Genomic DNA, 112,753 nt, shown 5'->3' with positions numbered 1-112,753 from the left:
ATCATTACTTCTTTGGTTGTTTCCTCCTTCAATTCCCACTCTTAATAACAAATGGTTTGTGTGTGTGTTTAATGGTTCTTTGTATATAGTGGGAAATGGTGGAGGCAATAGAGGTTAAAGGGGGCGGGGCCTCTTTTCCCCTTGGGGGTGGGTGGGGCCAGGAGCAAAAGTGTGCGGGACAACAGAGGCAAGGTTCATGCAAAATGTATATTGTTACAGGTTTCAGAGAGGGGGGTCAGTTTGGATGATGCCCTGAGTCCCTTCCAATTCTTGGGATCCTGTGTCTCTGGAGGTGGAATGTAAGAGCATCTTTGCCAAAGCAGCCCTTTGAACGGATTTGGCTGGCGAATTAAGCACCACAATTAGCATAACTAAAGAAGTTGCTCAGTGCCATAGAACAAATGGGTGGGCATCCTGCCATGACCGCCAGCTGCTAGGTTGGAGAACAAAAGGCAGAGTTGTGTGTGAGCTGGAAGCTGGAGACACAAGAGACCTGCTTGCTCTGTGCTGGAGTCAAAGCTATGATTAACGCAAAAGTGAGATCTTTGGAGTTATTAATGCTCTGAGATTAAATTAATACTCAACTTGTACAGTCATACCTCGGGTTACAGATGCTTCAGGTTGTGTTTTTTTGGGTTACGGACCCGCCGAAACCCAGAAGTACCGGAACGGGTTACTTCCGGGTTTCGGTGGTTGCGCATGTGCAGAAATGCTAAATTGCGCTTTGTGCATGCGCAGAAGCCCCAAATTGTAACCCGCGCTTGTGCAGATGTGCTGTCGTGGGTTGTGAACGTGCATCGCGCACAGATCACGCTCGCAACCTGAGTGGCCGCTGTATATACGCATAAATAAAACCAGATATCCTAAAGACACCACAAGTCTCCACCAATCTTCATTCCAAGGGGACCAAACTCTGGGCAAGCTGCTGGCATCTCACCCTTCTGAGATTGGGGTGGCGTAAGGTAAAAGGTAAAGGACCCCTGGACGGTTAAGTCCAATCAAAGGCAACTATGAGGTTAGCTCTCATCTTGCTTTCAGGCCAAGAGAGTCGGTGTTTGTCCACAGACAGCTTTCCTGGTCGTGTGGCCTGTAGGACTAAACCACTTCCAGTGCGATGGGACACGGTGATGGAAACCAGAGCGCATGGAAATGCCATTTACCTTCCCGCCGCAGTGGTACCTATCTATCTACTTGCACTGGTGTGCTTTTGAACTGCTAGGTTGGCAGAGGCTGGGACAGAGCAATGGGAGCTCACCCCATCGCGGGGATTTGAACCGCCGACCTTCCGATTGGCAAGCCCAAGAGGCTCAGTGGTTTAGACCACAGTGCCACCCACGTCCCTTTTGGAGTGGCGATAACAACACACCGAGCCAGAGTTCTCGCCGTCCAGGCAAGCAGAGAGGCACGATTACATTTCAAGGTCAAATATCAGGGAGGCAGGAACACGGGACAGATGCATTGCATAGCAAACCCCACCAATTTTAGTCTATGCTCTATAAAGGCCTTTATTTGGTCTGTCCTGAAGCTTCCAACATTCAGTTTCATTGGAGGGCCATATTTTTCCCTTCTGACTAAGCACCGGGAAGAACTTTCTGACAGCAAGATGGGGGGATGGACTAGATGTCCTTTGGGGGCCCTTTCAACGCTTCAATTCTATGAGTCTATCATTCTTTCTGCGCTACATGCAAGAGGCCTCTGGGTGGCAGCACCCCCCAATATCTTAGACCTACTGAAACTTCTCTGCAGCAGCCGCAAGTTTGTACCAGTCGCTCGTGCCTATTTGCTAAATGAGGTTTTATCATCCTGACGTTCCTGATAATTTGCAGATTTGCCAAAGCTTTTGCTGCCATCTTGCTGGGGACTGTAACTCTCATAGATTTTTATTATAAAGGTAAAGGGACCCCTGACCATTAGGGCCAGTCGTGGCCGACTCTGGGGTTGTGGCGTTCATCACGCTTTATTGGCTAAGGGAGCCGGCGTACAGCTTCCGGGTCATGTGGCCAGCAGGACTAAGCCGCTTCTGGCAAACCAGAGCAGCGCACGGAAACGCCGTTTACCTTCCCGCCGGAGCGGTACCTATTTATCTACTTGCACTTTGATGTGCTTTCGAACTGCTAGGTTGGCAGGAGCAGGGACCGAGCAACGGGAGCTCACCCCGTGGCAGGGATTCGAACCGCCGACCTTCTGATCAGCAAGTCCTAGGCTCTGTGGTTTAACCCACAGCGCCACCCACGTCCCCAGTTTTTATTATTATTATTATAGTGCATGTTTATTTTCATGCTTTATGTTTGTACAAAAACCTTCCAGTCATTAGGAAGGAGCATGTGTATAGCAAACAATTTTGTTGTTGTTTAGTCGTGTCCGACTCTTTGTGACCCCATGGAGCAGAGCACGCCAGGCACTCCTGTCTTCCACTGCCTCCCGCAGTTTGGTCAAACTCATGCTGGTAGCTTCGAGAACACTGTCCAGCCATCTCGTCTTCTGTTGTCCCCTTCTCCTTGTGCCCTCCATCTTTCCCAACATCAGGGTCTTTTCCAGGGAGTCTTCTCTTCTCATGAGGTGGCCAAAGTCTTGAAGCCTCAGCTTCAGGATCTGTCCTTTCAGTCAGCACTCAGGGCTGATTTCCTTCAGAATGGAGAGGTTTGATCTTCTTGCAGTCCATGGGACTCTCAAGAGTCTCCTCCAGCACCATAATTCAAAAGCATCAATTCTTCACCGATCAGCCTTCTTTATGGCCCAGCTCTCGCTTCCATACATCACTACTGGGAAAACCATAGCTTGAACTATACGGACCTTTGTCAGCAAGGTGATGTCTCTGCTTTTTGAACCGGCAAGCCACTCCGGTATGCCTGCCAAGAAAACTCCATGGACATAGCAAACAATAAGTTCAATTAATTAGAATCCTGCATTTGCTTATTTTATTTTTACATGAAATATGCTCTTATAAAGATATGTACAGTGGTACCTCTGGTTAAGAACTTAATTCATTTTGGAGGTCCGTTCTTAACCTGAAACTGTTCTTAACCTGAAGCACCACTCTAGCTAATAGGGCCTCCCGCTGCCACCGCACGATTTCCTTTCTCATCCTGAAGCAAAGTTCTTAACCCGAGGTACTATTTCTGGGTTAGCGGAGTCTGTAACCTGAAGTGTCTGTAACCCAAGGTACCACTGTACTCTCAGTTATGCACTGCCGAGATTTTAATGCAAGATGCTTAGCATTTTGAGGGCATAATGTTGTTTTTGGATTATCGCTCCCCACAGCAACCCTATAAGGTGGGTCAGTATTGCTTTCCCCCCATATTCAGTCCCCCCTTCCCTGAGAACTCGCTTTGAGTTTGATTGTTTGGGGAAGGAAAGAGTAATAATTAACAACAACTCGGGGAATCTGGGCGCAGAATAGCGATCTGTGCGTCTCTGCAATGTGATGCCCTTGGCAGAGAGTTTTCTCACACCTCCTTGCAAAAACTGCATAAGTGTGCGGATAAATGCCAAATCTGGGGAGTCCGGGACGTGCAAGAGACACCCGGGTCTGCTTCAAGCAGGGCTGTTCTCTGCTTTCTGATCTCTCAAACACACAACTCAGCAACCAGCTTTGCCCCCCCCCCCAGACGGGGGGGGGGGGAGCCTCTTTGGAAGCAGCTGGCGAAAGGCAATTTTATTGCAGGACTGAGAAGTTGGGAGTTGTTTTCAGGTTGGGAGAGAATCGCCCTTTTGCTAATAATCTTGTTGGTTTTTGTGTTTTTTTCAAAAATCACCATTGCAGACATACAACGTGGACATGTCCACGTTTTATACTGTTTTTGGTCCAAGGTTGTTGCCCACTCTGATGCACAGCTGTCAACTTACAGATTTGAAAATAAGGGACCAGCAGCCTTGAAAATAAGAGATCAGCAGCTAAAATAAGGGATTTTGGCTTAGCTTGTGCAGAAATCTGGCACTGATGGAGCCAGGCTGCTTTGGCTGTGACTGACTGTGTTTTGCAGGGGGTTGGACTAGATGGTCCTAAGGGTCTACAGCTCCCACCAAAGAAGAGTGGCAGACAAAACTGATGAACGACGTCGAGATGGCAAAGCTTACAGGCAGAATTAGAAACCAGGAAGAGGACCTCTTTCGTAAAGAATGGGGACAGTTTATAATTTAGTTGAAAAGCTATTGTAAAGAGTTACATACATTGGTAGGATGGACAGAAAACTTGTAGTAAAAATTTGAACCATGGATGGACAAATGATTTTTAAAAATAGAGTTATGAAAGGGATGCAGAGGGGGAAATCACTACATTAAGATGCTGCACTGGTTGGAGGGGATGCTAAGCAGCACGTCGGGGCTGCCGTCGTCTTGGGGTGAGGGGTTCCATCGGCCCTTCCTCGCCTGAGAGAGAGGGAGGGAGGGAGGAAGAGGGACTCTCGCCCACACCGCCTGCGAGCCCGGCATGAGGCGGTAGCGGCGGGGTGGTGGCGGCTGCTGAAGCGCAGCCCTTCTGCGTCCCTCCCCATCCCCTCCTCTTCCTCCTCCCTCAGGCCGCCTCCTCAGCTGCCGCCGCTACCGCCTCCGGCTTCCCCTGGCAGCGCGGCGGAAGTCTCACAAGAGAGGGGCTGCCTGCCCGCCGCCACCCGTCTCCTCACCATGCATCCCTGAGGGGGAAAAGGCAGAGATGGAGACGCGGCAGCTCGTGCGCGCTCTTTCACTCTCTCGCGGTGGAGGACCCCGAGCCGCTGCTTCCCTCCTGAGCCAGGCGAGCATGAAACCTAGGAAATTTAAGGGACATCATCAATCCGGGACAGCAGCGAGAAGCGGCGCTGGGATAAGGGAGTTTCCCGCCAAATAAGGGACAGTTGACAGCTATGCTCTGATGTTGTCCTGGCTAAACCTTTGATACCTGCAGACGTTTGCGTCTTTTAAAATTTACCGTATTTTTCCAAGTATAAGACTAGGTTTTCTTCCTAAAAAATAATGTCAGAAATGAGGGGGTGTCTTATACATTGGGCCATCTCCCCCCATTTTTAAAAATCTGAGTCTCCCAAAATAGGGGTGTCTTATACATGGGGGCGTCTTATAGATGGGAAAATACAGTATATTCCTGTGCTGGGGTGTTAAGGGGGTAGCTCTGATGTGGGACACATTGTGCTGCTTCTGGGGTAGTTGGTCAACCTTTGGCCCCCACCCTGAACTCACCACCAATTTTAAATATTGCTTCACAAAAGCAAAAAGGAAACACAACACCCGTCAGTTAGCAAAAATACGTTACATACTAAGAAAAATGTTACCCAAAAATATATATTACATCTACAGTGGTACCTTGGTTTTCAAATTTAATCCATTCCGGAAGTCCATTCCGAAACCAAAGTGTTCCAAAACCAAGGCGCGCTTCCCCATAGAAAGTAATGCAAAATGGATTAATCCATTCCAGACTTTTAAAAACAACCCCTAAAACAGCAATTTAACAGGAATTTTACTATCTAACGAGACCATCGATCCATGAAATGAAAGCAATAATCAATGTACTGTACTATAAAATAAATAAGACAGTATTGTAGATGATAAAAATTATTATCCACACAGTCACATAAACAAATTAACTGAAAAAGCCTCAGAAAGAAAAATGCAAAATAAATAGCAAAACAAAAGCGCCAAACCAAGGCGCAGCTTCTGATTGGTGCAGGCGCCCAGGAAACAATAGCCGACAGCCACATCGGACGTTCGGCTTCCAAAAAAGTTCGAAAACCAGAACACTTACTTCCGGGTTTTCGGTGTTTGGGAACCAAGGTACCACTGTAAATAAAATAAAGTTCTTCCACGAACTTCAATGTTTAAAATCCCTGGTAGAGGACAAGGATCCTGAGATCACACTAAGGGTAACCAAATTCTGATTAAGATTTTAAATGATCATTTTAGGTTATATGTTAATGACTAAGTTCTAATTTATATATTTTTAAACTGTTGCTATATCTGTATTGTACCTGTTATTCCTAATTGCAAATTCAAATGTACCCCTATCATGTTTTATGACTTCCTTGATATTTTATGTGGGCTGTGACCGAAATAATCAAATTCATTCAAAGTTCTTGCACACTTTAAAACTTCTGTCCTTCATTTCCTCATTAACTGCATTCTATTATAACAATTAACCTAAGATATATTGTCTATATTCTTTATAACATATTATATTTCAGCAATTAGTCAAAGCATGTTAAAGGTTTCATACGGGAACAATGTTCTTTTAAATATAATCTATAGTTATCCCATTCTTTACTGAACTTTTGGGTTGTCCGATTGCTAATTTTCCCTGTTGTCTTTGCCAACACCTGTGGCTCCTTAGAGCTGTCAGCGTATGGCAGCGGCCACAATCCCAGGAAACGGCTTCGAAAGGGCCAGCTAAAGCAGGTCTCCCATCAGCACCAGCCAATAGTCAAGGTTGATGGGATTTGTAGTCCAACATCATTTTACGGCCTTTTATGGCCTTTTACGGCATTTTACGGCCTTGTGGGAGGGTATGTTGTTTGTTTTTATTTTATTGTAGATCCTCATTCTTTATTTTTATGTTGTGCACCACATGCAATCTGTGGGTGAAGGGTGGTATACAAATTTAATTTAATAATAATAATAATGATGAACATTTGGAGGACCAAATATTCCCCAGCCTTGGACTAGATGAATCTCAGTCTGCTCCAACAAAGCACTTAACTGTTTTGTTTCTTTGAACTTTTAATCAACTTTTTTGGGTTCTAAAAGAGACACTCACATTTTTAAGCTCTTAGTGGGAGAAATTCCATCGTTGTCTGGGGTGTGTGGACGGTTCGACGTGTGAGATACTGGCGGAGAGGGAAAGAGAGGGGGCTTGTGTGGGATGGAGAGACCGTGTATCATTCTTTTGTCTCCCAGGAGGCTCTCTCTGAAAGAAGAGGCACAGTCTGTTTCTGCTCCAGTTAACCACAATTTCACTTTTTCAAATATTGACTCGGCTGGCCTCAGGCCACGAGGAGGTGTGTGGACCCACAGTGACTTGGGAAGAAAGCAGCTTTCTTTTGCTCCCGCGCATGCATGCTGCACCAGTTTGGTTGCCACTGAGAGTTTCCGTCTTTTGGTGGGCTGGGTGCCTTTCATAGCCGCAGAGCAGGCAGAAATCAACGGTGAAGCTGTTCCATCAGTGCTTCCATGTTCCCATCAGTGCTTCCAAGTACAGTGGTGCCCCGCAAGACGAATGCCTCGCAAGACGGAAAACCCGCTAGACGAAAGGGTTTTCCGTTTTTGAGTTGCTTCGCAGGACGAATTTCCCTATGGGCTTGCTTCGCAAGACGAAAATGTCTTGCGAGTCTTGAGATTTTTTTTCCGCTCCCCCCCCCTTTTTCTAAGCCGCTAAGCCTTTAATAGCCTTTTAGCAGCTAAGCCGCTAAGCCGATAAGCCTTTAATAGCCGCTAAACCGCTAATAGCGCTAATCCGCTAAGCCGCTAATAGGGTTGCTTCGCAAGACGAAAAAACCGCTAGACGAAGACACTCGCGGAACGGATTAATTTCGTCTTGCGAGGCACCACTGTAATCGTGTCTAGACCTTTGGATTGCAAAAGAATTAATAATAATAATAATAATAATAATAATAATAATAATAATTTATTTATACCCTGCCCATCTGGCTGGGATTCCCCAGCCACTCTGGGCGGCTCCCAATCGAATATTAAAAACACAATACAGCGTTAAACATTAAAAACTTCCCTAAACAGGGCTGCCTTCAGATGTCTTCTATTTATTTATTTTTTGCATTTTATTTATTTAGCCTTCAGATGTCTTCTAAACATCAGATAGTTGTTTATTTCTTTGACATCTGATGGGAGGGCATTCCACAGGGCAGGTGCCACTACCAAGAAGGCCCTCTGCCTGGTTCCCTATAACTTGGCTTCTCGCAGGGAGGGAACCTCCAGAAGGCCCTTGGAGCTGGACCTCCTTGTCCGGGCTGAACAATGGGGGTGGAGATGCTCCTTCAGGTCTACTGGGCGACAGCTGTTTAGGACTTTCAAACCATGGAGAGACCTGGTCTGAATAGAGACATTGGATTCTTATCTCATTATACATGATAAAGCTATTTTTGGCCATCTCACCCCTTGCTTTTTCCTGTAAAACCAATTGCAGTCGTTAACAGTCGTCAACAGGTTTACCACCCCTATCTGCCAATCACCCATTCCCACCACCCTTCTGCGTAATACCCTTCCCCATCCTCTCACTATATATAAGAGTCTGGTGACTTCTGTTTCAGTGTATCTGAAGAAGTGTGCATGCACACGAAAGCTCATACCAATAACTAACTTAGTTGGTGCTGGCCCATGACCTGGAAGCTGTACGCTGGCTCCCTCAGCCAATAAAGTGAGATGAGCGCCGCAACCCCAGAGTCGGTCATGACTGGACCTAATGGTCAGGGGTCCCTTTACCTTTACCTTTAAGGTGCTACTTTGTCCATGGAGTTTTCTTGGCAGGGATACTGGAGTGGCTTGGCTGTTCCTGCTCCAGGTGGATCACATTTAGTCAAAACTCTCCACTACAACCTGTCCATCTTTGGTGGCCCCGCATGGCATAGCTCATAGCTTCTCTGGGTTGTTCAGACCCCTTCGCCACGATAAGGCAGTGATCCATGAAGAGCTGGACCCTAAAGAAGGCTGATCGGTGAAGAATTGATGCTTTTGAATTATGGTGCTGGAGGAGACTCTTGAGAGTCCCATGGACTGCAAGAAGATCAAACCAATCTTAAGGAAATCAGCCCTGAGTGCTCACTGGAAGGACAGATCCTGAAGCTGAGGCTCCAGTACTTTGGCCACCTCATGAGAAGAGAAGACTCCCTGGGAAAGACCCTGATGCTGGGAAAGATGGAGGGCACAAGGAGAAGGGGACGACAGAGGATGAGATGGTGGGACAGTGTTCTCGAAGCTACCAGCATGAGTTTGACCAAACTGCGGGAGGCAGTGGAAGACAGGAGTGCCTGGCGTGCTCTGGTCCATGGGGTCACGAAGAGGCGGACACGACTAAATGACTTAACAACAACAACAACAACAACAAGGTGCTACTGGAATGAATTTTAAAAATTATTTTATTAAAAATTATTTATTTTATTTTGTTAGGACTTTCAAGGTCAGCACCAACACTTTGAATTGTGCCCAGAAACGTACTGGGAGCCAGTATAGGTCTTTCAGGACCGGTGTTATGTGGTTTCAGCAGCCGCTCCCACTCCCCAGTCTAGCTGCCGCATTCTGGATTAGTTGCAGTTTCTGGGTCACCTTCAAAGGTAGCCCCACGTAGAGTGCATTGCAGTAGTCCAAGCTGGAGATAACCAGAGCATGCACCACTCTGGCGAGTAGCACCAGAGTGATATCTCTGGGTTGCAAGCCTGGGCTGTGGGTCTATATAGATTGTCTGGTTGCTCCCACCTCCGTAGACCTTTGCATTCCCTGTCCCATACCTGACAGTCCACAGATTAAATGAGAATAGGAAGTAATAAAACACGATAGGGATACATTTGAATTTGCAATTGGGTATAACAGGAACAATAAAGATATAAGGTAAAGGGTAAAGGGACCCCTGGCCATTCGGTCCAGTCGTGGCCGACTTTGGGGTTGTGGCACTCATCTCGCTTTATTGGCGAGGTAGCCGGCGTACAGCTTCCGGGTCATGTGGCCAGCATGACTAAGCCGCTTCTGGTGAGCCAGAGCAGCGCACGGAAACGCCGTTTACCTTCCCGCCGGAGCGGTACCTATTTATCTACTTGCACTTTGACATGCTTTCGAACTGCTAGGTTGGCAGGAGCAGGGACCGAGCAACGGGAGCTCACCCCGTCGCAGGGATTCGAACTGCCGACCTTCTGATCGGCAAGCCCTAGGCTCTGTGGTTTAACCCACAGCACCACCCATCAATACAGATATAGCAACAAATATATATTTTTTAACAAATATATAAATTAAAACTTAGTCACTAACACACAACCTAAAATTATCATTTAAAACCTTAATCATTATGATAGTACAGTTTCTTCCCTAAGTTTTATGAAAATCACACAGAATTTGGCTACCCTTAAAGTGATCTCAGGATCCTTGTCCTCTACCAGGGATTTTAGACATTGAAGTTCAGATTCATTTGAAGATTTTTGCATAGGGGGGGTAATAAATACCTAGTGTATATCCCCGTAGAAACGGCAGCATAACAAGGCATGAGGGACAGTTTCTACCTCCATCAAACCACAGGGGCAGAATATAAAAAATGCTGCTGGATCTAGTCTCGCAGTGGCCAAACAGATCACTGCCGTCATGATTTTATTCGTACTTCATCTCCCCAGAGCTGAGACCTCGCTTGGGGAGGCTTACGACACTTTAAGATTTATGCCATCACAAACGTCGCAAAAGTCATCAGGAACAATAAATAAAAGGCATCCGAAAATACAAAAACAAATGGAACTATTTTCACATAAATCATAACAAGATCTAAGAAGAAAGGTACAAAAAATTTAATCCGTTCCGGAAGTCCGTTTCAAAACCAAAGCGTTCCAAAACCAAGGCGTGCTTTCCCATAGAAAGTAATGCAAAAGGGATTAATCCGTTCCAGACTTTTAAAAACAACCCCTAAAACAGCAATTTAACAGGAATTTTACTATCTAAGAAGACCATTGATCCATAAAATGAAAGCAATAAACAATGTACTGCAGTCACACAATCAATCAATCAATCAATCAGTAACAACTGATATGGATTTTTTTGTGGTTTTTTTAATGTTGGTTTTTGTGTTTTGTGTATTGTTATTTTTTGATATTTTTCATGTTGTTGTGTGGAAAATGCTAATAAAATTTATAATTTAAAAAACCAAAACTGAAAAAAACAACTGGGTTCCACACAGTCACAAAAACAAAGCAAAAAAGCCGCAAAAACAAAAATAAATAGCAAAAACAGTCAGACCTCAGTGTAACACTCAAAACGGAAGTGTGGCTCTCAAAATGGAGCATGTTCAACTTCTGGAAAAAGTTCACTTATTTCCGGGTTTGCAGTGTTTGAGTTCCAAGTTGTTTGAGTACCAAGGCGTTTGAGAACCAAGGTACCACTGTACCGGCAACAAAAAACCATACCCTGTCTGTTCAGCCTCAGCTTTTGCAGCTGGAGTGAGTCCAGGCCCTGCCCTCCCAGGGAAAAGACCTGCAAGGCAGGGAGCAGGTCTTCCAAGACTCACAGCCAAGATGGTCACAGCCAAAGGCTCATGGGGAACCTACGAGCAGGATTCGAACCCAAGAGCAACTATCCCCTCTTGTGGCTTCCAGGAACTGAGATTCAGAACCACTACCGCCTCCGACTGCGGCTCCACTGCGGCCAGAGGCCACCGACAGCCCTTTCCTCCACGAATTTGCCCCATCCTCTTAAAGCCGTTCCAGTTGGTGGCCAATCACTGCACCCAGTGGCAAGTAGTTCCATAGTTTAACGATGTGCCACATCAACAGGTCCTTTCTTTCTCGGATGCCTGAGAAAACCTTTGCCAAGGTGTGGTTTGGCCGTGGTTCACTCTGAGGTGGTCTTTCCGGACCAGGCTGTGTTGGGATAGGGAGTGGGCCCAGATCCCCTCCCCACACGAGCCCCTGGCATTCGCCGAACCCAGCTGAGAGCACGTGGACATTTTAGTCTTCTGGGCTGGTGCCACACGGCCTCCGAAATTCCTGTCCATGTTCATGGAACCACTTGTTGGCCACTATTAAAGAGAGGTGGGGATTAATAATAATAATAATAATAATAATGTCCTTCATTCCCCCCTGATAGGAACTGCTCAAGGCAGCTTACAGTTAAATCAGAAACAGCTAAAAACACAGGGAGGAAAAAGCAGTAACGAAAAAACAATTAAATATGAGTCTATTTGGCAACTTTCATGATTATTCAATATGTTTGGTACAAAGAAGAACCTTGTATTCATTCCACTGTTGAATATATTTTACACCAATCATTCTTTTTCAAGCATTCTTTGATTATTATGATTATCGTTCTATTATCTTGCGCTTTTATTCTTCCTGCTCTTATGACTGTTTTTATTATTACTTCTAGCTTGATGTTTTCAAGTTAAATTGAAAAACAATTAGATATAGATATATAGATATATATATAGATGAGATCTCTTAAGATATACAGAGCATTACAATAAAATCAGCATGATAAGAGCGTCTCCACCCCCATTGTTCTGCCTGGACACTGAGGTCCAGCTCCGAGGGCCTTCTGGCAGTTCCCTCCCTGCGAGAAGCGAGGTTACAGGGAACCAGGCAGAGGGCCTTCTTGGTGGTGATGCCCGCCCTGTGGAACGCCCTCCCATCAGATGTCAAGGAAATAAACAACTATCTGACTTTTAGAAGACATCTGAAGGTAGTTTTTACAGTTTGATGTTCTCTTGTATTTTTAATATTTTGTTGGAAGTCGCCCAGAGTGTCTGGGGAAACCCGGCCACATGGGTGGGGTATAAATAATAAAATTATTATCATTTTTATGATATCCACCAGACTGTTTTCATTCAAAACAGTCTGTTCCCCGAAGCCTGTTGGTCTTCACTTGCCAGCAGGAGGACAGCAAGGAGAGAGCCAGTCTGACTTCTCCAGGCAGGGAGTTCCAAAGTTGCCTGGGAGAAGCCACTGCCGAGAAGACCCTGTTTTCCCTGAAGGGCATCATTGAAGTTCTCAAAACTTGGGCAGCTTCTTATGGGGAAATACAGTCCTTCAGATAACCTGGACCTAAGCCATATAGGTAAAGGGACCCCTGACCATTAGGTCTAGTCGTGGCCGACTCTGGGGTTGTGGCGCTCATCTTGCTTTATTGGCCGAGGGAGCCGGCGTACAGCTTCCGGGTCATGTGGCCAGCATGACTAAGCCGCTTCTGGCGAACCAGAGCAGCGCACGGAAATGCCGTTTACCTTCCCGCCAGAGCGGTACCTATTTATCTACTTGCACTTTGATGTGCTTTCAAACTGCTAGGTTGGCAGGAGCAGGGACCGAGCAACGGGAGCTCACCCCGTCGCGGGGATTCGAACCGCCGACCTTCTGATCAGCAAGCCCTAGGCTCTGTGGTTTAACCCACAGCGCCACCCATATAGGGCTTTATAAGTTATAACCAGCCCTTTGAATTGTGCCTGGGAAAAAGACCTGCTTTATCACGGGAATCGTCTGCTTGCCATAACCACCCCCGGTCAGCAGTCCAGCTGCAGCTCTTTGAGCCAGCCAAAGTTGTTGTTATTATTATTATTACATTTATTCGTCGCTTTTTCTTGCCACATATCGGCAAACTGGAAACGATTGCCCTGTGCCATGCAAACACAAGCAAAGAATAGCAATTCCCCTGCCTGGGTCTTTTCCTGGCAGGCTTTTTGAAGAAAGGGCAACCAGGGTCACACTTTATTTTATTTTTTATATAATTTTTATTAATTTTTCTGCTTTACTATTTAAAGTACAGGGCTCATTTTTACATCCTTCATATCTCAATGACGTCTTCTCTTTCCATGGCTCATTTGGCATATCATCAATCCCTGTATATTTTACAAAAACGTTACCATTGTTCCATTATTACATCCATTGAAACTTATCAACACTCTTGAATTTATCTTAACGCTGCCCAGGAGTCACATTTTGGGACGGTAGGACGTTCGCCCCTTTTTAAGCATCCCTCCCCACAATTGAAGGCAAAACTAATTTATATAATTTATTGTTATATAATAGTAATTTATTGTTTATTATTTTATAGGACAAATTTAGCCAGCTAGCCCTGGTGATCATCTAATGTTTATTGGATGGATTTCCCCCCTAAATTGATTTTTAAATTCTGAATTTATTGTTATTCGCGTTTTATACTGTATTTTATGCTGTTTTTTGTTGCATCAATTAAGTGTTTTAAATTTCTTGTTAGCCGCCCTGAGCCCGGTTTTCTGAACCAGGAAGGGCAGGGTATAAATAAAAAAATATTATTAATATTATTAAACATGTCTATTTCACTTCCCCGCTTTTGATGGCACAGCAGTGAAATTGACCGAGCTCCTCGGCAAGGCATTTTTTGTGTGAGCCCCCTACCCTCGTAGGAACTTGATGGCTGAAATTAGCCGGTCAGTTCCTTCCTTCCTGCACCCTAAGCTCTGTCCCTTACCCCATTTGTCTCCGGCAAGGACCGGGCAGCCAGCGTGGAGGGTGTCGTCGTCCCCGTCCCCGTTCCTGCGAAGGTTCCACCAAAAGAGAGCCGCGTTCTGCAAAGGGGACCAGAGAATAAGAATGTTCATGGCGCGTCTGCAGAGAAATAACCCATGCTCCAGACTGAGCAGCGTGGCAGGTGTGATAAGAATTTTACAGTCTTAGATCTGTAATCAATGTTCATAAATGTACCAAGCAAACACGTACATAAATATATAAACCACATATCTGAAAACCCCACGGAAAAAAGTCCTGAACAAATTGACCTCAATTATTTCTCTGCAAGGTCAAAGTGAGAAACCTCCCCATTTTCTCCTTCCTTCACAAATCGTGTCTTAAGGGCACTTTTAAGATATGAATAGGGTGTGAGCCTGTGACCTGGCTCAGGAACTAAGTATTTATCATTACAAAAGACTGGCCAGGCTCCCCAGGCAATCCAATCAAGTGACCATTAAACAGGTAACCTGGCAGATGAGATAAACAAGTCACTCAGATTTCTGCTATAGACCACCTTTTCTGTGATGTAGGTATGGTGTATGGAGGGGTGGTCTTGAGCTCCAGGGCTGGGAATTTAAAATGTCTATATAAGGCCTTGCGCGCCATTGTTCTGGGTTCCTCCTTCCACCTGCATGTGGTGAGTGAGGACCCTGTTGTAACAGATCAATAAAGATCAGGCTGACTAGCTGCTTTGCTTCTCAATATTCTCTGGTTGGCCTCTGTTATTTTCTCCTATTTTCTCTTATGTAGGGAACCTACATAAGGACTCTATATTGGCTCTTGGATACCCCATAAGGGGGAAAAGGCAGATTTTTTGTTTACAACACAGGCACCCAGCTGAGTGCACAAATCCCGTTCCTTTGAGCATATACAGTCGGCAGTTTCCCTGAAAAAACATGCTGAAAACAGGTAAAGGTAAAGGACCCCTGGACGGTTAAGTCCGGTCAAAGGCGACTGTGGGATTGTGGCGCCCATCTCGCTTTCAGGTCAAGGGAGCCGGCGTTTGTCAACAGACAGGTTTCCGGGTCATGCAGCCAGCTGGACTAAACCGCTTCTGGCACAATGAGACACTGTGACGGAAACCAGAGTGCACGGAAATGCCGTTTACCTTCCCGCTGGAGTGGTACCTATTTATCTACTTGCACTGGCGTGCTTTCGAACTGCTAGGTTGGCAGGAGCAGGGACCGAGCAACGGGAGCTCACCCCGTCGCGGGGATTCGAACCACCGACCTTCCGATCGGCAAGTCCAAGAGGCTTGGTGGTTTGGGCCACAGCGCCACCCGCGTCCCCAGGGAACAAGAACCTTCATGGCATGTGTGCAGAGAAATAAACTAAGCCCCAGATGAATGCACAAATCCTGTTCCTCTGAGCATGCGCAGAGGGGCAGTTTCCCTGAAAAAACATTTGCTGAAAACAGACAGCCCCCTGAACACAAAGGGGTGTGTTGGCACAGGTGCCAAAGGGGTGAGAGGATGATAAATTTGAGCCTCAGATGCCTCTTTTTTATATGTTCAAGGAAGTTGACGACTTGCTCCTCTCTCTCTTTTGATCTTGTTACCTTTGATACCTCTTTTCACTCCCCAGAGAACCCTTCTTTCTGCAGTTCACAACACACAGACTCACCTTGACAGCAGGAATGCTGAGGTTTGCATAGATGAAGGCTGTGGACCCTCCGGCTTCTACCAAACTCAGCTGAGCAGGAAAAGAAATGGGACAACGTTATCCTTCGGAGAACCATGCTGAGTTTGTTTTTTGTTTTTTTGCATAGAAAAAGAAAGTTTTGGAGCTATTTTCAAGGAAATTCACCAAAATCTACACTTCCAACGTGGGTTGCCAGACACATGGCAGTGCTAGGATATAAAGCATGAGACTTTGTTTTTATTAATTTTCCAATAAAAAAAATCCAATTAACATGAGACAATCTCAGAGTCATGAGTTGGAGCCCCATGCAAATAACAACAACAACAACAACAACAACAACAATAATCATTTATTTATACCCCACCCCTTTTGGCTGGGTTTCCCCAGCCACTCTGGGCAGCTTCCAACCGAATATTAAAATACAATAATCTAATAAACATTAAAAGCTTCCCTAAACAGGGCTGCCTTCAGATGCCTTCTAAAAGTCAGATTGTTGTTTATTTCCTTGACATCTGATGGGAGGGCGTCCACAGTGCAGGCACCACCACCGAGAAGGCCCTCTGCCTGGTTCCCTGTAACCTCACCTCTCACTACTTTGCAAAATGGGCAGAACTGATCCTCATTGCCATTAAAGAAACTGAATATATTAGCTGCTTTGACTGGTGTGATGAGCATTTAGAAATATCAGGGGAGGTCTGCTTCACCCTCTTTTCCCTTCTCCAAATCACCCTTCGCCCCAGTGACTCTTCCCTCCCACAAAAACATCTCCCAAATCACGCTTGTCCTAGAAAATACACTGCAGAAATCTAGCTGGAATGGGCCAGCTGTTTGAAGCTTGGCACTTTCCATTTTAGCCATGGAATGACAAAACAAAAAACAGAAGCAGCCCCATCCTTTTTGAAGCATATACAGAGTTCCCTGGCAAAACCACAATATCCTTTGCAGATCCCAGCAAAGAGAAGAAGACTCACATAGACCATCAACGTGGCAATTCGGTTTCCGGATTTCATCCTGTAAAGGGGGCTTTTTCTTGACTGCATTGGGAAAAAAGAGAATTCCTTGATTACGAAACACCAGGTGGTTGCATTCATCAAGTTTTAGTACTTCCAGAACTGGAATTGTCTACCACAAAACCTGAGCATAACTACAAGTTGTCCTACAAGAGCAGAACTTCTGCAGTCAAACTGGTGGGAAGTCACGGGTGGAAAAAGATTTGTACGGGGAAACGAGTATTCAGTTAAGAATCTATGCTGTAAAGAAATCAAGTATATATGTATATGTACAATTTACATTTAATAGAAACTATATAAATACACACACACACACACACACCGGTTTAAATTTTAAAGTGTAGGTGGAGCTTAGGACTGTGCTTGTGGCAAGGGGAAGCAGGAAATATAATTAATTATAATTATAAATATAAATATAAATAAGAGAAGTTTAAAAAGACAGAAAGATTTGGATTGCTTCCAAAGAAAAATGCAAGTGTTTACATCTCAGACAATACAGTGGGACCTTGGTTCTCAAATGGCTTGATTCTCAAACGCCTTGGTTCCCAAACTCTGAAAACCCGAAAAAAGCGTTCCGGTTTTCAAACGTTTTTTGGAAGCCGAACATCCGATGCGGCTGTTGGCTATTGTTTCCGGGGCGCCTGCACCAATCAGAAGTCGCGCCTTGGTTTCTGAGCATTTCGGAAGCCAAATGGACTTCCAGAATGGATTAAGTTTGGTGCTTTCGTTTTTGCTATTTATTTTTCGTTTTTGTTTTTGAGGCTTTTTCGGTTCATTTGTTTTTGTGACTGTGTGGAACCTACTGATCAATTGATTGTGTGACTGCAGACATGGATAAAAGCCTCCCATCTGAACAATGACTATCATCAGTGCAGGTAAAAAAAAAAATCATAATTTTAATTTTTATCATCTTCAATACTGTCTTATTTACTTTATAGTACAGTACATTGATTATTGCTTTCATTTTATGGATCAGCGGTCACGTTAGATAGTAAAATTCACGTTAAATTGCTGTTTAGGGGTTGTTTTTAAAAGTCTGGGACGGAGTAATCCCTTTTGCATTACTTTCTATGGGAGAGTGTGCCTTGGGTTTGGAATGCTTTGGTTTTGGAACGGACTTCCAGAATGGATTACGTTTGAGAACCAATGAACTACTGTATCAAACTGCTTTCATGCCCTGCCGGACTCTGCAGCAATAGACTCACCGTCGCGTGGTCAAAATGGGGCTCGTAGTGCCCACCTAATCCGTAGTTTACCACCTGCAGGTATTCTGCGTAAGGGGGCTGGGTGTTGAGACCAGTCAGGGCTGCGACCCGTCGATCTAAAGCCACGATTGCTGGATCCAAGGTGTCTTTCAGCCAAGCACTAAACAAGGCACAGTGAGCAGGAAAGAGTTGAGCTCAGAAGTGCAGTCGTGTACCGTATTTTTCGCTTTATAACACGCACCCAACCATAACACGCACATAGTTTTTAGAGGAGGAAAATCCGTAGGCATGCCACCCATAGGCATTCCCTCCATAACACGCACAGACATTTCCCCTTACTTTCTAGGAGGAAAAAAGTGAGTGTTATGGTGCAAAAAATACGGTAAATATGTACAATTTTTCTGTTCAAGGGGTGGGGGGCTCACAAGACTACTTTGAGGGGCCCGAAACTGCCTTGGCCCCTAGGAGTCAGCGCGCCTGCTCAGAACCCAAAACAAACTACAGCTCTCACGATTCTTGGGGGGGGGGCATGTCTATTTAAAGTGGTACAGCGCTGCTTTTAAATGCATAGTGCAGATGAGGCCAGAGTATTAATCGATTTAAAATATCTTCACTGGCATACGATTCTGTTCATTTTACCGCTGCCGTTTCAAGCCAAGATCCTTCTGTTTTTCCCAACGGGGCCAGAGGTGAGGGAAGAGTTAATCGCTCGTTCATCCAACCATAATTCAAAGCCCCCCACCCTGCAGAGAATGGAATTCTGGCGGTCAGTGGGGGTCTCTCAAACCCAGATTGCAAAACCCGGCGCTGAGATCATCTCGGAAAATATTTGCCAAGGCTGCTCTGCGACCGCAGCCTATGTCTCCGTCATCCTTTGTGTGGAAATTCCATATCTAGCTCTGCATTGCAAGACGACTCAATGAAGTCATTTTTTCCCAGCCTAAGAAGCCTGGAATGATAAACGCAGCTGTTGGCTATAAATCCTGCCCTTTGGCAGTTTGCAGAAGAATAGAAACCTGGATTGTAGTGTACTAGGGAGATGGGAGGCCTGATCCTGAACTATTCACCTCTAGATTGCTTGCTCAGATTCCTTTGCTCAGTGGCAGAACACCTGGTTGGCATGCAGAAGGTGGCAGCTTAACCAAACAGAACGTCTGGTCCCCTCCCCAGCCTCTCCATTTAGAAAAAAAGGATCTTGGCAAACTAATGCCAGTGTACTGGAAGAAGCAAAGATCACCCATGTCGAAGCAATGATTCTTCAACATCAACTTCGTTAGACTGGTCATGTTGTGCGGATGCCTGATGATCGTCTGCCAAAGCAACTACTCTATTCCAAACTTAAAAATGGAAAGCGTAATGCTGGTGGTCAACAAAAGAGGCTCAAAGACTGTCTCAAGGCAAATCTTTAAAAATGTAGTATAAACACCAACAACTGGGAAACACTGGCCTGCGAGTGCTCCAATTGGAGAACAGCCTTTACCAAAGGTGCCATGGGCTTTGAAGACACTCGAACTCAGGACACAAGGGAGAAATGTGCTAAGAGGAAGGCACACTTGGCAAATCCACACCGTGAACAACTCCCACCTGGAAACCAATGTCCCCACTGTGGAAGGATGTGTGGATCCAGAATTGGCCTCCTGAGTCACTTACGGACTCATTGTTAAGACTGTGTTTAAGGAAGACAATCTTACTCGGCTACGAGGGAACGCCAAAGAAGAAGAAGAAGACCCTATTAAAATGAGTTATTCAGAAGAGCAGTTTGCACGACCCACTCAGGAAGATCATAGTGCAATAAAATTCTGCAAATAATATTGCATGAAAAGTACAGTGGTACCTCTGGTTGCAAATGGGATCCGTTCCAGAGCGATTCACCGCTTCTGCGCATGCGCGTGGTGTCATTTTGAGCGTCTGTGCATGCGTGAGCGGCGAAACCCGGAAGTAACCCTTTCTGGTACTTCCGGGTCACCGCGGGACGCAACCTGAAAAGATTTAACCTGAAGCAAACGTAACAAGAGGTATGACTGTATTGTTTATGTATTCTTGCTAAACAAAAACATAAGGTAGAAGGAAATTTAGGGCATAAAATGTTTTGATTGATTGATTGATTGATTGATTGATTGAGCTAGCCTGCAAACGTGACAAAAAGGCTAGCAACCTCAACCCTGCGGTGTGGGGTGTCCCTGGAGGCACCCCTAAATTTCACGAGGGGGCCAGCTCCTTGCACATAAGTTGGTACATCAAGCGATGCAAGCTCCTTTGTTCCCTGAGATTTCTGTGTGTTGCTAGCAAGAGACTTTACCTTTTGCTTATTCGGTAGTCCGCTTTCTGCTGCTTTTCTCCCGAGGCAACCACCGACCTCTGCAACTGGAGAGGGGAACAGAGAGAGAAAAACGCAAGAGGTTGCAGTGTCAAATCTGGAGTGGAAAGGAGACAGGAAGGGCTTTGCTTCTGATGTTTGGCTGAGTTATAATAATCAAAAAAAATATGGGAGGATGACATAGGCTCTGAGATTAATCCCACTCAATGGACCAGAATGTGGTCTAAGCCCCCCCCCCCTTTAAATCCATATCAACAAAAAGAAAAGAACTCACTCTGAAACTCACCTGCAGGTGGTACCTAACACCAAGAAAACTAGCGCTAATAAGCTACCGCAGAGAGATGACCCAGAGTCACCCATGGAACCGAGTTTGGGGATTTTCTTAACGAACTAGTTTGGGTCGGGGGATGGTCTACGCCTACAGATCTGTACACAGAATCTGGCGACCATCCGGGTCGTCTTATGATCTTTGCGTAACAGGAGAAGGTCAAATTTTGTTTTAAATGTTTGTTTTCCTTCTGGGATTATACCCCCAAGTGTGTTTTATAAGCTGGTCTCCGACCGTAATAAATTATCTATCTATCTAGCGCTAATACACCCAGGAACCTCACCAAAATGCTGGAGAGGGTGCACCTCCACAGGCACATACCTCCACATGTGGTGGGAGTGCCCCAAATATGTAAAATAACCAAGCAAGTATTAGTTATAATAATATATAAAAATAATATTTCATTTATACCCCACCCATCTGGCTGGGTTGCCCAAGCCACTCTGGGCGGCTTCCAAGACATAAAAACATAATAAAACATCAAACATTAATAGTAACTATCTGATCCAATGGGGACGCGGGTGGCGCTGTGGGTAAAAGCCTCAGCGCCTAAGACTTGCCGATTGAAAGGTCGACGGTTCGAATCCCCGCGGCGGGGTGCGCTCCCGTCGCTCGGTCCCAGTGCCTGCCAACCTAGCAGTTCGAAAGCACCCCCGGGTGCAAGTAGATAAATAGGGACCGCTTACTAGCGGGAAGGTAAACGGCGTTTCCGTGTGTGCTGCGCTGGCTCGCCAGAGCAGCTTCGTCACACTGGCCACGGGACCCAGAAGTGTCTGCGGACAGCGCTGGCTCCTGGCCTATAGAGTGAGATGAGTGCACAACCCTAGAGTCTGTCAAGACTGGCCCGTACGGGCAGGGGTACCTTTACCTTTACCTTTATCTGATCCAATATAAAAGTCACAATAACTTTAAAATAAACAACTGATATCAAACAAAGCAACATTCAACAATCCATCAGAATTGAATAGTAAACAGTAAAATTAAACACCAGCAAATAGTAATTAAACAGTCCAACCGCAATAAAGAATTACTATAATCTATAATAATAAAGAATTAATATAAAGTCTATAATCAGTAAAAGGAAAAGCAAATCACAACGCATAAAATACCATAAAACATACAAAACCATGTAAAAGGGTCAAATTGAGAAACAAAGAAGCACAACTTATAAAAGTATTTTAAAAATAATAATTAATTAAAGAGTGGCAGATGAAGATGATGGACCTTGAAGAATTGGTGAAGCTGACAGGAAAAAATCCGAAACCAGCATAATCAAGTATTCCAAAAGGACCGGAGTAAATTTATATGATAGCTAAAAGACTATTGTAAGCAATTGACATCACTAGCAGGGTTATCTGAAGACTTGTAATGAGAAGTTTTCTACCTTTCTATATTTATTCAAATTTTGAGCTATTTTGTAATTGGAATTGGAAAACGTACAAAATGCAATGATATCAAGATTAATTTTGAAAGCCATGAGGTGGGAAGGAAGTAAGTCGATAGGCTCTAAAGAGGCAGGGAGGTAAAATGGATAGCAATGATGTGAATGTATATTATTAAATGGAAAATAAATGGAAAATAAATAAAAATTATATATAAATAAAGAATAATAATTTAAAAATTATGGACATAGTGTTGCACACCACCCCAATCTCACAGCAGTGCAAAATCCCAGGGGTCCGAGGAGTGCTTAGCAGAGTCCATGTTTTCTTTTGGAATGAGGCACAGTGGGGACTGTGGTGTCTTTAGGATATATGGTTTAGTTGCACATTGTTGTTTAGTCGTTTAGTCATGCCCGACTCTTCGTGACCCCCTGGACCAGAGCACGCCAGGCACTCCTGTCTTCCACTGCCTCCCGCAGTTTGGTCAAACTCATGCTGGTAGCTTCGAGAACACTGTCCCACCATCTCGTCCTCTGTCGTCCCCTTCTCCTTGTGCCCTCCATCTTTCCCAACATCAGGGTCTTTTCCAGGGAGTCTTCTCTTCTCATGAGGTGGCCAAAGTCTTGGAGCCTCAGCTTCAGGATCTGTCCTTCCAGTGAGCACTCAGGGCTGATTTCCTTCAGAATGGAGAGGTTTGATCTTCTTGCAGTCCATGGGACTCTCAAGAGTCTCCTCCAGCACCATAATTCAAAAGCATCAATTCTTCGGCTATCAGCCTTCTTTATGGTCCAGCTCTCACTTCCATACATCACTACTGGGAAAACCATAGATTTTACTATACGGGCCTTTGGCCTACGATGGAGGGATTCACAGCACTACACTCCAAAAGAATCTTGCTTCTGCCCTACCCACAGCCTTAGATTCAGACAGACACCATGCTCTGCCTTCCTGATTCCCTTATACAAGACTCCTTCGCAGGTTTCTAACTCCCATCGCTTTATCTGTAGAGTGAAAGGCCCCACACATTTTGCCACCTCGCACAGATGTTTTGTGTCCTTCCTAATGCTCCATCCCCAGGCTTTCACTTCACACAGGAGGCCAGCCTAGGTTAATAAGCCTTTAACACATGCTGATTTCAGAGGATTAGCAGTGTCTAGCACACAGCTTAATCAGGGCCGGATTTAGGTTTGATGAGGCCCTAAGCTGCTGAAGGTAATGGGGCCCTTTATGAGGAAGACTCTTGTGTCTTTATTCTTTTAGGAGGGAATCTAAGGGGTCTTACCAGGAATATACCCCAATCTGGGGGTGCCAGATTGGATTGCTTAACTAAAGGGATTCAAACGAATCTGGAACTAGTTTCTTGCTGTGTAAAGTGGAACGAGTTGTGCTATATATGTGTGACTCACTAGCGTGAGTTAGGAAGGATAATATTTCATCAATATATACTCTCCTACTACCCACAACAGGGACGCGGGTGGCGCTGTGTTTAAACCACAGAGCCTAGGACTTGATCAGAAGGTTGGTGGTTTGAATCCCCGCAACAGGGTGAGCTCCCGTTGCTTGGTCCCTGCTCCTGCCCACCTAGCAGTTCGAAAGTACGTTGAAGTGCAAGTAGATAAAGAGGCACCACTCCGGCGGGAAGGTAAACGGCGTTTCTGTGCGCTGCTCTAGTTTGCCAGAAGCGGCTTAGTCATGCTGGCCACATGACCTGGAAGCTGTACACCGGCTCCCTCGGCCAATAAAGCGAGATGAGCGCCACAACCCCAGAGTCGTCCGCGACTGGACCTAATGGTCAGGGGTCCCTTTACCTTTTTTACTACCCACAACATTCCTACAGCTGTGCCTGGAGTTGCCACTGGAGACTGAATGTGGGGACCTTCGGTATCCAAGAAGGATGCTCCCACAAGGCCACACACCTGTTAAAGGTGAAGGCGCCACCTGTTCCTCCTGGCAACCAGAAACACTCTCAAGACGCTTCCAGCTGCCTAGCAAAGCTAATGTCTGCCTTTGTCTTTTGCATTTCTGGTCATACCTCGGGTTACAGACGCTTCGGGTTGCGCGATTTTGGGTTGCGCACTGCCCCGAACCCGGAAATACCGGAATGGGCTACTTCTGGTTTTCGGCCCTTGCACATGCACAGAAGCACTAAATTGTACTTTGCGCATGCGCAGAAGCGCCAAATTGCAACCCGTGCGTGCGCAGATGCAACGCTGCAGGTTGCAAACGTGCTTCCCGCACGGATCACGTTCGCAACCCGAGCAACCACTGTAGTTGAGGAAAACAGCCCTAGGCAGTTGTTAGGAGCAACGCACCCGGCGGAAAGGCGTCTAGCCTGGAGAACTGCAGCCACGATGACACACTCGGCCGAGATGCCAGGATGTCTGGAAGCTGCCCAGAGGAATTGTGATGGATTGGCAGGCAGAGCCCAGTGCCGTCTGGCCTTGGGAAGGAGGAGAACCGCAAAACCGATGTCCCATCCACGCCGTGGATTAGGTTAATAATCTCCATGTGGGCCTGTTTGCGCGGTTGCCGAGGCAACTGGCCGGGATGTTGGATGGAGAAGGAATTGTTTCGGCCAAGTGTGGAGGAGCTGAACCGCAGGCTCTCCTCCTTCTCCTCCTCAATCCTGTCTCGAGGTGGCAATTTTTAAGCTTAATTCTCTCGGCTGCTGAAGGAAACTGAATAACCAAAAAGGAAGTTTTCTACCCTCTTGTTCAAATTAGGGCTGGGCACACCATGTTAGCAGAACTTGAGTGATACTTGTAAACACAACAAATACCGTTTGTGGAGTAGACGGGAACAATAATAATAATAATAATAATTTATTATTTATACCCCGCCCATCTGGCTGGGCTTCCCCAGCCACTCTGGGCGGCTTCCCAAAAAAATATTAAAATACTGTAATACATCAAACATTAAAAGCTTCCCTAAACAGGGCTGCCTTCAGATGTCTTCTAAAACAATATTAAAGAATATAAAACTGTGCGGGGGAAACAACGACAGTATAAACAGTACAATGAGAATGATTGGAAGACTCGTTTTGTCAGAAGTCTTTTTTATTTAAGTGTTTATTTAAGTATTAATTAGGAAGTTTAAGATTTTTTTATGCATGTAAATCTGCTTTTTCTTCTTTCTTTTTTCTGTGTTTTCTGCTTTTCTTAATTGTTTTTTCTTTAATTTTCTTTTAGGAGTGTGAGATTGTAAATTCTTTGTGTATTCTTTGTATATGTGTGTAATTTAAATTAATAAAGATTATTTTAAAAAAAACAAAGTAGGGTTGGGGATGCAAACTGGGGTGGTCCCCCCCCTTTTTAGGGGGGGTTTGCTAGTATAACAGAATTTGGAGGGAACAAAATTCTCCAGCAGACTAACATGGTTAGAACGCGCGATTGGTATTTGTAACCATAATGGTAATGCATTCTTTCGATTTAGCTGCGATTCCTGCATTGCAGGGGGTTGGTCTGGATGACCTTTGGGGATCCCTTCCAACTCTACGATTGTAGGATTCTATGATTTATTAGTTGTCCTTGGGCAACTTACTAACCAGTCATCAATACTCCACACCCATTGAGAAAGCCTCAAAAATCTCATTGACCACAGCAGCAGTAAAAAAAACAAGTTTGTGGCCCGGGATAACCGCCCTTTGGCTCCTACGGGAGGAAGAGGGGCAGGAAAGACACCCAAGGTACAAAATAAATGACGATCCATCAAGTGCTCTGGTAACCTCAAGGTTGGTTACCGCAAGGCATGGGTAGGCAACCTAAGACCCGGGGGCCAGATCCGGCCCAATCACCTTCTAAATCCGGTCAGCGGACGTCCGGGAATCAGCCTGTTTTTCCATGAGTAGAATGTGTGCTTTTATTTAAAATGCACCTCTGGGTTATTTGTGGGGCCTGCCTGGTGTTTTTACACTGTTGTTTCCAGTGAAATGAGGCTGTATTTTAATGTTTTATTTTAATCTTGTTTTTAAGTTGTATTTCAATCAATTGTTTTTATATCGGGTGTTAGCCGCCCTGAGCCCGGTCTTGGCTGGGGAGGGTGGGGTATAAATAAAAAGTATTATTATTATTTACATGAGTAGAACGTGTGCTTTTATTTAAAATGCATCTCTGGGTTATTTGTGGGGCATAGGAATTCGTTCATTCCCCCCCCCAAAAAATATAGTATGGACCCCCACAAGGTCTGAGGGACAGTGGATGGGCACCCTGCTGAAAACGTTTGCTGACCCCTGCTGCAATGCGTTCTACGTAGGGCTGCCTCTGAAGACGGTTCGGAAACTTCAGTTGGTGCAGAATTCAGCAGCCAGGTTGCTCACCGGAGCAATACGGTTTGAGCATGTTACATTGATCCTGGTCCGACTGCACTGGCTAACAATTAGTTTCCAGGTCCAATTCAAAGTGCTGGTTTTGACATATAAGGCCTTAAACGGCTCAGGACCACAATACCTCAAGGACCGCCTCTTTCCAGATGAACCTACCCAGACCCTGAGATCACCTTCTGAGGCCCTTCTTCGTTTGCCTCCTCCTCAAGAGGTCCGGAGGGTAGCAACACAATAACAGGGCCTTCTCTGCAGTGGCTCCCCGTCTCTGGAATGCTCTCCCCAGGGAAGTTCGCCTGGCGCCTTCATTATACACCTTTAGGAACCAGGCAAAAACGTTCAATTTCAACCAGGTCTTTGGTTGATCTTATTGACATCCTACGCCTTTTTAAAATCTAGTTCTTTTTTGGGGGGGGGTGTTATTGGGTTGTTGTTTTTATTTTGATTAAATACAGTGAGGGGGGAAAGTATCTGAGCCCCTGCTAAATTTGCCCGTTTGCCCCCTGACGAAGAAATGACCAGTCCATAATTTTAATGGTAAGTTTATCGTAGCTGTGAGAGACAGAATAACAACAGGAAAACCCCCAGAAACCCAGAAGACAAAAGTCAGAGATGGATGTGCATTATAATGAGTGAAATAAGTATTTGATCCCCTATCAACCAGCCAGATGTCAGGCTACCTGGTATCTTCACTATATGTAATGAGTTGAGATTAGAAGCACCTGCTGTAAGGGAGAGGTCTTACCTGTAATCCCAGCTCGTTACAGTACCTCTACAAAAGACACCTGTCAACAGAAGCAATCAATCCAGCAGATTCCAAAACTGCCACCATGACCAAGGCTTCGTCAGGGGGCAAACGGGCAAATTATCAGAGGACCAAATACTTTCCCCCCTCACTGTATATTGTGGTTTTTATATTGATCATGTTCTGTGAACCGCCCTGAGACCCCTGGGTATAGGGCGGTATATAAATTCAAACAATCAATATTATTATTGTTGATATTCACAGAATTGTAGGATCTTAGAGTTGGAAGGGACCCTAGCGGTCATCTAGTCCAACCCCCTGCAATGCAGGAATCTCAGCTAAAGCATCCATGACAGATGGCCATCTAACCGCTGCTTAACAACCTCCAAGGAAGGAGAGTCCACCTTCTCCTGAGGGAGACCGTTCTACCATTGAACAGTTCTTCCTGTCAGAAAATTCTTCCTGATGTTAGCTGGAATCTCCCTTCTTGTAGCCTGAAGCCAACGACGCAAGAGATTATGATGAAAAGAAAGGAAGGTAGTAATTTGAACTAGTTAATTTTATTAGAAAGTGAATATTGGAAAATTGCAAAAATGAGATTCAATGAAAATCAGTTAGGAAGGATTCGAGGAAGTCATTTAATAATGGAAATTAATTTGGTTTTTTAATTGGAAGAAATTTTATATGTTTGTTTGTTTTTCTTCTTATATGTTTTGTTTATTGTGTTGTGTTGTATTTGTTATAAATCTGGAAAATTAATTTTAAAAAATGGAAAAAAAACCCCAAAACGACGCAAGAGCCCAGGAGCGACCCGTCCCGTTTTGCTGCATAACACGGCTTCCAGGCTCTGGCAAGATATTGCTAGAGCCCCGCAAGATCTCGCAGGGCTTTTGCGAGGTCCCGCCAGAACCTGGAAACCACTGCCGCAGCCACTTCTGCAGCAGGCCTGCCCCTTCGGTTCCGTCGCCTGAAGCGGCTGCCTCGGTTTGCCTCATGGATGGGCCGGCCCCGCAAGACCCCATTTCCTGCCTCTCCAATGCCCCCGAGCTGCTTACCCGTGGAGCGGCAAGCTCCTTGATCCTCTCCGCTTCGGCATCGCTGACAAAGTCGTGGTAGAGGGCGATGTGGGGTTGCTGGTGAACAATCTCCCTCTTCAGAGGCTGGAGCATCAGGAAGGGGGTCCCATTGGTCTCGTAGGAGCAGTAGAGGTGTTGCTGCTGATACTGGGATGGCTGGAGGAGGACCAGAGAGAGAGGGTGACGCAAGGGAACCTACCAGCAAACCAACCAACCATCAATAGGCCAATGTCTATTGCACCATAGTCATAGGCAAAAGGCCCTAGCCCAGTAGTTGGAACCAGTGAGGGCAGTGAATGTCCTGTGTGAATGTCTGGACGCAGTTGGAAGATGGATGGTGGCCAACAGATTGAGGTTGAATCCTGACAAGACAGAAGTACTGTTTTGGGGGGACGGGGCGGGCAGGTGTGGAGGACTCTGTGGTCCTGAATGAGGTAACTGTGCCCCTGAAGGACCAGGTGCGCAGCCTGGGAGTTATTTTAGACTTTGGTCCATGGAGGCGCAGGTCAATTCTGTGTCCAGGGCAGCTGTCTACCAGCTCCATCTGGTACTCAGGATGAGACCCTCCCTGCCCGCAGACTGTCTCGCCAGAGTGGTGCATGCTCTGGTTATCTCTCGCTTGGACTACTGCAATGCGCTCTACATGGGGCTACCCTTGAAGGTGACCCAGAAACTCACCCCATCAAGCGGATTCGAACCACCGACCTTCTGATCGGCAAGCCCTAGAGGTTCAGTGGTAGTTCCTTTAAAAAGATCAGTTTTATTCTATTTTTCAAAGAAACAAAAATTGTATTTTACACCCACCAAAATATCATACAGGATGATGAACCAGCAAAAGGAAAAACATGGAGGGTTGGTGATGGTTGGTTTTTTTCCTCTAAGGGGGGCTTATATTGCAAATTTGTCACTCAGCTATCACAAGCAGATCATTGGTGTTACAGTCATACCTCGGGTTACTGACACTTCAGGTTGCATTTTTTCAGGTTACGGACCACCGAAACCCGGAAGTACCGGAATGGGTTACTTCTGGTTTTGGCGATCACACATGTGCAGAAGCGCTAAATCATGCTCTGCGCATGCGCAGAAGCGCCGAATCGCAACCCGTGTGTGTGCAGACGCGCTGCTGCAGGTTACGGACGCTGCAGGTTGCGAACGTGCATCCCACATGGATCACGATCGTCCACTGTATCTATATATTTAAAAGCTCATCAGATTTCCCATGGAAATTTGGCATTTCTATCCCAAGGACACCGAAGGCGCATGGATGCTCATTCCACAATGAACACCCGTCTGATAACATCATCCTAACACTGCTGGGGTTTGTCACTATTTCGTAAAAACAAAACACCAAGGTTGGATTCCGTGCCTTTTCTGCGGCCCCACCTGAGACCCCAGAGTCTGGCACAGCTTCTCGTAAATATCTCTGGTCTCCAGCTGGGTCACGTTTGGTCTCTGCGGGGACCCCCCTTCTTCACCACTCTCAGGGTTCAGCAGCAGCAGCTTCTCGTACTTGAGAACATTCCTCGCCATCCTCTTGTTGCTTGGATCTGGTCGAGATAACAGGTGGTCTGAATCCAAAAGTGGATATACGTTTTTAAAAGGCCCCCCCCCCCCGCCCCTTTAATAGCCATCTAGCATGCAGAAATGAAGCGGTCGCCCATGTCCAGGAAAGTTCTCCCCGTGCGCCAGGTTGCCACTGAAGGCAAAGGCGCAGAGCCAGTAAGAAAAAGTTGGCAACCCGGTTTTAATTATTTGTAGCTTTTCGACTTGGCCCCATGACCGTGCCAACTTGGCCCTGCGGTCGTGGGGGCCGTGGGGGGGGGCATGTAGCGTGAATATACCTGGCATAGAAATTTGTGGGTGCCTGGTCCCTTCATGGGGAATTTTGTGGGTGCTTGGGCACCCAGAGCCCCAGAGAGTTGGCACTTACGCAGAGCAGTACTGAAGCATGGTAAGTAATGAGAATGACATTGAAGCAAAGGTTTTGCTTTGTTTTGTTTTTTGGGTTGTTGTCTTTTGATCACTTTTTGTAAACCAAAGGGTGGGTTGCCAACTGACTGTTTAAAATGTCCTGGCTTACTCTTGTACTCTCCCCCCCCCCCCATTTTTTATTTTATTTTTTTATTTTATTTTATTTTAACAAAGTAATAAGAATAGATAAATAAGAATAAAAATGTGCACCCCACCATTGAGACCATTCCATTGCAACTATCCAACCTCCCAAAATTTCAACACCTCTTGCCATGGTTTGACCCCTTTCCATTTTAACAGTACAAAATTCTACAAACACCCTCCACACACCCTCAAAATCATTTCTCCTGCGTATTAATTTATCATTAATAGCTATATCCCACACCTCTTTATACCATTCTTCCATTTTATATTCTGCTTGCCCCTTCCGCTTCCTAGCTATAAGAATGCATGCAGCTGTCAATAAATTTGTGAGTGAGTCCTTCACAGCCTGCAAACCTTCCACCCCATCGTAGATTGATAATAACGCTACTTCTGGACTTTTGCTCAGCTTTAACCCACGGATTTCTGTCATCTCCTTAAACACCCTTTGCCAGAAAAATTGTACATATTTACACCCCCACCACATGTGAACACAATTCCTTTGTTTATTTGATTTAATCTTGCCCCTTCCACTTCCTAGCTATAATAATGCGTGCAGTTGTCAATAAATTTGTGAGCGAGTCCTTCATGCTCTTGTACTTTTAAGAGCAGCTGCATTCAGCTGAAAAGCTTCATGGCAAGAAACTGAACACAATCACCTGCTAACTGAATGGCTGTTAGTTAGAGGCTGTGGTTCAAAAGCTAGCAGCTCTAGTGGTTTTTATGCAGGTAGAATTAGGTGGGTCTTTGGCCCACTGCAGCCAACTCCCTTTACCTTCTGATTCTACGGATGTTAAGTTATTTGAGAATCTCTGCAATAGAGAGAGAGATGATTTCAATGTCCATTAATGATACATAAAATCCTTACCAGGAGACAGCATTACTTTCCAGTTAGGTAACCCAGAATAAATGTGGAATCTCTGCTCCTTTTTCAAATGGAGGGTTCTTAGTTGTGTAGGGAATTTCAGTAGGAAACAAGTCATATCTGCTGAAAGTCCATTTTCACGGCTATGAAAGGTGCAGTATTTTTTTGTTTACATTTTAATGTTCCTCTGATATTTACTTCCCTATGTTCAACCCGGAATCCCTTATTCCCTGGGAGAAAAATGCCCCGGCTGGTTTGAACAGAAACTGTCCCCCCCCCCCCCCCAGTTATGAAGGCCCACTGATGATTGTGCAATTTATGAGGAGAGCATCTAATCCTTTAAAGCTTGATGTTTGGAGTGACTAAGTAACATTCTTCAGTCTGACAGGATCTGGACAAGAAGCACATACCGTAGTGAAGAAATTCTTGGGAAAGGCTTAAGGCATGAGAGATGTTTCCTGCCTTTAAAAAATGAAGAGGGGAGAAAGCAAAAAGTTAGATTTCTGGGGGGAAATAGATACTCAAGCTGACATGAAAGCAAAGTGTGTGTGTCTGTGTTTGGAGGCTATTCTTACTCAGCGAATGGGGAGGGTTGCACTCTACACATGCTCAGAGGAACACCTGATTTAGACTTGAAAGAAAGATGAAAGATGGTTCATAGGGAGTCAGGGCATGCTGTCAAGTGTCACCCAGGGTCCCAAGTGAACAATTCAGTCTTCCATTGCCAGGCAAGCTGAATATTCCCTGCAGGGAGTTCCACCAGTGTGACAGCAGAGGCGAGCAGCACACTGTGAGTGTCTGGAGGCGGTTGGAGGATGGATGGCTGCTAAAAGATTGAGGTTGAATCCCGACAAGTACTGTTTTTGAGGGACAGGGGGTGGGTGGGTGTGGAGGATTCCCTGATCCTGAATGGGGTAACTGTGCCCCCGAAGGACCAGGTGCGCAGCCTGGGAGTCATTTTGGACTCACAGCTGTCCATGGAGGCACAGGTCAATTCTGTGTCCAGGGCAGCTGTTTATCAGCTCTATCTGGTACGCAGGATGAGACCCTCCCTGCCCGCGGGCTGTCTCGCCAGAGTGGTGCATGCTCTGATTATCTCCCGCTTGGACTACTGCAATGCGCTCTATGTGGGGCTACCTTTGAAGGTGACCCGGAAACTACAACTAATCCAGAATGCGGCAGCTAGACTGGTGACTGGGAGCGGCCACCGAGACCACATAACACAGGTCCTGGAAGACCTACATTGGCTCCCAGTATGTTTCCAAGCACAATTCAAAGTGTTGGTGCTGACCTTGAAAGCCCTAAACGGCTTCGGTCCAGTATATCTGAAGGAGTGTCTCCACCCCTATCGTTCTACCCAGATGCTGAGGTCCAGCTCCGAGGACCTTCTGGCAGTTCCCTCATTGTGAGAAGTGAGGTTACAGGGAACCAGACAGAGGGCCTTCTCGGTGGTGGCGCCCACCCTGTGGAATGGGCAGGGTATAAATAATAAATTATTACTATCCCACCCTCCTCCCCTCCTTGAGTGAATCATCTTGTGCAGAATGTGGTATGTGACACTAGTCAAGTGCAACATTCCTTGTTTTCCTAGAGTGGACATGCAAGGGGATGTTTGGTCCAGCCAGTCGAAAACTTCCTGTTTCCTCCTGGCTGGGGCATACTTCCTCTGCATGTGACTAGAGGTGGGTGTGACCTTACCTGCGCAGGTAAGAAAAGGACAAGTCATGGAGCACACCTCCTCTCTTTGACTTCATTAGAAGCAGCTTCGTAGAAGCAGCAGCCTTTTATCTAGAGATGCTCTGTTGGCTGAAACGCAACAGAGGACAAAGAGACTATCTCCAATAGTTCTACATGTATATACTTTGTAACTAAGTCTGCCTTCAGGGATCCACTGTGAACTGATGGTGTGAGTAAATATCCTTTATATACTTTAAATAAGACTGCCATGTGTTTATTCTTTTTAAGAGGGACAATAAGGGAATTTACCAGGAACACACAATTCAATACTGAATTGTATGATAGCGAGAGGCTTACACAAGCCTGCAACCAGCTACCCCCTGTGTGTTAAAAGGGGAATTGAAGTGAATGGCGTGAGGCAGGAGCTGGTAATGCCGGTGAGCTGTGCATAAGCAAGCTGCCAGCTAGCTCTGCTGAGGCTCTTTTTATTGAACAACAAACCCCTGTGTTGCCGAAGTAGTCAGTGAATAACAACGTAGGACGGTGCTCCCTGATAATCTGACTGTTTCGCTGGAATATACATATTCTCATGACCACTGCTCCTTGTGCATTTTTCTAATCTATGGGTTGTGCTGAAGAAGATTCCAGCGAAACAGACAGATTATCCGGGATCACTGTCCTACGTTGTTATTCACTTACTACTTCGGCACCATGAACGCCTAAAAAAGTTTTACCGCTTAGCCCACAGGATAGCATCGATTACCTTGTTTCAACCATAGACTTATTATACTTCTACGGACTTTCAAAGATTGACAGACGTGTGCTCATTTGATCTCAAACATATTAGAGAATTTACAAGTGTACACATTTTGTTTTGGTTGTACTAAATCATGAATGCTATGCAATAAGAATTGCAGTGCTATCTAGTATACTGGTCTTCGTGTTGCTTGTATTGTTTGTTGAGGCTCTTTTTACTAGCACAATATGCAAAACCAGTCAGATACATTTTGGACTGTGCCCTTTACATCTTCCAGTCACGAGATCGTGGGGTGATACAAAGTTATTTTGGCACCTGTTTCCAGCACGTCACTTTCCCCCTGAACAATGTATGACGAAGGAGACCAAGGTCACAGACGGGACACGGCAGACCACTGAGAAAGCCAAAGGTTAGATAGAGGGCATGATGTTCAGACAGCTGTGGCTTGTCTGCGGGTGGAAGTGTGCTCCACACCCGGCGATCATTCCTTCAGGGAATGTAACCTCTACTAAGTAAAGGGACTTGCTAATGGAAGTTTTGATGCCGAAGAATGGATGCTTTTGAATTATGGTGCTGGAGGAAACTCTTGAGAGTCCCATGGACTGCAAGAAGATCAAACCTATCCATTCTGAAGGAAATCAGCCCTGAGTGCTCACTGGAAGGACAGATCCTGAAGCTGAGGCTCCAAGACTTTGGCCACCTCATGAGAAGAGAAGACTCCCTGGAAAAGACCCTGATGTTGGGAAAGATGGAGGGCACAAGGAGAAGGGGACGACAGAGGACGAGATGGTGGGACAGTGTTCTCGAAGCTACCAGCATGAGTTTGACCAAACTGCGGGAGGCAGTGGAAGACAGGAGGGCCTGGCGTGCTCTGGTCCAGGGGGTCACGAAGAGTCGGACACGACTAAATGACTAAACAACAACTACAACAATGGAAGTTAGGAAGGACATTAATAAACAATATATCCTCTCCTGCCTCCCTGAACATTCCCACACAGAATCAGCATGGAAGTTGGGCAGGACAAGCGGAAGTTGTGCAGAAGGACTGTAGCTCGGTGTCAGCGCATCTGCGTTCATGAGGCAGGCTCCAAATTCAATCTCCAGTGTGGCATCTCCCCTGCCTGGAGAGCTGCTGCAGACAGTACTGAGCTAGATGGACAGAGAGTCCAACTCGGTAAAGGCAGCAGCTCCCTGTGTCCTCTTGCAGCATCCCGTCTTACCTTGAAATAAGAAAAAGCCAGGTGGTCCAGGGCATCTTCAAGGCTCCCCTCGTCTTCCGTGTTCCAGCTCCCGTAGGAAACGCGGAAGAGGCTCACGGCCTCCTCCAGCCACAGAATGGAGTGGTAATAATCTTCCATGTCGTAGGCAACCTGGAAGAAACCAGGAACGGTAAGAGAAAGCCCTTAGGAACTTGGGACCCCTTTAACCTGCGAAATCACTCGCTAGATGAGGAGTTTTGCCTGCATAATTTCTACTGCTGCCGTTGCCGTGAACCAATGCAAAATTTTAAGTAAGTACAGTGGTACCTTGGTTCTCAAACTTAAACCGTTCTGGAAGCCTATTCCGAAACCAAAGTGTTCCAAAACCAAGGTGCGCTTTACCATAGAAAGTAATGCAAAAGGGATTAATCCGTTCCAGACATTTAAAAACAACCCCTAAAACAGCAATTTAACATGAATTTTACTATCTAATGAGACCACTGATCCATAAAATGAAAGCAATAATCAATGTGCTGTACTATGAAATAAATAAGACAGTATTGAAGATGATATTTTGTTTTCTTACCTGCACTGATGATAGTCATTGTTTGGATGGGGGTCTTTTATCCATTTCCGCAGGCACACAATCAATCAATCAATCAATCAATCGGTAGCTGAACTGGGTTCCACACAGTCACAAAAACAAATTAACCAAAAAAGCCTCCAAAACAAAAACGCAAAATAAATAGCAAAAACAAAAGCACCAAACTTAATCCATTCCGGAGGTCCGTTTGACTTCCAAAATGTTCAAAAACCAAGGCGCAGCTTCTGATTGGTGCAGATGCCCTGGAAACAATAGCCGACAGCCACAATGGACGTTCAGCTTCCAAAAAACGTTCAAAAACCGGAACACTTACTTCCGGGTTTTCGGCATTTGAGAACCAAGGTACCACTGTAAAATATATTTTTAAACTTTGTATTGTTTGTGTTTCTGTTTGTATTGTTTATTTGTGTTATAAAATGAATAAAAAAATTTGGGGGGGGGGAGTTGCTGCCTGCTTCTTTGTTAAGCAGGGCGAAAAAGGGAGAGCCAGTTGAGTAAAGGTAAAGGGGTAAAGGGACCCCTGACCATTAGGTCCAGTCGTGGCCGACTCTGGGGTTGCGGTGCTCATCTCGCTTTACTGGCCGAGGGAGCCGGCGTACAGCTTCTGGGTCATGTGGCCAGCATGACTAAGCCGCTTCTGGCGAACCAGAGCAGCGCACGGAAACGCCGTTTACCTTCCCGCCGGAGCGATACCTATTTATCTACTTGCACTTTGATGTGCTTTTGAACTGCTAGGTTGGCAGGAGCAGGGACCGAGCAACGGGAGCTCACCCCGTCGCGGAGATTCGAACCACCAACCTTCTGATTGTTAAGTCCTAGGCTCTGTGGTTTAACCCACAGCACCAACTTTGTAGCTAATTCGTAATTTTGCAGCCTAATTCCTATGCTTTTAATTTGTTGGCAAGGATGGGATTTTTAACCTACACACTTGGGTGCCTGGAGGCATAAATTGCAATTAATATAGCTCGCACAGCGCAACCCTATCGACCCCTTGCCTCTTAGCATGCCTGCCAGGTAATCCCACTGACCTCCAGGGGGTCTGTTACTGCCCCCTTTGGAAACCACTGACCTGCCCCCCTCACCTTGCCAATATGGAAACAGTCGTCGGCGGACAGGGAGAAATCCTGGCTGGGGTTGTAGACGTCCGGAAGCGGAGCATTGCTAACCCTCTGGAATTTCCCTTTGGCCAAGCCCTTCACGCTCAGGGAGTAGACATCTTGCAGGCGCATCACCCCCCGGGCAGCTCCTTCCAGGTCCTCAAAGATGGGCAACTCCTCCTCCAACCGTTGGTAGCCATTCTTCAGTGCTGAGAACAAAAGGTAAAAAAAAACGGTGAAGGATCCCTGGATGGTTGAAATATACTCGGAGTCGAGTGTGGATTTCATGCTCTTTATTCAGCTCATAGTAGTGAGGAATGAAAGTTTCCCCAAAATATCTGCTTTATTTACACAATGGGCCCCACGTGATTGGCTAATTCCGGGATTCTCCTGTAGACCAATCAGGTTGTGGATTCACTTCCACCTAGAGCTGGATTGGGTGGCTCCTGTGGACCAATCAGACTGCTGCATTGATCTAGGACCAACCAGACTGCTGCATTTTGGATCCTATTGTTCTAGGACCAATCAGACTGCTGCATTTTGGATCCTATTCAACTCAGTACATAACAATGGTTAAGTCCAGTCGCAGATGACTCTGGGGTTGCGGTGCTCATCTCGCTTTATTGGCCGAGGAAGCCGGCGTTTGTCCACAGACAGCTTTCCGGGTCATGTGGCCAGCAGGACTAAACCGCTTCTGGTGCAACTGGACACTGTGACGGAACCCAGAGCACAGGGAAACACTGTTTACCTTCCCGCCACAGCGGTACCTATTTATCTAATTGCACTGGTGTGCTTTGGAACTGCTAGGTTGGCAGGAGCTGGGACAGAGCAACAGAGGCTCACCCCGTCGCAGGGATTCGAACTGCCAACCTTCTGATCAGCAAGCCCAAGAGGCTCAGTGGTTTAGACCACAGGGTCACCCGTGTCCCTATCAAGATAAAGGTAAAAGGTAAAGGACCCCTGGATGGTTAAGTGCAGTCAAAGGTTTGCGGTGCTTATCTCACTTTCAGGCCGAGGGAGCCAGCATTTGTCCGCAGATAGCTTTCCAGGTCATGTGGCCATCAGGACTAAACTGCATCTGGTGCAATGGAACACCGTGACAGAAACAAGAGCAGCGTGCAGAAATGCCGTTTACCTTCCCGCCTGAGGGGTACCTATTTATCTACTTGCACTTTGACATGCTTTCGAACTGCTAGGTTGGCAGGAGCAGGGACCAAGCAATGGGAGCTCACCCCGTCGGGGGGATTCGAACCACAGACCTTCTGATCAGCAAGCCCAAGAGGCTCAGTGGTTTAGACCACAGGGCCACCCGTGTTCCTGCTGAGAACAATACCAATCCCTCCTTGGTACCAAGCCTTAACAATAGGGGCAGGGTAAAAAATTTAAAAAATTCCTTCCCGTAGCACCTTAGAGACCAAATAAGTTTGTTATTGGTATGAGCTTTCGTGTGCATGCACACTTCTTCAGATACCTGCCTTCATAATAAATCATTTTTATTTATTTTTTTGAATTTACATTTCAAAATATTCATTTTAACAGTCTTAAACCAATGACTTCCCTTCTTCTCTTTCCGTGGTTCATTTTGCATACCGTACATCCCTGCATATTTTACATGAACTAAACCATTCCGTATTCCATTATTGCATCCATCAAAACTGATTTACACTGTTGAATTTATCTTAGTGCTGCCAGTGTTTTTAAATGTACACAATTTCCACCCACATATTCAGTAAACATTTTCCAGTCTTCTTTAAATGTATGTTCTTCTTGTTCTCTTATTCTGTATGTTAAATCTGTAAGCTGCACATATTTCATCAGTTTGTTGCCATCCTTCTTTAGCTGGGACCTCGCTGGTTTTCCATTTTGGGGCTAACAAAACATGGGCTGCAGTAGTGGCGTACATAAATAGTCTTTTTTGAGATGTTGAAAATATCAATAATAAAAAAATGGGTTTGAAATAGAAATGGATTTGTAAACTAAATGAATACTTTACTCTGGCAAAACTAACAGCTATTATAAGAAACCAATCGAATCAAAAATTAAAATTAAAAAAGGAGTGGGAATATTTTGATGAATATATGGTAAAATATCGCTCAAAAAAAGATATGATAATATGCCTAGATTAAAATGTAAAGTATCTGAGGGAAGGTAAACTAGTAAGGAAAGATAATAAGAACATATAGAAGATTTGAGAAGATTGTAAATGTAAAGATAAATGTAATCTCAGAATGTAGAGGAAATCGAGTGGGGTGGAGGGAAGCAGGGGGAGGGACAAAAGAATATTCAGTCAGCTAGCCCTGGGGATTATCTAACTGATTTTTGAATTTTATTGTTATTCATGTTTTTATACCGCATTTTATGCTGCTTTTATAATTAAGTGTTTTAAAGTGTTTAAATTTGTTGTTAGCCGCCCTGAGCCTGGTTTTTGAACCGGGAAGGGGCAGAGTATAAATAAATAAAATATTATTATTATTAATTAATTAATTAATTAATTAATTAATTAATATTATGGAGGATGTGGTGATGGCTTTGGTTTATTTATATTGTGATGTAATATGGGAAAAACCAATAAAATACAGTATTGGAAAGGGGGGGTAGTCTTTTTTGACACCTAAGAATTTCCCTCTGAATTATCCCCAACAAAAAGGACTCTGGGTTTTAGGGGGGAAAGGTACATTTTTATTTTTTTTAAAGGTGCCTTTTTTAAAAAAAAGGTCCATCTATCTCAGGGCTGCCCGTACTGGCCGGCAGCTGCTGCCCAGAGTTTCAGGAAGGCAACATTCCTACCTAGAGATGCTACTGTGGCTTGAACCCGGGACCTTCTGCAAGCCAAGCAGGTGTCCTACCACGATGCAATGAACCTTCTCCAAATGCCCATCGCTATCACTGTTATATTCCCAGCACCTAAACAGTATGCCCTGCCTTCAGCCCACATACCTTGGGCGTTCTCGCTGGCTTCCACGCTGTACACCACGTTCAGCCAGTCCGACTGCAACCTCTTGATGAGCGTGTAGGCCAGTAAAGGGTTAACCACGGTACTGCCCGCGCCTTGGTGCAAGGCCTGGATCTTCCTGTAGAATCTGGTTGGGGAGGAAGGCATGAAGAAGGATATTATTCACAATTAGACAAGACTCAGGAGGAGAGGGCTATGGAAGGCTCCTATGGAAGGCTCCACAGTCGGAGGCAGCGATACTAGCCTAGTTGTGGCAGCTAGACTGGGGACTGGGAGCGGCCGCCGAGACCATATAACACTGGTCTTGAAAGACCTACACTGGCTCCCAGTACGTTTCCAAGCACAATTCAAAGTGTTGGTGCTGACCTTGAAAGCCCTAAGCCAGGGCTTTAAAGGACCAGGTGCACAGCCTGGGAGTCATTTTGGACTCACCACTGTCCATGGAGGCGCAGGTCAATTCTGTGTCCAGGGCAGCTGTCTACCAGCTCCATCTGGTACGCAGGATGAGACCCTACCTGCCTGCAGACTGTCTCGCCAGAGTGGTGCATGCTCTGGTTATCTCCCGCTGCAATGGGCTCTACGTGGGGCTACCTTTGAAGGTGACCCGGAAACTACAGCTAATCCAGAATGCGGCAGCTGGACTGGGGAGTGGGAGTTCAAAGTGTTGGTGCTGACCTTTAAAGCCCTAAATGGCCTTGGTCCAGTATACCCGAAGGAGCGTCTCCACCCCCATTGTTCAGCCCGGACACTGAGGTCCAGCTCTGAGGGCCTTCTGGAGGTTCCCTCCCTGTGAGAATTAAGGTTACAGGGAACCAGGCAGAGGGCCTTCTCGGTGGTGGCACCCGCCCTGTGGAACGCCCTCCCATCAGATGTGAAGGAAATAAACAACTACGTGACTTTTAGAAGACATCTGAAGGCAGCCCTGATCAAGGAAGTTTTTAATGTGTGACATTTTGATGTATTTTCAATCTTTGTTGGAAGCCTCCCAGAGTGGCTGGGGCGGCCCAGCCAGATGGGCGGGGTACAAATAATAAATTATTATTATTATTATTATTATTATTATTATTATTATTAATGGTCAGGGGTCCCTTTACCTTTTATACATTTTAATCCACTAACTATAATAAATTATTATTATTATTGTTATTATTATTATTATTATTATTATTATTATTATTATTATTATTCTGAGTCCCAGTTGCTGGAAACTGCAGGAGTGGAGAGTTGCTCTTGTGCTTGCAGGCTTCCCAGAAGCCTCTGGTTGGTCACTGTAAGAACAGGATAATAATAATAATAATAATAATAATAATAGTAATAAATTTTATTTATACCCTGCCCTCCCCAGCCAGAGCCAGGCTCAGGGCGGCTAACACCAGTAAAATTACAGTAAAAACATAATTGGGGGGGGGGGACAATTTAAAATACAGGTGCTGTACTAGATGGGTCATTGGCCTGATCCTGTATTTCCTAAAACTGAAAAGTCACAAACTCTGCAAACTTTCTTCATACAGGCATCGTTTCATCCCCTGGATCATTTTAATTTTCTGAACCTTTTCCAATGGAAATATATATCTAATGTGTTTTTACTTATTGTCAGAGCTGGCTCCAGGTCCCAGCTCACAGAGGACCAACGCTAGCCGGCAGTAATGTACAAAAGTCTTTATTGAAGTACAGTTTCCATTTTCAAGCCGCAGCGCCCCAGCTCTACGTCTAGGGGTTAGATCGGCGAAGCTCCATCTGAGTCTCCGCCCCCTGTACACCAGTTTAAGATTCTAGCCTTACTCCACCTCTTCCGTCTCTCCTTTCTCCTCTGGGTCCTGCTACCCCCCGGGGTCCCTTCCTTCCTGGATTCTTCTGACGCTGACGTTGACCCCCCTGACTCCTCCCCGTCTTTTCGGCGGGCTTTGGGACCTGGCTCCCTATCCGGGCTGCCAACTGCGCCGCCCTCCTGTACATTTGAACTTGGCCGCGCGCCCAGCCTTCAACCTTCCTCTCGACCGTTTCCTCGCTCCCCGATGGAGGCGTGGCCAATCCTGACTCATGTCCTCCCACTGGCAGTGCGCCGCCTGATCCCGATGCCTGGGACTCCTCCCCCCTACTGCACTCTGGTGTGGACGCTGGTCCTGATTTCCAACTGCTTCTCTCTGAGTCCCCTCTGGCCCCTTCTTCCTGGGGTGTCCCCCTCGGCACCCCCCTTGCTCTGACCATGGGAGCCCCTTTCTGTGAATCTTCCGATTCGCTGGAAAGACTCAGAGACCTCGGACCGCTGTCATCGCTAACATTACCTTCGGACTCCTCCCCCTCGCTCTCTATTTCCTCCCTTTCCTGTGCCTCTGCTCCTGAACCCCTGACATCCATCCCCCCCTCGAAGCCCCCCCTTCCCCCCTCCCCTCCTTCAGGTGTGGGTACTGGGTGCTCCGTCGTTGTGGGGGTGAGTGCCGGATACAGTTCGTCCCCCGTGGCGTGCATCCAGCCGGATAAGTCCGGCTCGTCCTCCGTGCTCTCGCCGACCTCGATTTCCTCTGCTTCCATCTCTTTGCCGCCGTGCTCGAACCCAAGGTCCTCCCCCAACACGTCCATGTCCGTCTCTCCCCCGGTCTCCTCCGGGGACGTTGCCTGCCAAGGACCCCCCAGCCACTTCCTGCGCCACTGCTCCTCTGGTCGATTGTCCCACCAATAGGAACGGTCTGAGGCAGACCCCGAGGGTGATCCCTCCGGGGAACGTGTTTCTAGTGCCGGTTCCTCGTCCGAGGTGAACCCCTGGAATGTGCTAGCTGAAAATGTGGGTGTGAAAAGCCAGTCGTCGAAATACTCGGCTGGCATGGGCCTGTGTGGGAAAAGGGCATGAAACTCGTCCTTGAGAAGAGGTTCGTCCAAGGCATAGTCTGGCACCCAACTGTTGGCGCTGGCCGGGGTACCTTCTCTGGCGAGAAGATATTCTACTCCCTCTTCCCCCCATCTCGAGTCTAAAATCTCTGTGACTTCGTTGACGGGTTCCCGCCTTGGCGACCCCCCCCTTGTGGGCGTTTCCCTGAACGGGTCTGGTGCCGTGCCTGGCTCCTGAAATCTATGAGGTGCTTTGTAGGGCGTGAGCACTGATCTATGGAAAACTGGGTGCATTCTGGATCCCTCCGGCAGTGTCAACCGGAAGGCCACTGGATTGACCTGTGCCTCGACTTGGTAGGGTCCTAGCTGCTTATGCCCTAGCTTCTTCTTCGCTAACGATCTGGCCGGCACTGCCTGGGCTGCTAACCAAACCCAGTCTCCCACCTGTATGTCTTCCCCAACCCTTCTGTGCTTGTCAGCCTGCAGTTTGTATGCGTGCTTTGCTAGTTCTAACTGCCTCCGAAGCTGTTCGTGAACCTCCTGCAACTCTGATGCTAAGGCTTCCGCTGCCTGTGGCTCCCCCTCCCCCGCTCTCGCTAATCCCGGGAAGGTTCTGGGATGCCTCCCGTTGTTGGCGAAGAACGGTGTCACCCCCGTGGACACGTGCTTCGTGTTGTTGTAGGCGAACTCAGCGAGCGGCAGGTAGTCCACCCATGTTGCCGGCTGCTGATTTGCGTAGCATCGCAGGTACTGCTGCATGATGGCGTTGACTCGCTCCGCTTGTCCGTTCGTCTGCGGGTGTCTCGCCGACGCTAGGTTGATCTTGACGTTCAGGAAACCCATCAGCTTCTGCCAGAAGTTCGAGATGAACTGTCGCCCCCGGTCGGACAGGATAGACCGTGGCAGACCGTGAACCCTGAACACGTGGTCTATGAACAGTTTGGCGGTCTGTTCCGCCGTGGCCACCTTCGCGCACGGAATGAAGTGGGCCATTTTGGTGAACATGTCCACCACCACTAGCACTGCCGTCTTGCCCCTCGAGCTGGGTAGATCCGTGACAAAGTCCAGGGCCACCCTCTCCCACGGTTCGAGCGGTGTCTGCAGCGGTTCGAGCAGTCCCGCCGGCGGTTTGTGCACTGACTTGGCCCTTTGGCAGGTGTCGCACCTCGAGACGTAATCCGCGACTTCCCCCCGCATCTTGGGCCACCAAAAATCTCTGGCTACTAATTCTACCGTCTTCTCTTTGCCAAAGTGCCCGGCGGTGGGTGCGTCGTGCAACTGCTGCAGTACTTTCGCGCGGAGGTCGTCTCCCGGTACGTAGAGGGCCCCTCTGCGGATGAGCAATCCGTCGCGTATCTGGAACTCGTCGTCCTCCGCCGTGCCCCTTTGCACCTCCTCCATCTTGGCTTGTGCGAAGGGGTCCTCCTGCAGTGCTCGACGTACAGCATCCAGGTCCACGGTTGCTGAAGCGCACGCCCACGCTTTCGGTGCGAAAATGTGCTTGGCCGCTGCTGGTGCCGCCTCCTCGAGGTATTGCGGCTTCCTAGACAGTGCATCCGCCATGATGTTGTTGTCGCCTGGGATGTACTCTATCCTGAAGTCGAAATCCGCAAAGAACTCCGCCCATCGTATGTGCCTCTGGTTCAGGAACCTTGCCGTGCGCCAGTATTCCAGGTTTTTATGGTCCGTGCGGACCTGCACTGTGTGTTTGGCTCCAATGAGGAAGTGCCGCCACGCCTTGAATGCTGCATGAATGGCCAGCAACTCCCTGTCCCAGATGGCGTAGTTCTGCTCTGACTTGCTGAGCTTCCTGGAGTAGAAGGCACACGGTCTCCAGTCCCCATGCGGGTCTTGCTGCAACAGTACTGCCCCCACGGCTCTGTCTGAGGCGTCCGTTTCAACCCTCATCGGTCTGCTGGGATTCACATGCAGTAGCTGCTCTTCGGACGAGAAGAGACGCTTGAGTTTCTGAAAGGACTGCTCCGCTTGCTCCGTCCAGATGAACTTCTTCTTCTTGGAGCTGAGCGTGTCGGTAATGGCCGCCGTCTGCATCGCGAACCCCTTGATGAACTTGCGGTAAAAGTTGGCGAAACCGACAAACCGCTGGACCTCCTTCCGATTGCGCGGGCTCTTCCAGTCCAACACTGAGCGAACCTTGGCGCTGTCCATGGCGAGCCCCTTGTCCGACAACTTGTAGCCCAGGAAATCTACCTCCTTCATGTCGAACTGGCACTTCTCCAGCTTGGCGTACAGCCTGTGCTCCTGCAGTCTCTGCAGAACTTCCTTGACGTCTCCCTCGTGGGTCTCCTCTGATTCTGAAAATATCAGGATGTCGTCCAGGAAGCAGACGCATTTCTTGTAGAGGAGACCGGCCAATACGTGATGCATGAAGGCTTGAAAACAGTGGGAGCCATTTTGTAATCCAAAGGGCATAACTCTGTATTCATAGGTGCCCAGGGGCGTGAACATGGCAGTCTTCCATTCGTCGCCCTCCCGTATGCGAATCAGGTTGTACGCCCCTCGCAGATCCAACTTTGTGAAAACGCGTCCTTTCCTCACCGTTGCGAGCAGGTCATCTATCTTGGGCATGGGAAAGGCTGTGGGCTTGGTTTTCGAGTTCAAAATTCTATAGTCCACCACAAGCCTTTTTTGGGGCGTGTCCTTCTTCTTCACAAAGAATACAGGACTGCCCCCCACTGCCTTCGACTCCTGGATGAAACCGCGCTTCAAGTTGAGGTCTATGAACTCCCTGAGTTCCTGCAGCTCGTCTTCAGACATGGAATACAGTTTCCCGGTTGGCAGCGTCGCCCCTGGCAGGAGGTCAATCTTGCAGTCATAGGACCTGTGGGGAGGCAGCTTGTCCGCTTCCTTCTCGCAGAAAACCTCCAAAAACGCTGCGTACTTGAGTGGCACTGCTTGCAGCGTGCCTAATTGTAGCTGCGGGTCATCCTCTTCCCCTTCCGGGCTAGGCAGAATGCAATGTTCCGCACAGTATGAGGAGCCGAAGGTCAGTTGTCGCTGGTACCACGCCAATGCTGGGCTGTGCCTGTGCAGCCAACTCATGCCTAATACTATAGGCGTGTCCGACAGTTGGGTGACATTGAAGCTGATGACTTCTCGGTGATTCCCAATTTGCATCACCATCGGAGGCGTTTGCTGCACCACCTGCCCCCCCAGCAATTCCCTGCCATCCACCGTGACAACCTTCAGAGGCAGCGTGGCTGGCAGGAGTGCTATGTTGTGCTCTTGAATGAAATCCAGTCCTATGAAGTCTGCGTTACTACCAGAGTCAATGGTAATCGGCACTTCCATAGTGAGTCCATTGGGTAGTTGGAGCGATGCTGTGAGCTGCACCACTGGTTTGGGCGGGAGGGGGTCTGTGGGCTGCAAAATCTCTGGGGACGGCTTCATTGACTTGTCTGGCTGGGCCCCAGTGCCTCTTCCTCCAACCAGACTCTGTCGTTTCCCTGCTGTGGTTCTCTCTGCTGAGTTGCGTCTGTTACTGTTGCTGAGGCTGCAGTGTGCTTGTGGAGCCTCTGGGGACACTCTTTCGCCATGTGCTGAGCACTGTCGCAGATGTAGCACTTCCTGTTCCCTCTAGGAGGCTTCGCTTTGACTGCTCCCGGTGTTAGGGCTCTGGTTGCTGACTGAGCCCTGGCGCCTCCAATTTCCATCGGTTCCTCTCCCCCTCCCTGCGGAGGTGTGGATTGCGCACGCGCTGCATCCTTGGGAAAGAGGGGAGGTGCTCTCACTGGCGTACGTCCCCAACGTCCTTCTTCTCTGTTCCATGGACGTTCTTCCAGACGCACCCCAATTTGCAGCGCCCGCCGGACAACCTCCTGAGTGCTCTTTGGTCTCTCCCCCCTTGCAATCTCATCTTTCACATTTGCATTCAAGCCTTCCCAAAAAAGGTCTCTGGCTGGGGCAGAATCCTTCTCCCATCCCAGCGCATGGACTAATGCAAAAAAGCGGGAATGGTACTGCCTTACACTGGCTCTGCCTTGTTTGAGCCCATGTATGTCTTTTCTGGCGATATCAATGTCTATATTTGATAAAAAACACGAATCCATCGCTTTAATGAATGCATCCGCATTTTGGAGCGCCGGATCCTTATCTCTCCACAGATTGCGCAGCCACGCTTTAGCTTCCCCATGCAAATGGGACAAGATAAACCCCACCTTCTCTTGCTCATCTCTAAAGTCTTTATCCAGCAGTTCCAGCGCAAACAGCACGTCTGCTCGGAAGTTAGGGTACTGCTGCAAATTCCCATCGAAATGAGATACCAGGCTGCCTCCTCTTTTCCCCAGCCCAATCCCCTCTGATTTGGGTCTCGGTTGCCCCTGCTTAGCAAGCACTTCCAACCTGGCTTGGAGATCCCTGCAGGCGGCAGCCGCTTCCTCTTCCCTTTTCCTGGATGCGAGTACCTCCGCGTTGAGTTGTGTCACTGCATCTTGCAGGGCTGCTAGTTGCTGTTCTGTAGTCATCTTGCCTGACTTTTGTGAGCTCGCGAAGCACCAATCTTCTTCCCTCGCTGCGTCCACTCACGTTACGAGGTTTTTGGTGCAAAACTTTTAGAGATGGAGCTTACTGTCAGAGCTGGCTCCAGGTCCCAGCTCACAGAGGACCAACGCTAGCCGGCAGTAATGTACAAAAGTCTTTATTGAAGTACAGTTTCCATTTTCAAGCCGCAGCGCCCCAGCTCTACGTCTAGGGGTTAGATCGGCGAAGCTCCATCTGAGTCTCCGCCCCCTGTACACCAGTTTAAGATTCTAGCCTTACTCCACCTCTTCCGTCTCTCCTTTCTCCTCTGGGTCCTGCTACCCCCCGGGGTCCCTTCCTTCCTGGATTCTTCTGACGCTGACGTTGACCCCCCTGACTCCTCCCCGTCTTTTCGGCGGGCTTTGGGACCTGGCTCCCTATCCGGGCTGCCAACTGCGCCGCCCTCCTGTACATTTGAACTTGGCGCGCGCGCCCAGCCTTCAACCTTCCTCTCGACCGTTTCCTCGCTCCCCGATGGAGGCGTGGCCAATCCTGACTCATGTCCTCCCACTGGCAGTGCGCCGCCTGATCCCGATGCCTGGGACTCCTCCCCCCTACTGCACTCTGGTGTGGACGCTGGTCCTGATTTCCAACTGCTTCTCTCTGAGTCCCCTCTGGCCCCTTCTTCCTGGGGTGTCCCCCTCGGCACCCCCCTTGCTCTGACCATGGGAGCCCCTTTCTGTGAATCTTCCGATTCGCTGGAAAGACTCAGAGACCTCGGACCGCTGTCATCGCTAACATTACCTTCGGACTCCTCCCCCTCGCTCTCTATTTCCTCCCTTTCCTGTGCCTCTGCTCCTGAACCCCTGACACTTATGAAAACCCAATTCTTTATGGGCTGTTCCCATAAGGGTTTTTTTTGGTGGTGGTGGTGGGGGGAGAGGTTGTACTCACTTTCCCTTTCAAAAAAAAACCCAAACCACAAAAACCCAGCCCTTCTGGTTCACATTCTATCATACACAGCCAACACCTACAAAAGGGCAGATGAATATTTGCCAAGACACTGTTTCGAATTGCAATGCTCTCTTGCCAATTTTGCCGTCCAGAAGTTTGGTGGAGAAGGATTGATTTCCCTCCACACCCATCCCCGGAAAACTGCATAGCAAAAACCTCAAACAAGGAGGGGCTGTTAGAAAGTGGACATGTTCGTGGCTGGTTCTGGCATGGACCCAGGCAAGGTGGCTGCCTCAAGGGGCAGATTCTGGGCACCTGTTCTGGTGGATCTGGGATTTTTTAAAAATATGCACCATATTTTTCGCTCTATAAGACACACTTTTTCCCCTTCAAAAATTAAGGGGAAATGTGTGTGCGTCTTATGGAGCGAATACAGGCTCCTTGGCTTCAGTGATAGCAACGTGAAGCCTCCGAAGTGCAGTGGGAGAGCTCCCCCCACACTCCGGAGGCTTTGCGTTGCTTTCGCTGAAGCCGCCTGAAGCCCCCGGGGCGCAGGGAACTCCCGCTGCGCTCCGGGGGCTTCAGGCAGCTATCCGCAAGCCTTCGGAGCGCAGCAGGAGTTCCTGCTGCGCTCCGAAGGCTTGCGGATAGCCGCATGAAGCCTGGAGAGCGAGAGGGGTCGGTGCACACCGATCCCTCTTGCTCTCCAGGCTTCGCTTCGCTGAAGAGGCACTCCACAGTTTTCCCTCTCTGCGCAGCGCCCCTTCAGCGAAGCGGGAGGAGAAATGGAAAGGGCTCCGTTTCTCCTGCTGCTTCGCTGAAGGGGCGCTGAGCAGAGAGGGGGAATTCCCCCCCCCCGTACTCCCCCTCCTATGGTCCGGTGCGTCCTATAGAGCGAAAAATACGGTATGTATAATTGCAAGGCACAGAAGATGGGAGTAGGAAACAACTAGCAAGGAACAATTGGGAGACTGCCTTCTGGGAAGCCTCCAGACTGTTGTAGTTTCGAGTGGGAATCCATCACATACTGGCAAATTCAGGTCCTGCAAGTAAATGTGATTTGGAGCTCTTGTGCAACAAACCAGCTATCCCCAAATACCAGACTTTGTGATCAGGAAAGCAGTGAGAAAATGCACTGGGAATTGTGGGATAACATTTGCTTTGAGTCAGTGTAGGGTTCCCTCATGTTGTCGATGGATGTGGGTAGTTTTTGCACCTCCATTCATTCTCCTTTGTCTCTATCAGTTGCTCCTCCAAATCTCTGTCTCCCCCTCTCCAGATCTTCAGACACGCTGGCAGGCGCCAACAGGAGTCTGCCAACAGCTGGAGAAGCAGGGGTTCCCCATTCCCGCTTTAACTAGAGATGGCAGGGATTGGACCTGAGATGTTCTGAGAGCACAGCAGGCACCCAGTGTAGCACTAACACAAAACTAATGAAACTGGCAAAATGGATTTCAACAGGGACAAATTTCAGCTTCTGCACCAAAATAACCAGATGCAAGTTAAAGCCATGGTTTTCCCAGTAGTGATGTATGGAAGTGAGAGCTGGACCATAAAGAAGGCTGATCGCCAAAGAATTGATGCTTTTGAATTATGGTACTGGAGGAGACTCTTGAGAGTCCCATGGACTGCAAGAAGATCAAACCTCTCCATTCTGAAGGAAATCAGCCCTGAGTGCTCACTGGAAGGACAGATCATGAGAAGAGAAGACTCCCTGGAAAAGACCCTGATGTTGAGAAAGAAGGGGACGACAGAGGACGAGATGGTTGGACAGTGTTCTCAAAGCTACCAGCATGAGTCTGACCAAACTGCAGGAGGCAGTGGAAGACAGGAGTGCCTGGCGTGCTCTGGTCCAGGGGGTCACAAAGAGTCGGACACGACTAAATGACTAAATATCAACAACAACAACCAGATGCACAAAGATAAGACTTGACAGCAGTACATGTGGACAGGATCTAGGGGTCTTAGTTAAGCACAAGCTGAATGTGAGTCAACAGTGTGATGCAGCAGCAACAAAAGCAAATGCTATTCTAGGCTGCATAAACAGAAGTCTAGCATCCAGATCGAGGGAAGTCATTGTCCTGCTCTATTCTGCCTTGGTCAGACCACACCTGGAGTCCTGTGTCCAGTTCTGGGTGCCAGATTTCTGAGCACAATTCAAAGTGTTGGTGCTGACCTTGAAAGCCCTAAACGGCCTCGGCCCAGTATACCTGAAAGAGTGTCTCCACCCCCATCGTTCTGCCCGGACAGAGGTCCAGCTCCGAGGGCCTTCTGGCCGTTCCCTCCCTGCGAGAAGTGAGGTTACAGGGAACCAGATAGAGGGCCTTCTTGGTGGTGGCGCCCTCCCTGTGGAAGGAGGGAAATAAACAACTACCTCACTTTTTGAAGAAGGCAGCCCTGTTTGGGGAAGTTTTTAATGTTTGATGTTTTATAGTGTTTTTAATATTCTGTTGGGGATGTGGCTGGAGAAACCTAGCCAGATGTGTGGGATATAATAAATAAACTATTATTATTATTATTATTATTATTATTATTATTAACAACTGACTGGAAGGTGTGCAGAAATCTGGAAACTGGGCCGTATGAGGAATGGTTGAAGGAGCTAAGTATGTTCAGCCTGGAAAAGAGGAGACTGAGAGGGGATATGACAGCCAGTATACCTGAAGGAGCATCTCCACCCCCATCATTCTGCCTGAACACTGGGGTCCAGCTCCGAGGGCCTTCTGGCGGTTCCCTCACTGCGAGAAGCAAAGCTACAGGGAACCAGGCAGAGGGCCTTCTCGATAGTGGCACCCGCCCTGTGGAACGCCCTCCCATCAGATGTCAAAGAGATAAACAACTACCTGACATTTAGAAGACACCTGAAGGCAGCCCTGTTCAGGGAAGTTTTTAATGTGTGACATTTTAATGTATTTTTAATCTTTGTTGGAAGCCGCCCAGAGTGGCTGGGGAAACCCAGCCAGACGGGTGGGGTACAAATAATAAATTATATTATTATTATTATTATTATTATTATTATTAAGGTAAAGGTAAAGGGGGCCCTGACCATTAGGTCCAGTCATGGCCGTCTCTGGGGTTGTGGCGCTCATCTCACTTTATTGGCCAAGGGAGCCAGCGTACAGCTTCTGGGTCATGTGGCCAGCAGGACTAAGCCGCTTCTGGTGAATCAGAGCAGCACATGGAAACGCCGTTTACCTTCCCGCCGGAGCGGTACCTATTTATCTACTTGCACTTTGACGTGCTTTCGAACTGCTAGGTTGGCAGGAGCAGGAACTGAGCAACAGGAGCTCACCCTGTCGCGGGGATTTGAACCGCCGACCTTCTGATCAGCAAGTCCTAGGCTCTGTGGTTTAACCCACAGCGCCACCTGCGTCCCACTGCCACCCGTGTCCATTATTATTATTATTATTTTAATTATCTGACGGTCTGTCACCTGGAGGATGGAGCAAGCTTGTTTTCTTCTGCTCCAGAGGGTAGGACCCAAACCAACACATTCAAATGCCGAGAAAGGAGATTCTGGCTAAGCGCTAGGGTAGTAAGAACTGTTTGACAGCAGAATGGAAGGTTATCCGGCAGGGATTATTCAGCTGCGATTCCCTGCATTGGAGGGGGTCGGACTACATAGCCCTGGGGTGTCCCTTCCAACTCTAGGATTCCAGCCTCCTGGGCTTGATCCCCGCAAACAGAGCCCGGCCCTTACCTCCTGAGGTCCTCCAGCCTCTTGGCTTCCTCTTCCAGGTAGGTGTGCAAAAAGCGCAGGAGCTCCCTCTCGGTGCTGAGCGCCTGGTGGATGCTCAGCATGGAAGTGTAGGTCTCCGCCTGGACGCACTGCGAGAGACCGGCCAGGAGGACCACTGCCGCCACCGCCGCGGGCCACAACATCGCCTTACTCTTCTGCACAATGCCTCTGTCTCTCGCCTCCGCCTCCCTTCCTCTCCCGCAGGCTGGGATCCAAAATCTCCCCTCTCCTGCACCCACCCAGCTCCTCCAGTGCCACCCAGTCCCTCTCCCGAAGCCAAGGGAGCGTCGGTGGTGTCATGGGCGCAACCGGAGCATCCCTTTGCGCAGCTGTTGCGCGCCCTCGGTCCTCCTCCTCTGGAATCTCGCCCTGAGCTGCGAAAGCCAAAACGGCATCCCAGCACCGACTTGAATCTCTCTCTTTCTCTCGCAGCAGCAGCAGCAGCAGAAATGAGCCGAATGGAAACCAGATGGGGAAAGAGGCAGTAAAAACCGCTGTGCGTTTTTCGCTTCCCTCTCCAGTCTCTGCAAAGCTCCGGCAAGGATTCGCTGAGGCTGCTCAGAAATCCGTCTATCTCTCCCTGTCTACTCCAAGATTGAAAATGGGGTGGGAGGGGAGACGGGAAAGTCCTCCCTTGGCTCAGAGGCTGAGCATCTGCTTTAATAATAATAATAATAATAATAATAATAATAATAATAATAATCGTCATACCTTGGGTTCCATATAGTTAAAGCTCTGGTTTTTCCAGTAGTGATGTATGCAAGTGAGAGCTGGACCATAAAGAAGGCTGATCGCCGAAGAATTGATGCTTTTGAATTATGGTGCTGGAGGAGACTCTTGAGAGTCCCATGGACTGCAAGAAGATCAAACCCATCCATTCTGAAGGAAATCAGCCCTGAGTGCTCACTGGAAGGACAGATCGTGTAGCTGAGGCTCCAATACTTTGGCCACCTCATGAGAAGAGAAGACTCCCTGGAAAAGACCCTGATGTTGGGAAAGATGGAGGGCACAAGGAGAAGGGAACGACAGAGGACGAGATGGTGGGACAGTGTTCTCGAAGCTACCAGCATGAGTTTGACCAAACTGCGGGAGGCAGTAGAAGACAGGAGTGCCTGGCGTGCTCTGGTCCAGGTGTCATGAAGAGTCAGACACGACTAAACGACTAAACAACAACACCACCTCGGGTTACAGACGCTTCAGGTTGCGTTTTTTCAAGTTATGGACCGCTGAAACCCGCAAGTACTGGAACAGGTTACTTCCAGGTTTCGGCAGTCATGCATGCGCAGAAGCGCTACATTGTGCTTTGCGCATGCGCAGAAGCGTCGAATTGCAACCCGCGCAGACACGCCACTGTGGGTTGTGAATGTGCATCCCACACGGATCACTTTCGCAACCCGAGCATCCACTGTAATTTATTATTTATACCCTGCCCATCTGGGTGGCTTTCCCTAGTTACTCTGGGTGGCTTCCAGCAAAATATTAAAATGCAATAATTCACCAAATATTAAAAGCTTCCCTAAACAGGGCTTGGTATGCAGAAGGACCCGGGTTCAGTCCTTGACTACTTCAAGGCTCCCACCTGGAAACATGAAGGAGAGGGTTCTGGCTGGCTCCTAGCCATGATCCCTATACGCTCTGCCTCCACAGCTTCTGAATCCCAGTTCAGAGAATCGCAGAACTGTAGCAGTGGAAGGGGCACCCCTGAAGATCATCTAGTCCAACCCCCCTTGCAGGGCAGGAATCTTTCGCCCGAGGTGGGGCTCAAACCCATGACCCTGAAGTCTCATGCTCTTCAGAGAAGAAGAAGAGGCCATCCTTGAAGAGGATTTGGAAACGATTTGTAGATTGTTTTCTTTAACAATTGCTGCAAACATGTTAAAACGCGAGTCGGTTTGGAGTAAGCTCAGCAGTAAAAAAATTGTTATGAGAATAAAGTGATTGGAAGAACGATTGCAATTATTATAATGTGCAGCAGTAAGAGATAATTTGAGGAAACCATGGAAGGGTGAAAGGGAAGTCGAGGAACAAGAAATAATTTGGTGTATCGGTTAATTAATTGTATTGTATTTTTCCTGTTTTTGCAGTTTTGAAAACATTATATATATATATATATATATATATATATATATATATATATGTTATTATTATTATTATTATTATTATTATTAGAGTCTCATGCCCTACCAACAGAGCTATGCTGGAAAACACCAGCAAGGGGAAAAGGCTCGTGTTCGAATTCTGCTTGCTGGTTTCCGACAGCTCTGTGAGACTGAGATGCCGAACTGCATGAGCCATGGATTCAGCAGATGTTCCTTAGATTCTTAAACTTGGCATGCTGCTGCCAACAGTGTAGAGCAGTAGATCCCAACTGGTGGTCCGTGGATCCCAGGAGGTCTGCATAACCCAGCCAGGGGGTCCATGAAACCATTCACATAACAAAAACTACCATAGAGATATCAACATTTCCGGAAGAAGGTGGTCCAAGGTGTGCTGGGCCCGGGGGTTAACCCAAGCCGAGCGGTCCGGATCCGGTCCCAAATCCAAGGATTCCGCGAGGAGTCAGTCCAACAGGGCCAAGGCAGGAAACCAGGCATGGTCAGGCACAGGGTAACAGGGAGGTTCCAGCAAGCAGCAATGTTGCTCCCGCAACCTGGGGCGGGGTCCGGCAGCCTTTTATCTCTGACGGGGTAACGGCCGGTCCTGATCCCCAGGCGACTCACCTCCCTGTTTCGCCCGAAGGCGAGCACTCCTCCTGCAAGTACTCAGGTCTCTCCTTCTCTCAGACCTCAGTCTCTGCAGCTCGGGAGACATCGGTGGGTGACTAGACCCAGAGGCCGCCTCAGCCTCCCCTGACCCAACCCGTAGTGGAGCAGCTGTAAGTGATGGCCCAGCTGGAGGCAACGAGGTCATCCCCACATCTGGAGCCAGGGCAGGCTCAGGCCCCTGACTCGGCCCAGCTGGTGTTTGTTGCAGGGGAACCTGTGCAGACTGGGGCTCTTCAGAATCAGGCCCCAGACTCGGTTCAGATGCCGCCTGAGGCAAAGGATCCGGTGCAGACTGAGACTTCTCCGGCTCCGAGTCTGAGCCCGAGTCCCAGGCCATCACACATGGCTTGGTTTTGAAAAACAGGGGTTCTGCGGTACTTAGCTAATTGGGAAGCCACTGCTGCAGAGATTATGGAGCAAGATGGATAAGGCAGCCTGGTCCATGTGTCTGGAGGTCCTGGGTTACCCAGACAACAAGACCCCCCTCTCAGCCTCGCTGATGGGGTCCAACGGAAAGCAGAGCAAGACATTTGGCACCAGCTTGTCTGAAGGAATTGCCAGAAGGAGGTGTACAAGGTGCACACTTCTGAATTGCAATTGATGGAAACCATAGGCAGTGGCGGATTTACGTAAAGCAACTACTCTATTCCGAACTTAAAAATGAAAAGCGTCATGCTGGTGGTCAACAAAAGAGGTTTAAAGACTCTCTCAAGGCAAATCTTTAAAAATGTAGTATAAACACCATCAACTGGGAAACACTGGCCTGCGAGCGCTCCAATTGGAGAACAGCCTTTACCAAAGGTGTCATGGGCTTTGAAGACACTCGAACTCAGGATGCAAGGGAGAAGCGTGCTAAGAGGAAGGCACACTTGGCAAATCCACACCGTGATCAACTCCCGCCTGGAAACCAATGTCCCCGCTGTGGAAGGACGTGTGGATCCAGAATTGGCCTCCACAGTCACTTACGGACTCATTGCTAAAACCGTGTTTATGGAAGACAATCTTACTCGGCTACGAGGGATCGCTGATGATGATGATGAAGAAGAAGAAGAAGAAGAAGAAGAGGCTAAACAAGCTATAGCTTAGGGCCCCACTCTCTTGCCCCCCCCCCAATATACTTCTTAATTGTATTTCACTATTAATATACTTCTTAATTGTATTTCAGTTCAACAATTACTTTGGTAAAATACATATTTTGTCATGTGCAAATGGCTTTAGATACCTATCAGGTCCATAAATTACAGTATAGCATATATTCAACGTGAAAAACAGGGACAGTTTGTTGTTGACAAAGGACAGCTGGACATATAAAGGGCCCCATTACCTTCAGTATCTTAGGGCCTCATCAAACCTAAATCCGGCCCTGACCACAGGAAGGGAGAGCGTTGTGCTCAAATCCTGTTTGCAGGTTTCCCTTGAGGGCATCTGGTTGGCCACTTTGGGAAGAGGATTCTGGACTTAGAATCATAGACTCTTAAGAGTTGGGAGGGATCCCAAGGGTCATCTAGTCCAACCCACTGCAATGCAGGAATCTCAGCTGACGCATCCATGACAGATGACCATCCAACCTCTGCTTAAAAAGCTCCAAGGAAGGAGAGAGTCCACCATCTCCCAATGGAGACCGTTCCACTGTCAAACAGCTCTTACCACCAGAAAGTTCTTCCTAACTTTTAGTTGGAATCTCCTTTCTTGTCACTTGGAGCCACAGGTTCGAGTCCTGCCCTCCGGAGCAGGAGGAGCAGAGCTTGATAGGTCATTGGCTTGACCCAGTAATTTCTTCTTATGCTCTTCTTACGTTCCACCTTGCTGGAGATTCTATCCTCCCGGCTGCTTTCATTTGCTCTAAATTTCTGAGAGGTAAACACAGGAGAAGCCTCTGTGCAGATGATGGAGGCTTGGAGGGCATGGCGATGCCCTGAATTTCTGAGCAAAAAAAATCCCTGAACTTTGCAGGCAGTTATCCTTGGGATCCGAACATGAATGTCTAGGATGCCCCCTCGTGGGAAGCTGTTGCATAACAAGCAGAGCATATTTGGTAGGCCTGGGCTGAATGTACAGTGGTACCTCGGGTTACAGGCGCTTCAGATTACAGAAGCTTCAGGTTACAGACTCCGCTAACCCAGAAATAGTACCTCAGGTTAAGAACTTTGCTTCAGGATGAGAACAGAAATTGCGCCGTGGTGGCGCAGCAGCAGCAAGAGGCCCCATTAGCTAAAGTGGTGCTTCAGGTTAAGAGCAGTTTCAGGTTAAGAACAGACCTCCAGAACGAATTAAGTTCGTAACCAGAGGTACCACTATATGTGCATTTGGGGGGGGGGGCATTAGAGTAGGGTTTTCAGAAGTGTGAAAGATTCCGCCGCCCCCTAAATCTCTGCTCATCATCAGAATTACTAGGCTGCCTTTTAGAGTATATACAAATATTTCCTAAAATGTTGGACTGCTTCTGATAATAATAATATTTTTCAGATTCAGTGGACCCTCTGGATACGAATGTAATTTGTTCCGGGGGTCTGTACGCACCCTGAAAATTCCATAAGCAGAAGCGCTGCTTCTGCGCATGCGTGAGCGGTGAAACCCAGAAGAATACACTTCCAGGTTTGCTACGTTTGCAACCCGAAAGTTATGTTATCCAAAGGTAACGTAACCCGAGAGTCCACTGTATTTGAAAACAGCTATCATATCCCCTATCACTCTCCTCTTTTCCAGGCTAAACACACCCAGCTCCTTCAATTGTTCCTCATACGGCCCGATTTCCAGATTTCTGCACACCTTCCACCCAGTCAATATCCTAATAATAATAATAATAATAATAATAATAATAATATATTACTTATACCCCGCCCATCTGGCTGGGTTTCCTTAGCCACTCCCAGTATTCTGTTGGGAGCCGCCACAAGTGGCTGGGGAAACCCAGCCAGATGGGTGGGGTATAAATAATAATTTATTATTATTATTATTATTATTATTATTATGAACAGGAGTGCCTGGCATGCTCTGGTCCATGGAGTCAAGAAGAGTCGGACATGACTAAACGACTAAACAACAACAATTATTATTATTATTATTATTATTATTAACCCTAATGAATCAAATAAGCCTGGCAATGACAAGGCAAGCAGACTTTGCAGCAAGGACGGTCATGGGATGTGCCCAAGGCCAGAAATAGGGATACAAAAGCTTGAATAGAGCACAATTCTGCTGATTTGCTAGATTTCTGCTTTGTGATATAATAAGGGACCAGGCATGCCCAGACAGCAGTGCTGAAAACCAGACATTGCCAACTTGGGGCTCTCCTCGTGTTGGTCCCTTACCTTTATTGCCCTGACCAGGCCACAGTGATTCATGCGATGGTCACCTCCAGGCTTAATTATTGTAACTCGCTCTACGAGGGGCTGCCCTTGAAGCTGACCCAGAAACTCCAGCGGGTGCAGAATGTCGCGGCGAGGCTCCTTACGGGGTCCTTGCCATGGGATCACATTCATCCAGTGCTTTTCCAGCTGCACTGGCTCCTGGTGGAGTATAGGGTCAGGTTTAAGGTGCTGGTTTTGACCTTTAAAGCCCTATTATGACCTAGGACCCTTGTACCTACAGGACCGCCTCTCCTGGTATGCCCCGTGGAGGACCTTAAGGTCCACAAATGACAACATTTTGGAGGTCCCAGGTCACAAGGTGGTTAGATTGGTCTCAACTAGGTCCAGGGCCTTTTCAGTACTGGCCCCGACTTAGTCGAACACTCTGTCACAAGAGACTAGGGCCCTGCGGGACTTGACATCTTTCCACAGGGCCTGCAAGACAGAGCTGTTCCGCCTGGCCTTTGGCTTGGACTCAGTCTGACCCTTATGTTTCCCTCCCCTTATGGTTTTGATGAGGCTGCATTTTAAATTGCATTTTAACTTGTATTTTAAATTGGTTCCTCCCCCCATTATGTTTTTGCTGAAATTTTACTGTTGTTAGCTGCCCTGAGCCCGGCTCTAGCCAGGGAGGGCAGGGTATAAATATTCTTATTATAATTATGTTCCATATCCCATCGCTCCAAGGAGCTCAAGGTGGCCTGGGTCTCCCTCTCTTCATATCCTCACAACAACTGTGCGAGGTGGGTGAAGCTGAGCGGCAGTGACTTGCCCTGGGGTCATCTAGTAAATTTCATGACTGACCTCTGTTTGCCCGCTTGGGTGTGTGCACTAATGAATTCCGCAGAATAATTGAGTTTGGAGTAAACATGCGTACGGTCAGGCTGTATACAATGCCGAAGCTAATTCCTAAATCCTGGCCTCTCTGAGTCACGAGTGCGCCAAAGTCCACCTTTTTGCAGAGGGGGCCCCCAAAGGATAAATGTCGAGGGAGCTGGGATGGTTGGATGGGAGCCGGCAGAAATATTAGCACCCGATCGACGCAGAACCATGAAAGCGTTCGGACCACAGCTGCTTCTTTTGCTGGCGCTGCTAGGATTCATCGGTAAGTATCTCCCAGTGACCAGGTGCAAAAGGAAGTCTCTGTCTTATAGGGAAATATCTCAACTTGTCATGGGAGAAATAGTCTTTGTTGAAAGATCCTCTTTTCACTGCTGAAAGGGATAGGAATGTTTTTTTTTTTGGTCTGATTGCCCTGCATTTTAGGGTGCCCTGCCACTGAGGGCCTCTGTTATTTTAGCTCAGTGGTACAGGATCGGTTTAGCATGTAGACAGAGGGTGGTGAACACAGCGCATGATATCATGGGCTGTCCCTTGAGTCCGCTAGATGACATTGCAAGGGATCAATGCCTTAGGAGAGCGAGAAAAATTCTTAGGGACGATTCACACCCCAGCCAGCACCTCTTCAATCTTCTACCCTCAGGCAGGAGATATAGAAGTCTAATCAGTCGCACCAACAGGCTAAAAAGCAGGTTCTATCCGTGGGCTGTTAGGCTGCTGAACAGAAAATAATACAGTCATGCCTCAGGTTACAGACGCTTCAGGTTGCGTTTTTCGGGTTATGGACCTGCCGAAACCTGGAAGTACCGGAATGGGTTACTTCTGGGTTTCGGGGGTCACGCATGCGCAGAAGTGCTAAATCGTGCTTTGCACATGAGCGCCGAATCGCAACCCACGCGTGCGCAGACGCACCGCTGTGGGTTGTGAACGCTGCAGGTTGCAAATGTGCATCCCGCACGGATCACGGTCGCAACCCGAGCGTCCACTATATAGTGCAACTGACTTTCAGGGTTGGTGTGTTGTGCGACAAGCACACAGAGTGCAATGAGACTTACAGTGGTTAAGAACTTAAGCTTGGGTTAAGAACTTAATTCGTTCCGGAGGTCCGTTCTTAACCTGAAAATGTTCTTCACCTGAGGTACCACTTTAGCTAATGGGGCCTCCTGCTGCCACCCCGCGATTTCTGTTCTCATCCTGAAGCAAAGTTCTTAACCCGAGGTACTATTTCTGGGTTAGTGGAGTCTGTAACCTGAAGTGTCTGTAACCCAAGGTACCACTGTATTAGGTTCAACGCTTGGCATCTCCCTGGGACCACCAGAGAGATCTTGTAGACCACTATGCTGTCAGCTAGGATCAGGGCCAGATTTATGTATAAGCCAAACAAGCTATAGCTTAGGGCCCCACTCTCTTGGGGCCCCCCAAAAATTTAAAGGGGAAAAAACCTGGATGTACATTTCCAAAATATGAGAAGGAAAAAACAAATAAAATAAAACCTCTGGGTATAGGGCGGTGTATACAGTAGTTTTCCGTGTATAAGACCAGGTTTTCCCCCTAAAAAATAATGTCAAAAATTAGGGGGCATCTTATACACGGATACATCTTTCCCCCATTTTCTTAAATCCAAGTCCCCCAACATGGGGGCCTCTTATACATGGGGGCATCTTATAGACAGAAAAATATGTAAGTTGAATAAATAAAATAATAAAATATTCAGTTTCTCACTTTTCCAAATTTATATGCAGTTCTTTGCATTTCTGCAGCGGTCTGTGATTTATTTATTTTTAAATCCTCATGAAAATTGGTCAACATTTTAGTCCAAATCTCTCCTTGATATCATTATACTTCCGGACCTGTTTACTGAGAATTCTTCCTGATTTGTTTGCGCAGTTTGTGGGGAGTTTAGACAAGTTTGTCTCTTTAATGAGCATTTATCCTAATTTGTTTCCGGGATGTGTGTGTGTGTGGTGGTTCGATGGCATTTCATCAAAACAAATGGTATCCCACAATATCCTTTGCATTTTCCCAGAACTTTCCTTATCACAAAAACTCTGATTTTATTGGGGGGGGGAGGGGAGTGCTTAAAAGTGCCAATTCAGTTTTAATTTTGTGACCTGAATTTCATTTGCTTAGCTGAACACGTGCTTGATCTCAGTTGTGTTCACTCTAAGAACACCCCTGTGATAAATCTCTCAAATAGAAGCCCAGATGAATCACACTGGTTTAGACCGCAGGCACCATTCGAGACACGGACAAGCCATCCTTTGTAAAAACATTGGCCGGGAAGAGCAGCTGCAACGGAAAAACATGTCTGGGCTTTGTGAGCTAATCCGCAGGAATTAATTGGGGCGACACAAATATTAGTTCCGACACTCAGGATCTACCAACAATCCCCCTCTGTGTGAAGACGGGCCTGCTTTATTTGTTTATTCGGTTTACAAAATATTCCTATACAACACAAAACCAACAATAACACAACCTCCGTAAAAAAAGCACGAAATACGTTGCGATTCAGTAGGAAGCTGGTGACATGAAATGGTGAGCCGGCCCACTCATTGCACAAATGGGACATTTGTCCCGCTGCTACTGATGCCTACACCCTTGTGCAAATTAATTGAAACAAGCAATGTAGTTTATTGGACAAAACTCACGTATACGTACATTAGTAACGGATATGACCTCCGCTATTTTTAAGCAGCATTTGAACACGGTTTGGCATGGAGTCTACTGTAGTAGTTTCGAACAGTCACTGTTGATTTTCGGATCCCTGTACCACAATTGAATCAGCGCCCGAATGAGCTTCTCCATAGTCATACAGTCTATAGAACGGAGGCATCTTTTGCATACAGCCCACAAATTCATCGTCTGGGGAATTCCCTGGCCAATCAAGTACCTGTATTTGCTGTTCTGTCCTGAATTTCTTCACCACTTTCGATGTGTGAGAGGGGGCTAGGTCCTGCTGCGATATCCCAGTACCGTCAGGATACCTCTTTTCCAGCTCTGGGATAACTCTCTTTTCATAGAACCTTAATATATTGTGGCGAGCGCATCATTCCTTCTATTGGCTGCAGGCTTCTGACACCACAATGACCAACTGACTTTTCATGTTTGTTTTGAGTACAGGATTAGGAGTAAGATAGAAAACATGCTTTTTTCAATTAATTTGCACAATTAATTTGTAGATGCTTTGCTCCCACCCCCTTCAATCAACTTGCTGGTCCAGTGGGAGGGAAGGAGAATTACCAACCATTTGTTGCTGTTGTTTAGTCGTTTAGTCGTGTCCGACTCTTCGTGACACCTGGACCAGAGCATGCCAGGCACTCCTGTCTTCCACTGCCTCCCCCAGTTTGGTCAAACTCATACTGGTAGCTTCGAGAAGACTGTCCAACCATCTCGTCCTCTGTCGTCCCCTTCTCCTTGTGCCCTCCATCTTTCCCAACATCAGGGTATTTTCCAGGGAGTCTTCTCTTCTCATGAGGTGGCCAAAGTCTTGGAGCCTTAGCTTCACGATCTGTCCTTCCAGTGAGCACTCAGGGCTGATTTCCTTCAGAATGGAGAGGTGTGATCTTCTTGCAGTCCATGGGACTCTCAAGAGTCTCCTCTAGCACCAGAATTCAAAAGCATCAATTCTTTGGCGATCAGCGTTCTTTAGGGTCCAGCTCTCACTTCCATACATCACTACTGGGAAAACCATAGCTTTAACTAGACGGACCTTTGTCGGCAAGGTGATGTCTCTGCTTTTTAAGATGCTGTCTAGGTTTGTCATTGCTTTTTAACCTTCATTGTTGTGACTTCCTATACCCAAGCTGGACAGGAGATGGGGATCCCACTGAACACACGGACCTGTGCCAGTTGGAGAGGTCTCTGCCGTCGCTCCTGCCTGGCTTATGAGATCCACCTCGGTGTTCACGGCTGCCCACGTCACTATAGGTATGGCTGTTCTCCTTGTGGGTTGATTGTTTATTATTTGTGAGCACATTAAAGTCTCATCACGCTTGTTAACACCTGCCTTGGTCCATTGTGACCCCAAGGTCTCGTTCGTGGTCCCTCACCACTGTGGCGTTCCCAAAGCAAGGAAGGATTGGACTCTGATTAATAGAATACAGTGGTACCTCAGGTTACATACGCTTCAGGTTACAGACTCCCCTAACCCAGAAATAGTACCTCGGGTTAAGAACTTTGCTTCAGGATGAGAACAGAAATCGTGCTCCGTCAGCGCAGCAGCAGTGGGAGGCCCCATTAGCTAAAGTGGTGCTTCAGGTTAAGAACAGTTTCAGGTTAAGAACGGACCTCCAGAATGAATTAAGTACGTAACCAGAGGTACCACTGTACACACGAGGCTTGACCAGCAAGACTCTGGGAGGAGTGCGTATAATAATCCCCTCTCCACCCCTTGGCCCAGGTCGTTTTATTCACACAAGAACTTTTTACACAGTGTTCGTAAGAACCAATCAGATTTCCTCTGAGCATTTAAAAAAAACCCACGTGGGACAAAGTCAGATCAGAAGAAATTATTTTAACTGCAAAGACTACTCTGAGCATGCATACACAATCTGAAAGTAAATAAAACAGGACTAAAGGAATGCATTCAGGTCATAAACAGGCCGGAAAGGAAGGAAGTATGGCAAGAAAGAGGATTTACCATCTCCTTGTGAACTCTCTTCCTGGCCCTTAAGATCTACCTAAAAATTAAACTACATCAAAGCTAACTATTATCTTTATGACCCAGGATGCCTGATGAAGCAACTGGCCTGTGTATTTAGAATGCTTATACATGCCTGTCAGGTGTAGAAAAATAGGACATAGATGCAGAGGCATGGATTGATCAGAAATCGTATCAAAATGGCTCGAACCCGGTCAACACAACGCTTTCATCGCGGACACAAATGGCTTCCTCCATATTTTTTATAATTCCTCATAGCAATCCCACCTGATCGCTACATACCACGAGCTGACAAGATATTTTGCTCCGACGTGCCTCAATTTCCACTTGTTTAGGTCAAACTGAATTTGCCATTTTACCACCCATTGTTTCAGGGCTGCCTTCCTGGCGTGGGGGCCAGTTTCCGCTAAGCGTTGGGGGGGGGAAGGAAAGCAGGGGGAAAGAGCTACGAGGAGAGAAAACCCCTTTACATTAAGTCCAAACGCTACTTAGGTCTCTGTGATTGTTGCATGGCTTCTTTCCACCTCTCCAGCTTTGAATCCAGCGAAATAGCCCAATATTTGGGAGGCTCAGGACAATGTGTGGGGCAGGGGGTGGGGCAGTGCTTCGGGCACCAGGCAGGGCGACACTTCGACAATCTGCAGCCTTCTTCTGAGACTGTCCTTGGTGACTGCAATTCTGAAAAAGACTCGTTTCCTCTTCATTCCCAGATGCTGTGTGTTGAGAACCTAACACAGACAAGGAAATCCATCACTCCAGCAAAGGGAAGGATGTTCCGTCTACATGCTGATCAGAAGAAGAGTGGCCCCTTTTATAAACAGCATTTGCAATACAGTGGTACCTTGGTTCTCAAACTTAATCCGTTCCGGAAGTCCGTTCCAAAACCAAAAGCGTTCCAAAACCAAGGCGCGCTTTCCCATAGAAAGTAATGCAAAAGGGATTAATCCGTTCCGGACTTTTAAAAACAACCCCTAAAACAGCAATTCAACATGAATTTTACTATCTAGCGAGACCATTGATCCATAAAAATGAAAGCAATAAACAATGTACTGCAGTCACACAATCAATCAATCAATCAATCAATCAGTAGCTGAACTGGGTTCCACACAGTCACAAAAACAAAAAAGAGCCGCAATAACAAAAAAGCAAAATAAATAGCAAAAAACAGACAGAACTCAGCATAACACTCAAAACCGAAGGGTGGCACTCAAATCGGAAGCGTAACACTCAAAATGGAGCACATTCGGCTTCCGAAAAAAGTTTGCAAACCGGAACACTTACTTCCGGGTTGGCAGTCTTTGGGTTCCAAGTTGTATGAGTACCAAGGTGTTTGAGAACCAAGGTATCACTGTATCTGTTTATTTGACATCGCCACGGAAATTATCGCCTCCCAACAATTCAAAATGGCTTCAATTTGTTTTAAGCTGATATGTTTTTAAGTTGCTTATTTCTGCCTTGCAGCAAGGTGATTGCGACTGTTTAATTTTCTTTAAAGGAAACGCTTCAGAGGACACATGACGCAACTTTTGAAAAGTTTGACAATGCTAAGTCTAACACTACTTTCTGCTTGTTTATCGTTCTCAAGACAAAGATGTAGCACATGTAACCAGCCGTAACAAAAAGCACAGTGGATAATTCATTGTTTGGCAATAATGATTAAAACATGCATTTACATTGAACATTCTGTTTCAGCAAATGCACACCCACGACTGCTTTCCGTCTAGACAATAGGGTTTAGTCACAGACTGGCTGGTTTTTGCTGCAAAAGAATAACAGGAAATTCTGGAAATTCACTAACTCTGAAAGGGAACACACCAGGAAGATAACTTACATGCAAATATATGTTGCTGGCTGAGATGTGCATGTCCATTGTGTTCAAAGAGATTTTTAAAAAATTACATATATTTTCACACCAGCAGACAACAGAAGAAAAGCTTGTGCAAAATAAATAATAATAATAATAATAATAATTTATTTATACCCCGTCCTTCCCGGTTCAGAAAACCGGACTCAGGGCAGCTAACAACAGATTTTAAACACTTAATTGATGCAACAAAAAACAGCATAATATACAGTATAAAACGTGAATAATAAATTCAGAATTCAAAAATCAATTTAGGGGGAAATCCATCCAATAAACATTAGATGATCATCAGGGCTAGCTGGCTAAATTAGTCCTATTTGGGCCAGCGAGGAGGCCAGGGGAGAATTAGCTGTGAGGGAGAAGAGTCGGTGGAAGAAGATTGGAAAAAATTTAAAGACTATTTACAGAAATATTGTAAAATTAATGAATGTTAGAAAAATGTTGGAATGAAGTTATATGGCTTTAGTAGAAATGTTATAAGGAATTAAGTATAGATAGGTTAATAGAGCATTAAAGGAAAAAATAAGGTTAGAATTTGTTAAGATAATTAAAGGATAGAAAGCAGAGGAAGATGGAAAGGAATTGCTGAAATAATTATTAGAAGTGGAATACAAAGAGGGAGGTGTGAGGAGGTCGCGGAAATAAGTGAGTGAAAGATGGGATAATGAAACTGTTTGATTTATTTTATTGTTTTTGTTTTGTTTTGTTAATTTAATGTTTTGCATTGTCTTTTTTTTTTTAGTGTTTAAGTTTCTGGAAAAATAATAAATATTATTTTTTAAAAAAGAGAGAATTAGCTGTGGGATCCCAGAGCGGGTAGTCCAAGCAGGAGATAACCAGAGAAGGGACCACTATGGTGAGACAGTCTGCGGGCAGAGAGGGTCTCATCCTGCGTACCAGATGGAGCTGGTAAAACAGCTGCCCTGGACACAGAATTGACCTGCGCCTCCATAGACAGCTGTGAGTCCAGAATGACTCCCAGGCTGCGCACCTGGTCCTATGATTCAAGACACTATTCAGAAGTGGTGACTGTTCTGTTCCAAGGCTTCTTCATCCAACTGAGTCCAAAAATCACTCAAGATGTGCAAAACCCATGAAGTTATGGAGAAATCAGCAGGGCCGTTTAAAGGTCAAAGGGCCTCTGAAGGCATGAACACCCTTCCCTTAGATTGGGGCACTCCAAATTATTAATAATAATAATAATAACAATTTATTTATACCCCACCCATCTGGCTGGGTTTCCCCAGTGAAGCTGAACTACAACTCCCATCGTCCCTGGCTGTTGGTGCTGCTGGCTGGTGCCATCTCTAGAGGGTGGTGGACTCTTCTTCCTTGGAGGTTTTCAAGCAGAGGTTGGACGGCCATCTGTCATGGATGGTCTAGTTGAGATTCCTGCATTGCAGGGGGTTGGACTAGATGACCCTCGGGGTCCCTGACTGCTCTGCGATTCTACGATTCCCAGGGCTTAGGTTCTTCAGAAGCTCAACGTCGCTGAAAAGCTGAAAGGCAATTTCTTCGCACGCAGTTGCCGCCCCGCATTCAAACAGGCACCCAAACAGCACCGGCTTGCCCTCCTCCTGGCACACGGCCAGGTCCGAATACCCACTGGGCCCTTTGTTCAGCACCCACGGAGTTTTCCAGCAGCCCTTCTCCAACGGAGAGGTGTTGAGGTAGATGCCCAGATCCAAACGCTTGTGGCTGTTTGTGGGGTGGGAGAAGACCAGCCACGACTTGGCGCTCCTCTTGCGAGGGGCCGAGGAGGAATCGACACTCAGCAGACATGCCGATTCGCCTGCGCCTTCCTCTAGGCCACGATCCGAGGGTTTCGGCGCCGGGGAGAAACTCACCACACTGCCCTGGCACCCGTGGGGCGGCTCAGGCAGCTGCTTGCAAAGAAAGGACTTCTGGAAATGGCCTCCGTTATCGGCGCTGAAGGCCTCAGCGCGGCAGCGGCTCCAGCCCGAATGCCGGGCGTTGACGTACAGCAAGCGGCTTCCGTCCTGGCGGTTGATCTCGGCCATCTGGCACTCGGTGGCTCGCAAGTCCTCGAGGAGCCGGCCCCGCGCCCAACTGCGCCCTCCGTCGTCACTGAGCAAAGCGAAGCAATAGGGAGCCACGCAGCAGAGCGGGCAGAAGCAAAAGCAACGTTTGCGGGTGCGGTACGCGTACGCCGGGACCGCCAGGCGCCCAGAGCCGAGCTGCACACCGTGGCCCGGCCCGACGGCAAAAGTGGCCCACTTCCTCCGGTCGCCTCCAAACATCTGCCTGGTTAAGTCCACCGCCCGGCTCCAGGTGCGGCCGCCATCTTGGCTGGAGACGTAGCAGAGCTTGGCAGCGTTCCTCCCCGTCGCAATCTGCCGCCGGGCTGTGACGTGGTCCAGAACGCAGATGAAGAACAGGTAAGTGGCTCCGCTCTTCTCCTCGTGAACCGGGCAGGGGTTCATGGTGCGGTATTTGGGGAGGGTGGCCATCGGCAGGGGCTCCTGAGGACCCCACTGGAGAGAAGAAGAAGAAGAGTTTGGATTTGATATCCCGCTTTATCATTACCCGAAGGAGTCTCAAAGCAGCTCACATTCTCCTTTCCCTTCCTCCCCCACAATAAACACTCTGTGAGGTGAGTGGGGCTGAGAGACTTCAGAGAAGTGTGACTGGCCCAAGGTCACCCAGCAGCTGCATGTGGAGGAGCGGAGACGCGAACCCGGTTCACCAGATTACGAGTCTACTGCTCTTAACCACTACACCACACTAGGTCTGAAACAGAGACGGGACAAAAGGGTTTGCTCTCGGGGTGACGTCTCTGCACACTTGACATCCGACTTGGAATCGTTACCATTAATTAAATCTGCATACCTTCCTTCGTCTGCAGATCTCAGGGCGGATCACAAGATGTAAGTTAGCGGATTCAAATGTATAAAAGGTAAAGGGACCCCTGACCATTAATAATAATAATAATAATTTATTATTTGTACCCCGCCCATCTGGCTGGGCCTCCCCAGCCACTCTGGGAGGCTTCCAAGAAAGATTACATCAAAATGTCACACATTAAAAACTTCCTTGAACAGAGCTGCCTTCAGATGTTTTCAGGTAGTTGTTTATCTCTTTGACATCTGACGGGCGGGTGTTCCACAGGGCGGGCGCCACTACCAAGAAGGCCCTCTGCCTGGTTCCCTGTAGCTTTGCTTCTCGCAGTGAGGGAACTGCCAGAAGGCCCTCGGAGCTGGACCTTAGCGTCTGGGCAGAACAATGGGGGTGGAGACGCTCCTTCAGGTATACTGGACCAAGGCTGTTCAGGGCTTTAAATGTCAACACCAACACTTTGAACTGTGCTCGGAAACGTACTGGGAGCCAATGTAGGTCTTTCAAGACCAGTGTTATGTGGTGTTGGCGGCCATCCCCAGTCACCAGTCTAGCTGCCACATTCTGGATTAGTTGTAGTGTCACCTTTGGTCTTAGCTTGACATACATTCCTTCCTTCCGCCCTTGCCTCATCACCAGCTACTTGGCATCGCCCCAAGCCCCACCCACTTCTAAAGGAGATGGGGGGAGTTGCTTCAGAAAGCATTCCCCCCCATACATAGTGTGCAAAGCACCTCCCCGCCTTCATTAAACAGCTTACCTGAGCTGCCTGCCACCCTGCTGTCACGCTGGAGTTGGTGTGGCCGCATATTGGCAGGACCATGAACTGCTGCGTGACAACAGCCTTACATTTATTGTATATAGTAAGAAAGTAAAGAAACGTGCAATGAAGAATAGCAGCGTTACGCTTTCTGCTCCTGGCGTTACCTGAACGGACGTTCCTTCCTTCCGCCCTCGCCTCATCACCAGGAACTTAGCATCTTCGTCCCGGGGGGATGAGCGCTCCTCTGCAAACGCCAGGAAGGTGGACTCAGAGGGCAGGTAAAGCAGTGCCGGGATGCGGTAGGTGAGACCCCCTTGTTTTGTCTGGCTGAAAAGAACCACCTTCCCAGAGGCAGCCTGAGCCTCGGCCATTATTTTCTGGGCATGCAGAAGTATTTGGGGAGGAGGGAAGGAGGGAGATGAAGAATCCAATTAGTTTGTTGCATCACCTGAAAGGTCCTATCTTCCTTTATAAACCTGACCAGGTGCCAAGATCCTCCTACCACCAGCCCATATTCCTCACCAGGTGGAACTAAAAGCTAAGTCGCACTCAGAATCCACTGTCTTCCTTGATTCCCATAAGTATACAAATCCTGGATTTGCACCCTGTAAGGGACATTTTGCCTCCAGGACTCCGACCTGGAGAAATTTCACACTTCTGGCCGGAACCAGTCCGGGTTGCAAATCTGCCTGCCGACATGTACTGAGCAACCAGTAGTTAATTGACAACCTGGGAAGAAAACAAACCAAACAGACCCCACCACCCAATCACGTCCAGTTTACAAAAGCTTCAAATCTTGGTCACTAGCAAAAGATTCCTGCTTGCTAAAGGTGACCAGTAGGCTAGTTATCACCAGAAATAAATAATAATAATAATAATAATAATAATAATAATAAAAGTAAATTTTATTTATACCCCACCCTCCCCGGCCAGAGCTGGGCTCAGGGCGGCTAACAACAGTAAAATTACAGTAAAAACATAATAGGGGGCGGGAACAATTTAGAATACAGGTTAAAATGCAATTTAAAATGCAGCCTCATCAAAACCATAAGGGGAGGGAAACGTAAGGGTCAGACTGAGTCCAAGCCAAAGGCCAGGCGGAACAGCTCCTGTCTTGCAGGCCCTGCGGAAAGATGTCAAGTCCCACAGGGCCCTGGTCTCTTGTGACAGAGCGTTCCACCAAGTCGGGGCCAGTACTGAAAAGGCCCTGGACCTGGTTGAGACCAATCTAACCACATTGCAACTTGGGACCTCAAAAGTGTTGTTATTTGTGGACCTTAAGGGGCATACCAGGAGAGGTGGTCCCGTAGGTACGCGGATCCTAGACCGCATAGGGCTTTAAAGGTCAAAACCAGCATCTTAAACCTGACCCTGTACTGATCTATAGGAAGCCCTCTTTAGCCAAACTGCAAGCCTTACATGCATAAGCTGCTTTATAGAGTCTCAGACTATTGCTCCACCTAAGCTCAATACTGTCAACACGGACTGGCAGCAGCAGGAATCACAGTTAAAGAATTCCTGACAGGGGGCCATTCAACCAGCAATGTTTCATCTATTATTGCACCCGTGCACAGACGCGGGTTGCGAACGCTGCAGGTTGTGAACATGCATCCCACACGGATCACGTTCACAACCTGAACATCCACTGTATTTGTATATATATATAGCTCACAATAAATATACTGCACTGCACTGAAGAACCTGGAACTCTGATCATTTCTGTTAAAGCGCAGCAGAGAATTCGCGACAGTGTGTGTGTGTGTGTGTGTGTGTGTGTGTGTGTTTTGGGGCAGGATCAGTACCTTGGTATTGGGGAATGACTTTTTAATTTTCTACTGGGTTGCCACATTTCAAAGTAAAAACCAGAAAAACCTGAAAGTTGTTGAGCTCTCTTTAGACAAAAGCCTGAAGTTTGACATATGGCACTCCTACTTCCCCAGTTAAAATGGCATCCCTGATCATTATTTCCACGGTAAGGAACATTTCCAGGAATCAAACTCTTGCAAGATTTCTCCCAGGAGACAAAACAGCAAGTTTGGGCGATGCTTTATCCAAGTTGCAAGCTCACCAGCTGCTATTATTATTATTATTATCATTTAAGTTGTGGGGAGATCCTTGTCCTAAATCTCTACCTCTTTGGCTCTAGGCAGAAGCCGCCTCTTCTGTCTAAAGGACTGGGTTTCCACCACCCCCTCCCGTCACTGGCAGAAGCGTTTTGAAAACAGGAACTCGGCTGCTGAAATCCTCAAGCGCTTTCTCCGAAAAGCGGCGAGAAAAATGCCTTTTTCCTTAAAAAAAAATAATGCATTGCAAATATTGCAACGTTCCTAAGCGGTACACCTGAGATTGCATCACATCCTTTTTTTGCAGGAAACGGGGGGGGGGGGGGCAAAAACACGACTCTCTTTGGATTTCCAGCACTCATCCTTCCCTCCTCCCCTTAAAAAAAAAATAAAAAAAAAATCCTGATGCGAGGAGGTCTCTTCCAGGGGACTGAGATCGATCTTCCTCCCTGGGCAAACTTCTGCAAAAATAAGTGGGGCTGCGGGAGACGCTTCCATCTAGGGCGGGGGGGTTTATATCCCCACCCCCATAAAAGAGATATATTCCCTAGTTTATATTTTACCCCTTTAAATGCATCACACTGTCCCCTCCCATCCTTTCATGGAGCTTCCCCTATTTTTTTTGCGGGGGGGGGGAGGATAATTATGGGTTTTCTCTCCCTGGGATTTTCCTGCAACGTCCTTGCTGCATCACTCACCGTGCAAAGGCTTTTCCAACTGCGCAGGTGAAAGGGATACAAGCAGCGGCGCCGGGAGAGGATCGGTGCGCAGGATCAGCTCCCTGGATAGGGCGCAGGGCCAGATCAGGATTTCCTCCTCCTCCGAAGCACCGCCCCTCCTTTAGCCACGCCCACTGAGCATCACTCAGCATCCCAGAGAGAGACATCCCACAGCATCCCTCCTGCGCCATTCAGAACGCAGACCCGTGGGAAGGTTTGCCCGTGGGAAACGCTCGCGGGCCTTTGCTAACTTTGCCTTTGCCTCTGCCACCCGCCTCCCGTTGACAATAGCCTAACATTACTTTAGCTCCTGCTCAATTTATGTACATCAAGCTGTTAGCAAAGGCACTGTTGTTTTTTAAAGTGATAATACTAGGCAGAAGTAATGCTTACAAGGATTTTTTGATGCTCATGCGTTAAAAGAATAAACAGATTTATTGCTCCAAACAAAGCTACGCGGAAGCAAAGAGTATACTGTACAGTGGTACCTCGGGTTACATACGCTTCAGGTTACATACTCCGCTAACCCAGAAATAGTACCTCGGGTTAAGAACTTTGCTTCAGGATGAGAACAGAAATCGTGTTCCGGTGGCACAGCAGCAGCGGGAGGCCCCATTAGCTAAAGTGGTGCTTCAGGTTAAGAACAAACCTCCGGAACAAATTAAGTACTTAACCCGAGGTACCACTGTATATGACATTTTAAAAAATTATTCTTACCATGGTAGGCGGCAAGGGAATCGACCATTTTGCTTCAACCAAATGTGCTCCTTCAACTACCGTGGTCTGTTCTCTTCCCAGGTAAGTAGAATAATTTTTTAAAACCATGACAATATTTATGCTGTCCTCGTGTTCCACATCTGCACTGACGCTGCACATAGCTTTTCCTTCTGGGATCTCGTTCAGTCTTGTTTCTTATTTCTTTCTTTATTTTTTTTCCATTTAAAAAGGAACAAATAAACCCACCCACCCAAACTATTATGTAGCTCAGAATCACAGCCGGATTTAGGTTTGATGAGGCCCTAAGCTGCTGAAGGTAATGGGGCCCTTTATATATCCAGCTGTCCTTTGTCAACAACAAATTGTAGCTGTTTTTGGTGTTGAATATAGGCTATATGTCAGGGGTCGGCAAACTAAGGCCCAGGGGCCAGATCTGGCCCAATTGCCTTCTCAATCCGGCCCGCGGACGGTCCGGGAATCAGCATGTTTTTACATGAGTAGAATGTGTCCTTTTATTTAAAATGCATCTCTGGGTTATTTGTGGGGCATAGGAATTTGTACATATTTTTTTTTCAAAATATAGTCCGCCCACCATAAGGTCTGAGGGACAGTGGACCAGCCCTCTGCTGAAAAGAGTTTGCTGACCCCTGCTATATGGTAATTTATGGACCTCATAGGTATCTAAAGCCACCTAAAGGAGCAAACCAGTGATATTTTAGGGAGCAGGCTAGCAGGCGGGACCCATGACTTACATCATAGGAGCCTACACAACACAAAACACTGTTGCTTCGTATAGGTTTTATTTAAATTTTTTTTATCTTATATTTTGGAAATGTACATCTAGTTTCCCCCCCCCCTTTTTTTAGGGGCCCCCAGGAGAGTGGGCAGCCCTAAGCTATAGCTTGTTTAGCTTATATGTAAATCCGGCACTGCTCAGAATGCAACCATCCTTTGTGTGTTAACAGCCGCACTCGTATATTATGAGCTGGCAGCTTATAATATACAGGGTTACGCTGGAAATGCTGGGGTGCGATTCTGCTTGTTTTAAGGCTGATGGGTTTTGCGGGGGGAGGGAAGCAGGTAAGGAGGGTGACCATCAAGTTTCCTAGGCTGCCATCTGACCTAGCTTGTGCTAACTTTCTTTCTGATGCCCTTAGGCAGGGGTCAGCAAACTTTTTCAGCAGGGGGCTGGTCCACTGTCCCTCAGACCTTGCGGGGGGCCGGACTATATTTTTTTGGGGGGGAATGAACAAATTCCTTTGCCCCACAAATAACCCAGAGGTGCATTTTAAATAAAAGGACACATTCTATTCAGGTAAAAACATGCTGTTTCCTGAATCGTCTGCGGGCCAGATTTAGGGTTGTAAAGACTGCGGAGAGAATAATTGGGCACACTCTTCCCACCTTGGATCAAATCTACGCTTCCAGGTGCCATAAGAAAGCTGCAGAGATAGCGCAGGATAGTGCGCAGCCCGGAAATGATCTCTTCCAGCTTCTGCCTTCTGGAAGAAGGTCCAGGGTTATAAAGACTAGGACTAGCCGCCTGAGAAACAGTTTCTATCCAAATGCGATTTTGGTTTTAAACGCAGTGTAAGGTAGTATCTACGGGAGTATATTGTACCGTATTTAAAAACGGGGTATCAGAGTTTTTAGGGGGCTAACCAGGCTGGGATAGCTGGCTTGTTAGTTTCTGAATGCCTGGTGTAGATTTTCAATTTTGTTGTTCTGTATGGGACAATGACAAGAAAGATTATCGTATCGTATTATCGTATCGTATCGTAGAAGGCAATTGGGCCGGATCCAGCCCCCAGACCTTAGTTTGCCTACCCTGCTCTTAGGCTTTCTGAGCTCATTCTTTACTACTTCTTCATCCTTTGAGAGAGGAGACATCTTTGTATCTCTCACCTGCTGAGAACGAAAAGCAGGCATCAATCTTTGTGTCTCCACCTTCATTGGTTTGAACAAGGCTCATTCCTATAATAAAGCATGCAATTCTTTTATCAAACTAGGCATACATTCCTTCCCTGAACTGAGAGATTCAGGGTTCATTCACACTTCCAGTTGCCCCACAATTTTTAGGCAGAGTTCTGAGAGCTTTTCATTTTGTTCCATCTCTTTCCCTGGGAAAGCCTGCCGATGTCTGTGTTTGTTCCAATTCAGCAGTAAACATCGGGTTACATATACTTCTCTGACTTTTTGCAATGCAGTTATTGTCTATTTCTTGTTTGTATATGTATGTGTGTGTAAATCTATTTTAGCATAAAAGCTATTTAAAAGTACATGTTTTAATGCACACTGAAATATGCCTTTTCATAAAGATGTATTTTTTTAAAAAACAAACTGCACATCAGAACAGAAACAGAACTGAACTCTTGAATAAACATATAAGGCAAAATGGATGGAAATCAGAAGGCGTCTGATCTGATCTGCCCATCCCTTCATGTAACAATAATAATAAATTTATATAAATAATAATAATAATAAATAAATTAATAATATAAATAAATAAATAAATAAATAAATAAATAAATAATAATAATAATAATAATAAATAATTTTATTTATACCCTGCCCTCCCCAGCCAAGACCGGGCTCAGGGCGGCTAACACCAGGTATAAAACAATTGATTCAAATACAACTGAAAAACAAGATTAAAACACAAATGCAGCCTCATTTCAGTAGAAACTCAAATCAAAAGCTTTTGGGGGATGAAAACGTCCAATCTTCACCAAGGCCAACTATCCAGACTGGTCTTACGTGGGCCAAAGAAAGAGGTTTAGTACAGGCTATCTCCCCTGATGAGCTAGATTTCCAGATACGGGAAGTAGTGTTGTTGTTTTTTAAGGAGATGAACTGCAACAGGAAGCGGGAGAGATCTGAGGTGGAGCATGGGCAGAGCAGTTATCCGAAGTTATCGCCAGCACGTGTGCCAGGACTTCATACAGTGCCACGCGGAGCCAGAGGCAGGAACAGCATGCAATACAAGATGTTGCTACACTAAGCAGAATTGAGTAGGATCACGCTATCCCCCACAAATAAGAGGGACAGAACTCACAAGCCACAAGCCTTTGGCCAACATGGTGCCAGCCAACCTGTAGGCCGGCACATGTGATATGTAACTTTAAGAACTGGTGCTAGAGTTTACTCTTTTTCATTCCTCCTCCATTCCCACCCTCTTTTCCTTGTGTGTCGTGCCTTTCAGAATGCAAGCCTGAAGACGGGATCTGTGTTAACTACAGATCTCCGTAAGCCACTCTGGGGGTCCAGACCATGAAGAGAATTATTAGTTAATGGCAATTAAGAGTAATAGAGAAATTAAGAAATGCAGAATAAGTGATAAAGAACGGAAAATCGTCAGAGGTGGTTAGACGGACGTCTAAAATATTGTATAAGATAAGAAGTTATGTTAAATGAATGTTGGAAATGATATGTAAAAAACCCCCAATAAAAATGTATATATATAAAAAATACTGTAGGTAAGTAAATGTAAATATCAGTAAAATGATGGTGGTGGTAATAATAATAATAAAATAATAATAATAATACAGTGGTACCTCAGAAGTTGAACGGAATCTGTTCCGGAAGTCCAGTTGACTTCCAAAACATTCAGAAACCAAGGTGTGGTTTCTGATTGGCTGCAAGAAGCTCCTACATCCAATCGGAAGCCATGTCGGACATTCGGGTTCCAAAGAACGTCCGCAAACTGAAACACTCACTTCTGGGTTTACGGCGTTCAGAAGCCAAAACGTTCGACTCGCAAGGCGTTTGAGATCCAAGGTACGACTGTGATGCTAATAATAATAATAATAATAATAATAATAATAATATTTTCTGTTTTCTAGCACTGTTGATCAAGACAAATCAGAAAGCCATGAAAGGCCACCATCTTGTTGCCATAGGAAAATGAACCACTGGGCCCAAACTGAGCGACATCTTGCAGGAGTCAGGGAACAGGATACTCAAATAACCAAAAAACACACATCTGGGAATGAGACAGACTTATTTCAAAAGCAGCTCCTTTCTTTAGAAGGCACGGAAATTTGTGTGTGAGACAGAGAGCTGTTGTGGACATTTTATGCATCCGTCCTAACAGGCTCAAGACATCTCTATTTTGCACAGTCGTGCTGGCTGTAATTTTGGTTTGTTTTGCAATGAGGCAACCACCCTCATTCATCGTCTCCCTGAACTACAGACTTGGGCTCCATTCTTTAGGCATCCTCCCAATTTCTTCACTTTCTGCACCCTTCTTGGGCAGAAGTGAGGGGAAGTCTATAAACTCAGGGTTTCAGCGTAGTTGGGGAGAAGCACATGGTGCCCCCACCGCAAAGCTAACAGAAGATGCTGAAACTCCTGGCTTTGTCATTTGCTGCGAACCCATAAGTCCCTTCTCTATAATAAATAATAATAATAATATTTTTTTATTTATACCCCGCCCTTCCCGGTTCGGAAAACCGGGCTCAGGGCGGCTAACAACAAATTTAAAACACTTAATTGATGCAACAAAAAAAAAACAGCATAAAATACAGTATAAAACATGAATAACAATAAATTCAGAATTCAAAAATCAATTTAGGGGGGAAATCCATCCAATAAGCATTAGATGATCACCAGGGCTAGCTGGCTAAATTAGTCCTAATTGGGCCAGTGAGGAGACCAGACGAGAATTAGCTGTGGGATCCCAGAGCGGGTAATCTTCATAAAAAGGGGAGGGGGGGGAGGAAGGGGAATAAAAAGATCAGGCTAAGTTCAAATTGAAAGCCAGGCGGTATAGCTCTGTCTTACAGGCCCAACGGAAGGAGGTTAAATCCTGCAGGGCCCTGGTCTCCTGGGATAGAGCATCCCACCAGGTCGGAGCCATCACTGAGAAGGCCCTGGCCCTGGTGGAGGATAGTCTGGCTTCCTTAGGGCCCGGGACCTCTAAACTATGGTTATTCATGGAAGTTAAGGTCCTCTGCGGGGCAGACCAGGAGGGACAATGAGATGACCTGCTCTAGATCTGTGTCTCTGGGCCTTTAACACCCCACAGAACCTGGAAGCTCAAGGGCTTAATATGTTTCTTTTAAAAAAACTATAACATATACATTTCTGCATATTTAAGAACCCCCCACTAGCACATCAGTACAAGCACTTCCTTGCTTTTGGGGCAACTCTGATCTTTTCCAAAATTACAGACGTCCAAGTTTGATATTTGAGAAAATAAATGGGAGTCCTGGTTAAAGATGGCCCTAGTATGAAATATTATGGTGTTCAGACTGTGGGGCCCTGCATCTGGAAACAAGGATGCGGGAGCTGGAGCCAGGATAAGACCTATGGGAAATGTCAGGGGGTGCGTGAGAGAAATCGCCAGCATCTAAGCTTGCATAGCCCTCAACCGTCCCATTTTAGCGAGCGTCTTTTGCTCTTATGCTTTCGCGCAAGTGCTCAAGCAAAAAAATGATGAGTGCCCATTCTGGTGCCAAAAATCCCAGAGGGTATGGCATTGCCCATCCGTTTTTGAACTTTGAAAAGTTCCTCCTTTCGTGTACAGAAGTAGAAGGCAGCAAAGGCAGCAATAAGCCGATTCTGAACAATGGAGTTCTGTTTATATATCATTTTAGGCCCCAGGACATGGAAGGGCAAGACGTATCTTGTGACCAACAGGAGGCAGCCGTCAGCGATGGTGAAAGAGAGTCCCGAGGTAAAAATGAAAGAAAGAAATCACAACAACCTTGAATTGTAGACCGCCCCTTTCGATTTATCAATATAATTACGCAGATGATGCAGTACAGTGGTACCTTGGTTCTCAAACGCCGAAAACCGGGAAGTAAGTTTTCCGGTTTTCAGACGTTTTTCGGAAGCCGAACATCTGTTGGCTATTGTTTCTGGGATGCCTGCACCAATCAGAAGGTGCACCTTGGTTTTCGAACATTTCGGAAGTCAAATGGACATCCGGAAAGGATTAAGTTTGGCGCTTTTGTTTTTGCTATTTGTTTTGCGTTTTTGAGGCTTTTTTGGTTAATTTGTTTTTGTGACTGTGTGGAACCCAGTTCAGCTACATTGATTGTGTGACTGTGGAAATGTATAAAAATCCCCCATCCAAACAATGACTATCATCATTGCAGGTAAGAATTTTTTTTTTTATATCATCTACAATACCATCTTATTTATTTTATAGTACAGTATGTTGATTATTGATTTCATTTTATAGATCAATGGTCTTGTTAGATAGTAAAATTCATGTTAAATTGCTGTTTTAGGGGTTGTTTTTAAAAGTCTGGAACGGATTAATCCCTTTTGCATTACTTTCTATGGGGAAGCACGCCTTGGTTTTGGAACGCTTTGGTTTTGGAACGGGTTAAGTTTGAGAACCAAGGTACCACTGTAATTCTTTTTTGTTTAGCTACTTTCAAGGAGGCAGAAGCGAGGGCCTGTTTATCGTCATCCCAAAACGACGGGCGTTTTCCAAAGCCTGCACGGTATAATACTATGGCGGAGACATAGGAGAGCCTGGCGGGAGAGGCAAGCGAGGGCACCCACATTTTCTGTCCTGGGGTGCTAAACGTCCCTGAGCACCTATGCTTCCAAGGGAGTAGAGGGACCACAGCAGCTTTCCCTCACGTTCCTCAGGAGCTCGACACCCGTGAACAGTTGGAAGGCGATCTCCTCACACTCGCAGGACACCCCACACTCAAACAGACACCCAAACATCACCGACTCGCCCTCCTCACACACGGCCAGGTCCGAATACCCGCTGGGCCCTTTGTTCAGCACCCACGGAGTTTTCCAGCAGCCCTTCTCCAACGGAGAGGTGTTGAGGTAGATGCCCAGATCCACGCGCTTGTGCCTTTTTGTGGGGTGGGAGAAGATCAGCCACGACCGGGCGCCCTTGAGGGGGGCCGAGGAGGGATCGAGACCCGACGACTTGGCCCCGTCTTTCTTCCGGCCCAGATCCAACGGCTCCAGCTGAGGGGAGAAGCTCACCACGCTGCCCTGGCACCCGTGGGGAGACTCGCACAACTCCTCGCACAGGGAGGGGCTGACAAACTGGTGGCCGTTGTCGGTGCACAGCGCCCCGACCCGGTAGTTGTGGAGGCTGCGGGCGTTGCAGTAGAGGACCCGGCTGTCGTCCGGGCACGACAGCTCGGCCACCTGGCACTCGGAGGTCAGCAAGGCCTCGAGGAGCGGGCTGCGCGACCAGCTCTGCCCGCCGTCGTCGCTGTAGAAAGTGAGGCAGTGGGGCTTGATCCAGCACTCCAGAGGGTGCCCAAACAAGCGCTTGTGGATGTAATAAGCGTACGCCGGGATCACCAGGCGCCCGGAGCGGAGCTGGACGCCGTGGCCCGGGCCGACGGCAAATGTGGCCCAATTGGTCAGCTCTCCGCCAATGACCGCCTCGGTCAGGTCAGTCGCCTGGCTCCAGGTGCGGCCGCCATCTTGGCTGGAGACGTAGCAGAGCCTGGCGGCGTTCCTCCCCGTGCTGATCTGGTGCCGTTCCGTGATGTACTTCTCCACACAGATGAAGAAGAGGAAAAGGGTGCCGCTCTTCCTCTCGAACACGGGGCAGGGGTTCATGGTGCGGTGGTTGGGCAGCACAGCTGTCTCCAGAGGTTCCTGAGGACCCCACTGAAATACAAAGCAGAGGATGAGTTAGAGCACGGGTAAAGGTAAAGGGACCCCTGAGCGTTAGGTCCAGTCGCGGACGACTCTGGGGTTGCGGCACTCATCTTGCTCTATGGGCCGAGGAAGCCGGCGTACAGCTTCCGGGTCATGTGGCCAGCATGACTACGCTGCTTCTGGCGAACCAGAGCAGCGCACGGAAACGCCGTTTACCTTCCCGCCAGAGCGGTACCTATTTATCTACTTGCACTTGACGTGCTTTCGAACTGCTAGGTGGGCAGGAGCAGGGACCGAGCAACGGGAGCTCACCCCGTTGCGGGGATTCGAACTGCCGACCTTCTGATCGGCAAGTCCTAGGCTTTGTGGTTTAACCCACAGCGCCACCCGCGTCCCTTAGAGCATAGTCAAGCTTTTAATACCTACTGTCCACTAATGCATCTTTCTTGATGGTAAAATTTCCTTACCGCCCACCAGTGCTCGATGGAATGAGGATTCGGCTTGTGCCGTAGAACCCCCTACCGCCCACCTAGAATCCTGAAACGCCCACTAGTGGGTGGTAGGGACTGTTAGAATTCCTGCTCCATGATTGCAGTCATGGGACTGTTGTCTTTCACATGACGGTATGTGTTTTGACTCCACAGAGTGGGAAGTGATGGAGACAGGATATTTGTGTTACTGCGTTGCGTGAAGTGGGACTATTGTCCTTTGTTCTTTCTCTATCCGATGCTAGAGAGAGAGGGAGCCATGTTGCAGTGCTCTGTGTGTGTTAATAACAACAACACCACCACCAACAACAATAATATATTATTTATACCCCGCCCATCTGGCTGGGTTTCCCCAGCCACTCTGGGCGGCTTCCAACAAAACACTAAAATACAATAACTTATTAAACATTAAAAGCTTCCCTAAAGAGGGCTGCCTTCAGATGTCTTCTAAAAGTTTGGTAGTTGTTTTTCTCTTTGACATCTGGTGGGAGGGCATTCCACAGGACGGGCGCCACTACCGAGAAGGCCCTCTGCCTGGTTCCCTATAACCTGGCTTCTCGCAGTGAGGGAACCGCCATTAAGGCCCTCGGCACTGGACCTCAGTGTCCGGGCAGAACGATGGAGGTGGAGACGCTCCTTCAGGTATATATGTAAATAAAGTAGATTAGCCAAAATGCTGAGTTGCTGAGGTCTGTTACGCATGATGCACAAACTCTGTGGATCCCTAAGTGTGCCGGTGTCGGTTGGCATCGGTCGCGGTGATGTTTGGGTTGAAGAAAGCTTTCGAAGCTCCCGAACAATCGACCAGGAGGGAGAGAACATGCCAGTCGGGCATGTGTCTCTGCCAGGGTCCTACTCGAGTGTAGGATGAGCTCCTGACAGAGACCAGGTTGACAACCCCTGAGTTAGAGAGTAAGCCCAGATATTTCCCTCTCTTCGCTGTGGTGCAGTGGTTAGAGTGTTGTACTAGGAACCAGGGAGGCCGGGGTGCAAATTCCCGCTCGGCCCAGGAGTGGACTTACCAAAATCACAAAAAAATCTATTTATGTATGCAGCTATGGCTGCACGGACAGTATTAGCACAATATTGGAAAGAAGAAGGTGTCCCAGCTAAAGAAGATTGGCAAGTTAAATTAATGGAGTATTTTGAAATGTTTAGGGAAGTTTTTAATATTTAATGCTGTATTGTTTTTAACACTTGATTGGGAGCCACTCAGAGTGGCTGGGGAAACTCAACCAGATGGGTGGGGTATAAATAATAAATTATTATTATTATTATTAATATTATTATTATATAAATGGCAAAACTGACAATGAAATTAAGGGGAAGAGACGACAACAAATTCAATGAAGAATGGAAGATGCTTATTGCATATATACAGGAGCAGAGTACACAGGTTAATACATTAGCAGGGTTTTAAAAGTACTTGTAATTTTACAATGAATGGATAATAGGTGATTTAAATATGTTCCAAATTTAACAATGGACATCCTTGTCTGAGGATAATCACACTTTTTGCTGAGGACCCAAGTGGCATCCCAGCGCTCGAAAAAGGCTTTGTGGTTTTTAATTTGGGAGTCAAGCGCCGTTGGAGTGAGCACACCATCTATTTTCGGGTGGCTTTAAATAGAGGTTTAAATTCCACTCCCTTCTCGAACTCCCCGCAGGCTGTGTGTTCAAAGAGGGCAGCACTACCCAACACTCAGACCTCAACCTATTCCTATATACTGTACTTTCGGGGCTGTCTTCCCCATAGGCGCTAGATGGGTGGGGCACCCGGGCGCTGGGCTCTCAAGGGCACCAGGCCGAGAGTCTGGGGCCCAAGAGTTGAGTCTGGGGAAGAGCCCGCCCGTCGGTGGAAGTGCCTGGGACTGGGCAACCTGGCGCCGCATATACTTAAGACAGCCCTGCGTACTTTTCCATCTATAAGACGCCCCCATGTATAAGATGCCCCCTATTTGGGGGGACTCAAATTTTAGAAAATGGGGGAGATGGCACAGAGTTGTTGAGCTTTTTTGGAGGGGGATTTCCCAAGGCTTTTGAGCTTTTTTTAAAGGGGGGATTGCGTCACTAAATCCGCCTCCTGTCTGTCCCATCACTGGTGACCAGAATCTCCAGTGGCAGAGAGTTCCACAGGACTGGGACATTTGACACTAAAAGCTAGGTTTATTGCTGCTGTCAGATGAGCCTCTCTGTCTCGGGGAATGACGAACAATGCTCCTGCAAATGATCCCAGTGATCGAGCTGAGATATCAGGGTTCTGGTGATCCCTGCGGTATCCTAGACCGAAATTGTTCAGGGCTTTGTAAATTAATACAGTTGAAGAAAATGAAACTTTCCAGAAGGAAAGCATTTCGGTGGCTTGGATTTGGAGAGGACAGAGCTTAGAGGCATTGCCTGGATATTGTTTTTTTAAAAACAATCTCAGACTTGATCCCTGGAAAAGTGATGCAGGATTAGCAAATTTGCCCTTTTTCTTGTAGGAGTGCCTGCTTGCTTCCGCTATCATATACCGGGACTCAAACCCAAACCCCCAGTGTTACCAGGGCAAGTTCCCAGCAAGGCTTCAAGTTACTTATTGAGTCAGCGGCAAAAATATACACAGACTGGAACAGCTGTCAGTCGCTCAGCCTGACTGGCAAGCTGTTAACCCTATCTTTCCATTCCTTTTTTAAAAATGTGGGCAGAAGGCATATGGAACAGACTCTTCATAGCCACACGTGGAAGAATCTATGTCATATATCTGTTGCTCATGAAGTCAGGGACCCAAACGGGACAATTACTTGAATTACTTGATCCGATTGTTGCAGCCTCAAATCCAGTCAAATTTATCTGAATTTAGGTTTTGTCTGAATTTCCTTGTACAGTCGTTACCTTGGAAGTCGAACAGAATCTGTTCCAGAAGTCCTTTTGAATTCCAAAATCTTCGGAAACCAAAACGCGACTTCCGATTGGCTGCAGGAAGCTCCTGTAGCCAATCAGAAGCCGCGCCGGATGGTCGACTTCCGAAAATGCTTCGAAAACCGGAACACTCACTATTGGGTTTTGATCGTTTGGGAGCCGATTTGTTCAGGAGCCAAGGCATTTGAGATCCAAGGGACGACTGTTTGTAAATTGTTATTAGCAAAGACCGTAGATTTTTTAAAAATCTAGTTCCATGTGTGCATATCATTATTATAAATACAGGGTTGTACACAATGGCATAATGTAATTTGGGACAAAGCACTTTCTGAAAAGAAAGCGAAATACAACAAAAGAGCTTTAAAGGCACTCTCAGGGGAAATCTATATATATATATAAAATGCAACATAAGCACAGAAAATTGGGAAACACTGGCCTGCAACCACTGCAATCGGAGAGCAGCTTTTACTAAAGGTGTCATTGGCTTTGAAGACGCTCGAACTCAGGACGCAAAGGAGAAACGTGCTAAGAGGAAGGCACGCTTGGCAAATCCACACCATGATCAACTCCCGCTCGGAAACCTATGTCCCCACTGTGGAAGGACGTGTGGATCCAAAATTGGCCTCCCCAGTAGGGTTACCAGACATCCCAGTTTCCCGGGGACAGTCCCCGGATTTGCGAATAAGTCCCCAGACAAATTCCATCCCCGGAATGTCTTAGCAGCCAGGAGCAGTTGGCTCTGGCTGGCTTCAGGAGCTGCTGGGAAGTCCCCATATGATGGTTGTGCAGGGGCTCTAAGTTGCAGCTTCCGGGCTGCCTCCGCCTTCCCTGACCCCAGCAACTAAGCTGTGAAGGGAGGCTTCACGCTGCCTATCAGAGCTTGCGTGCAAGCAGGAGGGGGCAGGGATCTCTCAGTTAGGCAACGGGAAGCCTCCCTTCCCAGCTGGGGGACTTGCTTCAGAGAGCATTTCCCCCCATTAGACATAGTGCGCAGAGCACCTCCCCACCTTCATTAAACAACTTACCTGAGCTGCCTGCCACCCTGCTGTCACGCTGGAGTTGGCAGGCCCATGAACTGCTGCGTGACGACAGCCTTACATTTCTTGTATATAGTAAGAAAGTAAAGAAACGTGCAATGAAAGAATAGCAGCGTTACGCTTTCTGCTCCTGGCGTTACCTGAACGGACGTTCCTTCCTTCCGCCCTCGCCTCATCACCAGGAACTTAGCATCTTCGTCCCGGGGGGATGAGCGCTCCTCTGCAAACGCCAGGAAGGTGGACTCGGAGGGCAGGTAAAGCAGCGCCGGGATGCGATAGGTGAGACCCCCTCGTTTTTTCTGGCTGAAAAGAGTCACCTTCCCAGAGCCAGCCTGGGCCTCGGCCATGTTTTCTGGGCATGCAGAAATATTCTAGGAGACGGGGAAAGAAGTGAGCTTGAAAGCCAGAACTTATTTAGTTACATTTCCTTTTAGCGCGCCTGCGCTTCTAGCAGAAGCAGAAACCTTCAGATCGGTCCGGTTGATTTGCTGACACAGCTTCCATCAATACATTTCGGTTACAAAGGCTATTGTGCTTTGTATTGCGCCTGTGTGAACCTGCTACTTGTGTTCTTGCGATAAGTGTTTTAGCTCCTCTCTTCCCAAAGTGAAATACTTTCTCAGCAGTTTCTTAACAGTTTATTAAAGAGATAGGCTACTAGAAGTTCCCTTTTCTTGGTAACTCCCAGGGGTCCACAATATCATAATTTGGGGTTCCCTTGGGGTCCCCCTACAACTTGACTTAATTTAACAAAATAGTTTGGATTTTGAATAAATGTGCAGTTAGTTGTTACTGTTTTGAATTTCACCGTGCCATTATCTCCCATAGCGGGCCGTGCAAACCGCTATTCTGGATGATGTTTTTTGCAGGGTACCAGGTACTGTGTATGCATTTATGAAACCAAGCTAGAGAATGGCCCCAAAAGATTTGGGAGCTGATGATCTAAACTATCGATCCTTCATTGGAACAACCAGCCAGCTCCAAAGTTTAAAGCTTCCACTGTTTTGTGGAAGTGAGGGGGCTGGAGACTAGAGGAGAAAGACCACCCTCTTTCTGGAGAGAGAAGATGCAAAAAGTGAGGAGGGGCACATTTTACCCTTTGGGGAATAGGCTTTAAAAAAACCACACCTAATTATTGATTTGTTTTTAATATACACCCACCCACTTCTAAGTAGTCTAAATAATAATAATAATTATTATTATTTTTTATTTATACCCCGCCCTTCCCGGTTCAGAAAACCAGGCTCAGGGCGGCTAACAACAAATTTAAAACACTTAATTGATGCAACAAAAAACAGCATAAAATACAGTATAAAATGTGAATAACAATGAATTCAGAATTCAAAAATCAATTTAGGGGGAAAATCCATCCAATAAACATTAAAATATTAAAAAATATGATAGAATTAATATTAAGCCAGTGTGACTAGGACAGGGTTCAAATCCCCATTTGGTCTGTGAATTCTCAGGTGACATCAATAAAATGCATGTTCATAATATGTGCGCATAAACCACACATCTGAAAGACGGCTAGCTCTGTTCTTTGGTTGCCTCTGTTCTCAGACCGGGGATCGGACCTTGATGGGGAGTCGGGCTGTAAAAGCCAACCCCAGTTTCCTTATAATAACCTCACAGGGTGATTTCAGACCCATTATTCCCTTCCAGGCTCGCCTACCTCACAGGGTTGTTTGTGAGGATCAAATGGGGGGGGGGGTGGAGAAGAACCCCGAACACCACTTTGATCTCCCTGGAGGGAAAGGTAGGGCGTTGATGCAACAAACAAATAAAAACAAAACCAATAAGTTGCTATTCCTGTCCATGAATTACTCCACTAAGGGTGATGTCTAACTAAGATGTGCTCAAAACAGTCAGACCCATCGACTTCAATGGAATGGCTGGTTTGGTGCATTGATTCAAATGGGCCCGACTCTGCATATTACTAATAAAGGATGGTCACACAGTCTATGGCATGGGTAGGGAAACTAAGGCCCGGGGGCCGGATCCGGCCCAATCGCCTTCTAAATCCGGCCCACGGACGGTCTGGGAATCAGCGTGTTTTTACATGAGTAGAAAGTGTCCTTTTATTTAAAATGCATCTCTGGGTTATTTGTGGGGCATAGGAATTCGTTCACCCCCCCCCCCCCAAAAAAATATAGTCCGGCCCCCGACAAGGTCTGAGGGACAGTGTACCAGCCCCCTGCTGAAAAAGTTTGCTGACCCCTGTACTGTATGGGGCTTTTTGTTTCTGAACTTTGGCAGGTACAACATTTTACTTTTAATAGTATTCAAGCTGAAGGTAATTTTAATTTTTGATGTGGTGGGTAGAAGTAACTTCCTGAATAGTATTCAAGCTGAAGGTAATTTGCAGATGAAAGAAGGGGGAAATGATTTTTTTTTGAAATAGTTAATAAATGTGCAAACACCAAATAGATAAGAGGTAGAGATCCAAATTTAACACTCTAAAAGTAGGTAGCCATTTTAAAAAGTCGTCAAAGGATTTCAGCTCCAAAGGTGGACTGACTGATTAGGGCTCTGATATGTTAGAAAGAGAGAATTTCCCTCTCTCTTTTCCTCATAATGCTAGTGGATTGGCGTGAGATTCAGGACAGCCAAATGAAAATACTTTTTTCACATGCTGCATAAATGAGTCATGAAATTCTTGGACATAAGATTTGGTGGTAAAAAATAAAATAAGGGATGGTCAAGAATCTTTGACAGCGGGGAGAGGGATTTACGGCTACCTCTGCTACCCTAAGTAGGGGCCCCTATTCCTGGAGGTCTTCATTAAAGGGTGTGTGCAGGGCTGGATTTAGGTTTGATGAGGCCCTAAGCTGCTGAAGGTAATTGGGCCCTTTATATGTCCAGCTGTCCTTTGCTCACAACAAATTGTCCCTGTTTTTTGTGTTGAATATATGCTATGTGGTAATTTATGGACCTAATAGGTATCTCAAGACATTTGCACATGACAAAATATGTATTTTATCAACGTAACTGTTGAACTGAAACACAATTAAGAAGCAGCATATTAATAGCGCAATACAATTAATAATTATATTAACAGTGAAATACCGTATTTTTCGCTCTATAAGATGCACCAGACCACAAGACGCACCTAGTTTTTGGAGGAGGAAAACAAGAAAAAAAATATTCTGAATCTCAGAAGCCAGAACAGCAAGAGGGATCGCTGCACAGTGAAAGCAGCAATCCCTCTTGCTGTTCTGGCTTCTGGGATAGCTGCGCAGCCTGCATTCGCTCCATAAGACGCACACACATTTCCCCTTACTTTTTAGGAGGGAAAAAGTGAGTCTTATAGAGCAAAAAATACGGTAATTATTAAGCTCCAACTTAAAATTTTTGTATTCATAACAAACTTAATGATGCAAACACATTTGGCAATAACAAAAGTTCCTTGAGAAACACAGTTTACAAAGACTCGTAATCTAGTCTCTAGAAACTTGCTATAACATGAAACAATAAATATAGGATGCAAACTACTAATAATTATAAACAGCAGAATGTAGGCACCCTATATATAGAAATGAGGAAACCAGTGATATTTTAGGGAGCAGGCTAGCCGGCGGGGTCCATCGCTTACATCACAGGAGCCTACACAACACAAAACACTGTTGCTGTATGTAGCTTTTATTTTATTTGCTTTTTAATCTTATATTTTGAAAATCTACATCCAGTTTTTCCCCCCTTTAATTTTTTGGGGGCCGCCAAGAGAGTGGGGCCCTAAGCTATAGCTTATTTAGCTTATACCTAAATCTGGCACTGATTGCATGCCCTGCGCTGCCCGCTTCCCCATCCATCCATCACTCACCGCGCAGCGGATTCCTCGCAGTGCATAAAGACCCAGCATGGGGGGTTGGGGGGTTGGGTTGGGGGTTTGGGAAGCGCGATCCGCAGGCGCAGGATCCGACCCTGCAAGCCGAGGAGAGAGAAAGAGAGACCAGGAGACGCGCTTCCTCGCCAGCGCGCACAGCCCCGCTTTGGCAACATCTAAGCGCAACTTGCAACAAGAAATATAAATATAAATAAATGCTCGGCAGCTGCTTCCACAGGCTGCCAGCCAGCCTGCTGGGATCCGGTTCCCCGCTTGGCCAATCAGGGGGAGGGATCTCTTTCAGAAGCCATAGATTTAGTCCATGGAAAATGATGGCGAGCAGCTCCAGCTTTTTGCAAAGAACCAGAAGGAAATTCAAAGTCAACCCGCAAGCTGGCGGCAGCGTGTCAGTCTACCCTTTTTCTTTCTCCCTATGCCCCATGCAGATGAGCAAGAGGCAACGTCAGAGTATGTTAAATGAGCCATTTATGAATTCTTAATGGATAGAAACAATTAATTGAGAGCTAACATTTTACCGAGAGACACAGCTTTCATCGAATTGTAAAGAAACCCAATGGTCCTTGATTGATTGATTGATTGATTGATTGAATTTATATAGTCCAGCCCCCTGCAATGAAGGAAGCTCAACACATGGTCTCCCATCCCCTTTGAAACCACGCCAGATACTGCTTGTCTCTGCAGATGTTATACACTTTTATTGCTGCATCACTAGGGGGCTTGAATAATGGCGGGGGTGGGGGAAATATTTCTGTACAGCCATATAATAAAATACTAGTGTGGTGTAATAATACATAAAACACAATTTACCAAAAAAGAAGAAGGTGATGGGTTAAGCAAAGTACAAAATAAACACCTGCAAAGGTCTGTTAGCATTTAAAAAAAGAATTTAAAAAGAATGTCAAAACCAGGGGTGCCTGCAAAATCTCTTTCTTATACAGTGTGACTGGTGGCACTCTATATATTTTTTAATCCATATGAAAATACCTGTTTAAATCCATTCACAGTTCAGTTAAAAATACAGACTGTATTCAATTCTCCACCATCCCTACTCAAGATGTCTGTCACCCCATTTGGTGAAGCAAGACGGCCGTGTTAGATACTGTTTGTTTGAAATCTTGATGTTGGGCAGCTGAACAATGCAATAAAACAAGGGATGCCCACAAAAATGAGTTTTTAGCCTGCCTGTTCCTGCAGGCTTTGGGGCGGGGCGCAAACCTCATGATGCTTTCCCCTCCTCCTGTCCCAGAGAAGAAACCAGTTTTTCTCCTAACCGGTAGCATGAAAAGGATTTTTAGATTCATCACATGGCGTTGGGCCATACAGCGTGCGTTCCGCATGCTACGGTTTTTGATGTATGCAAAAACCCCTCCAGAAAAAAAGAAGGAAGCGGGAAACGGAACTGACAGCAGATCATTTTATTTAAACACATTCCCTGTAGGCTATTGTTCGTTAACAGCTTCCGCTTTTATTTCACCACATGCTCACAGTGCAATGTCCTGGGATTTGGCTGGCGTTGGTGCCAGAAACTTGGGCAATACAGCTGGACCAAGCAAAGGCATAGATGGTGGGCAACAGGGAATGTGCCACTGCTTTAGGAAAACAAGCCAACTTCATAAACAACGTTTTGAAGTTTGGTTGTTTCAGTAAAGCACAGTTAAGGCCAACCACAGTTTCTCGAGGTTCAAACACAGGAAACAATAGACAAATGGAAACGTCAACTTCCAATCTCCTCCTCATGGCTGCACCAGGGAGGGAAGAAGGTTGCTGAGAAGGCTTGTTCAAATTTGGCTGAGCACAATAAGACCTTACTGTGAAATGGACAAAGGCACCCAAGGAAAACAGCCCATGCTGACATCACTGCTAGCTTAAAAAGCAAAGAAAGCTCTTAGCTAGGGTCGCCATATTTCAAAAAAGTAGAAACCAGGACAGCACCGAAATTGGGGTTTGTTTAAAAATAGCTCAGCAAAGTTGCTTGCAGCCCTATCTTAGCATCCTCTTTGAGGGAAGCCATGACAGTTAAAACTGGTAGAAAACTGATATACATTTGTAGCGTTTGACACATAATACATTCCCAGCCAAGCTGAGTTCATCCAACATAACAGAAGCACAACAAATTGCAGCAGATTGCAAGCATTTTCGCACAAGAGTTCAAAACTGAGTATAAAGATTTTGGCACAAAGGTTTGGCATAGGCTCCAACATTTAGTCCCGTGCAGGCCCAGAAGGCTCAGAGTTAAATCTCCGGCGTCTCCAGATGAGGCTGAGAGAGAGAACTTTGCCTCAAACTCTGAAGAGCCACTGACATTCAGTGTAGACAATAACCATCAACAACAATAATAATTTATTTATACCCCGCCCATCTGGCTGGGTTTCCCCAGCCACTCTGGGCGGCTCCCAACAGAATATTAAAAACACAATAAAAGATCAAACATTAAAAGCTTTCCCAAACAGGGCTGCCTTCAGATGTCTTCTAAAAGTCTGATAGTTGTTTATTTCCTTGACATCTGATGGGAGGGCGTTCCACAGGACGGGTGCCACCACTGAGAAGGCCCTCTGCCTGGTTCCCTGTAACCTCACTTCTCGCAGGGAGGGAACCGCCAGAAGGCCCTTGGAGCTGGACCTCAGTGTCCAGGATGGATGATGGGGGTGGAGATGCTCTTTCAGGTCTACTGGGCCGAGGCTAACTAGGCCAATGGTCTGACTCTGTGCACAAAGTACTATTCGGTTCTCGTCCCAGTCTTTCCAGGACCCTTGGGACACTCCTCAAGTCCTTGAAGAATGGCAGGGTGTGTAAAAAAATGGCCCCGGTATGAAATTGTCTGGTACCCAAAAGTTTTCCAGCTCTCTATATATCAGGAGCGGGGAACCGCTTGAAGAATATGCCTATACAGTGGTACCTCGGGTTAAGTACTTAATTTGTTCCGGAGGTCCGTTCTTAACCTGAAAATGTTCTTAACCTGAAGCACCACTTTAGCTAATGGGGCCCCGTGCTGCCACCGCACAATTTCTGGTCTCATCCTGAAGCAAAGTTCTTAACCTGAGGTACTATTTCTGGGTTAGCAGAGTCTGTAGCCTGAAGCGTATGTAACCCGAGGTACCACTGTATAGTGTGTACACACACACACACACACACACACACAGTATAAAAATATTGTTAAATAAATAAAAATGAATTTTAAACCCCGCCTTTTGCAATGATGGAGGCGTGGTGCTAAAGGGGTACGCATCAGCAGAGATCATATCACCAAAACCCAGACTTTCTGTAGTCTGAGGAAAGATGAAGGAGCCTCAGGGAAAGTACAGAATGCATCTGCCAAAATTTTAAGTGAATGAAACGACACCTTTCCACACTAACTGTTGAATATGGAAGCACTGAGTGTCTGAGTGGAGCAGGTGGTTTTCTGTGCTCTTCTAATGAGGTAAGTTTGGAGGACCCGATTGTTGTTAACTAGAAACAGCGACGATTTCCGAAGACCTACACCTCAGTTTTGTAAGCCCATGACTTTACCAAGATGTGCAAAAGAGTAGAACAGGCTTCCCCAACCTCGGCCCTCCAGATGTTTTTGGCCTACAACTCCCATGATCCCTAGCTAGCAGGACCAGTGCTCAGGGATGATGGGAACTGTAGTCTCAAAACATCTGGAGGGCCGAGGTTGAGGAAGCCTGGGGTTGAATGAGCAGGTTCTGTCCTTAGGTGCTAATGGTGGTCTCCAACACACTTATTCCATTAGTGTAATTAATAATAATAATAATAATAATAATAATAATAATATAGTATTTATACCCCAACCGTCTGGCTGGTTTTCCCCAGTCACTCTGGCGAATTCCAACAAAATATTAAAAATACAATAAAACCCAAATCAATGGGTTGGCAGAATTCCCAAAACAGATTTAGGACATGCACAGGGGGGAATATCCCATTGCACAGTCCTTGTACTACAACTACAACAACTACTACTAATTTAATTATTTATACCCAGCCCATCTGTCTGGGTTTCCCAACAGAACACTAAAAACAGAATAAAATTTCAAACGTTAAAAACATGGAACAGGTGTGTTGGACGCCGCTCAAGTTTTGCTCAAACTTCTAGGCTGCTGAAACGAGAGGGGGGGGAGGTAGGGGGGAGAGGGAGAGACGGAGGGGGAGAGGGAGAGAGAGGAGGGAAGGAGGGGGAGAGAGAGGGAGAGGGAGGGGAAGAGAGAGGGGGAAGGAGGGGAGAGGGAGGGAGCGGAGGGGGCAAGAGAGGGAGGGGGGAGAGAGAGAGAGATAGAGGGAGGGGGAGGGAGGGGAAGAGAGAGAGGGAGGGAGGGAGAGGGAGGGGAGAGGGAGGGAGGGGGAAAGAGAGAGGGAGAGATGTGTCGCAACATCATCTTTCCCGCACGTTCCTCAAAAGCTCGTCACTGGTGAAGAGCTGGAACGCGATTTCTTCAATGGGATGGTGCACCCCACACTCAAACAAGCACCCAAACACCAGTGTGTTCCCCCCTTCTTGGCACACAGCCAGGTCCGAGTAGCTACTGGGACCTTTGTACAGCACCCAGGGAGGGCGCCAAGAGTCTTTTTCCAACGGGGACTTGTTCAGGTAGATGCCCAAATCGAAGCGCTTGTGGCAGTTTGTGGGGTGAGAGTACACCAGCCAGGACTTTGTGCCGCCCAGCGAGGCCGAAGAGAAGCGAGAGCTGCCCTCCGGCTGAGGGAAGAAGCTCACCACGCTGCCCTGGCACCCACTGGGCGGCTCGCACAAGTCCTCGGACAGGTACCCTTCCTCAAAGTGTTCTCCACCATCTGTGCTGAAAGCTTCGGCCCGGAACCTGTCCGGGCTGCGGGCGTTGCAGTACAGCACTGGGCTATCGTCCCGGTGGGTCAGCTCCGCAACTTGGCACTCGGATGTGTTCAAGTGCATCAGGAGCTGTCCTCGGGCCCAACTCTGCCCGCCGTCATCGCTGTAGAACGCGAAGGAATGAGGTCTGGTCCAGCAGTTGAGCGCATGCCCGAAACATCGCCTGTGGATGTAATAGGCGTAAGCCGGGATCACCAGGCGCCCGGAATTCAGCTGCAGGCCGTGCCCAGGCCCAACCGCAAAGGTGGCCCAGTTCCTCAAATGTTTGCCAATCACCTGCTCCGTCAGGTCGGTCGTCTGGCTCCAGGTGCGGCCGCCATCTTGGCTGACGACGTAGCAGAGCCGAGCGGCGTTCCTCCCTGTGAAGATCTGGTGCCGTTCCGTCACGTGGGTCTCCACACAGATGAAGAACAGGAAAACGCGTCCGCTCTTCCTCTCGAGAACGGGGCAAGGGTTCATGGTGCGATGGTTGGGCAGCGTGGCTTCCATCAGAGACGTCTGAGGACCCCACTAGAAGGGAAGAAAGATGGAGTAGTTAGCTGGTGGTTCTCTCACTAGAGCTGGGTGAATTATCCATATACCATCCAAAACCGGTCTGAAGTCTATATCGTGATATCGGTTTAATAGTTTTTGTCCTGACAATATATCACGAATCATGATGTGTGTTAGGGCTGGGTGGAAACCCTCAACAACTGGTTTCCAGTTCATATCCTGATTTTGGTTTCATAATTTTTGACCTGGCAATATATTGCAAATCATGATGTGTGAGGGTGTTTAGCGGCAGTGGGGAGTTCCTGGAGGCAGGGGAAACAGAATCCATTTTCATGACACAGGTATGTGAGCTGGCAAAGTGCCGTAGTATTTAAGCAAGAGGTGTTTACTAATGAAGCCATTCTGGAATTTTCTGGAATTCTGAAACTGACCACAGTTCAAATGATTATTGGTACTAATATTGGTACTAATATTATTTCTATACATTTATTCATTTATTCTCTGTTAAATTTGCCACTTAAAACATTAATAAAAAAGAATATGAGTTTAAAACAAACATCATTGCCAGGTCAACTAACATTTCAGATTGAAAGGAGTCAGATAAGCTGTCCACAACGATTTCAAGACACTTCCTTGGGTGGTCAGTTCCAAGCCAATCCTCTTTCCTGGCAATACTTTTGTTCCTGGAACCCAACTCAAACATTACACAGAATGACAAATCAGGGAAAGCACAGTTACATTTCCTGCACCTGGTGTTACCTGGAACACCTTGTCACCAGGAACTTCACAGAGCACCATTAAACAGCTCACCTGGGCCACCTGCCACCCTGTTTTCACACTGGAGTTGGTTTGGCCACATATTGGTGGCCACATGAACTGCTGCATGATGACAGCCTTACATTTTATGTATATAGGAAGAAAGAAGAGAATTATGGACTGAAATATAGCTCGGTTACGCTTTCTGCTCTTGGTGTTACCTGAACAGACATTCCTTCCTTCCGCCCTCGTCTCATCACCAGGAACTTGGCATTTTCGTCTCTGGGCGTTGAGCGCTCCTCAGCAAATGCCAGGAAAGTAGACTCAGACGGCAGGTAGAGGAGAGCTGGGATGCGGTAGGTGAGACCTTTTGGGTCTTCCTGGTGGAAAAGAACCGTCTTCCCTGAACCAACTTGGGCCATGTTTCCTGAGCGTGGTAGAAAAAGAGAGGTCAGAGGAATGGACAGTTTTTCCAATGGAGAGATGTAGAAAGTGGAATCCCCGCGAATCGGTATTGGGATTGCTGCTTTTTAATTTGTTCATAATTGATCTAGAGAAAGGAGTGAGCAGTGAGGTGGCCGTGTTTGCTGACGATACTAAATCGACGGTGCTAAACCAAAAAGAGATTGTGAAGAGCTCCAATAGGACCTCTCCACGCTCCGTGAATGGGCGGTAAAATCGCAAACGCAATTCAACGCAAACAAGCGTAAAGCGATGCATGTTGGGGCAAAAAAAAAAAAAATCTTATTTCCACATATGCTCCCATGATGTCTGAACTAGTGGTAGGTGTAGGTAAAGGACCCCTGGATGGTTAAGTCCAGTCAATGGCGACTATGGGGTTGCAGCGCTCATCTCGCTTTCAGGCCAAGGGAGCCGGCGTTTGTCCACAGGCAGCTTTGCAGGTCATGTGGCCAGCAGGACTAAACAGCTTCTGGCATCACGGGACACCGTGACGGGAGCCAGAGCGCACGGAAACGCCATTTACCGTTGTGCCACAGCGGTACCTATTTATCTACTTGCGCTGGTGTGCTTTCAAACCACTAGGTTGGCAGGATTAAGAGTGTTAATTAAAAACACTTAAGAAGTGTTTTTAATTATCTTGGGAGGCCGCTAGGGGCGCATTGGAAGATGGCTGACAATACCATCTCTCCGACTCACACGAGGTAATTAAGAGGCTGATATGGGAGTATGCAGCCTCCCTTGTTACCCCAAGGGAATGGGGAACACTGCCTCGCCTGCGGTTGCCATAAATCACCCCCGAGTTCGAAAGAAGGGGGTGAAGGCACTAGGCGCACAGCACCCGTGTGGGATGGCTCTCCCTGACGCTGTCTCTGATCGCGCGGCCTGGTTGCAGGAGCTCAAAATAAACAATTAGCGAGAAGCAAATGCACATATTTCGAGCGAAGAACGGGAGTTAAGACTGCTAATTGAAGTGACCTCTGTGAAGTGGAGCAATTGGTTGGATTTAACAGGAAAGAAGAGAAGAAGAAGAAGAGTTTGGATTTGATATCCCGCCTTTCACTCCCTTTAAGGAGTCTCAAAGAGGCTAACATTCTCCTTTCCCTTCCTCCCCCACAACAAACACTCTGTGAGGTGAGTGGGGCTGAGAGACTTCAAAGAAGTGTGACTGGCCCAAGGTCACCCAGCAGCTGCATGTGGAGGAGCGGAGACGCGAACCCGGATCCCCAGATTACAAATCTACCGCTCTTAACCACTACACCACACTGGCTCTTAACATAAGAAGAAGAAAACATAACAAGAAGAAGATACATCAAAGGGTCGGTATGTCGGAACGGGACGGAATGGGGGGGGGGAACCTTTTCTTTTCTTTTATCTTATGTGATTACCTAACAACCCTCCCCCCAAGAAGAACCGTTGCAATTACTGATTATAAGCGGGATGATTAAGAACTGTGTGGAAATGAAGTACTAATCAAAGACATGGTTTGTGAAACATCGGGGAAGGAATGAAGAGCCTTTGGAATGACGCAGTCATAAAAAGAGACTTGTTTAATAAGCAGGCCTGGCTACTGGATTTATGATCGAGGGGGAGGAGACCATGGTATTGGAATGTGAGTTCGACCTGGCAGAACCCCCTAAGAAGATTGAGGAGAGACTGACAGGCCTGCGAGGATTTAATGGGCAGACTTTAAGAATGTTTTGTTCGAAAGTGTGGAAATGGCGTCTGTCTGTTTGTATAAGGCTCTTGGAGGAACGGAAAATCCACACAGGATAAACAACGTCTGTTTTCAACCCGCTTGTGGAGTCTATCAGAGGTCACAAAGAAAGGAATATATGACAACAACAAGAAAATGAGGGAAACAATAAAGATAAGATTGGATAGAACTGTGAATACTATTTGGACAGAACTGTAACATTAAAGCAGCAGCAAGAGAGATGTTTGGATCCCTTTCTGAGCTCGAAGCATGGGTACCCCCAACAAAAATTTAAAAATTTGGCTTTGTAATTTGGAACTAATGTGATTTGATTGGTTTGTTAATAAAAATTATATTAAAAAAAAAGAAGTGTTTTTAATTATCTTAAGTGTAAATCACCGCAGGGTAGTAGTCTACTTAATAAATTAACTGTGGCCATAAAGAAAAGTTAATTCCTCACGCAACACATAGTTCTAGCGAACTCCCTTCTGCAGCAAGTCAATGATGGCCACAAACTTGGATGGCCAAGGATTAGACAAATTCAAGGAGGAGGCGGCGGCTCTGAATGGCTTCTGTCCACAATGGCGAATGCTGTGTCTCCATGATCCCAAACAGGAGGGACGGAGTGTTCTTGTGTTCGAATCCTGCGGGTTTCCTGAAGGCATCTGGTTGAGAAACTGGAGAACATGATTCTGGACCGGATGGACCATCAGCCAGCAGACTCTTTTTAGGTTCTTGCGTAATTTAAACCAGTCTGGCTTGTCTCTTACACATACATTCCCCCGACGTTATTCCCTTCATGTGGCGACATCTCTTTCCCTGCAACTCCCTGGCTCTTGACCAGGTTTCCTCAAGTGTCCTCACTAACCTCCTTTTAAGCGCCTGAAAAAAACCTTTCTGTTTTGGCAGGCCCAGCTAGACACCTGTCTTGCTGACAATTCTCTTTGTTCTCAACGAATCCTTCGTGGGCATTTGCTTGCAATTGGGTTTGTGGGTTTTAGCTGGATCATTTCACATGTGCTACACGGAGAATGCTTGTCTCGATCAAGGTTTGTTGGGTTGTTTTGTTTTTAGATAAACAAACAGTGTATCTCCCCAATAAATTAAGTACCCCAAGCTGTTTGCCCCAGGAGGGAAAACAGGGAGGTATTCAGGAGGATGGAGTTTTTGCACTCAGGGCTATTGGTCACAATGGACATGTTTCGGCTCCACTATCAGAAGCAGTGATCCCTCTCAACACGGAGAATCGCAAGAGAGCAGGGCCAGATTTAGGTTTGATGAAGCCCTAAGCTCCTGAAGGCAATAGGGCCCTTTATATGTCCAGCTGTCCTTTGTCAACAACAAATGGTCGCTGTTTTTTGTGCTGAATATATGCTATATGGTGATTTATGGACCTAACAGGTATCTCAAGCCATTTACACATGTTGCCTTGCAACCAGTCGATGCAGAATGTAGGCACCCTATATATAGAAAGGAGCAAACCAGTGATGTTTTAGGGAGCAGGCTAGCAGGCGGGGCCCATGACTTACATCCTAGGAGCCTACACAACACAAAACACTGTTGCTGCAGGTAGGTTTTATTTTATTTGTTTTTTATCTTATATTTTGGAAATGCACATCCAGTGTTTTTTTCCCTTTAATTTTTTTGGGGGCCCCCAAGAGAGTGGGGCCCTAAGCTATAGCTTGTTTAGCTTACACGTAAATCCAGCACGGTCTGTACACTTCTCCTGTGGGGCAAATGGCTGAATGGGGGAATGAGTTTAATCAGGAAAACGGCACAGAGGGAGGAGGATTAAACCCTTCCCTTACTGCAGTACTGCTCTGAATTTGGTAGCGCTGCCACCCAAATCTGAATGGTCCCGGTGGATCTCCCAGTTTGCACCCTAAGAGTTCTTTGTTATCCAGAAGCTTGCTCTTTCTGCTGTTGGCTTGGTTTCTCTGCTGACAGCACCCTGTCTCCCAAGAAGCCTTCAAAATAGGGTGTGTGCATCAGGTGAGATGGAGGAATAAATCATGACTGTCTAGGCAACCCCCTAGAGCGTTCTTATATTGTTAACAATAATTTCAACTGGTGTCCTGTTTTGCGGCTGTTTTATTGCTCCCGTGGCCACATCCTGCTCCAGAATGGATGGAGCGCAGGATATAAAAATATGTAATACAAAGAAGTACATTTAAAACAGTCACAGTGTAGAAACTGGTCCCAGGTTGGGTGCAAGGCGGGGGCTACATATACAAAACTTGGTGGACCAGGGAATTGGCCAGGAGGTTGATCTTTAAGAGCATGCTGGTTTTCTGCATTTTGGGGAAGAGGGCTAAGAGGGGAGATTGTTTAACGCAGGGGTCAGCAAACTTTTTCAGCAGGGGGCCGGTCCACTGTCCCTCAGACCTTGTGGGGGGCCGGATTATATTTGGGGGGGGGATGAACGAATTCCTGTGCCCCGCAAATAACCCAGAGGTGCATTTTAAATAAAAGCACACATTCTGCTCATGTAAAGACGCCAGGCAGGCCCCACAAATAACCCAGGGGTGCGTTTTAAATAAAAGGGCACATTCTACTCATGTAAAAACACGCTGATTCCCAGACCGTCCATGGACCGGGTTTAGAAGGCGATTGGGCCGGATCCGGCCCCTGGGCCTTAGTTTGCCTACCCATGGTTTAATGGGACTGTTTGCAAAACACACGGAAAGGGGGAAGAAGAATCTATTGCAGCTTAATGGACAAGGGGGCTCTGCTGTTACTCTGTGCTAGAGGAATGCTGCAAAGCATCTCACATTTGAGGATGTGCAGAGGGGAAATCATTTCCTGCTGAAGATGCTGAAGAGGTATATTCTCTAAATGGGATTTTGACTGGGGTTCTTTATCCCCCTAGTTTTATGGACTGGGCACGCCTTTCTTTTTGCTCTGAAAACGTTTTTTTTTTTTTTTAAGAAACCATCCGACTCTAGAATGCTATGATTATCTATAATTGCCCCTCCGGCAGAAAGGAGTATTCAGGGTAGGTTAGGACATTCTCTTTGAGAGAGAGAAATAATTAAAAACTAAATAAACCACCAGCCCCACCAGCGGGGGTTATGGACACGTGGGCCTGTCCTGTGAAAAGCTATAGTCTTAAATGCACAAATCCAACCTCTGTACCTAAATAAATCAACAAAGGTCTTGGCATCCTCATAGCAGCTTCACAGCACGGTCTCTCTCTCTCTCTCTCTCTCTCTCTCTCTCTCTCACACACACACACACACACACACACAGAGAGAGAGAGAGAGAGAGAGAGAGAGAGAGAGAGAGGAATGAAGAAATAATTATGCGTCTGCACCCCTGCAGTCTGCCTCCCTCCCTTATAACTCTTCCTCCGGCTCCGCGCATCTTTCTTTCTTTCTCTTCCTCTCCCTCTCCACCCACCTCGCCTGCAAAATGCAGTTTTAAAAGCGCGCCCTGGAACGACCCCCTTCCACGCTTGGGATGCTGTTGTTGTTGGGAGCGGGTGCTGGGGGGAGAGAAATAGTTCATTTCCTGGCATAAAGGGTGAGAATAATGGGGGAATAATTCGGGGGTAGCCGCCCAATTCGGTTGTCCTACCCCCCCCACCCGCCGCCATCCCCTCCATCCTCATCTCCATCACTCACCAGGCAGCAAGCTCCTCCGAGATCAGGGGGAGAGGGAGCGCTTCGCGGGCAGGATCAACCCCACAAGTGATGGCAGGAAGGGAGCTGAGCCTCTCCACCCCAGAAACAGGGCAGGAGGAGTTTATTCTTCTTCTACCCGCCTCCTCTCTGCCCCGGTGTGCTGCGTCAGGAATTGAGTAAAGCAGGTGTGTGGATTGGGAGGATGGAAAGAGGCAGAGGCGACAAGAACTAATGCATAGCTGTCAACTTTTCCCTTTTCTTGCGAGGAATCCTATTCGGAATAAAGGAATTTCCCTTAATAAAAAAAGGAAAACGTTGACAGCTATGAACTACAGTGGTACCTCGGGTTACATACGCTTCAGGTTACAGACTCCGCTAACCCAGAAATAGTACCTCGGGTTAAGAACTTTGCTTCAGGATGAGAACAGAAATCGTGCTCCGGCGGCGCAGCGGAGGCAGGAGGCCCCATTAGCTAAAGTGGTGCTTCAGGTTAAGAACAGTTCATCCTGCACTTGAACCCAAATTGATTTAGAAGGACGAAAAGGCAGAATTTTAATAATACAAATTAAAATCCAGGGAGAGAAAATGATATTGGTTGGTATTTACGCCCCTAATGATAAAAAAGTAATTTTTTTCAGAAGACTAGCAACAGAACTACTTGAATTTGCAGATCAAAAGATTATCTTAATGGGAGACTTAAATGGAGTTCCAACTTTAGACAAAGACAGATCAGCCAGGAAAAAAGAGGGAGGCTTCATTAGCTAAAGTGGTACCTCAGGTTAAGAACAGTTTCAGGTTAAGAATGGACCTCCAGAACTAATTAAGTACTTAACCCGAGATACCACTGTAATGAGTGCTGGGAATGTAAAGAAGGGGAAGGTATCTTCTAATCTACCACATGGGGTGGGACCTGTAAAGAGGTAAAAGGCTTTCTGGGAAATGGTATATAATGAGCTAAAGAAAATGTTTGAAAATTTGTTGTTGTTTAGTTGTGTCCGACTCTTCGTGACCCCCTGGACCAGAGCACGCCAGGCGCTCCTGTCTGCCACTGCCTCCCGCAGTTTGGTCAAACTCATGCTGGTAGCTTCGAGAACACGGTCCAACCATCTCGTCCTCTGTTGTCCCCTTCTCCTTGTGCCCTCAATCTTTCCCAACATCAGGGTCTTTTCCAGGGAGTCTTCGCTTCTCGTGAGGTGGCCAAAGTCTTGGAGTACCTTGGTTCTCAGATGCCTTGGTTCTCAATTGCCGAAAACCCGGAAGTAAGTGTTCCGGTTTCCAAACGTCTTTCAGAAGCTGAACGTCCGATGCAGCTGTTGGCTATTGTTTCCGGGACACCTGCACCAATCAGAAGCTGTGCCTTGGTTTTTTGAACATTTTGGAAGTCAAATGGACTTCCGGAATGGATGAAGTTTGGTGCTTTTGTTTTTGCTATTTGTTTTGCGTTTTTGTTTTTGAGGCTTTTTGGGTTAATTTGTTTTTGTGACTGTGTGGAACCCAGTTCAGCTACTGATTTGGTTGACTGTGTGACTGCGGAATTTGATAAATGCCCCCCATCCAAACAATGACTATCATCAGTGCAGGTAAGAAATTTATTTTTTTTAAAATTTTTATCATCTACAATACTGTCTTATTTATTTTATAATACAACACATCGATTACTGCTTTCATTTTAAGGATCAATGGTCTCGTCGGATCGTAAAATTCATGTTAAATTGCTGTTTTAGGGGTTGTTAAGTCTGGCTCGTATCAAACCGTTTCTATTACTTTTGATAGGAAAGTGCGCCTTGGTTTTGGAACTCTTTGGTTTTGGAACGGACTTCTGGAACGGATTAAGTTTGAGAACCAAGGTACCACTGTATTTGATTGACATTTGGATCTCTTATTCTTCTGGTGTGTTTTGCTATTTCCGCATATTCCATCGGTTTATTTTGCCACTCTTTCTCGGATGGAGCTCAAAAATTCTCTCGTTCTTCGGCCAGTTGCCGGGTCACAGTGACTTTCAAACGCTGGCCACAAGACCTGCAGGTGCAAGGTAGAGTGGTATGTATCACATGTACACCAGGTTCCCCCCCCCTAACAGCAATTAAATACCTCCACAAAGACGTGATGGCTTTAAAAGAGGACTAGACAAATGCCAACAAAGGTTCGTATAGTTAAAGCCATGGTTTTCCCAGTAGTGATGTATGGAAGTGAGAGCTGGACCATCAAGAAGGCTGATCGCCGAAGAATTGATGCTTTTGAATTCTGGTGCTGGAGGAGACTCTTGAGAGTCCCATGGACTGCAAGAAGATCAAACCTCTCCATTCTGAAGGAAATCCGCCCTGAGTGCTCACTGGAAGGACAGATCCTGAAGCTGAGGCTCCAATACTTTGGCTACCTCATGAGAAGAGAAGACTCCCTGGAGAAGACCCTGCTGTTGGGAAAGATGGAGGGCACAAGGAGAAGGGGACGACAGAGGAGGACGAGATGGTTGGACAGTGTTCTCGAAGCTACCAGCATGAGTTTGACCAAACTGCGGGAGGCAGTGGAAGACAGGAGTGCCTGGCGTGCTCTGGTCCATGGGGTCACGAAGAGTCGGACACGACTAAACGACTAAACAACAACAGACAAATCCATGGAGGAGGCTATCGATGGCTCCTAGACCTAACCAGGATCATTGTGCTTTTGTTCCTCAGCTGGAGGCAGCAATGCTTTTTAACACCAATTGCTGGAAACCACAGGAGAGGAGAGAATTGCTCTTGTGTTCAAATCCCGCTTGCAGGTTTTGCAAAAGAAGCAATTGGTTGCCCACTGTGAGACCAGGACGCTGGGCCATTTTGGACCTGATCTGGCAGGCAACAATGGCAACTGTGATGGCCTGGGAATCTGATTCAGAGGCTGAATTGGAGGAATCCCAGCCTGCACAGGAGTCCCCGCCTCCAGGGCCAGCTGAGCCAGGGCAGGGCCTTGAATCTGAAGGGCCCGCACCTGTGCTGGATCCTCAGGAGCAGACACCAGATACTGTTGGGATACTGCCAGGGAGATAAAGTCCATCATGGCCCCCAAGCCGGCTACCGGACGATCCATCGACCTCCCGTAGTCACGCAGTATCAACAATTAGTGACATGAGTTTCTAGAAAAAGCTTGCCACATTCCAGAGCTCATGCACACTCTATCAGCAGATAATGCACAGCCAAAAGTCGCACTAAGGAGAGCATTATTTACAAGTTTATTCAGCGTTGATCAGAACACAGAAAAACATGACTGCCTGCTTTAGTGTCTACGACACAGAGAGAGAAACGAAAGCAGTAGCAAACATAAACATCCTGTGAACAGGACATGCGCAGACTCTGACTCACAAAGCCTGCTCCCTTTTAAGGTGGAACGGAAATATCCTAACATCCTCCCCCTTTCCGTGTAACCTGTAGTACCTGTGGTTCAACCCAATTGCAATCTTTGTACATAAACCTTAAGTTGTTCTCTGTTAACAACCTTAGACAACAGATCAGCAGGAATTTCATTTCCTGCCATGTAGGACACCTGAATGAGTCCTTTCTGAATACACTCTCTTGCACGATGTAGCTTAATCTGCAAGTACTTGGTCCTTTGCTTGCAACTCTCCGAGTTCAGCAAAGCCAAACACGATCTATTGTCTTGATACACTTGTACAGGACATTTCACAGAAACTCTGATGTCCTTAAACAGTTGCATCAACCATTCACAATCCATGAGTGAGAATGACAGAGCATTGAGTTCTGCTTCACAGGAACTTAGGCTCACTGTCGTCTGCTTTTTGCACAACCAGTCAAACAGGCAGTGGTTGTACATGTAGCATACTCCAGAAGTGCTTGTACCACCCGTGGTGTCACTTCCAAAACTTGCATCTGCAAAGATTTCAAGACCTCCAGTCTTCTGACTGGTGAACCTCAGCCTGTAGTGCAAAGTCCCTTTCAAATAGCGGGCTATGCGCTTCAGAGCTTTCCAATCCTGAACAGTAGGATTGTTGGCATGTCTGCTAAGCAGGTTACAGCTTACAGCTATGTCAGGTCTTGAGCATCTAGCAATGAAATTCAACTTGCCTAGAATGCATCTGTACAGCGTTGTGTCAGAAAACGCTTCAGCAGTACTATCTACCTGGTAACCTGTCACCATCGGTGTGTCTGCTGGGTTTGCATCAACCAAATTCAACCTGGTTAATACATCAGCAATTTTCTGTGTTTGGTGTACCAGAAAATTACCTGCTTGGTCCCTCTCCACCTGCAGAGAAAGATAGTTGGATACCTCACCAAGATCCTTCATGTCAAAGTGCTCCTTCAGCTGAGCTGTGCTTTGGTACAAAGCCTGATTCTTCCAAAACATCAGAAGATCATCAACAAAACATAAACAATACAGTTTGTTTTGCCCCTCCTCCTTGACAAACACACATGGATCAGCTTTGCCCTGGTGAAAACCTAGAGAAAGCAACGTCTCAGTGAGTTTCGTGTTCCAACACCTAGCACTCTGCTTGAGACCATATAAGGATTTCCGCAGTTTACAGACCATTCCCTTCTGTATCTGCATCCCATCAGGTGGAAGCATAAACAGCTCCTCCTCCAAAATCCCGTACAAAAAAGCTGTATTAATGTCATGATGGGAAACATGCAGTTTCTCCTCCGCAGCAATCTTGAGCATCAGCCGAATGCTCTCATATTTGACTGTGGGTGAATAGGTCTCGTGGTAATCCTGTCCTGGTACCTGTGAAAAACCTCTGGCAACCAATCTGGCTTTGTGTCTGACTACCTTGCCATTCTGGTCTGTCTTGGCCTTGAAGACCCATTTGCTGCCAATCAGTCTCATTCCTGGGACTACCGGTACCAGTTCCCAAGTTTGGTTCCTATTCAAGGAATCAACTTCAGCCTTCATGGCATTAAGCCAAGGCTCAGCATCTTTAGAGGTTAACTCCTGAACCTCTTTGAAGCTTGAAGGTTCCCATACCTTCTCTGAGCTACTAAGAACAGCAGTTGCTGTCTTAGCAAACTCATCAGCAAATCTCTTTGGAGGTCTGCCCTTTGTGGCTCTTTCAGATCTGCGTACTAGATGCAAGTCTTCTGGACTCATCTCCTCCTTCTTAGGAGAGAAGTGACCAATGGTGAACAGTGGTTCTTCCAGTTCATTGTCAGACGCATCAGATGGTCTGACTGAGGCCTTTGCGCTCTTGTAGTCTGCTGTGTCATCACTGTCACTGACATCAGCAGCAGCGCCGCCCACTGAACTGGAATCCAAACTCTGATCATCATTGTCATCATCATCCTCAGCAGCTTCCTCAGCTTTAGCTGCTTCTTTGACATCACCTTCATCCTCCTCTGGGTAACTCTGGAAAATTCCCACATTTTCCCCCCACTTAGGATTGTACTCAACACTCTTTGTGAACTTAATGGACTTAGAGTTGGTCATCCACACCCTGTATGCACCTTTTTCGTACCCCATGAACAAACCATGTGCCCCACGCTTCCCAAGCTTGTTGCTTTGTGGGGTGTGTACCCACATGTCAGAACCAAAGATTCTCATGTGCTTGATGTTGGGTTTCTTACCAAACATCTTCTCATAGGGAGTACAACCAATAGGTGATGACAATCTGCCATTAAAAGTGTAAACAAAATTCGACAGAGCCTCCCCCCAAAACTTATCAGGGAGATTGGCATCATGCAACAATGTTTTCATTCCTTGCAGCAACGTTTGATTTGCTCGCCCCGCAAGTCCATTCATCCATGGCGATCTAGGCGTTGACAAGTCATGCTGAATTCCCTTCTCAGTCAGGAAAGCTTCAAACTGCTGAGAAGTGAACTCCCTGCCTCGATCAGTAAACAGACAGCCAATACGTTTACCGTGAACATTCTCCAACCAAGCACAGAATGCCTTGAACCTAGGAAACGCTTGCGATTTCTGCTCGAGCATAAACACATGAATGTACCTGGAAAAAGAATCAATTAGAACCATGAAGTACCTTGCTCCACCCAAAGAGGGCGCAAGTGGACCAACCAGGTCTGCGTGCACTAGCTGGTAGGGTTTGGAAGCCTTCCTGCTAGACTCCTTGCCTTTTGGAGCAACCTTTACCTTGTTCTCTGCACAAGATACACATTTCATGTGAAACTTACAGGGTTTGATGTTCAAACCCTCAACCATCTCTGGCATCTTGGCCAGTGCCTTCCAAGAAAGGTGACAAAACCTCCTGTGTGCATCGTGAATGCATCCTGCATGAAGAACTTTGTTAGTTTGTGCAACACAACAAGAATCAGCATTAGACACAGCAGCACCAATGTCACCATAAGTTATACAGAACAAGCCATCCATAAACTTTGCATGCAAAATGTCCTCTTTGCCTTTTCTGATGACACAGACGCTCCTCTTGAAGGAAATCTCAAAACCACACCCAGTCAACTGTGGGACACTGAGCAAATTGTCTGCAGCGCCTGGAACATACAGTACATCTTTGATGGTCGTGTGCAGACTTGCCAGTTTCACAGTCCCTTCTCCTGCAATTCGTAACGTCTTTCCGTCAGCCAGGTGGATCTTACCTTCTTGAGGTTTGAAGGAGATAAACAGGTGCCGATTGTTGGCAATGTGCCTTGATGCACCAGAATCTACAACAAATCTGGCTTTGGCCTTTGGAGCAGTCTTTCTGGCAAGCAAAACCTTGTTTTCCACCGGCGTGGGCTTTTGCAGCTTGCCCCCCTGCTCCTGGCCATCAGACTTGCCTTTAGCCTTTGGTGAAGCTGTGCCAGCAAACAAAACCTTGTTTTCCACTGGCGTGGGCTTTTGCAGCTTGCCCCCCTGCTCCTGGCCATCAGACTTGCATTTAGCCTTTGGTGAAGTTGTGCCAGCAAACAATGCCTTGTTTTTCTCTGGCGTGGGCTCTTCACCCTCCCTCTGCTTCTGGCCATCTGCAGGCGTCTGCCTCTGTTTACCTTTGCCCTTCCGGCCTCTGCAAGGGCGATGACCTTGGCTCCCATGAGAAACAGAGCTCTCAGCTGCTGACTCCTTGGCTCCCCCTGGAGGCTGGAATGCTGCCTGGGATGACGTGACAGTCAGCTCCCCCTGCAGCTTGCAACCGGTGCCCTCGGCATCCCTGCATTCACTCGCATTCTGGGAAACAGCCAGGACCTCCGATGCAGTCAAACTCTGGGCTGGGATGACTGGCAGATGGGCTACTTTCAAAGCATTCCACATCTTACGTGCAGTGGTGTTGCCAGCAAGCGTTTTAATTTCCTCCAGAGAGACGGACAAGACTATTACGTCAATGGCCTTCGAATTTTTGGCCTTCCATCTATCTGTCAGAGGAACTGGAGGGGCCTCACACACAGTATGCCACACTCCAAACTGACGCAGCAAACTCTCACACCATTTTGCCCAGGTCTGATAGTTGTGCCGATTTAGCTTTGGGCACTCAGCAGCCTCAGAAGCTTGGAAAAACTCCATTCCAGCTCTTTACTTGAGCCGTGAGTCTTATTCACTTCAGAGACTCCTTATCTTGGCTCCCATTAATCACGAAGCTTGCTTGGCGCAGCCCCCAGACCAATTAGGCCAGCCGGACATCTGAAGCCCTTGCCACGGCAAACAGAAAAGCCTCACTTTCGCTTTTCCCACATACCTCAACACAGTCTGTCGCAGTCTTACTCTCCTGTAAGTGCTGTGAATCTGGGCCCAAAACCTGTTGTTGGGATACTGCCAGGGAGATAAAGTCCACCATGGCCCCCAAGCCGGCTACCGGACGATCCATCGACCTCCCGTAGTCACGCAGTATCAACAATTAGTGACATGAGTTTCTAGAAAAAGCTTGCCACATTCCAGAGCTCATGCACACTCTATCAGCAGATAATGCACAGCCAAAAGTCGCACTAAGGAGAGCATTATTTACAAGTTTTATTCAGCGTTGATCAGAACACAGAAAAACATGACTGCCTGCTTTAGTGTCTACGACACAGAGAGAGAAACGAAAGCAGTAGCAAACATAAACATCCTGTGAACAGGACATGCGCAGACTCTGACTCACAAAGCCTGCTCCCTTTTAAGGTGGAACGGAAATATCCTAACAGAATCCACTCTGGCTCCGGAGGTGATTGAGGACCCTTTGCCTGCAGGTGCTCCTCTCCCAGTCCCGTCAGGGGAAGGGGAAGCTGCCCCTGGGTCCAGTAACCCTCCATCCTCTCCGGAGCTGCAGAGGCTCAGGGCAGAGAAGGGGAGGGAACTAAGTTCTCTCAGGAGGAGTGCTCACCTTAAGGCCAGAAGAGGCAAGTCACCTGTGGGCCGGGACCGCCCTAGGGCCCAGAGGAGATAAAGGCCAGTCAGCCCAGTCCCAGGTTGCGGGAGCAACATAGTTGGAAAGCTGTTCCTGCCAGCACCCTGACCTGCTCTTCCGGAGTTCCTGACCACGCCCGGCTCCTTGCCTTGGACCCCGCTTCGTCCTTGGCGGACAGCCTCCAGACCCTCGGCCCAGGACCGGACTTTGACCACGCCGCACGGTAACCCCCGCGGGACCAGCACAGCAACAAAGGAGGAATGTCCATCCAGAAACCAGCTGGAACAAGCACAGTATTGGAAGTGGAATCGGATAGAACTGCCCTGATACTGTCAGCATATATCGTGAATGCACGATTTATAAAAGGATGCGTATACCTAGGCAGGTGTCCCTTCCTTCTGCCCTCGTCTCGACAATACGAGCTTCACATCTTCATCTTTGGGTGAGGAGTCACCATCCCAGAAGGAGCGCCAGGCATTTTTTAATGGAGGTACAAGAAGGTTCTGTAACAGCTGCAGGGCAGGGCAGCCGGTGAGAAGTATAATCAGAACAATCATAATCATCTAGAAACCGGTTTGGCTGGACTTATGAAACTCTGCCTCACTAACAGATTTTTATAAAACAGAACCAATTCTGTGCTGGAAGTGTAAAGAAGCAGAAGGAATGTTCTTCCACATGTGGTGGACATGCTAAAAAAGGTAAAAAGTGTATTGGGAAAGGATTTATAATGAATCGGAGAACATGTTGAAAACTACTCCCCCCCCCCAACCCCCAGTCCTCTTTGTTGGGAATAACCCAGACATAAATTCCTAGGTGTCAGAAAAGATGATTTATGTATGCAACAACTGCGGCCCGTGTTTTGTTAGTCCCAAAATGGAAAGTGAGCGAGGTCCCAACCAAAGAAGAATGGCAACTTAAACTGATGGAATATGCGCAGCTTGCAGACTTAACATATAGAATACGTAAGAGCAAGAAGAACATATGTTCAAAGAAGATTGGAAAATGTGTATTCAATATATGGAAAATAACTTTGTATAGCTGAAAATGCTGACAGCATTAAGATAAATTCAACAGAGTAAATAATTTTTGATGGATGTAAAAGAGGGAAACTGAATTGAATAGTTATAGTAAAAGATGCAGGGATGGATGATAGGTAAAATGAACCATGGAAAGAGAAGAAGGGAAATTATTGGATATTTTAAAGTTTGTAAAATGTTTATTTGATTGAAAAATGTGTAAGTACCCTTGTTTTCCGCCTTCTTGATGTTTCCAGGGAGAGTAAAAGTAAAATGACAGCACACGTTTTTCTGTTCATCCTGCTAGCAATCTAGGTTACTTAAAATAGTTCTTCAAGTCATCCGCAAACTTTCCCCATTACAATGGTACCTTGGTTCTCAGATGCCTTGGTACTCAAATGCCGAAAACCCGGAAGTAAGTGTTCCGGTTTCCGAACGTTTTTCAGAAGCTGAACCTCCGATGCGGCTGTGGGCTATTGTTTCCGGGGTGCCTGCACCAATCAGAAGCTGCGCCTTGGTTTTTGAAGATTTCGGAAGTCAAATGGAGGTACGTTTTGTAACAGCTGCAGGACAGGGCAGCAGGTGAGAGGTATAATCAGAACAATCATACTCATCTAGAAACCGGTTTGGCTGGAATCATGAAACTCTGCCTCACTAACAGATTTGGGATCCCGAGGATATAATAATAATAATAATAATAATAATAATAATAATAATAATAATTTATTACTTATGCTTCTGGCTCATCTGGGCAGGCCTCCCCAGCTGCTCTGGGCAGCTTCCAACAGGTTATTAAAAACACAATAAAAGATCAAACATTAAAAACTTCCCTAAACAGGGCTGTTTGTGGAACCTGTAGATCAGGGAAAACCAATGTGGTGCGTTCTGGTTGTTGTTAGGCTACGATTCTCATCACCTCCAACCACAGGATCTGCTAGCTGGGGGATGATGGGAGTTGTAGTTCAGCAGCATCTTGAGGGCTCCACATTGGCTTCTTTTCCTTTCTCTGTCAAAGTCTCCCACTGCACCCTTCTCTCCCCTTTTGCCTGTTCCTGAGTGATGTGGCACAGCCAAAGTCACTGTATGTTTCCCTTGGCAGTGAGAGCTCCCCAAGGTTCCCGGCTCTGGAAGTCTTGCTACTGGATGAAAACCGCCTCTCCCACGCCAACATCTTTGTCAGCCTCGCCAACCTCCGCAGGTAAGGAAGGCCTCCTGTGCTTGATATAATAATGTAATAATAATAATTTATTTATATGCTGCCCATCTGGCTGGGTTTCCCCAGCCACTCTGGGCGGCTCCCAACAGAATATTAAAAACACGATAAAACATCAAACATTAAAACCATCCCTAAACAGGGGCTGCCTTCAGATGCCTTCTAAAAGTCAGATAGTTGTTTATTTCCTTGACATCTGACGGGAGGGCGTTCCACAGGGCGGGCGCCACCACCAAGAAGGCCCTCTGCCTGGTTCCCTGTAACCTTACTTCTCGCAGTGAGGGAACTGCCAGAAGGCCCTTGGAGCTGGACCTCAGTGTCCGGGCTGAACGATGGGGGTGCAGACGCTCCTTCAGGTCTACCTACAGGACCGCCTCTCCTGGTATGCCCAGTGGAGGACCTTAAGGTCCACAAATGACAACACTTTGGAAGTCCCAGGTCGCAAGGTGGTTAGATTGGTCTCAACTAGGGCCAGGGCCTTTTCAGTACTGGCCCCGACTTGGTGGAACACTCTGTCACAAGAGACTAGGGCCCTGCGGGACTTGACATCTTTCCGCAGGGCCTGCAAGACAGAGCTGTTCCGTCTGGCCTTTGGTTTGGACTCAGTCTGACCCTTATGTTTCCCTCCCCTTATGGTTTTGATCTATGGGCTACTATTAAAATGAGGCTGCATTTTAAATTGTATTTTAACCTGTATTTTAAATTGTTTTTTCCCCTCCCCCCCCCCCTTATGTTTTTATTGTAATTGTACTTGTGTTAGCCGCCCTGAGCCTGGCTCTGGCCAGGGAGGGCAGGGTATAAATAAAAATTTATTACTATTATTATTATTATTACTGGGTCGAGGCCGTTTAGGGCTTTAAAGGTCAGCACCAACACTTTGAATTGTGCTCGGAAACATACTGGGAGCCAATGTAGGTCTTTCAGGACCGGTGTTACCGTATTTTTCGCTCTATAAGACGCACCAGACCACAAGACGCACCTAGTTTTTGGAGGAGGAAAACAAGAAAAAAAATATTCTGAATCTCAGAAGCCAGAACAGCAAGAGGGATCGCTGCGCAGTGAAAGCAGCAATCCCTCTTGCTGTTCTGGCTTCTGTGATAGATGCGCAGCCTGCATTCGCTCCATAAGACACACACACATTTCCCCTTACTTTTTAGGAGGGAAAAAGTGAGTCTTATAGAGGAAAAATTACAGTATGTATTTACATAGCATGTCCATGGCTACAGCCTGCACCCAAAAAATCACGCACCGTTTCGTGGGGCCGCAATGGCGCAAAAACATGGTTACAATGCACGGATCCACATGGATTCTCAGGATTTTTGCATTGGGCTACCCCAAATTCACCATCAAATCACATATCATGTCTGTGGCCACAGCTTGAACCATAAAAATCATACATCCACTGTTTCATTCAGAATATTTTTTTCTTGTTTTCCTCCTCTAAAAACTAGGTGCGTCTTATGGTCAGGTGCGTCTCATGCAGCGAAAAATACAGTATTTACCAGAAGGCTGCAGATTAAAAGCATTGGTTGGGAGAAGAGATGGAACTCAGAGGCAGAACATCTGCTTGCATGCAGTGGGTCCTTGACTCAGTAGAAGGCAGCTTCTCAACTAAAATTAATTCCGCTTCTTCCTGACGTCACTGCCTTGTTTGTTGCATTATATTCTGCATTATATTATTTTTCTAATGATATATAATCTTATGGTATTACTCTTTTAAAAGGCTGCTGTTATGCGCCATCAAACCTCAAAAATACATATTTTCAAAAAGGTTTCCGAATTTGGCTGCTGGCGTACGTCTGTGTTACGTATATCTGTTATCTGTATGTGTTGAGGTCACACAATCCATTACATTTGCGAGAGAGACAACAGGACCGCTTTGATTCCACTCCCAACCCCATTAACACTTTCACACTGTTTTGACATAAATTTGTTCCTTTTATTGGAGAAAAAAGTCATTTTAGAAAATGGTTGTTCACAGAAGGGATAGATTTTTCAGCACGAATCAAATGCACCAGATGGGACAAAAAACAGATGGAATGGATTTTAAACCCCTCCTTGTTGTTTTCTTTTACTAACTCCTGCTGTTGCCTTTGTCCTGAAATACACCCTGGCAGATTTACTCAGCTTCCTTCCCAGGTCTCTCTCCCATCCAATAAAAGGTTTTCTTATTTAAAAAATCATTTTCCTTCTACCTGATTGATAAATATATATAAAAAAATCAAAACTTGCTTGCAAATGTACAACGTTGGCTTAATAATGCAAGTCTTGTCTTGAATCCCTAACATAAAAACTAAGAATCCTTTCGCAGCCAGCAGCCAAGACAAAAATTAATTCAGCAGAGCTTTTGTGATAAATGCTGCGTGGTGCAGGGCTGCCTCCTAAAGCAGTTGCCAGCTTAAAATAAAAATAATTCTACAGAGGGTTATGCAAACTCCCCGCTTCTGAGAGTCCTTAGCAGGTCCACCTGCATAGGAGCAAAGGAACCTGATGGAGCA

The 112,753-nt window shown here is 46.9% G+C and overlaps 3 protein-coding genes and 1 long non-coding RNA gene across 7 annotated transcripts; 1 reads left to right on the top strand and 3 right to left on the bottom strand.

The window, feature by feature from the left end:
* Window positions 1-11,484: 11,484 nt before the first annotated feature.
* P4HA3 (prolyl 4-hydroxylase subunit alpha 3) lies at window positions 11,485-52,037 on the bottom strand. Of its 2 annotated transcripts, XM_081002171.1 has the most exons (13): window positions 51,405-52,037; window positions 39,430-39,572; window positions 36,478-36,701; window positions 34,813-34,962; window positions 31,569-31,620; window positions 29,565-29,728; window positions 28,161-28,337; window positions 20,315-20,379; window positions 18,016-18,175; window positions 16,772-16,834; window positions 15,783-15,851; window positions 14,122-14,218; window positions 11,485-11,701 (listed from the first exon to the last, which is right to left on the bottom strand). In XM_081002171.1, the coding sequence occupies exons 1-13, from the start codon at window positions 51,584-51,586 to the stop codon at window positions 11,631-11,633; spliced, it is 1,617 nt and encodes a 538-aa protein (XP_080858297.1). In that variant the 5' UTR covers window positions 51,587-52,037; the 3' UTR covers window positions 11,485-11,630. The 2 variants fall into 2 exon arrangements, with proteins under 2 accessions (XP_080858297.1, XP_080858298.1); XM_081002172.1 differs by lacking the exons at window positions 29,565-29,728; window positions 31,569-31,620.
* Window positions 52,038-58,300: 6,263 nt separating this feature from the next.
* On the top strand, window positions 58,301-65,207 carry LOC308475446. Its single transcript, XR_013985204.1, has 3 exons — window positions 58,301-58,663; window positions 62,202-62,325; window positions 63,769-65,207. It is a non-coding gene; the product is annotated as an uncharacterized lncRNA (long non-coding RNA).
* Window positions 65,208-66,113: 906 nt separating this feature from the next.
* On the bottom strand, window positions 66,114-88,152 carry LOC308476332 (uncharacterized protein). The gene is given in 6 exon segments (XM_081003876.1): window positions 66,114-67,417; window positions 68,706-68,912; window positions 68,914-68,925; window positions 78,596-79,642; window positions 84,200-84,430; window positions 87,883-88,152. Coding segments are annotated over 6 exon segments (2,619 nt in total). The 5' UTR covers window positions 87,922-88,152; the 3' UTR covers window positions 66,114-66,334.
* A 4,073-nt stretch (window positions 88,153-92,225) lies between these two features.
* Window positions 92,226-108,360, bottom strand: NEU3 (neuraminidase 3). Of its 3 annotated transcripts, XM_081002261.1 has the most exons (4): window positions 108,003-108,360; window positions 100,166-100,283; window positions 94,216-94,421; window positions 92,226-93,256 (listed from the first exon to the last, which is right to left on the bottom strand). In XM_081002261.1, the coding sequence occupies exons 2-4, from the start codon at window positions 100,239-100,241 to the stop codon at window positions 92,273-92,275; spliced, it is 1,266 nt and encodes a 421-aa protein (XP_080858387.1). In that variant the 5' UTR covers window positions 100,242-100,283; window positions 108,003-108,360; the 3' UTR covers window positions 92,226-92,272. The 3 variants fall into 3 exon arrangements, with proteins under 3 accessions (XP_080858387.1, XP_080858389.1, XP_080858388.1); XM_081002263.1 differs by lacking the exon at window positions 100,166-100,283; XM_081002262.1 differs by lacking the exons at window positions 100,166-100,283; window positions 108,003-108,360 and adding an exon at window positions 99,773-99,910.
* Between the last annotated feature and the right edge of the window lie 4,393 nt (window positions 108,361-112,753).

Source organism: Podarcis pityusensis (genome assembly GCF_964106645.2).
Source record: "Podarcis pityusensis genome assembly, chromosome: 4".
Classification (NCBI taxonomy): domain Eukaryota; kingdom Metazoa; phylum Chordata; class Lepidosauria; order Squamata; family Lacertidae; genus Podarcis; species Podarcis pityusensis.
This window is presented reverse-complemented; position numbering and strand designations above follow the sequence as displayed.

Bases quoted from the DNA above. Each gene is read 5' to 3' on its own strand.
- P4HA3 (XM_081002171.1), bottom strand. From the start codon at position 51,586: ATGTTGTGGCCCGCGGCGGTGGCGGCAGTGGTCCTCCTGGCCGGTCTC. The intron at 36,702-39,429 runs GTATGTGGGCTG...TTTTGTTCTCAG, and splicing joins AGCCAGCGAGAACGCCCAAG to CACTGAAGAATGGCTACCAA. The intron at 14,219-15,782 runs GTGAGTCTGTGT...TCCCCTTTGCAG, and splicing joins TCAGCATTCCTGCTGTCAAG to AACGCGGCTCTCTTTTGGTG.
- NEU3 (XM_081002261.1), bottom strand. From the start codon at position 100,241: ATGGGGCCTCCTGCCTCCGCTGCGCCGCCGGAGCACGATTTCTGTTCT. The intron at 94,422-100,165 runs GTACTATTTCTG...TACCACGCTCAG, and splicing joins AGCAAAGTTCTTAACCCGAG to GAAACATGGCCCAAGTTGGT. The intron at 93,257-94,215 runs GTAACACCAAGA...CTTCCCTTCTAG, and splicing joins AGGAAGGAATGTCTGTTCAG to TGGGGTCCTCAGACGTCTCT.